General features: G+C 47.1%; 1 protein-coding gene across 4 annotated transcripts; it reads left to right on the forward strand.

Moving 5' to 3' along the window:
• Positions 1-19,743: 19,743 nt before the first annotated feature.
• nipal2 (NIPA like domain containing 2) lies at positions 19,744-113,862 on the forward strand. 4 transcript variants are annotated; one of them, XM_080195010.1, is made up of 11 exons: positions 19,744-19,845; positions 47,687-47,755; positions 53,721-53,892; positions 69,315-69,374; positions 73,521-73,642; positions 86,553-86,649; positions 89,842-89,977; positions 94,127-94,215; positions 104,633-104,696; positions 107,781-107,875; positions 111,919-113,862. In XM_080195010.1, exons 1-11 carry the CDS (start codon positions 19,744-19,746, stop codon positions 112,026-112,028), a joined length of 1,116 nt encoding a protein of 371 aa, XP_080051136.1. In that variant the 3' UTR covers positions 112,029-113,862. The 4 variants fall into 4 exon arrangements, with proteins under 4 accessions (XP_080051136.1, XP_080051138.1, XP_080051139.1 ...); XM_080195012.1 differs by having other exon boundaries at positions 86,598-86,649; XM_080195013.1 differs by lacking the exon at positions 69,315-69,374.
• The last annotated feature ends 30,317 nt before the right edge of the window (positions 113,863-144,179 follow it).

The raw sequence follows: 144,179 nt of genomic DNA on the forward strand, positions 1-144,179 counted from the left end.
GCTATCGATGGACTGTAATTTCCCTCCTGTCCACAAGGGGAGGCTAGCAGGAACTTTCCAGCCCCGTTGTGGTGGCTTCCCCCACCCTTGGCAGATGCGGCGAGCTGTTCAAATGTCCATTGACTTTGGCGGGTCTGGAAGATTCTGGAAAACTCCGGCCACTCTCTCTCTCTCCCAGTCACATTCTGGCAGGCCTGGAGGAGAGGCCTGGGGAATAGCACAGAGCTGTGTTGGGGTGGCTGTTCTCCACATTCCGGTTGGCAGGGATGTTTCCCGGGAGCGGGCCAGCATGCGGTTCGGAAGTCTGTTACAAGGTGGGATCGAGATCACTTTACCCAAACTTCTCCATTTTTAAAGACTTCCGTTCGGTTGGGGCAAAGCACAGCCACATTCAAATGACATTAGTGAAAATATCCAGATGGTTGGATGCGCCCAGCACCCACGGTTGAGTTATAAATTGGAGCAAAAACTCGTGCTGAAATGGTAACATGACAAAGAACAGTGCAGTACAGAAACAGGCCCTTCAGCCCACCCAAGACTGTGCCAACACATGATGCCTGTCTAAACTAAAGACTGTTTGCCTCTTTTCCCAGCCTAGTCATGTATCTCTCAAGGTGCCTCTTAAATGTTGCTATTGCATTCTACCACCTCCTCGGGCAGCACGTTCCTTATCACCCTCTGTGTAAAAAAAACCTTATCTCTCACACCTCCTCTCACCTTAAACCTATGTCCCACAGTAACTGACATTCCAACCCTGGGGAAAAGACTCTGAGAAATGTTGATTAATGGGGCCCTGAGCCACAGTAAGTGTCAGGGTGGTTACCGCATTCAGCAAAATGGTGACAGAACCATCCTGCTTGGCTAATGGGGCGGGGGGGCTCTGTTATGTGGGTGCAGACAGGCCCTGACCCCTCGTCTGTTCCTTAGGCCTGAACTTTTTGCCTGCTGGCTGTGCGCCCACTTGCCAGGCAAGGGAGAGAACACAAGATGCCTCCTCTGTTCGTAACCAGCCTTACGGTGCGATTACAAACCATCTGGCAAATTAACAGCCAGCAAGAGTGAAATGTGCTCTTAGAAAGAATGAAGACTGGTAAAGAATGAAATTTAGTAGCTTAGTACCAAGACATCATTGTGAATAAAAATCCCCTATCTGAAAGATATTGTGGCCTTATGCCATGTTACATTAGCATTTGGATCAATAAATCTATTGTTTCTTCCTCAGGGGCCGCTGTTCATCACCAGGGAACTCATCATAATGTTATTCAGAAAGGACACCAGATGAGGGTGTTTTCTGTTACAGATTATTCTTAGAATTCCACTCAATCTACACCCACATCTGTGTGGTTTCCACGGCAACCCCAATAGAGGTTATTTATTAGTGTCACAGGTAGGCTTACATTAACACTGCAATAAGATTAGCAGGTGATGTATGTGGGGGTGGGGCCTGGGTGGGATTGTGGTCGGTGCAGACTCGATGGGCCGAAGGGCCTCTTTCTGTACTGTGGGGTTTCTATGATTCTATGACAGAGGAGCAGAATTAGGCCACTCGGCCCATCAAGTCTGCTCCACCATTCAATCATGGCTGATGCTTTTCCTCATCCCTATCCTCTTGCCTTTTTTCCATAATCCCTGATCCCCTAATTAATCAAGGACCTATCTATCTCTGTCTTAAAGACACACAATGATCTGGCCTCCACAGCCTTCTGCAGCAAAGAGTTCCACAGATTTACCACTCTCTGGCTGAAGAAATCCTTCCTCGTCTCCGTTGTAACAATGAAGTTACTGTGAAAATCCCCTAGTTGCAACTCAGGCGCCTGTTCGGGTACACTGAAGGAGTATTTAGCATGGCCAATGCACCCTAACATCTTTCAGACAGTGTGAGGAAACCGGAATACCTGGAGGAAACCCACACAGACACGGGGAGAACGTGCAGACTCTACACGGTCAGTGACCCAAGCCAGGAATTGAACCTGGGTCCCTGGAGCTATGAGGCAGCAGTGCTGACCACTGTGCCACCATATGCTATTGGCTAAGACAGCCAAATTCTGCCAGAATTCCTGGTGACGCTACCCTTCTCTCCTTCTCTCTGTGGCAAGATACAACCAACAAACCCAGGCAGGTGGTTGAGTGAGTGTTCAACCCTCTGAATCTGGTGCAGATATTCACCAAAAGAAAGAACTAATTTCATATTAGCTACAAGCCACAAGAGCTAATTACCAACTTGTAGCAACCACCCACTGCATCTAGCAAACTCCCTGAAATAGACTAAAAGCATGGCAAACAAGGGAAATAGCCCTGAACAATAAACTCATATATCAGCGGAGGCTAATGCATCACATTCAGTGCCTCTCTCAGGCAATATATCATGGTTTGTAGCACATTTTGAGAGATTATACAAGTCTTGACATTTATGACTCTGCTATGATTTGTGGCTCTATCATTACTCAGACCTGGCTGCAAATGATTACCTTTTTTTTCCCCCAGACTAATTATACATCAGGCAAAGTGCCAATCACTTTCAGGTAAGTGGGCGCAGACTGCTGAACAATAGGAGGAAAGCATTGTGGAATAGCAATGAGCTGTTACAAGCTACTTCTCGGGCAGGTTGGTGAAACTGGCTCCAGTACAGAACGGGACGGTTCCAACCACAGAAGCTGTGGCCTCTCGGTGTTTAGGTATTGGCAGAAACCCATTCTCCTCTCAAAAATATTCATTCCTGACATTCTGCAGACCAGGAGGGCACCCTGGCCAAGTGCATTCACAAGGGTCCCTGTGGACAATGATACTGGTAAAAATAAACATTCAATCAACCAAGGCACTTTTCATCTTCATTGAAACGGTGGAAATATACTGCAGGTGAAACTGTGTAGAATAGAAACGTCAGAGTAATTGAACTCTTCATGGGAATAGTCACATCTTCTTCTCAAATATATAAAACATTTACTATCAAATAAACCGGTCGGACTTTCACCTGGTGTTGTGAGACATCTTAAAGGGTGAACCTGCACACAGGGAGTGCAACAGTTCATAGAATCCTCCAGTGCAGACGGAGCCCATTCCGCTTTTCGAGTCTGCACTGACCACAGTCCCACCCAGGCCCTACCCCCATATCCTTACATATTTTACCTGCTAATCCCTCTAACCTAAGCATCCTAGTACACTAAAGGGCAATTTTAGCATGGCCAATTGACCTAACCTGCACATCTTTGGACTGTGGGAGGAAACCGGAGCACCCGGAGAAAACCCACGCAGACACGAGGAGAATGTGCAAACTCACACAGACAGTGACCCAAGCCGGGAATCGAATCCAGGTCCCTAGAGCTGTGAAGCGGCAGTGCTAACCCACTGTGCTACCGTGCCACCCATGAATGAACAAAACATAATTTTTATTTTGCAAATTATTATCTGTTTTATTTTTATTGCATTATAACCTGTGCCTCAATAGTCAAATATTTGTTTAAAAATGTCTCATTTAATTTTGGGGGTCATTCGCCAATGCTCCTTGAAGCTAATTCACCAGCCAGTGGAAACATTGGCTGGAATTCTCCAGTCTCACCCGGGGCTGGGATTATCCAGTCCCGCTGCTGTGATTGGGGATTTGGCCGAGCGTTAAATTCTCCATTCTCACTGACAGCAGTAGCGAGGTGTGCGGGACTGGGTAATTCCGGCTAATATGTGATTATTTATCCCCAAGGAGAAAAAGTTTGCTTTTTTAATTGGCAGTTAGAGCTTAGGGCCTTCACACATACGCTGACTGTAGAATGGCCACACATGTGCAGTTTGCTGATTTCACACATGTAGAACAGTGGGTGGGTTCTGCGGCAGTTTTCAGCCGTCAGAACGATGGTATTTGTGTCACGTTCCGCGCTTGGAACTATGCATGGGTGAGTATTTCCCCGAATCTGCTGGTGGGTCAGGAACTGATCTGTCTGCCCCACCGTTACCTAACAGGGTCAAAGGTCCGGGCACCATGTTTAAATTGCATCTGAGCACACACACCTCACTGTCTCTAGCCTGGCTCTCTCCAGGTCATCTACAGAAATGTCTGATCAAGGGAAAAAGTCTGCAAGCCACCAGTGGCAAGGGTGGCACATTGGTTAGCACTACTGCCTCACAGCACCAGGGACCTGGATTCAATTCCCGGCTTGGGTCACTGTCTGTGTGGAGTTTGCACATCCTCTCCGTGTCTGCAAGGGTTTCCTCCACAGTCCAAAGACGCTCTGGTTTCCTTCCACCGTCCAAAGATGTGCAGATTAGGTGCACTGGCCGTGCTAAATTGCCCCTTAGTGTCAGTGGGACTAGCTAGAGTAAAGACATGGGGTTGTGGGGATAGGGGCTGGATGAGATTGTGGTTGATGCAGACTCGACGGACTGAATGGCCTCCTGTAGGGATTCTATGAAGCGGAAGGCCACCCTGATGACCTTCAGGCCTTATTCTGAGGAGTGCCGCAGCGTAGGAATGTGCTGGACTGGAAGGCAGATCAGCCTGACCCTTCTGGCCGAGGAGGCCATTGAAGGCAATGTTAGCATAGCTGGCCCATGTACCAGTGCAGGAGGAGGGTGAGTGATCTTACCCACTCTGCCAGGGTAAATTATCCCTCAACCCTCTCCAAGATCAAACTCCCATTATGGCATCGTGTACTCAAAGGGTTTCTCTCTTCAGGGATCCCACAGACCCAATAGCAGGGATACATTGACTGGCTCATAGAAACTTTCACATCTCCACCTTCTCATCCACCTTGTTGCTCACACTCCATCCTCAGTGCTTTCTGCTTGTCTCAGCATTCTAGTATGGATGACACCTCTGTGAGTCCATCACGTCCTGGTATTGACAGTGACATGCAATCTTGTACTTAACCTGCTCATGAAATAAAAATCTCCTCTCTCTCTTACAGGCAGTGGCAGATCCAGGGAGATAAGGAGGGTCCCAAAGCCTCCAGACCATCCCTGGTGAGGAGGCTGAGGAAGCCACTGAGAAAGAACCATCAATATTTTTATAAAGAGTTAATAAAAATAGAAACCTCACAGTGCAGAAAGAGGCCATTCGGTCCATCGAGTCTGCATGGACCACAATCCCACCCAGGCCCTACTCCCATATACTTTACCCGCTAAATCCCTCTAACCTACGCATCTCAGAACTCTAAGGGGCAATTTTTAGCACGGCCAATCAACCTAACCCACACATCTTTGGACTGTGGGAGGAAACCGGAGCACCCAGAGGAAACCCACGCAGACACCAGGAGAATGTGCAAACTCCACACAGACAGTGACCCAAGCCGGGAATTGAACCTGGGTCCCTGGAGCTGTGAAGCAGCAGTGCTAACCCACTGTGCTACCGTGCCGCCCCAATTTGATAAATTGAGTGTTGGTCTGACAGAACACGAACCTGGAGAGTGGATAATGGGAAAACAAGGAAATGGCAGATGAATTAAACAAATATTTTACTTCATAAACAGAAAATGCTGGAAAATCTCAGCTGGTCCAACAGCATCTATGGAGAGAGAATCGAGCCAATGTTTCGAGTGTAGATGACCTTTCATCAGAGGTATTTTGGATTCAGTTTCATTATGGAGGAAACAAATAACATCACAGAAACAGCTATAAACAGGGAAGTGGTAGTAAGGGAGGAACTCAGGAAAGTTGCAGTCATCAGAGAAATGGTGCTGAGTAAATTGTTGGACCAGCAGGTTGACAAATCCCCGGACTGACAAATTCGCCTAAGGTTTGGAAAGAAGTGACTACTGAGATAGTTGATGCTTTTAATTTTCCAAAACTCCCTAGATTCGAAGAAGATTCCATTAGATTGGAAGATAGCAAATGTATCTTCATTATTCAAAAAGGGAGGCAGTCAGAAAATGGGAAACTACAGGCCAGTCAGTTTAACATCTGTCATTGGGAAAATGCTAAGAGCTGCTATTAAAGAAGTTATAGCAGAGCATTTGGATTAGTTCAAAGTAATCAGGCAGAGTCAGCAAGGGGCATGCATGCGGCAGGTTGTAGTGGGCTGCTCTTGGACGTTGCTTCGGGAGTTGCCTATTGCTTCATGTCGTTAGTGTGCTTAAACTGGACCATCTCGTGGGCAACATGACAGCTCAGAGACTATCTCTGTTGCTGTGCGGACACATGGATTTGGGCCTGTGTCTGTGGGAGTTTGCACGTTCTCCCCGTGGTTGCGTGGGTTTCCTCCGGGTACTCCGGTTTCCTCCCACATCCCCCAAAGATGTGCTTTTAGGCTGATTGATTGGGTACTAAATTGTCCCTAAATTGGACCTCCCTGATCCTCGCACATTAGGTGTAGACTAAAATCATGAAGAGGTCACTGAGACAGTGGGACGGCGGCGCGGGCTTGTTGGGCCGAAGGGCCTGTTTCCCGTGCTGTGTTGTTCTTTGTTCTTTGTTCTTAACATGGTTTAGTGAAAGGCAAGTCAGGTTAAACCAACTTTAATGGCGTTCTTTGTGGAACTCACATGTGCTGTGGATAAAGGGGAACTGGTGGATGTACTGTACTTAGATTTCCAGAAGACATTTGATAAAGTGCCATATCAAAAGTTATTGTGGAAAATAGAAGCTCTTGTTATAGGTGGTAACATAGTGGCATGGAGAGAAGATTGGCTAGCTAACAAGAAGCAGAAAGTCAGCATAAATGGATACAATTTATATAAATTATTTGGAAGAAAGGATTGAAGGGAGGGTTGCCAAATTTGTTGATGTCACAAAGATAGGGAGGAAAGTATATTTTGAAGGGCAGCACAGCACCAGGGACCGGGTTCAATTCCAGCCTTGGAGACTGTCTGTGTAAATTTCCTCCGGGTGCTCTGGTTTATTCCCACAGTCTAAAGATATGCAGGTTACAGGGACTGACTGTGCTAAATTGTCCCTCAGTGTCCCAAAATGTGTAGGTTATGGGGATTACCAGGTAAATGCATGGGGTTACAAGGATAGGGCAGTGGGATGGGCCTGGGTAAGATACTCTATCAGAGTTGGTGTAGACTCCTTCTGCATTGTAGGAATTCTGTGGTTCTAAGGAGAGTATAAAGGAATAGATTAAGTGAGTGGCAAAGATCTGGAAAATGTAGAATAATGTGGAAAATGTGAAATTATTCATTTTAGCAGGAAGAATAAAAAATAAACTTATTATCTAGTTGGTAAGAGATTGCAGAGCTCTGAGCTGCAGAGGGATCTGGGTGACCAAGTACATGAATCACAAAAGTGTACAGGTACAGCATGTAATTAGGAAAGCTAATAGAATGTTATCATTTATTGTGAAGGGAATTGAATACAAATGTAGAAAGGTTACGCTTCAGTTGTACAGGGCACCAGAGCAACTATACCTGGAGTATTGTGTACAGTATTGCTCTCTCTATTTAAGAAAAGATGTAAATGCAATGGGAGCAGTTCAGGAAAGGTTCACCAGACTCCCCGTGTCCATCACATTCTCCTCATGACTGTGTGGGTTTCATCTGGGTGCTCTGGTTTCCTCCCACACTCCGAAGGTATGCAGGTTAGGTTGACTGGCCATGCTAAATTGATTCTAGTGTTGGGGGATTACCAGGGTAAATATGAGGGATTACAAGAATGGGACCTGGGAGGGACTGTGGTTGGTGTGGAATTGATGGGCCGAATGGCCTCCTTCTGCACTGTAGGATTCTGTGATTCTACTAAGACAGCTTACCAGTACCTTCTCACAGACAAAGCATCTCTTTCTTTCAACTTTTTTGTATCCTGCTGGTGCAAAGGTCTGTTTCATTGGTTTCTGCAGCTAATTATTCCTGGGTCAGGTCACTAGTCTACCACCGGGGGCGAGGGGCATCGCACCACATCAAGCACATTCACACTTGGGTCAATGTCTCCGTGGAGACTGCACATTCTCCCCGTGTCTGCGTGGGTTTCATCCCGATGCTCCGGTTTCCTCCCACATCTGAAAAACGTGCTGGTTAGCTTGATTGGCCATACTAAATTCTCCCTCAGTGTATCCAAACAGGTACCGGAGTGTGGCAACTGGGGGATTTTCACAGTAACTTCATTGCAGCGTCATTGCAGTTAACGTAAGCCTTACTCGTGACTAATAAATAAACTTTATCTTTAAAATTCACACACACACAGACAAACTGAATACATAGAAATTCTAAATACGGATACAGACAGATATCATTACAAAGATCAAATTCCTTTAGAATATTATTACGAGCCCATAACGTGCAGTTGGAGTGTTGGTTTTTCTGGAGTAAAGGGTTGAAGTTGAAGAGTTGTGTTCAGCAGCTGTGATGGCTTCTGTAGTTGATTAGTCAAAGGTTCCCTTGGAAGGTGGACTCAGAGTAGCCTGGAGGAGCGAGCAAAGGTCCCTGTTCCTTTGCATGATTTTTGAACACTGCTTGGATTCCCTTTTCAACAGAACAGCGCTCATTCCTGGACAACTTCCTCCCTGTCTCCCAGTGACAGAATGAGAAAAGCAGCTCTCACACACTATTCATTGCTACTTCAGCTGAGAACTCACTTCCTGAGGTCTTCTGGGTTCTCTGCACAAAATGGCACTTCTCAGCCAGACACCACACACTTGAAAACTCAATGCTATTGCTACTCAAACTGTTGAAATGTGCTTCCATGTTAGATGTTGGTTTAAGCCAGGTCTGGGCATAATCCCATCCATTGTCTTTTAGGTGAGGTAATTAATCTTTAGATATCTCAATGGCTTCCATTCTTTCAGGTGGAAATGGGGAAAGATCTATTCACACCTTCAGGGAAGCCATTGTCAATGAGTTTCTGTTCACCCTTGGTGGAAACACACATTGAATTTCCAAATGTCTTCACATGTCTGGGTCTGACAATTTGTGAATCCGCTTGAAGCCTTCCAGTAGCTTCACAAATATTTCAGTTGTAGAAGGTCAGGTGACTTCTGGCAGCCATTTTTAAAGGCTCCTTGTGTCTATTGAAAGATTTGCTTTTTTTTTACAAAGATTTTTATATCACAAACACACGTTTGCGATATTCTTCCATTTCTGTTTAAAACGTGATTATTCAAAAGTTTAATAAGAACCCATTAAGGCCCAGAATTAGTGCATTTCGTGTCAGAATTGGGAGAATTAGTGAATTAGAGTGCCCGATCCACCTCCCAAACTGTGCACAGCCAAAACTCAAGCATCCAGTGCACAGTTGCAGATGGTTTGCCCAAACCTGACAGCGCCAATTTTAGATCAAACCAGTCAAAGTGATTGAATTCCAACTCATGGCTGGCACCCCACAATGCTTTACTTTATTTATAGGACTCTTAATGAAACATTGGAGAGACCCTACAGCGAAGAGACTCACCCCTGCTAGCTCAGTCAGGAACAGAGCTTGCACAGCATCTGAATATTAAAATAAAACTCATTCAAATCGACCAGCTTTCGGAGTGAAGACTAACACAGTTCGCTGTGAGCAAGCCTCCTCTCTTTTGTAATATAACAAACAATATTGAAATTCTTCACACTCATCTGCTGGAGATGTGTTCTTCACTAATTATCATAATTACAATGTTTTAATTTGCATGAAGCAAATGAATTTATCCAACAACAACTTATATTTATCTAGCACCTTTAACAAGTTTGAGAGAGCTGTCTCGCACACAGCAACAGCCTGACAAAGGTGATGTCCCAGACACCATCATCACCATTCCTGGGCACGACCTGTCCCACTGGCAGGACAGATACAGCAGAGGTGGCAACACAGTGGCATACAGAGGGGAGGGGGGGTCCTCAACATTGACTCCAGGTCCCAGGAGGTTTCACGGCTTCAGGTCAAACCTGAGCAAGGAAACCTCCTGCTAATTACCATGTCCCTACGGCTGATGAATCAACACCCCTCCATGTTTGAACACCGTTTGGAGGAAGCATTGAGGGTGGCAAAGGCACAAAATGTACTCTGGGTGGGGGACTTCAATGTCCGCCACCAAGAGTGGCTTGGTATCATCATCACAGACCGAACTGGCCGGATCCTAAAGGACATCGCTGCTAGACTGGGACTGCCAAGGGAGCCAACAGGAGTGAGAAATATACTTGACCTCATCCTCAGCAACCTGCCTGCTGCATCTGTCCATGACCGTATTGGGGTAGGAGTTACCACTGCACAGTCCTTTTGGAGATGAAGTCCCATCTTCACATTGAGGATATTCTCCATTTTATTACCATGATGCTAAATGGGATAGACTTCAAACAGATTCAACGATTCAGGACTGGGCAACCAAGAGGGACTGTGGGCCATCAGCAGTGGGACTGTACTCCAGCACAATCTGTAACCCCACAGCCCGGTATACCTCCCACTCAACCGTTATTATCAAGGCAGTGGATTATAAGACCATAAGACATAGGAGCAGAATCAGGCCACTCGGCCCATCGAGCCTGTTCCATCATTCAATCATGGCTAATATTTTTCTCATTCCCATTCTCCTGCCTTTTCCCCATTTTCCCCGATCCCCTTATTAATCAAGAGCCTATCTATCTTAAAGACATTCAATGACCCGGCCTCCACAGCCTTCTGCGTCAAAGAATTCCACAGATTCACCACTCCCTGGCTGAAGAAATTCCTCCTCATCTCTGTTTTAAAGAATCGTCCCTTTAGCCTGAGGTTGTGCCCTCTGGTTCTAGTTTTTCCTACTAGCGGAAACACCCTCTCCACGTCCTCTCTATCCAGGCCTTGCAGGATCCTCTAAGCTTCAACAAGATCCTCCCCTCCTCTTTCTAAACTCCAGAGAGTACAGACCCAGAGTCCTCAGCCATTCCTTATACAACAAGTTCTTCATTCCAGGGATCATTCCTGTGAACCTCCTCTGGGGACCCTTTCCAAGGCCAGCACATCCTTCCTTAGACATGAAACCCAAAACTGCTCCCAGTACTCCAAATGGGTTCTGACCAGAGCCTTATACAGCCTCAGAAGTACATCCCTGTTCTTGTATTCTAGCCCTCTCGACATGAATGCTAACATTGCATTTGCCTTCCTAACTGCCGACTGAACCTGCACATTAACCTGGAGAGAATCTTGAACAAGGACTCCCAAGTCCCTTTGTGTTTCTGATTTCCTAACCCTGGTTCAATGGAGAGTGCAGGAGGGCATGTCAGGAGCAGCACCAGGCAAACTTAAAACTGAGCTGTCAACCTGGTGAAGCCACAACACAGAACTATTTGCATGCCACAATATACGGGTCAGATCTAAGCTCTGCAGCCCAGCCACATTCGGCCATGAACGGTGGTGGACAATTAAACAACTCACTGGAGAAGGAGAGTCCACAAATATCCCCATCCTCGGTGATGGAGGAGCCCAGCAAAAAGTAAGGCTGAAGCATTCACAGCAATCTTCAGGTGCAGAGTAGATGATCCATCTCAGCCTCCTCTGGAGTCTCCAGTCAATTCAATTCACCTCGTATCAAACAATGGCTGAAGGCACTGGACACTTCAAAGTATCATCATAAGAACATAAGAACATAAGAAATAGGAGCAGGAGTAGGCCATCTGGCCCTTCGAGCCTGCCCCGCCATTCAATAAGATCATGGCTGATCTGTCGTGGCTCAGTTCCACTTTCCCGCCCTCTCCCCATAACCCTTAATCCCCTCTCTTATCAAAAACCCATCAACCCGCTTCTTAAAAATATTTAGCGAGGCAGCCTCCACCACTTCAACGGGCAGAGAATTCCAGAGATTCACCACCCTTTGAGTGAAGAAGTTCCTCCTCAACTCCGTTCTGAACCGCCCCCCCTTTATCTTGAGGCTGTGCCCCCTAGTCCTACTGTCTTTTTTGAGCGGGAAGAGTCTTTCCACCTCTATCCTATCCATCCCATTCATCATCTTATACGTCTCAATGAGATCTCCCCTCATTCTTCTAAACTCTAACGAGTACAAGCCTAGTTTATTCAGCCTCTCCTCATAGCTCAACCCCCTCAACTCCGGTATCAGCCTAGTAAACCTCCTCTGCACTCCCTCCAAGGCCAAAATATCCTTGCGCAGGTGCGGCGCCCAAAACTGCACACAGTACTCCAGCTGCGGCCTCACCAATGCCCTATACAGCTGCAGCAAGACCTCCCTACTTTTATATTCAATCCCCCTCGCTATGAAGGCCAGCATCCCATTCGCCTTCCTGACCACCTGCTGCACCTGCAGGCTGGGTTTTTGCGACTCATGCACAAGGACCCCGAGGTCCCTCTGCACCGTCGCCTGCTGCAGTTTTTCGCCCCGTAAGTAATAGTCCTTCCTACCATTCTTCCTACCAAAGTGGACCACCTCACACTTGCCAACATTAAATTCCATTTGCCATTTCCTGGCCCATTCGCCCAGCCTATCATAACAACACTCTGGCAATAGTACTGAAGACTTGTACTCCAGAACTTACTGCACCCCTAGCCAAGCTCTGCCAATACAATTACAACACTGGCATCTACCCAGCAAATTTGTCCAGGTTTGTCCTATGTATAATAGGCAAGACAAAGTTCACTTAGCCAATTATCGCCCCATCAGTTTACTCTCGATCATCATTAAAATGATGAATAGGCGTCATCAACAAGAGGCACTTATTCAGCAATAAAGAGCCGAACTTCAGCAATAAATAGCTGAAGAGCTGAGAATGACTGCCCTTGATGTCATGACTGCATTTGACCGAGCGTGGCATTAAGGAGACCCAGAGAAACTGGAGTCAATGGAAATCAGAGGAAGAGCCCTCTGTGGATCGGAGTCATACCTGGCACAAAGGAAGGTGGTTGGATGCCAATCATCTCAACTCCAGGACATCAGTGCAGGAGCCCCTCAGGGTAGTGTCCTGGGCCCAACAATCTTCAGCTGGTTCATCAATGATCTTTCCTCCATCATAAGGTCAGAAGTGGGGATGTTCACTGATGATTGCACAATGTTCAGGACGAACCGCGATTCCTCAGATATGGAGCAGTGCATGTCCAAATGCAGCAGGACCGGAACAATATCCAGGCTTTGGCCGACAACTGCAAATAACATTTGGGCCACAAAAGTGCCAAGCAATGACCATCTCCAACAAATGAAAATGTAATCATTGCCCCTTAACATTCAATGGCATTACCATCACTAAATCCCCCACCATCCCGGGGGTTACCATTGACCAGAAACCAAACTGGGCCAGCCAGATAAATACTGCTACAAGTGCAGGTCAGAAGCCAGGAATCCTTGGTAAGTAACTCACCTCCTGACAGCCCAAACCTGCCCACTGTCTACAGGGCACAACTCAGGAGTGTGATGAAATAGTTGCCACTTGCCTGGATGGATGCAGCTCCAACAACACTCGAAAAACTTGGTACCATCCAAGACAAAGCAGCCCATTTGATTGGCATCACATCGACAAACATTCAATCCCTCCACCACCAACGCTCAGTAGCAGCAATGTGTACTACCTACAAGATGCTCTGCAGAAATTCGCCAAGATCCTTAGACAGCACCTTCCAACCCCATGACCACTACCTTCTAGAAGGACAAGGGTAGCAAATACATGGGAACATCACCATCTGAAAGGTCCCCTCCCAGCCACACACCATCCTGACTTGGAAATATATTGGCCATTCCTTCACTGTTGCTGAGACAAAATCCTGGAACTCCCTCCCTAACAGCGCTATGGATGTGCCTACACATCAGATACTTCAACAGTTGAGAAAGGGAGCTCACTGCCACCTTCTCAAGGGCAATTAGGGATGGGCAATAAATGTTGGCTTTGCCAGTGCTGCTCACAGCCCTAGAATGAATAAAAAAGTTGTAATATCCCACAGGATGTGTACGAAATAAGGTTTGACACAGGGGATGAGCAAAAGCTTGGACAGAGAGGAAGCCTTAAATAAGAAACTGGAAGAAAGAACGCCAGACAGAGAAGTAGAGAGGTTTACAGGGGAGATCGTTTTTTATTTTTTCATGGGACGTGGGTGACGTTGGCTGGGCCACCATTTATTGCCCAACCCTGATGGCATTCTAAGGGTCAACCACAATGCTTTGGCTCAGGAATCACATGTGGGCCAGACCAGGTAAGGACGACAGATTCATTCTTCCCATGTCTGCGTGGCTTTCCTCCCAGGTGCTCCGGTTTCCTCCCACAGTCCAAAGATGTGCAGGTTAGGTGGATTGGCCATGTTAAATTGCCCCTTAGTGTCAAGGAGACTAGCTAGGGTAAATACATGGGGTTATGGGGATAGGGCCTGACTGGGATTGTGGTTGGTGCAGATTCCTTCTACACTGTAGGATTCTATGATTCGCGATTCCTCAGATATGAAGATGACGATCGATAAAGATTGATGTGAATTCCAGTTTCAAGGCCAGGTCTCCAGAGAATTAACCTGGATCTCTGGATTACTAGTCCAGTGAAAATACCCCAATGCCAACATCTCCCCATTCCAGAGCCTGGGGCCCAGACAACTGAAGGCATGCTAAGGTCCCTCTGTTCTTTGGAAGTTCCCAGATTTTTCATAGTATATTTCCTTGTCAAATTACTCCCACTTACTCCCATTAATATACAGGACATGGTTAGTAAGTTTGCAGATGACACCAAGATTGTTGGCATATTGGACAGCGAAGAAGGTTATCTCGGATTGCAACGGGATCTTGATCAATTGGACGAATGGCAGATGGAGTTTAATTTAGACAAATGCAAAGTGATGCATTTTGGTAGATTGAACCAGGGCAGGACTTATTCAGTTAATGCTAGGGCACTGGGGAGAGTTACAGAACAAAGAGATCTAGAGGTACATGTTCATAGCTCCTTGAAAGTGGAGTCACAGGTGGACAGAATGGTGAAGAAGGCATTCAGCAAGCTTGGTTTCATTGGTCACAACACTGAATACAGGAGTTGGGATGTCTTGTTGAAGTTGTACAAGACATTGGTAAGGCCACACTTGGAACACTGTGTACAGTTCTGGTCACCCTATTATAGAAAAGATATTCTTAAACTAGAAAGAATGTAGAAAAGATTTATTGGGATGCTACTAGGACTTGATGGATTGAGTTATAAGAGAAGCTGGATAGACTTGGATTTTTTTCTCTCTGGAGCGTAGGAGGCTGAGGGGCGATCTTATTGAGGTCTATAAAATAATGAGAGGCATTGATAAGATAGATAATCAATATCTTTCCTAAAAGTAGGGGAGTCTAAAACTATGGGGCACAGGTTTAAGATGAGAGGGGAGAAGTACAAAGGGGCAATTTTTTCACACAGAGAGTGGAGTGTCTGGAACAAGCTGCCAGAGGTGGTAGAGGCAGGTAAAATTTTGTCTTTTAAAAAGCATTTAGGCAGTTACATGGGTAAGATGGGTATGGAGGGATATAGGCCAATTGCGGGCAATTGGACTAGCTTAGGGCTTTTAAAAAAAGAGGCGGCATGGACAAGTTGGGCCAAAGGGCCTGTTTCCATACTGGAAACCTCTAAATCTCTATTGCTTCCAAAGTATATCACCTGACACTTTTCAGGGTTAAGCACAGTTGGAGAACTGCCAGGGAATTGCCACAGGAAAGCTGTGTGTAATTCCCATCAAATCCCTGAGCCAGCACGAAATTCTGGTGCTCGAAGGAACAATTGTTTTTCTGAGCCTAATTGCCTTCCTGTCTCCATTGGACAAGATTCACCGGACATTGGGTTCCTTCCCATCACTGACTTAACTGGGGACAATTTTCTAGATGTTAGGAATGCAGTGTGGGTACTCCCACCCAATTCTCCTTGCAGCAGCACCCCCCCCCCTCCATCCCTTACCACCCCAACATCAATCTTATTCCTGTGGGCTCCACAAATCCAACCCTTGGTACAAGTAAGGACCCAGGCAGAAGACCTTTGAATATAGAACATAGAACCCTACAGTGCTGAAAGAGGCCCTTTGGCCCATCGAGTCTGCACCAACCACAATGCCACCCAGGCCCTATCCCCATATCCCTACACATTTACTCGCTGATCCCTCTAACCTACACATCCCAGGACACTAAGGGGCAATTTTACCATGGCCAATCAAACTAACCTGCACACCTTTGGACTGTGGGAGGAAACTGGAGCAGCCGGAGAACTTCAGTGTTATAGAGGGTGAAATGGAAGAGGCCATTCAGGAGTGAATTGGGATGGTCAAGTCTACAGCTATCATCCAATTGGGGTTTGCGGAGACCAAAGCACATGTTCACTCGAGCAAGCTTGCCCAGATACCTAACAGCCGGTCGGATTTGCTTTAACCTTCACGGGTATCCATGTACACCTGCAGTTTACTGACAACACTGGGTAGGGTGTGGAACGGGGCTGTGTACAGTAAGAGGGAGACATCACAACCCCGTCCCAACATAACTGGCTCTGTTTCTTCGTAAAGGATGACACGCATGAAACCATTGACGACTGACATTGAATCCTGCACTTCCTTAACTTCAATCAAACTTAAATTTAATTATTAACACAATGCAAGGTAAACAGTGGAACAAGTTGCCAATAAATTAGCCTTTACACAGTGAGGTCATGGCGGGGTTATTTGTAAGGAACAACAACTCATCACCGAGAATCACAACAAGGATTACACTCCAGGGACAGGAGAACTTCAGCTGTACTGTGTGGAGCCTGGGAATATTCACATTGTTTTTATTCATTCACAGGATGTGGGCGTGGCCCACGTTTATTGTCCACCCCTCACCGGCCCCGTGGAGGTGGTGTGAGACGCCCTCTTGAAACTATTGAGTGGCCTGTTCACACTATAGCACTGCAGAGGGCTGTCACATCGCTGTGGGCCTGGAGTCTCACAGGGAGATGATGGCATAGTGGTAACGTCATTGGCCTAATCACCCAGAGGCCTGGGCGAATGCTCTGGGGACACGGGTTCAAATCCCACCAAGACAGCTGGTGGAAAAATGCTGTCAGTGCCCAAGTCATAAAGCCAGAGGATTCCTACAGTGCAGAAGGAGGCCATTTGGCCCATCGAATCTGTACTGAATCTTTGACAGAGTATCTTACTCAGGCCCTATCCCTATAACCTCACATTTCTACCATGGCTAATCCATTTAACCTACACATCTAAGAGACAATTTGGCATGACCAATCTCCCTAACCTAATGGATTCCCATTAAAGAATATAACAAATTTAATTTCAATTAATAAACATAGAATACAGTCTCAGTAAAATATTATCAGTTGTGGTAATACCCATCTGGTTCACTGTTGTCCTTTAGGGAGGGAAATCTGCTGTCCTTACCCGGTCTGGCCTACATGTGGCTCCAGATCTACAGCAATGTGGTTGAGTCTTAACTGTCCTCTGAAATGGCCTAACGTGCCATTTGGTTCAAGGACAATTAGGGATGGGGAACAGATGCTTAGAATCACTAGTGCAGAAGGAGACCAATCGGCCCATTGAGTCTGTACTGACCACACTCCCATAGCCCCAAATATTTCCCCTATTAATCCCCTGACACTTAGATCAATCTAGCATGGCCAATCAACCTAACCCGCGCATCTTTGGAGTGTGAGAGGAGACTGGAGCACCCAGAGGAAACCCGCGGAGACACAAAGAGAATGTGCAAACTCCGCACAGACAGTCACCGAAGTTGGGATCGAACCAGGCATTGTGAAGCAGCAGTGCTAAACACTGTGCCACCACGCTGCCTAGTCTCAGTGCAGTAACAATAGCACAACACTACAGGATAGATAATCTGATTGTGTTGCATCACTTGTTCTGAAGCACAACATTCACTTCTCGTACAAAGAGCAAAAAGTAATCAAATGTGGAAACAAAGGTGATAAACGCCTCCCCTTTCGAATGATGATGTTACAAACAATAAAAACCGAACACAACTTGGAAAACACGCAGCAAGTCAGGCAGTGCCTACAGAAAGAGAGAAACAGAATCAACATTTAAGGAGTACAGTGCTTGGGAGCCCTTTGAGCATATTCCACCAATCAATAAGATCATGGCTGATTTGCTGGTGATTTCAGCTCCATTTTCCTGTCTGACCCCCCCTCCCCTCCCCTCGCTCTGCCCCCACCCCCCCCATTAACCCTTATCCAGCAAAGATCTCTCAAACTCAGCCTTGAATATATTTAACAACACAGCCTCCACTACCTTCTAGAGGAGAGAATCCCACACCCTAAAGATCTCTGGCAGAAAATATTTCTCCTCGTCTCTGTCTTAAAGGGGAGTAGGTGACCCTTGTTCAGAACCATGGAGAGGGATACTGCACCCTCTCTTTCTCTCTCCACAGATGCTGCCTAACCTGCTGAGTTTTCCCAGTACGTTCCTTTTACATTTCAAATTCCCAGCCCCCCCCACCCCCGCAGTATTTTGCTTTTGATTCTGCAGAGGGGGGGGGGGCCATCGACATACAAAATTCAGGCAGCACGGTGACACAGTGGTTAGCACTGCTGCCTCACAGCGCCAGGGACCCGGGTTCAATTCCCAGCTGGGTTACTGCCTGTGGGGAGTCTGCATGTTCTCCCCGTGTCTGCGTGGGTTTCCTCCCACAGTCCGAAAGACGTGCTGGTTAGGTGCATTGGCCATGCAAAATTCTCCCTCAGTGTACCCGAACAGGCAACTAGGGGATTTACATAGTAACTTCATTGCTGTGTTAATGTAGGCCTACTTGTGACACTGATAAATAAACTTTAAACTTTGATTGGCCGTGCGAAATTGCCACTTTGTGACGGGGGATTAGCAGGGTAAATATGTGAGGTTAAGGTGATGGGGCCTGGATGGGATTGTTGTCGGTGCAGGCTAGATGGGCTGAATGGCCTCCTTCTAGACTGTGGGGATTCTATGAAAATGCTCAGCAACTCCACATTGCCACCATCAGACCCTGTGACAACTTGGCAGCTAATTTCACTTCAACTCCAACCACCCACCCCTGAACAACAGAGGGGCAAGACAGCAGTGTAAAGTAAAAGTTTATTTATTAGTCGCAAGTAAGGCTTACATTAACATCGCAATGAAGTTATTGTGAAATTCCCCTAGTCGCCACATTCCACAGATCAATGCACCTAACCAGCACGTCTTTCAGACTGTGGGAGGAAACCAGGGCACCTGGAGGAAACCCACGCAGACACGGGGAGGACGTGCAGGCTCCACACAGACAGTGACTCAAGCTAGGAATTGATCCAGGGTCCCTGGCACTGTGAGGCAGCAGTGCTAACCACTGTGCCATCATGCCTCTGACTGTTATCCCACCCAGGCCCCATCACCTTAACCCCATCTATTTACCCTGTTAATTTCCCTGACACTAAGGGGTTTCTGATAACCAGGCTGAATCCAGTAGAGAGATCTTTCACCGATAGTAAATTCAGCAAAGCAGAAGAGGTCCACTTACCTCCTGACCCTCACTTGTCGCCGACAATTTTTTGTCTGAAAACGAGTGTGGAGATGTTGACACAAGGCAATGTGTACTCGAGTTTGATTTGCCCAGGAGTTTGCAAACTCCACCCTCAGCATCCACCCGCTGGATCCTGAAAGGATCAGGAAGTTCCAGGAGGCAGTGATGCTGGAAGTTAGTTAAATTGAGGGGGGGGGGGAGGTGGCTACACAGAGAAAACCCCCGGGATGGTCACGTTTTCCTGCCTTCTCCCTCTGCTGCTCACTCCAGACAAATGGGGACGGGGAGGAGGGAGGAGAGGGTGATCTGTGATTCAGCACAGACTCTGCCTGCCAGCTCCCGGTGGAAGCGGATCTGACAGCAGTCTGGGGACAAGCCGGGGGTGTGGGAGTGGGTGGGTGGGTGGGTCGGAGGGGGGGGAGGGGGTACTGTTTGTTGTGGGGTGGGGGGGTGGTTAGAGCTAAACAATGACCACTGCCACCTCAGTGACTACAGCCCAGCTACTGTTTAACAATGTCTCGGAGCAACAGAACAGCACCGTGCCACTCACCTGGGACAGCCTGCACCAGGTAAGAGCAACTCAAATCTAAAAAGACTTAATAAAATAGTCCGGCTGTTGCAGATATGTATGTATTTAGTGTGATGGACAGTTGGCTTTGCCACATTTTCCCTTAGTGTCCCACAATGTGTAGGTGGATTAGCCATGCAGGCTAAAGGGGATAGAGGATGCCAACTCACTGTAGGGGAGATTTCAAAATAGCAGCAAGTGCAGATTTTAGTTCACAGGGGGGTCTGACTATTGTTTCATTTAATTATTTTAAAGTGAGAGAGGCACAGTGATGACCCAACCCTCTCCCCCTCTGGTGCAATAAGTGGTACATGTGTTGGAAACTTTTAACTGTGAAAAGTTAAGACTCCCAGGTTGAGTTTTACCTCCTCTCTCTCTCCCCCGTCCCCGGCAGACAGGGACAGGGCTCTGGAACTGGACAGACATTTGATACTCAAAAGTAGAAATTGCAAAGTTTGAGCCCGCCGTTCGGCCGGCAAGTTTCAAACTGAAAGTTTTCTGCTAACCCACAACTTTCTCCGTTTTAACAAACTTGGGGGGTTTTATTTATTTTTTTTTGGCTCCAACTAATTTCAGCCCGGGACTTTGCAGTCTGGAAGGTGAGCAGATGTACTTTGTAAGTTGCTTACCCACTTCCCCCTCCTGATCCGCACTTTGAATAAAAGTCACCCAAGGAAGGTGAATTGGAGCGTTCTCCGAGCTGGGACCTGGGTGGGGGCAGAGGTCCCAGTTTTTAGTCGACATTTAGCGATAAAATAATTGAAGGGGTGAATGGAATATGTTGGAGAACTCCCCACCTCCAGTGAGTGCTCTTCTCAGGAGTGAAATCAAACAGCATCTGCTGCTATTCGGCTAAAGAAGGTATTTGCATTTAGATAGCCCCCGGATGTGCCCCAGGATTTTACAGCCAGTGCAGGTGTACAGAAGTGGCCATTTTGCATACAGCAGCATTCTGGAGCAGCATGATGGCACTGCTGCCTCACAATGTGGGTATGCTGGCGTTGGACTGGCGTAAACACAGTAAAAAGTCTGACAACACCAGGTTTTAGTCCAACCGATTTATTTGATAATAGACGCACAAGCTTTCGGGGTTAGCCCCTTCGTCAGGTGAATGGAGAGTTCTGGCCTCAGACAGAGCATATAAAGCACAACGGATGAATGAACATCGCTCGACAACCAGCAGGCAAGATCATTCATCCGTTGTGCTTTATATGCTCTGTCTGAGGCCAGAACTCTCCATTCACCTGACGAAGGGGCTAACCCCGAAAGCTTGTGCGTCTATTATCAAATAAATCGGTTGGACTAAAACCTGGTGTTGTCAGACTTTTTACTGCCTCACAATGCCAGTGACCCGGGTTCAATCCCAGCCTGTGTGTGTGTCTGTGTGGAACGTGCATATTTTCCTTGTGTCTGTGTGGGTTTCCTCCGGGTTCTCCGGTTTCCTCCCACACTCCAAAGATGTGCAGATTAGGAATTAGGAGAAGTATCCAAATTCAGCCCTTTGAGCTTGTTCCTCCATTCAGTTAGATCATGGCTAATCCGTTCCTGGTCTCAAATCCAGCTCTCCGCCTTTCCCCCATATCCCTTTTTTTATTAGAAATATATCTATCTCCTTCTTGAAACCATTTAACGATTCAGACTCCACGCTATAGGACAATGAGTTAGCCACGCTAAATTGTCCCTTAGTATCTGAAGATGATGGATAGTGGTTAGCACAGCTGCCTCACAGCACCAGGGACCCGGGTTCAGTTACCAGCCTCGGGTCACTGTCTGTGTGGAGTTTGCACATTCTCCCCGTGTCTGCGTGGGTTTCCTCTGGGTGCGCCTGTTTCCTCCCACAGTCCAAAGATGTGCGGGTTAGGTTGATTGGCCGTGTTAAATTGTCCGTTAGTGTCAGGGGTAAATATACGGGGTTGCGGGGATAGGGTCTGGGTGGGAATGTGGTTGCTGCAGGCTCGATGGGCCAAAGGGCCTCCACATGCATTGCAGGATTCTATGATTCTATTAGCCATGGTAAGTATGCAGGCTAAGGGGATAGGGTTGGGGGGGAATGGCCCTGGGTAGGATGCTCTTTCAAAGAGTTAATGCAGATCCAATGGGCTGAATGGCCTTGTCTGTACTGTAGGGATTCTATGATTCTGTTCCATTATTCTAAATGACTAGATAATTTATTGTAGTGATTTTTGGCTGAGGGTCACTCACTAGCCTACTATCCGCCATGGGCAACCTGGGCTAGTGAGTGGGCTGCACGAGTGGACCTCCTTCATCTCAGTGGGTGGCAAGATCGAAACCGGGCTTGTTCACTAACCATAACCTCATGAATAATATTAAATACAGTTAATACACGCCAAATATTTCATAATGAGTTATAGAAAATGTTCAGTCATTCATATATTAATAAAAACTCTTCCTGTTCGTGTAAGGATTGAGAGCGAGAGGGGCACTGATTTAAAGTGATTTGTAGAAGAAGCAAATGTCTTGTGAGAAAAATCTTTTTCACCCAGTGAGCGGGTGGGGTCTGGAATGCTCTGCCTGGGAGTGTGGTGGAGGCAGGTTCAGCCGAGGCATTCGAGAGGGCATTAGATGGTTATTTGAATAGGAACAATGTGCAGGGGTCCCGGGGGAAAGGCACTAAGTTATGATGCTCATTTGGTGAGCTGGTGCACACATGGTGGGCCAAGTGGCCTCCTTCTGGGCTGTAACAATTCTGTGATTCATCAACTCCAAATGGTTAAAAAAACAAAAGAAATATTTACTTGTGATTGGATGCGGAGGGAGCACACATCTCTCACAGGCATTGCGTGCAGTTAGCGTGCACCTCAGTTCATGTGCCCTTGCTTTACATGTGTGTCACTTTAGTAACACCTCTGAAAAATAGCCAGGGGGGGGCGAAACCAGCCCACTGGCTACTGGTTGACCACCAGATAGGATGTTGTACATCTAATTGTGAACATGAGGTTTCAGTCCCACATCCTGCCTGGAAGGGAGCACCTTTGAAAACTTTGGGTGTAGTCCAGTGAGTGTCACAGTTCCAGAATTTGAATCCCTGACCTTCAGACTCTGAAGCGAGAGAGTCACAGTTGGCAGCCGAACATGCCTCACCAATATATTTATTTATTCATGATTCCTATAAAATTGTGAAATAATTTATCCCTTTTATACATCGGATGAGGTCAATATCCGGGGCTTGTTTAAAGTAGGTCATTGCTAAACTCAGTAGCGTTGACATTAGCGGGCTTCACTGAGGAAGCTTGTGCATGTGTATCCATTCATATCACCCTTTATACAGCCATCCTTCGTAGGCACATTATCAATAATGGAACGCAATGTGACTGAACTTCCCAACACCATTCAAAAGGATTTAACCGTCCGGATATTATTTATTCTCATATCTCCCACTTTTCAGGGAAACACGGATCAAAATTAGATTGGGATAAAATTGTGCTTAAAAGGGGGTTGGGGGCAGGATCGTGGGATTGAAGTTACAATCAAATCAGCAGGCTCGAGGGGCTGAATGGCCTTCTCCTGCTCCGAGTTGGTATGTATGATTGCTGTTTGGTGGCTGTCATATTGGATTATTTCCCAGGGTAGAAATGTCTATTAGTGGGGGGGCGTATATTGAAGGTAAATGGGGGAAAGTTTAAAGGAGATGTGAGAAGTAAGTGTTTTACACAGAGAGTGGTAAGTGCCTGGAATGCACTGCCAGAGGAGGTGGTAGAAGCAGATACAATAGCAACGTTTAAGAGGCATCTTGACAGATACGTGGATAGGCTGGAAATAGAGGGATGCGGACCTCGTAGAGGCAAAAGTCTTTAGTTTAGGAAAACGTCATGTGTTGACGCAGGGTTGGTGGGCCGAATGGCCTATGCCTGTTCTTTGTTTCCTCGATTACACGAGTCGCCCCTTAAGTGAGCATTTAGTCTGATGGTTTATGCAAATTGGGCAACAGCACCAGTTAAAAAATGGGAATAAAAATGGTCAGAACTGGGCCTTAAGTACGCTGACCTTAAATTGTCTTCAACATAAACAGAATACAACAGATTCTGGCACCCGAAGCAAGAACAGAGAGTGCTGGAAAAACTCAGCAGTTCAGGAGAGAAGCAGAGTCGATGTTTTGAGCCCTGGTTCAGTGGGTAGCACTGTCACTTCTCAGTCAGAGTTTGTGGGTTTAAGCCCCATTTCAGATACTCCAGCAAACGAAAGGGGGAGAGGGTGGTGTGTTGGTGATGCCACTGGATTAGTGATCGAGACTAGTGTTTTGAGGAGATTGGTTCGAGTCCCATGTTGATCAGAGCCCTGTCAGTTACAGACTCTCCCTGACCCCCTGGAAATGATTTTGACACCCACAACAGCTTTGTTGACCGAGTGACCAACTATTCTGGAAAAAAATGCTCAGAATTCTGATATTCAGAAACTAAATATTCAATTAATACATCTGGAACATCAAGCGAGTCTCAGTAATGGGAACTGTCATCGCTTGTCATAAAAACCCATCTGGTTCACTAATGTCCTTCAGGGGAGGAAATTTGCCATCCTTACTCCCTGTGGGTCACTCGGAGTTCAGGCCAGATTGTGTTCTTCCAGGTACCAATACACACAACAATAATCAGGCCGAATGCAATGAGGAACGCCAGCTGAAACGGAGCTAGTGCCAGTGGATAGGCATATGGATAACATTGGAATAGTTTAGGTTAGAGGGTCATTAGATTGGTTCCACTGGTCGGCACGACATTGCGGGCCGAAGGGCCTGTACTGTGCTGTAATGTTCTATGTTCTACTCGGCCTGGCCAACATGTGACTCCAGAGCCACAGCAATGTGGTTGCCTCTTAAATGGTCTAGCAAGCCATTTGGTGAAAGGCAAATTGGGATGGGCAACGAATGCTGGCCTTGCCAGCGACGGCCACATCCTATGGAAAGATTAAATAAAAATGAATGGAGGCTGACGTTCCGGTGTGGTGCTGACAGTGTGCTGCACTTCCAGCTGGCCTGCTTTTCAGATGAGCTGTAAAATCAAAGTTCAGGAAGACAGCGAAGATCCAGTGATTCTATTGGCAGAAGAATTCTCCTGGCCTCTTTGAAGGAACACAAGTTAAAAGTGAGGGGGTGGGAGGTTTAGGGGGGATTTGAGGAAAACCCTTTTTTACCCAGGGGGTGGTGAGGGTCTGGAATGCGCTGCCTGGGAGGGTGGTGGAGGTGGGATGCCTCACGTCCTTTAAAAAGTACCTGCATGAGCACTTGGCACATCATAACATTCAGGGCCATGGGCCAAGTGCTGGTAAATGGGATTAGGTGGGTAGGTCAGGGCCTTTCATGCATCGGTGCAGGCTCGATGGGCTGAAGGGCCTTTTCTGCACTGTAGTAATCTGTTATCTGTGAACTAATATTTAACAGTAAGAACAAACTACCGTTCATTATCAAAGATTCTGGGAGCTTGCTAGGAGCAAATTGGCTGCAAATATCACATTGCAACAGTATCTAAGTGCAAGTTCTTTCTCCGAGGGGCTATTGGATGCTACTTGAGAATCGGCAATCACGACAGCATTTTACTCGTTGTGGACTCTGAGTTTGCACAAATTAGCTGTGCGCCTCTCCCCACCCCCCGTCCTGACTCCTCACTGCCAACCCATCCCCTCCACCTCTCCCTCCCAATCTACCCACTAGTCCTGCTCCTGTCAGGATCCCACTCCTGTCCTCATACCACTTCCCTCTCCAACCACGAATTAACCCGACATTATAGCCGACTCTCAGCTGCTTAAACCTGCTCATCGAATGCTGCCACAGCTCAATGGTTCTGTGGCTGAATCAGAAATCAGTGCTGGAATCACTATTAACACTATCACAGGGAGAGGATAGCCCAGTGGGATTATCGCCAGACTATTAATCCAGAAACTCTGCCAATGTTCTGGGGACTTGGACGAAATCCCACCATGGCAGGAGGTGGAATTTGAATTTAACTAAAAAAAACTGGAATTAAGAATCTACTGATGACCATGAAACCATTGTCGATTGTCATCAAAACCCATCTGGTTCATTAATGTTCTTTAGGGAAGGAAATCTGCCATCCTTACCTGGCCTGGCCTACATGGGATTCAGAGCCACAGCAATGTGGTTGACTCTCAACTGCCCTTGGGCAACTGGGGATGGGTAATAAATGCTGGCCAGACAGCAACGCCCATGTCCCACGAATGAATTTTAAAAAATCCATTAACCAGAAACTGAATTGGATCGGCCATATAAGTACTGTGGCTACAGGTTAGAGACTGGGAATTCTGCAGACAGTAACTCGCCTCGTAACTCCACAAAGCCTGTCCACAGAGGCACAAGTCAGAAACATGATGGAAGATTCTCTACTTGCCTGGATGAACGTGGCTTCAACAACAATCCAGGTCTGGACACCATCCAGGACAAAGTAACCCAGTTTGATATGAACCACTTCCACTCCCTCCAGCACCAGTGCAGAAGTGTGTAGCGTCTACAAGATGCACTGTAGGATCTTCCCCAGGCTCCTTCGGCAGCACCTAGAGATGGTGCAGAGGAGGTTCACCAGGATGTTGCCTGGGTCGGAGTGTTTCAGCTGTGAAAAGAAGCTGGAGTTAGGCTGGGGTTATTTCCCTTCGAGCAGAGAAAGCTGAGAATGGGGTGGGATCGGATTGAGATGTACAGAATTATAAGGGGTGTTGATGAGGTAGCTCGGATAAGCTTTTCCCCTTAGTAGAGGGGTCAGTAACCAGGGGGATAGGTAAGGGGCAGGGGATGTGTGCAGAAAGCTTTCCACCCAGAGGGTGGCAGGAATCTGAAACTCATTGTCTGAAAGGATGATAGAGGCTGGAACCCTCACAACATTTCAGAAGCATTTAGATAAGCGCTTGAAACATCCTAAGGACGGCTACAGGACAAGTGTTGAAAAATGGGATGAGAATAGGCAGGGGTTTGATGACCAGCACAGACACGATAGGCTGAAGGGCCTCTTTCTGTGCTGTAAAGCTCTGACTGTCCATTGCTGCAACCTCTACCAGCTGGAAGGACAAGGAAAGCAGGCACACGGGAACCCAACCACGCGACATCCTAACTTGGGAATATATTGCTATTCCTACACTGTCGCTGGTCAAAAATCCTGGTACCTCCTCCCTAACAGCACTGTGGGTGTACCTACAGCACATGGACTGCAGTGGTTAAAGAAGGTGGCTCAACCCCCCCCCCCCCACCTCCTCAAGGACCATTAGAACATCGAACCCTACAGTGCAGAAAGAGGCCGTTCGGCCCATCGAGTCTGCACCGACCACAATCCCACCCAGGCCCTATCCCAATATCCCGACACATTTCCCCACTAATCCCTCTAACCTACACATTCCTGGACACCAAGGGGCAATTTTCGCATGCCCAATCAACCTAACCCACACATCTTTGGACTGTGGGAGGAAACCCACGCAGACACGAGGAGAATGTGCAAACTCCACACAGACAGTGACCTGAGCCGGGAATCGAACCCAGGACTCTGGAGCTGTGAAGCAGCAGTGCTAACCGCTGTGCTACTGTGCCGCCCTGATTTATTGTCCATTAGCGACGGACATTAAATGCTGCCCTATCCACTAACACCCACATCCAGTGAAAGAGGAAAAAAATCGATTTAACTGTTAGCTGGATGTCTTTGCATTATCTCGTGCTGTGAATGCAATGAAACCATCCCAAGGCGTTTCAGTGGGCCGTTATCAAGCAAAAGCTGTGCCTCATGACAAACTGAGACCCGTGATAAGTAGCTCGGTCAAAGAGGAGGGTTAGTACAGAGCAAATTGCTGCCAATGCTGGAATCTGATACCAAAAGAGAAAACACTGGAAGATCTCAGCAGGTCTGGCAGCTTCTGTAAAGAGAGGAAAGAGCTGACGTTTCGAGTCCAGAAGGCCCTTTGTCAAAGCTAAAAGGCATAGAAAGTGGGAGGTATTTATACTGCAGGGTGAGGGAATGAAAGATGAGTCATAGCCACAGAAACCAGGGAAACCAGCTAATAACTGTCCACAGAGAGAATAAAGGGTGTGAATGGCCAAGTGGCAGAGAAGCTAAAATGAAGGAGCGTTTACAGGTGCAAAGAGAGGTGTGAAGGCGGGGGGTGAGGGGACGGAATTCCAGAGGTCTGCGGAGATTTGCATAAACTGGAGTTTATGGAGAGTGCTACGGTGTTCGGATGCGTGACAGAAAAAAAAAGCTTCAGGGAACTTCTTAAAAGGAGGAATGAGAGGCTTAGGGATGGAATCCCAGAGCTGTGTCTGGAATGAACACTGTTCACAGCACTGCAGGTTGTGTCTCAGGAAGCTTAGCCAAAACACACCCAGGGTAAAAGATAAGATACTCTTCAAATAGCACTGTGTGTGACTCAAAACATACAATTCCTGCAGTAAACTCGATTGCTGATGGAAAGACAGCACAACACAGTGTCAATAATTGAACTGAAGCAATACAACATTGCATGGGCCAATATTTCCATTCAGCTTTTACAGAGGTATTTCTCTGGTTCCTGGCGTTGGATTGTATGCAGATCACATCGAACGAAACAAGCATTCATAAAAGAATATTTTATTAAAGTAATTGACAAAGCCAAAGGCAGTTTTTTTTTTAAACAATGCAGCCAGCTTTGTGATCTGGAAAGGAATGCCTGGCAAAAGCAGGTTCTAAAAGAGGATTGGATAAAGTACAAAAAAAATTGCCGGCGCTGAAAACCTCCGTCCTCGCCAGTGGCTGGGATTCCCCAGACCCGCCGCAGTCAGTGGAGTTTTGGTCACATTCCCCGTTCTCGCTGGCAGCGGGTCGACCTTGAGCAAGATCAGAGAATCCTGCCCAGGGTTTCTGAGGGAAGGGGGGGAAGAGGTGGCTCCTTCATAGATCTGGGACAGGCACGATGGCCCAAGTGGTCTCTTGTGCTGCAAGATCCTGGGGTTCTCTGAAACACTGATGAAAATGCTGAATAATGTGTCACAAAAAGTTAACCGATGAATCGGAGCAAAGACGTTGAAATTTGAGTTGAACGATCCATTGCATGGGACAAGTATCAGGGTAGGATTAACATCTTAACCGCAGAAGAATCGACTTCCCTTAAAACAGCGGAAGTGATTTGGTTTGATTTATTCTCACGTGCATTAACATGCAGTGAAAGTATTGTTTCTTGCACATTATACAGACAAAGCATACCGTTCATGGAGAAGGAAAGGAGAGAATGCAGAATGTCATGTTATAGTCATAGCTAGGGTGTAGAGAAAGATCAATTTAGTGCGAAATAGAACCATTCAAAAGCCTGACAGCAGCAGGGAGGAAGCTGTTCTTGAGTCGGTTGGTGCGTGACCTCAGACTTTTGTATCTTTTTCCCGATGGAAGAAGGTGGAAGAAAGAATGTCCGGGGTGCGTGGGGTCCTTAATTATGCTGGCTGCTTTTCCGAGTAAGAAGTCTCACAACACCAGGTTAAAGTCCAACAGGTTTATTTGATAGTAAACGCCACGAGCTTTCGGAACGCTGTTCCTTCATCAGGTGAGTGGAAACTCCTTACTGTGTTTACCCCAGTTCAACGCTGGCATCTCCACATCATGACTATTTCCGAGGTATTACCAGTGGGAACTGGCGAACTGCTCAAGCAGAACCTTTCAAAAAATTATAAATGCCTTTAAGTCGCACATACACATTCTCTTGGCTTCATTGTTCCTTGTCTATGCACTCATTAAAATTGTACAGATGGACACACCCTTTTTAAACAAGGCGTTTAAAAGAAAATGTACACAAAGCAATTCCCAATGGAACAATCTCCGGCACTGCACCTGGAAACTATGGCTTGAGTTTCTGTTGGTGTAAGATAACATGGCAAAAAAGAAGGGAGGCAAAATCTTTTTCTCTATCCCCAATAATAAAGAGAAAAATCAAGACTGAATTGACAAAACTTCAGGTGATCTCCACCGAGCAACATTGAATATTTTTGGCACCCAATTCCTGGATGCTGAGCGGAAAGGACCCTGTAATCGCAGCAACAGAGTTCACCAGGAAAATATTTGTTTAAAGTTTATTTATTAGTGTCACAAGTCGGCTTACATTAACACTGCAATGAAGTTACTGTGAAAATCTCCCGGTCGCCACACTCCGATGCCTGTTTGGGTACAATGAGGGAGAATTTAGCATTACCAATGCAGCTAACCGTGGGAGGAAACCAGAGCACCCAGAGGAAACCCATGCAGACATGGGGAGAATGTGCAGATTCCGCACAGTCACCCAAGCTCGAAATCGAACCCGGGTTCCTGGCGCTGCGAGGCACCAGTGCTAACCACTGTGCCACCGCGCTGATTTGAGGAACAACTTTTTCACCCAGAGGGTGATGGGAATCGGGAACTCACTGCCTGAAAGGGTGTGAGAGGCAGGAACCCTCACAACATTTAAGAAGCATTTCGATGAGCGTCTGAAACACATCGCAGACAAGGCTTCGAACCAAGAAAGAAGAACGATACAGCACAGGAAACAGGCCCTTCAGCCCTCCAAGCCTGTGCCGCTCATTGGTCCAACTAGACAATTTGTTTGTATCCCACCATTCCCAGTCTGTTCATGTGACTATCCAGGTAATTCTTAAATGATGCCAGCGTGTCTGCCTCCACCACCCTACTTGGCAGCGCATTCCAGGCCCCCACCACCCTCTGTGTAAAAAAAAAAAATCCCTCTGATATCTGAGTTATACCTCACCCCTCTCACCTTGAGCCTGTGACCCCTCGTGATCGTCACCTCCGTCCTGGGAAAAAGCTTCCCACTGTTCACCCTGTCTATACCCTTCATAATTTTATACACCTCTATTAAGTCTCCCCTCATTCTCCGTCTTTCCAGGGAGAACAACCCCAGTTTACCCAATCTCTCCTCATAGCTAAGACCCTCCATACCAGGCAACATCCTGGTAAACCTTCTCTGCACCCTCTCTAAAGCCTCCACGTCCTCGTGGTAGCGTTTGGAAAATGGGATTAGGTGCTTTCCTCACTTTCCCTCGTATCTCTCGCTGCCAATCTCCTGCTTAGTTCTTTGCAACTTCCTAGTTTGCTTTTGCTGTTGGGTTTGATTTGTCTGCTCGCTTCACCCCTCTTTGCTTCTCCCTAACACACCCCTCCTCACCATTTCTCATGTTCGATTTCACGATGCCTTCGGGCTATGGCGGGTACATTCTGAACTGAAAAACAAACTGATCCCAAAAAAGGCAACGAAATGGAAATGAGAATTCTGAGCCAATCGACCCACAAAGCAAAATAGCCCACGGCACTTGTAAAAGCACTGAACCTTTGGCAGATTTTTTGAAGAAATACTGTCAGTGCCTGGGGCAAGGATAAACAGGATTGGCATTTGGCCAGTTTGTTTCCATTGATGGTACATGCACCTGGCGTAATGGGTATTTTCTCACATGGGGGTAAGTTTGGCACAGAGAATGGGTCAGTGCGTCATGGGATATAGACCGTCTGACTCAGATTCCATGTCTCACATCACAGATTTGAGTGGGCTGTCTCAGCTAAATACTTCAGGAAGCGTAAAGGAGAACATGCCCCTATCTACATCAACAGGGATGAAGTAGAAAGAGTTGAGAGCTTCAAGTTTTTAGGCACCCAGATCACCAACAATCTGTCCTGGTTCCCCCCCCATGCCGACACCATAGTTAAGAAAGCCCACACCCCAACACCTCTACTTTCTCAGAAGACTAAGGAAATTTGGCATGTCAGTTACGACTCTCACCAACTTTGACAGATGCACCATAGAAAGCATTCTTTCTGGTTGTATCACAGCTTGGTATGGGCTCCTCCTCGGTCCAAGATCGCAAGGAACTACAAAAGGTCATGAATGTAGTCCAATCCATCATGCAAACCTACCCATTGACTCTGTCTACACTTCCCGCTGCCTCGCCAAAGCAACCAGCATAATTCAGGACCCCACGCACCCCGGACAGTCTCTCTTCCACCTTCTTCCGTCGGGAAAAAGATACAAAAGTCTGAGGTTATGTAGCTACCGACTCAAGAACAGCTTCTTCCCTGCTGCTGTCAGACTTTTGAATGGACATCGCATTAAGTTGATCTTTCTCTACACCCTAGCTATGACTGCAACACTACATTCTACACTGTATCATTTCCTTCTCTATGAACAGTATGTTTTGTCTGGAGACCGCGCAAGAAACAATACTTTTCACTGTGTGTTAATACGTGTGACAATAATAAATTAAATCAAAATCTTCTCTCAATCTTCTCTTTTCCAAGAGGAACAATCCCAGCTTCTCCAATAAATCCACATAACCTAAGCCCCTTAACCCTGGAACTATTCTTGTGAAGCTTTTTTGCAGCCTCCATGAAGCCCTCGCTTCCTTCCCAAGGTCAACCTTGCTGAGGGTCTCAAATCTAATGTAGGCCAGACCAGGTGAGGAGGACAGACTTCCTTCCCTAAAGGGGCTTGATCGAAGCAGATGGCAACAATCTGGCAGTGTAAAGATCACTGTTACTGACGTTAGCATTCAAAACCAAAATCCAAATTTATCAACTGAATTTAAAATTCCTTAGTTGCCATGGTGAACTCATATTGCTTTATTTCATTAGTCTGGCTGTCTAGATACCTAGCCTAGTAACCACGATCCAGCTGCAGAGACAATATTCTCTGAAGTGCTTGTGTGTTCTCATTCCTTTTTCATAAAATAAAATATGCAAACATGTTTGAGTTATAAGGAGAGGTTGGATAGACTGGAATTTCTTTCTCTGGAGCGTAAGGGTGATCTTGTAGAGGTCTATAAAATAATGAGGGCATAGATAAAATAGATAGTCAATATCTTTGAGAATGTCCGGGGTGCATGGAGTCCTTAATTATACTGGCTGCTTTGCCAAGGCAGCAGGAAGTGTAGACAGAGTCAATGGATGGGAGGCTGGTTTGCGTGATGGATTGGGCTTCATTCATGACCTTTGGTCGAAGAATTGGAAACCAGGAGGGGTCTAGACAGAGTAGACAAAGAGGATATAAGAACAAGAAAGCAGAACGGGGGTGGACCAAGTGGCTCCTCAAGGCTGCTCCACCATTCAATATGATCATTTGTAACAATGTCTTGGTATCTTTGTACACCAATTGCCTAAGGTAAGCGTGTAGGTACAGCAGGCAGTGAAGAAGGTAAATGGTATGTTGACCTTCATCGTGAGAGGGTTTGAATGCAGGAGCAAGGATGTCTTTGCTGCAATTATACAGGGTCTTGGTGAGACCACACCTAGAATACTGTGTACAGCGTTGCTCTCCTTACCTTGGGAAGGATGTTCTTGCGACAGAGGGAGTGCAGTGAAGGTTTACCAGACTGATTCCAGGGGTGGCAGCACTGATGAACAAGGGGAGATTGAGTCGGTTAGGATTCTATTCGCTGAGAGTGCGATGGAGGGCAATACAAATAAGCCTCTCAGAAAGGAAGTGGAAAAGCACTTGGAGAGAGGAAGTTGCAGGATTACTGGGAAAATGAAAGGGCTGGTTGGCTCAGTTGGTTAGATAGCGAGTGTACGGTTCAGCCTAATGCCAGCAGTGTGGGTTCGATTCCCGTTCCAGCTGAGGTAAAATTGGGACTTTTTCCTCGTCCTGTTCCCTGTGGGCGGAAGGCCCCGCTGTTCAGTAGGACAGCCTTGGATGAAGTATCAGCAGTCAGTGTGTCAGGAACCTGCCTTTGGACGGAACATGTGTGAAGGAAGGACAGGGGAGTGGGAGTGCCAGCCCTTGCAGAGAGCTGACATGGACGTGAAGGGCTGAATGGCCTTCTTGTGTTCTCTGATTCCAAAAAGCAATGAGTTATATGGCATGGATAACAAATTTGATGACAACACCAAAATTCGGCGAACCAATTAAAAAAAAAAATCACCAAATGTTTTAAAAGGCAGCAGAATTGTAGCTTGGAATTGGGATGAAGGATCAGTTCTCTCTTGCTACCAGTGTCATGATCTGAGGTGTTAAATGTGGCAGTGTGCTATTGGTGTGTCAGTTTACACATACACAGCAACACATAATAAGCCAGCCTGTTTATTCATCACGGGTTCCACACCCATCTTCCTGGCAAGGCGCCAATGTGCATCGGATGCTATAACCATACCGTACCGGAGGAGGCCACTCGGCCCAATGTGCCAATGCTGGCTCGTACCTTTTTCCCGAAGGAAGAAGGTGGAAGAGAGAATGTCCGGGGTGCATGGAGTCCTTAATTACACTGGCTGCTTTGCCAAGGCAACAGGAAGTGTAGACAGAGTCAATGGATGGGAGGCTGGTTTGCGTGATGGATTGGGCTTCATTCACGACCTTTGGTCGAAGAATTGGAAACCAGGAGGGGTCCAGACAGAGTAGACAAAGAGGATATAAGAACAAGAAAGCAGAACGGGGGTGGACCAAGTGGCTCCTCAAGGCTGCTCCACTATTCAATATAATCATTTCATATGATCAAGCGGGTTGATGGGTTTTTGATAAGAGAGGGGATTAAGGGTTATGGGGAGAGGGCGGGAAAGTGGAACTGAGCCACGACAGATCAGCCATGATCTTATTGAATGGCGGGGCAGGCTCGAAGGGCCAGATGGCCTACTCCTGCTCCTATTTCTTATGTTCTTATGTTATGTTCTTATTATTTGTAACAATGCCTTGGTATCTTTGTACACCAATTGCCTAAGGTAAGCATGCAGGTACAGCAGGCAGTGAAGAAGGTAAATGGTATGTTGACCTTCATCGTGAGAGGGTTTGAGTACAGGAGCAAGGATGTCTTGCTGCAATTATACAGGGTCTTGGTGAGGCCACACCTAGAATACTGTGTACAGCGTTACTCTCCTTACCTGCACCTCTTTCCCCTCAAGTATTTATCCAGTTCCCTTTTGAAAGGCAGTATTGAATCCGCCCCCACTGCCCATTCATGCAGTGCATTCCCGATCACAACTTGATGTGTTAATTCTTCCCTTTTTATTGACTCTTTTACTTCTTACGTTAAATCTGTGTTCTCTGGAGATATAAATCTGTCTGGCAGTGGAACAGTTTCTTCTTATTTATTTGACAAAAACCTTGCATGATTTGTAAACTCACTCTCAAATATCCCCTTAACCTTCTCTCCATTAAATCTCCCCTAAGCCTCTCTGCTCTCAGGAGAACAATCCCAGCTTCTCCAATCTCTGCATATAACTGACGCGCCACATTTTTGATTTGATTTGATTTATTTATTATTGTCACATGTATTAACATGCAGTGAAAAGTATTGCTTCTTGAGCGCTGTACTGACAAAACATACCATTCATAGAGAAGGAAATGAGTGATGCAGAATGTAGTGCATTGTTAGAGAGTTTAAAAGAGTTAGAATGAAGTTTTAGAAGCATAGAACAAGAGTAAAAGATAGAATTAGAAGGTATGGTGGGCACAGTTCCGGTGCCATCTTAGAAACATCCCTGGTACTGTCTATAAGTCATCTCTTCACCCTCTCCAAGGCCTTGACGCCTTAGCTAAAGTTTGGTGCCCAGAATTATTTCCTTTGGTGGAGAATTCTAGAACCAGGGGACGTTGATTCAAGATGTAGGTGTAGAGAGGACATGAGGAAGAATGTTTTTATGCAGAGGGGGTGGTTGTCTGCAATTCGCTGCCCAAGATTGTGATGGAGGCAGAGACCCTAAACTCTTTCCAAACGTACCTGCATCTGCACCTTAAGTCCCGTAAGCAACAGGGCTATGGGCAGGAAGGTGGGATTAGGAAGGGTGTCCCTGGGCTGGCATGAACAAGGTGGGCCAAATGCCTTTCTTCTGTGCTGTAATTTGTCTATGGTTTTAACTGGACACAATGGGTAGAATTTTCCCACCTCACCCACCACAGGAATCATAGTGGGTGGGGATGGGGGGGTGGGGGGTAGGTAGGGGAGGGGGGCGGTGGGGGGTAGGTAGGGGAGGGGGGGCGGTGGGGGGTAGGTAGGGGAGGGGGGCGGTGGGGGGTAGGTAGGGGATGGGGGGGTGGGGGGTAGGTAGGGGAGGGGGGAGGCGGGTGGGGACCATGCAAGGGTGCATTGACCTCACATGAGATGTTTTGGTCTTGAGGCAAGCGCAACCAGAAAGCAGATATAGCAGCAGAATTAGGCCACTCGGCCCATCGAGTCTGCTCCACCATTCAATCATGGCTGATATTTTTCTCATCCCCATTCCCCTGCCTTCTCCCCATAACCCCTGACCCCCTTATTGATCAAGAACCTATCTATCTCTGAATTAAAGACACTCAATGTCCCGGCCTCCACAGCCTTCTGCGGCAAAGAGTTCCACACATTCACCACTCTCTGGCTGAAGAAATTCCTCCTTATCTTGGTTGTGCCATCGAATTCTAGTCTGTCCCACTAGTGGAAACATCCTCTCCATGTCCACTCTATTCAGGCTTCTCTGTATCCTATAAGTTTCAATTAGATCCCCCTCATCCTTCTAAACTCCATCGAGTATAGGCCCAGACTCATATGACAAACCCCTCATTCTTGGGACCATTCTCGTGAACTTCCTCTGGACCCTCTCCAAGGCAGCACATCCTTCCTTAGGTATGGGGCCCAAAACTGCTCACAGTGGAGCCTGACAGAGCATTTTACAGACTCAGCATTATATGCCTGCTCTTATATTCCAGCCTTCGGGAAGTTGAATTTGTCTTTCTAACTGCCAACTGAACCTGCACATTAAGCGTAAGACAGTCCTGAACCAAGACTCCCAAGTCCCTTTGTGCTTCAGATTTCCGAAGCCTCTCCCCGTTTAGAAAATAGTCTACGCCTCTATTCTTCCCAAGAAAGTGCATAACCTCACACTTCTCCGCATTGTATTCCCTCTGCCACCTCTTTGCCCACCCTCCTAGCCTGTCTAGGTCATTCCGCAGCCACCCCACTTCCTCAATGCTACCTGTAGGGAGGTCTTGCTGCAGCTGTATAGGGCATTGGTGAGGCCGCAGCTGGAGTACTGTGTGCAGTTTTGGGCGCCGCACCTGCGCAAAGATATTTTGGCCTTGGAGGGAGTGCAGAGGAGGTTTACTAGGCTGATACCGGAGTTGAGGGGATTGAGCTATGAGGAGAGGCTGAATAAACTAGGCTTGTACTCGTTAGAGTTTAGAAGAATGAGGGGAGATCTCATTGAGACGTATAAGATGATGAATGGGATGGATAGGATAGAGGTGGAGAGACTCTTCCCGCTCAAAGGACAGTAGGACTAGGGGGCACAGCCTCAAGATAAAGGGAAGGGCGGATTAGAACGGAGTTGAGGAGGAACTTCTTCACTCAAAGGGAATCTCTGGAATTCTCTGCCCGTTGAAGTGGTGGAGGCTACCTCGCTAAATATTTTTAAGAAGCGGGTTGATGGGTTTTTGATAAGAGAGGGGATTAAGGGTTATGGGGAGAGGGCGGGAAAGTGGAACTGAGCCACGACAGATCAGCCATGATCTTATTGAATGGCGGGGCAGGCTTGAAGGGCTAGATGGTCTACTCCTGCTCCTATTTCTTATGTTCTTATGTTCTTATATCTTTGTATCATCTGCAAATTTAGCAACCGCGCCCTCAGTCCCATCTTCCAGATCATTAACGTAGATTGTGAAAAGTTGTGGTCCCGACACTGACCCCTGAGACACATCACTGGTCACCGGTTACCATCCTGACAGGGACCCCCCCTATCCCTTCTCTCTGCCTTCTGTCTATCAGCCAATCTTCTACCCATGTCAGCACCTTGCCTCTAACACCATTGGCCCTGAGCTGATTTAGCAGCTTCCTGGAAGGCACCTTGCCAAAGGCATCCTGGAAATCCAAATAAATCCCATCCACTGGGTCTCCTTTGCCTAATTTCTTTGTTACCTCCTCAAAGAGTTCCACAGATTTACCAGACATGGGACTTTGCCAGTGATTTCTGAATTCCGAGCACAACTATCTTTTTGTACTCTGTGCCTATGTCCCAGTGAGAACCACAAACACCAACCGTTTACATTCCAGCAGCAAGCTGTGTGATTAGATTTGAGTGGTCTGTGCAGGAGTGATCCTGTATTGTACTGGTTTATTTAAAACTGATATCTGCAGCTCTGTCATTTTGCTACGCGCAGCATCCACTGTTATCGAAGAGGGACTCGCACCCTCTTGTGTCGCTGTCCTCCTAGACTGCTGGGGAGGGAAGCGATACAGCCATCAGTCAGTGTGTCAGCGGTGTGGCTGGGAAGTGGGGCAGGCTGATGGATGGCAGAAGCATCGTGTGCTGTAATGACTTGACAGCTGCCTGCAGCAAGCAAGGCCACTGGAAAGTCATTCTAGTTAGTTCCACGCAGCGTTTTAGCTGTAGGATTTACGAGAATCTATCGCATTATATGCTGTTCAGTGAATTCTCCAGGCATTTCATCTCTGGGAGTGACTTGTAGCACATGTTACAAGTAGGATCACAGAATGATAAAATCGCACAGCACAGAAGGAGGCCATTCAGCCCGTTTTGCCTATTCCAGCTTTTTGTAAAAGCTATCCAATCAATCCTACTGCACCCCCCCTCCAACACCACCCCCTCCTTCCCCCCCCCCCCATCAAGCTCATGAGACACGACCTCCCCTTCACAAAACATAAGAACATAAGAAATAGGAGCAGGAGTAGGCCATCTAGCCCTTCGAGCCTGCCCCGCCATTCAATAAGATCATGGCTGATCTGAAGTGGATCAGTTCCACTTTCCCACTTTCTCCCCATAACCCTTAATTCCCTTGTCTGTCAGAAACCTATCTACCCGTGACAAATATATTTAGCGAGGCAGCCTCCACCGCTTCAATGGGCAGAGAATTCCAAAGATTCACCACCCTTTGAACATAAGAACATAAGAAATAGGAGCAGGAGTAGGCCATCTGGCCCTTCGAGCCTGCCCCGCCATTCAATAAGATCATGGCTGATCTGTCGAGTGAAGAAGTTCCTCCTCAACTCCGTTCTAAACTGTCCCCCCCCTTATCTTGAGGCTGTGCCCCCTAGTCCTGCTGTCCTTTCTGAGCGGGAAGAATCTCTCTACCTCTACCCTATCCATCCCCTTCATTTTCTCATACGTCTCTATAAGATACCCCCTCATCCTTCTAAACTCCAACGAGTACAGACAATGAGTACAGTATTTAGTCTCTCTTCATAGGCCAACCCCCTCATCTCCGGTATCAGCCTGGTGAACCTCCTCCCTCCAAGGCCAATCCATGTTGCCTCTCACTAATACGGGTGGATTGTCATCTGTAAATCCTTCCAATACACTCGATGGCAGGCAGTAAGTGTGGGAGAGTTTCCTGGTCAGACATAGTGCAGAAGGCAATGGCAAACCACCACGGTACTTTGTCAAACACCACCATGGACCAATCCAATGAAGTCCGTGATCACCAATGCCCTCCTCAGGGGCAGGCCCTCTGCTCCTTCCAGTGGAAGCACCATTTGTCTGTTCTCCATTTTTTCTGGGCTTTATGCTGTCCTTAGCTATCATCCGCGAATGGTGCAATGTCAGTGACAGAGCTGTGAGGTAAATGGGGAAAGAATGGAGAGCAAGATTAATTGGATAACTCTTAGAGCCAGCACGGACAGGATGGCCCAAATGGCCTCCTTGCACGTGGTGTGATTTTCTGACAGGGTGATTGGGAGCAGGAAGTCATTAATGAGGCCCCCAGGGATGTATCCAGTCAGGGGTGATTCCCCCCCCCTCACATTCCACAAGGCCATCCAGTTGTGTCAAACCCTGACTGCAGAGCTGGTGAGACTTCACCTCGACCAACAGGAAGAGAACCAATAAAGCTACAGTTTGGGATTTAGCTCTTTGTACAGAGGTTTCTGCGTCGCAAATGACCACAAGGCTCTGAGATCAGCTTTGTGAAGGAGCTATGCATGTTGAGATGGCTCATTCTTGAGGGCGGCACGGTGGCACAGCGGTTAGCACTGCGGCCTCACAGCCCCAGGGACCCGGGTTCGATTCCTGGGCTTGGATCACTGCCTGTGCGGAGTTTGCATGTTGTCTGTGTGGGTTTCCTCCGGGTGCTCCAGTTTCCCTCCCACAGTCCAGAGATGTGCAGGTTAGGTTGATTGGCCATGCTAAGTTACCCCTTGGTGTTGGGAAAATTAGCAGCGTAAATATGTGGGTTATGGGGATAGGGCCTGGATGGGATTGTTGTCGGGGCAGACTCGATGGGCTGAATGGCCTCTTCCTGCCCTATAGGGATTCTATAATCCATTAGCGGTGTTGATTAATATTCCCCATTTATAGCTCAGGGTGTTTCTTATAGTCAGTCAAATTTTGATGATGGCTTTTCAAAGCAGTTGTAAGAGGTTTAGAGATTAACGGTCTGTGTACATACTTGTCAGCATTTGAACCGATTAGTTAAAAGAAAGAAAATTAAGACAGAATTGCATTTAAATAGCGCCTTTCATGGATACAGAGTGTTTCAAAGGGTTTCACCGCCAGTGAAGTGCTTTTTAACTGTGGACGCTGTTGTCACGTAGGAAATGTGGCAGCCAGTTTGTGCACAGCAAGCTCCCACGGGGAGTAATGAGGTGGTGTTCAGACAATCTGCTTCGGTGACACTGGCTGAGGGATAAATATAGGCCAGGACAGCAGAGAGAAATCCTCTGCGTTACTTCAGGCAGGGTCCTGGGACTCTTTAACACCCTCCCGAGAAAGCAGACGAGCCATAAGTTCGACATCTCATCCGAGTGCACGGGGGGGGGTTCCTGCTGCCTGCTTGTCCCGTCAGGGGTTGCCTCCCTCACCACAGGGACTTGCATCGTTCTGCTAATAATGGAGGATTTCTGTAACGCCAGCTGGCCATTCGACCAGTGCAACGCTCGTGTCTGGGAGGAGGACGGAGCGGGGGTAATGAAAATGTTTGAGGAATGAAGCAGAGAAAATCCGGGGGGGGGGCGAGGAAATGTTTACCCTGATTCCCCGTCGTTGCGACGAGGGACGGACTTGATGCATCAGCTGGAACTTTCCGGCACAGATGTTTGTGGAACTCTTCGTAACCAGCTTGTCTCTCAGTGCGACTTCCTGTGGGGAAAGTAATCATCGCTGGCACATGGTGGCAGTAATTAGAGGCTAATTGCCGCTAATGACACATCTTTTGTTAGAATGGCGGCTGCTTGTAAATCATCTTCCCTTTGGGGAACTGAGTAAGTTCTCAGGGCTTTAAGATAATCCAGGGAACTGAATCCTTTATCTTATTGTTTTAAATTTAATTTCCTGTTTTGTAAATTTGGTGTGTCCGGGTACATGGACAACATACATTTTGAATTTGACGGGGTGCGATGGATGTTGTAGAATGATAGAATCCCGAGGCCATTCAGCCCATTGTGTCCATGCTGGCTCTTTGAAAAAGCTCAGAAACCTGTCCCACTCCCCTCTCCCCATCGCTTTACATGTTTTCCCTTGTCAAATATTCATGGAATGGTTACAGCACAGACCCTTCGGCCCATTAAGGTTTGTGTAGCTTAACTCAACACAGAAACATAGAAGATAGGAGCAGGAGGAGGCCATTTAGCCCTTCAAGCCTGCTCCACTGTTTATAACGATCATAGCTGATCATCCAACTCAATAGCCTAATCCTGCCTTTTCCCCATAACCTCGGATCCCATTTGCTCCAAGTGCTATATTGTCACCTCTGAATGCAAAGAACAAAGAAAATTACAGCACGGGAACAGGCCCTTCGGCCCTCCAAGCCTGCACCGACCGTGCTGCCTGACTGAACTAAAACCTCCGACTCTCCCAGGGACCACTATTCCCATCCTACTCATGCATTTGTCAAAACGTCTCTGAAACATCACTACCGTACCCACTTCCACTACTTACCCTGGCAGCGAGTTCTAGGCACCCACCACCTTCTGTATAAAAAACTTGCCTCATACATCTCCTTTAAGCACTGTCCCTCACACCTTAAACCTGTGCCCCCTAGTAATTGACTCTTCCACCCTGGGGAAAAAGCTTCTGACTATCCACTCTGTCCATGCCTCTCATAATCTTTTCGACTTCTGTCGGGTCACCCCCCTCAACCTCCGATGTTTCAGTGACAACAAACTAAGTTTCTCCAACCTCTCCTCATAGCTAATGCCCTCCGTACCAGGTAACGTCCTGGGTAAATCTTTTTCTGTACCCTCCCCAAAGCTGCCACATCCTTCTGGTAGTGTGGCGACCAAAACTGAACACTATATTCCAAGTGTGGCCTAAATAAGGTTCTATAAAGCTGCAACATGACTTGCCAATTTTTAAACTCAATACGTTCGATGATTTGGCATCAACTCTTTGGGCTCTTTGGGTGAAGAAATGTCTCCTCACCTCCATCCTAAATGGTCTACCCCGAGTCCTCAGACTGTGACCCCTGGTTCTGGACTCCCCCCACATTGGGAAAATCTTCCCTGTATCTACCCTGTCTAATCCTGTTGGAATTTTATAAATCTCTATGAGATTCCCCCTCATTCTCTGAACTCCAGCAAAAACAATCCTAACCTGTACAACCTCCTCCTCCCCCCATTTCCTCTAACCCCCGCAAACTATTTCCCCTTCAGGTACATGTCTAATTCCTTTTTGAAAGCCATAATTGATCTATCTCAACTATATTCTAGGGGAGACGACGGCCTATTGATGTTATCGCTAGACTATTAATCCAGAAACTCAGCTAATGTTCTGGGGATCTGGGTTCGAATCCCACCACAGCAGATGGTGGAATTTGAATTCAATAAAAAGTGAAAAGGGCAGCGCGGTGGCACATGGTTAGTATTCACATTGCCAGGGACCTGCGTTCAATCCCAGGCACGCGTCTGTGTAGGCTTTCTCCGGGTGCTCCGGTTTCCTCCCACAATCCAAAGATGTGCAGGTTAGGTTGATTGGCCATGATAAATTACCCCTTAGTATCAGGGGGGATTAGCAGGATAAATGTTTGGGGTTAGAGACTAGGACCTGGGCTGAATGGCCTCCTTTTGTGCTGCAGGGATTCTATGATCCTATGAAAAATATCGGAATTAAGAATCTAATGATGACCATGGAACCATTGTCAATTGTCGGAAAAACCCATCTGGTTCACGAATGTCCTTTAGGGAAGGAAATCTAGAACTTTGTGGTGGTAGCACAGTGGTTAGCACTGCTGCTTCACAGCTCCAGGGACCTGGGTTCGATCCCGGCTCGGGTCACTGTCTGTGTGGAGTTTGCACATTCTCCCCGTGTCTGCGTGGGTTTCCTCTGGGTGCTCCGGTTTCCTTCCACAGTCCAAAGATGTGCGGGTCAGGTTGATTGGCCAGGCTAAGAAATTGCCCCTTGGTGCCGAGGGATTAATGTAGGGATATGAGGGTAGGGCCTGGGTGGGATTGTGTTCGGTGCAGACCCGATGGGCCGAAGGGCCTCTTTCTGCCCTGTAGGGTTCTATGATCTGCCGTCCTTACCCGGTCTGGCCTATGTGTGACTCCAGAGCCACAGCAATGTGGTTGATTCTCAAATGCCCTCCAAGGGCAACTAGAAATGGGCAATAAATGCTGGCCCAGCCAGCGATGCCCATGGCTGTGCATCAGCCTTAAAGGGGCAGCACGGGGTAACTAATTGATTCCACAAAGCTCACAGAAGTTCAAGAGAGCGTTGATCCTCGCCCTGTATATGTAGAAACTCTTCTCTCCTGTCTCTTTGGTTTGCAAATCATCTTAAATCTGTGTCATCTGACAGGGAACTCTTCTTTACCAGTTACTGCTGACAATCTTTCCTTCTCAGGTCATGCTTTCTGCTGCACTTTTTTAAAAAAAAAGGTTTCCTCATTTGGCCTTCGGTTTTTTTGTTTATCAATCACCTTGACACCTTCAGGACTGATCCCACTGCCCCCCCGGAAAGAATTCTCCCAATTTCGTGATTTTGATCATTGAAGAATACGGAACCTTTAGTCACGGGAAAAAGAAACAAGGTGCTAAAGCCCACCCCATGGCCGCCGGGAACACACGGAAAATCCCGCCCCACGGAAAGAGGAGGACAGTTATTCAGGAGAAGTGTTCTGAAGGAAGGGCAGTGAGACGAATGCGAACGTGATGAAATCTGCATTGTGATTTGGTAGAGGGGAGTAAGAGGGTGGGGTGACGGTGGTGGGGAGATGCTGGAGCCTGTGCCAGTTTGGAACAGCTGACCTGGCTCACAGCGCTGGAACACCAGCGCGTTGTGAAGGTCCACAATGCAGCGTATTGTTTTGAAACTCTCGGCAGAACAATGGGCGTTGGTGCGGCGAGTAACTGACTCCTTCTTGTGCGACTGGGGTGACACATCAGCAGAGAGTAGGGACAGAACGGGGCTTGTGCAAATACGTGAGCTGAAGCCTGAACGCTGGTGGGAGATTCGTCGATTCAGTCTGTAAACCAGAACTGTCAGTCGCCACATCGCCACAATGCATTTCATTCTGGAGCAGCCAGTGAATAGCTTCAAGCTCGTACAAAATGGAACATCCTTTGTACATCGATGGACGAAGGAGCTGCCAGTTCAGAACCAAAGTGACAGATGTAGTGTATATAGAGAGAAAATGTAACTATTGAGCACTTTTGTCCATCCTTCTGCTTGCACAGAATCCCTACAGTGCATTAGTCCATTCGGCCCATCGAGACTGCACCGACCACAATCCCACCCAGGCCGACCGCGTAACCCCTAACTAGTCCCCCCGATACTAAGCATGGCCAATCAACCCAGCCTGCACATCTTTGGACTGTGGGAGACAGGAGCACCTGCAGGAAACCCACGCAGACACGGGGAGAACATGCAGACTCCACACAGACAGTGACCCCAGCTGGGAATCGAACCCAGGTGCTGTGAGGCAGCAGTGCTAACCACTCTGCTACCATGCACACTAATACTTTGCATTAGCTGAGATTGATTCCGGTGTTTAGAAGTTATGTTTTAAAGTTTTGAAGTTTAAAGCTTATTTATTGGTGTCACAAGTAGGTTTACATTAACGCTGCAATGAAGTTACTGTCAAAATCCCCTAGTCGCCACAGTCTGGCACCTGTTCGGGTACACTGAGAGAGAATTTAGCATGGCCAATGCACCTAACCAGCACGTCTTTCAGACTTCGGGAAGAAATTGGAGCGCCCAGAGGAAACCCACGCAGACACGGGGAGAATGTGCAGGCTCTGCTCGGACAGTAACCCAAACAGGGAATTGAACCCAGGCCCCTGGCATTGTGAAGCAGCACTGCTAACTTCTGATTTTGATTTGATTTATTATTGTCACATGTATTAGTATACAGTGAAAAGTATAGTTTCTTGCGCACTGTACAGACAGACGATATCGTTCATAGAGAAGGAAACGAGACTGTCACACTACATTCTGCACTATCATAGCTAGGGTGTAGAGAAAGATCAACTTACTGCAAGATAGATCCATTCAAAAGTCTGACGGCAGTAGGGGAGAAGCTGTTTTTGAGTCGGTTGGTACGTGTCCTCAGACTTTTGTATCTTTTTCCTGATGGAAGAAGGTGGAAGAGAGAATGTCCGGGGTGTGTGGGATCCTTAATTATGCCGGCTGCTTTTCTGATGCAATGGGAAGTGTAGACAGAGTCAGTGAATGGGAGGCTGGTTTGAGTGATGGATTGGGATACATTCATGACCTTTTGTAGTTCCTTGCTGTCTTGGGCAGAGCAGGAGCTGTACCAAGCTATAATACAACCAGAAAGAATGTTTTCTATAGTGCATCTGTAAAAATTGGTAAAACTTATTGCTGACATGCCAAATTTTCTTAGTCAACTGAGAAAGTAGAGGCATTGATGGGCTTTCTTATCTATAGTGTTGGCACTGGGGGACCAGGACAGGTTGTTGGTGATCTGGACACTTCTTTATACTTGCTGAAGTCAATGACAATCTTCTTCATTTTGTTGACATTGAGGTAGAGATTATTGTTGCCGCACCAGTTCACCAGGTTCTCTATCTTATTCCTGTACTCTGTCTCATCAGTGTTTGAGATCCGACCCACTATGGTGGTGTCATCAGCAAACTTGAAAATCGAATTGGAGGGGAATTTGGCCACACCATCACAGGTGTATAAGGAGTATAGCAGGGGGCCGAGAACACAGCCCTGTGGGGCGCCGGTGTTGAGGATGATCGTGGAGGAGGTGTTGTTGCCTGTCCTTACTGATTGTGGTCTGTGAGTTAGGAAGTTCAGGATCCAGTAGCAGAGGGAAGAGCCGAGGCTACGGAGTTTGGAGATGAGCCACTGTGCTGCGCAAGTGAGTGTGAGAATGTTTCTTCACTCTCTGTCACATAAGAACATAAGAAATAGGAGCAGGAGTAGGCCATCTAGCCCTTCGAGCCTGCCCCGCCATTCAATAAGATCATGGCTGATCTGAAATGGATCAGTTCCACTTTTCCACTTTCCCCCCATAACCCTTAATTCCCTTGTCTATCAGAAACCTATCTACCCGCGTCTTAAATATATTTAGCGAGGTAGCCTCCACCACTTCAACGGGCAGAGAATTCCAGAGATTCACCACCCTTTGAAGAAGTTCCTCCTCAACTCCGTTCTAAACTGTGCCCCCCCCTCTTATCTTGAGGCTGTGCCCTCTAGTCCTGCTATCCTTTCTAAGCAGGAAGAATCTCTCTACCTCTACCCTATCCATCCCTTTCATTATCTTATACGTCTCTATAAAATCTCCCCTCATCCTTCTAAACTCTAATGAGTACAGACCCAGTCTATTCAATCTCTCTTCATAGTCCAACCCCCTCATCTCCGGTATCAGCCTAGTGAACCTCCTCTGCACTCCCTCCAAGGCCAATATATCGTTCCACAAGTGCAGTGACCAAAACTGCACACAATACTCCAGTTGCGGCCTCACCAGTGCCCTGTACAGTTGCAGCAAGACCTCCCTGCTTTTATATTCTATCCCCCTCGCTATGAAGGCCAACATTCCATTCGCCTTCTTGATCACCTGCTGCACCTGCAGACTGGGTTTTTGCGACTTGTGCACAAGGACCCCCAGGTCCCTCTGCACCGTAGCATGCTGCAGCCTTTTAAATAATAATCCCTCCTACTATTATTTCTGCCAAAGTGGATAACCTCACACTTGCTAACATTATACTCCATCTGCCAGGTCCTCGCCCACTCGCTCAGCCTATCCAGATCTCTCTGCAGACTTTCCACACCCTTCGCGCAATTTGCTTTTCCGCTCATCTTCGTGTCATCAGCAAATTTCGTCACCCTACATTCAGCCCCCTCCTCCAGATCATCTCTATAAATGGTAAATAGCTGAGGCCCCAGCACCGATCCCTGCGGCACTCCACTAGCCACCAACCGCCAACCAGAATCGCACCCATTGATACCAACTCTCTGCTCCCTATTAGACAGCCAATCCTCTATCCACACTAACACCTTACCCCCAACTCCGTGCACCCTAACCTTCTGAAGCAACCTTTTATGAGGCATCTTATCAAACGCCTTTTGGAAATCTAAAAACACCACATCCACCGGTTCCCCTCTGTCTACCGCACTAGTCACATACTCATAGAAATCCAATAAATTCGTTGAACACGGCTTCCCCTTCACAAATCTGTGCTGCGTCTGCTCAATCAAACCGTTCTTTTCTAGGTGCCTCGCTATTTCTTCTTTGATGACGGATTCTAGCATTTTTCTGACTACAGGCATTAAACTAACATTTACATATGAAAAAAAATGGACTTGTAATTTAAGAGCAAACTTTCAGTGGGCGATTTTAAATTTCAGAGCTTTCTTTTTGAGAGCCTTCTCAAGAAACCAAATTGTTTAGCTCAAAAGCTGAGTCTGGCTAAGCAGAGATCAGACATATTAAGCACATAATTCACAATATTTTGCTTGGTAACTTAGTCATTTGTTGAATTGTGCTCTTTGTAACTGTGATGTCTTTTTTCCCTCCAGATTAATGTTTTGGGAACAGTCTTAGCCATAACCGGAAATGTCCTTATCAGTATTTCACTAAATATCCAGGTATAGTAACATTCCCTTGTCTTTGGTTTGGATTTAATTGACTTGTTTACTCCCTCCCCTCTTGCAAGGCGATGCCAGCTCCTGTTGGTGGTCCCATACGGGGAACACATACTGCGTAGAGTTTCCAACTCTGGCTGGGCTTATTCCTGGAGATCTTGTCACATGACTCACCTGATTGACCCACCCCGCCCCCACTCTCCTGCCATTGGCTTATTCCGTGGCCAACTGGAAAGGAAGCTGGTTCTTTGCTAACCAATTGGATTGGATTCATCATAATCATTGGTGAAACAACCCCTGATCCTCATCTTCAATCATTTCATCGTTGTTTTCAAAGAAATCAGGAAATAATTTGTATTTTGATGTCTTTATTTTTTTAAAAATGTATTCATTTCCGAGATAAGGGTGTCATTGGGCAGGTCAGCATTTATTGCCCATCCTTAGTTGCCCTTGAGAAGGTGGTGGTGAGCTGCCGTCTTGAATCGCTGTGGTGTAGATACACCCTCAGTGCTGTTAGGGGGAGAATTTCAGGATTTTGACCCAGTTGACAGTGAAGGAACAGTGAGATATTTCCAAGTCAGGATAGTGAGTGACTCGGAGGGGAACCTCCTGGTGGTGGTGTTTCCATGTGTCCGCTGCCCTTGTCTTTCTAGATGGTAGCAGGTGTGGGTTTGGAAGATGCTGCTGGAGGAACCTTGGTGATTGACTGCAGTGCATCTTATAGATGGTTCCAATGGCCACTACTGTGAATCAGTGCTGGAGGGAGTGGATGTTTGTGGAAAAGGTAGCAACCAGCGGGCTGATTTGTCCAGGATGGTGTCACACTTATGGCTTTCCTCCTGAGTTTGTGACAGGAATGTCCCAGAGATTAATCTACAACTTCTGGAGATTCCAAGGGAAAATTTCAATAGTTTTCCCTTTTCAAGTGTTTAACCAATTTTCTTTTGCAAGTCATGATTGAGTCTGTTTCTATTGCCTTTCCAAACCTTTATTGCTTGACTTTGCAGCCATAGTATCATCCTTAAGATTCTGCGATGAATATGTCACATCAGGATAGACTTTTACTCTGAGTACCAAGTAACTGGTGTGTAAAGTTTAAAACTTGCATGTTAATTTTTAATTCTCATTGACTTTTAAACTGGATGCCTTCCTCTTGGCGTTAATTAATTTAGATGGATTGCTGGAAGCCAGCCAGTTTTTAAATGCTCTCCAGAAAGCTTCCAAACTCTGCATCTACATTAATTCCTGCATTTGCCTTCTTATCAATCAACCTCATTTTTCTGATCCCAATTGCCTTCTCCCAACGCACTGACTTTGAGAGTTCCCGTTATCATTCACAAATCCCTCCATGGTCCTGTGAAACCTCCTCCTAATCTTTGCTCCAGTTCTTTTCTCATGTGACCCTGGCAGCCCTCTTTTATTCTTCTAACACCAGTGAAAGCTATCCTGCCTCTTCCCAGGGAATTGTCTTTTGAACTGGTTAATAAATGCTAAAGGGATATTATGAAACGGATATAGAGACACTTGAGAAGGTGCAAAATATATTAGACTCTTATTTATTGACTACAGCTCAGCCTTCAACACCATTATTCCTGCGAAACTCATCTCCAAACTCCGTGACCTGGGCCTCGGCTCCTCCCTCTGTGACTGGATCCTGAACTTCCTAACTCACAGACCACAATCAGTAAGGATAGGCAACAACACCTCCTCCACAATCACCCTCAACACCGGTGCCCCATAAGGCTGTGTTCTCAGCCCCCTACTATACTCCTTATACACCAATGACTGGCCAAATTCCTTTCCAATTCAATTTTCAAGTTTGCTGATGACACCACCATAGTGGGTCAGATCTCAAAACAGCGACAAGACAGAGTACAGGAAAGAGATAGAGAATCTGTCAACTGCTGCAATTAAAATAATCTTTCCCTCAATGTCAACAAAATGAAGGAGATTATCATCGACTTCAGGAAGTGTAATGGAGAACATGGCCCTGTCTACATCAATGGGAACAAAGCAGAAATGGTCAAAAGCTTCACATTTTTAGGTGTCCAGATCACCGACAACCTCTCCTGGCCTCCCTTCTAAACTCTAAGGAATACAGAGCCTGACTATTTAATCTCCATTGATGGGACAACCTTCTCAACCCAGGAAATAGCCTGGTGAATCTTCTTTGGATTGCCTCCAATGTCCTCTCAGTTCTGACAAGGGGTCACCTAGACTCGAATCGCTGGCTCTGTTCTCTCTCCACTGACGCTGCCAGACCTGCTGAGATTTTCCAGCATTTTTCTGTTTTTGTTTCAGATTCCAACATCTGCAGCATTTTGCTTTTGTCCGATGTTGCTACATCCCTTTCAAAATAAGGGGACTAAAACTGTACACAGTATTCCCAGTGAGGCCTCACCAACACCCTGTATAATTGCAACAAAACCTCCCTATTTTTAAACTCCAACCCCTTTTGCAATAAAGGCCAAAATGCCATTTGCCTTCTTAACTCCTTGTTGGACCTGCCTGCTAGCTTTTTGTGAAGGACATGTAAGGTGTGGGAGGAAGTTAGTGTGGGCATGGCTCAGTTGGGCCAGTGGCCTGTTTTTATGCTGTTGAGTCGATTAATATAATTTTACATCATGCAAATTGAATGAGAGGACCTGACTTTTCAAAACATTCCGCGAATTTGGGCCCCCGTTTTTGACTGTGTGGAATAACGTTACTTTAGTTCCATTCATTCCTTGGTCCTTTGAGTAATTTTCCCCAGACTGAACCATTTTCAAACAAAGAGGATAATATTCAACCCCGCAGCAGATTCAGAATAAATCTGACAGAATGCAGCCCTTTATGAGGCACTGAAGACTGTTCAGGGTCTGTAATAAAGCAGCCAGTGGGTGGGCAGGGTGTGAATGGCGATGTCTGCTGGGGAGATTGGCCTGGGAGCAGTCTGTCTATCTGACTGATGGGTGTAGCCCCTTTCCACCAGTTTGTTTCTCTCTGTAGCGATGCGAATGACTCAATGCAGTGCGACAGGGATTCTCAAGGACTCCAGCCCCCGTTTCTTAAGACATGCAGAGGTGACTCGCTCCTTTTACAACTGAGCAGATGGCACTCAATTCAGTGTCAGTGTTTTGCTTTGGCACCACCAGCTACTGCCCCTAAACCATACATTTATACATTAAAATACGCAACTATCAGGAAGGCAACTGGTATGTTAGCATTCGTTAAAAAGCAATCAGCAAATAGATTAGAATCGGAGAACTTCAGGTCATTGGAGTTTTCATCAACAGAGTGAAATTTGGCATGTCAGCTGTGACTCTCACCAACTTTTACAGATGCACCATAGAAAGCATCCTTTCTGGTTGTATCACAGCTTGGTATGGGCTCCTGCTCTACCCAAGATCGCAAGGAACCACAAAAAGGTCATGAATGCAGCCCAATCCATCACGCAAACCAGCCTCCCCTCCATTGACTCTGTCTACACTTCCCTCTGCCTCGACAAAGCAGCCGGCATAATCAAGGACCCCCATGCACCCCTGACATTCTCTCTTGCACCTTCTTCCATTGGGCAATAGATGCAAAAGCCTGAGGTCACATACCAAGAACAGCTTCTTCTCTGCTGCTGTCAGACTTTTGAATGGACCTACCTCGCATTAAGTTGATCTTTCTCTACACCCTAGCTATGACTGTAACACTACATTTTACATTGTCTTGTTTCCTTCTCTATGAATGGCATGCTTTGTATAGCATGCAAGGAAAAATACTTTTCACTGTATGTTAATACATGTGACAATAAAAAATCAAAGTCATAGAATCACGGAGGTTTACAGTGTGGAAACAGATCGTTCAGCCCAACTTGTCCATGCTGCACTTTTTTTAAACCCCCAAAGCTAGTCCCAATTAGCAGCATTTGGCCCATATCCCTCTGTATCCATCGTACCCATGTAACTGTCCAAATGCTTTTTAAAAAACAAAATTGTATCCGCTTCTACTACTGCCTCTGGCAGCTTGTTCCAGACACTCACCACCTACTATGTGAAAAAATTGCCCCTCCGGACACTTCCGTATCTCTCCCCTCTCATCTTAAACCTATGCCTTCTAGTTTTACACTCCCCTATCTTTGGGAAAAGATATTGACTATCTAGATGATCTATGCCCCTCCATTTTTTTTTATAGACCTCTTTAAGATCACCCCTCAGCCTTCTATGCTCCAGAGAATAAAGTCCCAGTCTATCCAGCCTCTCCTTATAACCCAAACAATCAAGTCCCAGTAGCATCCTAATAAATCTTTTCTGCGCTCTTTCTAGTTTAGTAATATCCTTTCTATAATAGGGTGACCAGAACTGTACACAGTATTCCAAGTGTGGCCTTACCAATGCCTTGTACAACTTCAAGAAGGCGTTCCAACTAATATATTCAGTATTCTGATCAAGCATGCTGAATGCCTTCTTCACCACTCTGTCCACCTGTGACTCCACTTTCGAGGAGCTATGAACCTGTACCCTAGATCTCTCTGTTCTGTAACTCTCCCCAATACCCTACCATTAACTGAGTAAGTCCTGCCCTGGTTCAATCTACCAAAATGCATCACCTCGCATATTAAATTAAACTCCATCTGACATTCATCAGCCCACTGGCTCAACTGATCAAGATCCCTTTGCAATCCGAGATAATTTTCTTCACTGTCCACATGCCTCTAATCTTGCTGTCATCTGCAGACTTACTTATCATGCCTCCTATATTCTCATCTAAACCATTAAAATAAATGACAAGTAACAGTGCACCCAGCACTGATCCCTGAGGCACACTGCTGGTCACAGACCTCCAGTTTGAAAAATAACCCTCCACAGCTTCTGTCTTCTGTTAAGAAGCCAATTTTGTATCCATTTAGCTACTTCACCTTGGATCCCATGAGACTTAACCTTATGCAACAACCTACCATGTGGTACCTTGTCAAAGGCCTTGCTAAAGTCCATGTAGACGACATCAACTGCACTGCCCTCATCTACCTTCTTGGTTACCTCTTCAAAAACTCAATCAAGTTTGTGAGACATGATTTTCCACTCACAAAGCCATGCTGACTGTCCCTAATCAGTCCTTGTGTCTCTAAATGCCTGTACGTACTGTCTCTCAAAATACCTTTCAACAACTTACCCACCACAGATGTGAGGCTCACTGGCCTGTAGTTCACTGGCTTTTCCCTGCAGCCCTTTTTAAACAAAGGCACAACATTTGCCATCCTCTAATCTTCAGGCACCTCACCTGTGACTATCGATGATTCAACTGTCTCTGCTAGGGGACCCGCAATTTCCTCCCTAACCTCCCCCAAAATGGGATACATTTTATCAAGTCCTGGGGATTTATCTACCTTGATACACTTTAAGATTTCCAGCATTTCCTTCTCTATAGTACTTACACTTCTCAAGACGTCACTATTTAATTCCCCAAGTTCTCTAACATCCACGCTTTTCTCAGCTGTAAATATTGATGAGAAATATTAATTTAGGATCTCACCCATCTCTTGCGGATCCGCATATAGATGACCTTGTTGATCCTTAAGAGTCTGACTCTCTCCCTTGTTACTGTTTTGCCCATTATGTATTTATAGGATCTTTTGGGATTTTCTTATACTTTATCTGCCAAAACAATTTCGTGTCCCCTTTTTGCCCTCTTGATTTCTCCCTTAACTTTACTTCTACACTCCCTATACCCTTCAAGGAATTCTTGATCCCAGCTGCCTATGCATGTCATGTGCTTCCTTCTTCTTCTTGACCAGGGCCTCAATATCCCGAGTCATCCAGGATTCCCTACTTCTGTCAGCCTTGCCCTTCACTCATGGCCAATATTTCTAGCTGTGTATTTCCCAGGACAGAAACGATCTTTAGAGTACCGATGATCTTGTTTGTACTCTGAATGCTGTGGCGACGGTAATCAGGTGTTTTACTGATAATAATCCCAAAACTCTTGCTTTCCCTCATCACAGAAATATACGCACGTGCGGCTGTTGTGTCAAGAAAGCCCAGCACCCTATTACAGGAGCAAGTTATGGTGGTGCGGAATCTTCCTGATGGGAATGGGGGAGCTGGGGAACTTTGCAGCTTACGGCTTTGCTCCGGCTACACTGGTCGCTCCGTTGGGATGCGTGTCTGTGATTGGTAAGGACAATACGCAGCCTCTCCTGGGCGGCTGATCGCTAACCATTGAAATCCCTCCATTGTATCCTTCCAGCTTTATAACTGATAGATTAGACATTGAATCGAGGGTAGTTAGGGACAGACAATAAACGTTGGCGTTGCAAATGAAGCTCATGTCTCGAGAATGAACCTTTTGAAAAACCGATCCTGTGGGGGAGACTAACAATAGCTAGTTGGGAAATATTGGCACTTTGTAGCCGTTCCAAGTATCTCATAAAAAAAAGAATGCTGTGAATGTGTGCAAATTAAAGCCTCCAATATAACAAATCCCATTTAGCTCGTCACTTGGTAGTGTAGAGCTTGAGTATTGTTTTTAAAAAAAAGAGGCACGTTGTTGAAGCTTTTCAACTTGCACTCATCAGGACAGAGTACCAAATTTTAAAGGGAGCAACAGTTTATATACTACGTGAAAATAGGATGCTGATTGGTTGGCCAGTCACCTCTGATTAAGGCATTGCCATGGAGACTGCACCAGGGAATTATTCTTCCCCAAGCTTTTATCTAGAACAAAAGTACAGTACAGGAACAGGCCCTTCGGCCCTCCAAACCTGTGCAGATCACGATGCCCTAACTAAACTTACAAAAAAACCTTCTGTCCTTACTCGGTCCGTATCCCTCTGTTCCCTCCATATTCATGCACCCATCCAGATGCCTCTTAAATGTTGCTAATGTGCCTGCTTCCACCACCTCCTCTGGCAGCGCGTTCCAGGCGCCCACCACTCTTGGACGTGGGTTTGATTCCCGGCTTGGGTCACCGCCTGCGCGGAGTCTGCACACGTCGGCGAGGGTTTCCTCCAGGTGCGCCGGTTTCCTCCCACAGTCTGAAAGACGCGCTGGTGAGGGTGCAGTGACCCGAACGAGTGCTGGAGCGTGGCGACTGGGGGAATTTCACAGTCACCTCGCTGCACTGTTAGTGTGAGCCTGACTAATAGATCAACTTCAACCCTCCCAAGGTGTGAGCACCGACAGGACGTGGGCAGCTAGTCAGTGCTCCGGGCGAGGTTACAGGACTGGAGCTGGAGGGAACGCTCGGGGAGAGGAGCGGGCGCTGGTTCTATCTGAGTTCACTGTCCTGGGTAAAATCACCATTTGCGTTTTTTGAAGTAGTTTGGGTCAAGTAGACTACCAGGAGAGAGGTAACTTTTTTTTTTATTGAACAGTGGAGTTAATAACTGCTACTCCAAATTAAATTGGAAAACGCTTTGCTATGACGGTTGCTATGGTGACATTGCATTTGGGAGCTGAAGGCACAGTTTAAGCAGAGTTATTGCACGCATATTGCTGCCTAATCTGTGCTGCTGGCTTTTATTTCGTCACGCTGCTGTTTTTTAATGCCTGGATTAGTTCAGGCAAACATCTCGAACAGAGACATCCATTGGAGGACTGGATGTTCTTTTAAGCAACAAAATATAATTGTTTATTAGCAAGTTGATTTATCGCCTGTGACACTGAACCCCTGGTAGCCCTGCTGGATCGCTGCAAGGGGACAGCTAACGGCCAGTCGGGTGGAAGAAAAGTATTTGTACGGAACCTTCTGGAGCCTTGCACTTCGCGAGCGGGATTCTCCCAGCAGTGACTCAGTGCCGGGGCAGGGGATGTTATAGACTCCAAGGGGACGACACAGTGCCACACCTTCTGGTCTTGACTTTATTCGTTATGTATCCGGGGTTTTAGCGGGCGTGCGTGCACGCATCCTGTCGTCGTGGGAACCAGATTTCCCGTGGGCGGCACGGTGGTCAGCACTGCTGCTTCACAGCTCCAGGGCCCTGGGTTCGATTCCCGGCTCGGGTCACTGCCTGTGTGGAGTTTGCACATTCTCCTCGTGTCTGTGTGGGTTTCCTCCGGGTGCTCCGGTTTCCTCCCACAGTCCAAAGATGTGCGGGTTAGGTTGATTGGCCATGCTAAGAAATTGCCCCTTAGTGTCCTGGGGATGTGTAGGTTAGAGGGATTAGTGGGTAAAATGTGTAGGGACATGGAGGTAGGGCCTGGGTGGGATTGTGTTCGGTGCAGACTCGATGGGCCGAAGGGCCTCTTTCTGCACTGTAGGGTTCTATAATTAAAAGACATCCAGCATCACTGACCCTCTGTTGACGATAGTTACATTTTATTTATCAGCATTACAAGTAGGCTTACATTAACACTGCAATGAAGTTATTGTGAAAATCCCTTAGTTGCCACACTCCAGCGCCTGCTCGGGTACACTGAGGGAGAATTTAGCACGGCCAATGCACCCTAACCAGCACCTCTTTGGAGCGTAGGAAGAAACCGGAGCACCCGGAGGAAACTCACGCAGACACGGGGAGAATGTTCAGACTCCACACAGACAGTGTCCCAAGCCGGGAATCGAACCTGAGTGCCTGGCGCTGTGAGACAGCAGCGCTAACCACTGTGCCGCCCCTAGGTGGGTCTCCAGGAATACTCCCGATGTTGGAAGAATGGATCTCCTTGAGGACACTGAGTCCGGAAGGTCCACCTGAGGGATACTCTTTTCCCCCCTCCTCCCCTCCCCATGCCCCCGCTCTCGCCCCTCACCCGCTGCTGTGACATTCCAGAGCGAACTCCAGAGGCAGCCCCATTCTCCAGGTTAAATTGGGCGTCTGTAATCCACATTGTTTTAGAAATGATCTGGACTGGTGTGTTTTCCCGCTGGTGTCACGGAGAATCGGACATGGCAGGAATGATTCCAATCGGGCCTCCATCCGTATCCCAAATCTGACTTTTGGATCTCTTGCCAAGTCTCCCCCCCCCCCCCCCACCGGCCTACCATTGGACCCAGCAGTGAGGGAGTGAGAGAATTGTTGATAGAGGAACGTAGCTGTGGGACTGGAGTCATACTTGGGCCAGACGAGGGAAGGAAAACAGGTTTCCATGGCCACCGGACACTCGTCAACCAAATGGGTTTTCACGAAAGTTCAACAGGTCCGTGGTCACCTTTACAATCTGATGTTGGGGCAGTGGGAGGTACACCTAATCCTGTAATATAGATCAACAGCTGAAACTCTGGCCTTGCTGAGGGAACAGTGGAGGCTGACTGAGCCCAGAAGTACAAGCATTGGCTGGCTAGCTTCCCTGGCACCAGCCATTTGTGCCAAAGTGTATTTGGGGCTGGTAAGGCTGCCCACCCCATTAAAAGCCTAGCTCCGTCCAACTGCAGCAAGATTCCTTTATTCCTGAACTCCGATCCCCTTGCAATAAAGGCCAACACGCTGACTTCCTGTGTATGGTTCTATAACAGCGTTCAAGAGGCATGTGGATAGATACATGGCAGCGAATAGAGGGATAAGGACCATGTAGAGGCAAGGAAATATTGGATGAGAGAGGCAGAGAGGATTTGTCCTGGATGGTCTTGAGTTTCTTGCGTATAGTTGAAGCTGCGTCACCCAGGCAAGTGACAACTATTTCACCACACTCCTGACTTGTGTCTTGTAGATGGGGCACAGGCTTTGGGGAGTTGGGAGGTGAGTTACTTGCTGCAGGATTCCTAGCCTCTGACCCGCTTCTGGTAGCCACAGATTTTATATGGCTAGTCCAGCTTAGTTTCTGGTCAATGGCAATCCACAGGATGATGATAGTTGAGGATTCAGCAATGGTAATGCCATTACACGGCAGCGCAGAGTCACTGAGCAGAGACCGATAGCCAAGTTCCGCACACACGAGGACGGCCTCAACTGGGTTCTTGCATTCATGTCACACTATCTGTAACCCCCATGACTTGACTGGGCTTGCAAAATCTCACTAACTTTCCTGTCTGGAGACAATACACATCTCTTTAACCTGTGCTTAACCCTCTCTCCACTCACATCGTCTGTACCTTTAAGACTTGATTACCTTAAAGACTCGCATTCCAATCATTATTTTGTAAATTGAGTTTGTGTCTTTATATGTCCTGTTTGTGAACAGAATCCCACTTACCTGACGAAGGGGCAGCGCTCCAAAAGCTAGTGGTTTTTGTTACCAAATAAACCTGTTGGACTTTAACCTGGTGTTGTGAGACTTCCTACAATGCCATTGAGTGCCAGGAGACCATGGTTAGATCCTCTCTTGTTGAAGATGATCATTTCCTGGCATTTGTGTGGCGTGAATGTTACTTATCACTTGTCTGCCCAAGTCTGGATATTGTCCAGGTCTTGCTGCATTTGGACACGGACTGTTTCAGCATCTGAGGAGTCGCAAATGGTGCTGAACATTGTGTAATCATCAGCGAACATCCCCACTCCTGACCTTACAAGGGAAGGAAGGTCATTGATGAAGCAGCTGAAGATGGTTGGGCCAAGGACACTACCCTGAGGGACTCCTGCAGAGATGTCCGGGAGCTGAGACGATTGACCTCCAACCAGCACAACCATCTTCCTTCGAGCCAGGTTTGACTCCAACCAGCAGAGTGACTGACACACACATCCACGAGTGTGGACAGTCAGTGTCGGAAATCTGTTCAGCTGCTAAGGCTCTGGGGGCAAAGCTCGCTCAACACTCGCACAGTCTGACCTCCACAGGAGGCACTGGAGCAGGAAGCAGTTCTTCCTTGCCTAATTTGGAGGCATTAGTGTCCCTCAATACCCGACCTGACTGAGACTAACCAAGCAGGGATTAAACGTGGAAGTGAGAGGTCACCCTTTGACAGGGAGAAACGATCTAATCTTCCGGGAGGCTGTCCATTTTTTTGCGCGTTGGTTTCATTTTCACGAAGCAGGAATCTACAATTTTAATCACTCAGTGAGTGATCCAGAGCTTTGAATGTAGTTGGACGGAGGGACATTGTTGTTGAAGCTTTTTATGCGGCACTCATCAGGACAAACACAGGAAAACCAAATTTCAAACAGTTGCAGCAGTTTATATCACAGGAGGATTGGCAAATCAACTCTGATTGGCTAAGGCGTTGCCATAGAGAAAGCAACGAGGAATTATAGGCTCCACAAGTTCTTGGGTGATTCAGAAAAGATGCAAGACTTGCTTTCTCTGTTTGTTAGGGCCCCAGATATGAAAGGATGTTGTTTTGGACAAGTGTAAATAAGCATGATTGACTGATTATTTTAATTTGGTTGTTACTGTGGCTAAGTTTAAAGTTTATAGGTGGGATTCTCCCAAAAAGATTCCAAGTGTCGAACTTGTGCAAAAATTGAGAGTAAATCCCGTTGTTTTTCTCAGCAGGATTTTCAAAATGGATCTCCCACACTCTATGCACTGCAGAGAGTCTCAGTGTGAATCCCATTACAAATCTGAGGGCCGGGCCTATTCCCATTCGAGAGGCCGGCAGCACAGCGTTGAGTGGGCCACTGCGCATGCGCCGATCTGTCATAGAGGATTCCGTCCCCCCTTCCCAGCATGCAGTCAACCACCCCACCCGATGTCCAGCCTGGATTGCTGGCCTCCCTCCCTCTGTTACCAAACCCGAGTGCAGATTGGTAGTGGAACCCACCCCCTACCCCCAATGATCTCCTCACCCAAAGGCCCTGCCCTGCCCTGCCCCCTTGGCACTGCCCTATGCACATGGGCAGTGCCAAGGTGCTCCTTGGGCATTTCCACTTTGCCCCTTGGGGCAGTGCCAGGGGACCAGGCTGGCACTGCCAGGCATAATTTATGATAATTAGGATAATCTGTACAGCTGCACGCCAGTTTCTGGCAGCAGGAGACACACGAAGGCCACGGTACCCACTGGGAAGCCAGCTACACGGCCTCTGCTGCATCAGTGTGGTGGGCTGGGAGAATCACCCCCTATTTGTTAGTGTCACAAATAGGCTTACATTAACAATGAAGTTACTGTGAAATTCCCCTAGTCACTACACTTCTGTTCGGGTACACTGAGGGAGAATTTAGCACGGCCAATGCACCTAACCAGCACGTCTTTCAGACTGTGGGGAGGAAACCGGAGCACCCAGAGGAAACCCACACAGACACGGGGGGAACATACAGACTGTACACAGATCCAAGCCGAGAAGGGGTCCCTGGCGCTGTGAGGCAGCAGTGCTAACCACTCTGTCACCGTGCCACATATAGTTATTAACACACTCAGGATTATTCAGTAAGTGCTGCCCAATCGCAGAGTTACACCTTACAGTAAAGTTTTATTTTGGCATTTTGTGTGAAATTTTCTGTGGCTCATTATCCCTTCCTTCACCCAGAGCGTGGTGAATGTGTGAAATTCACCACCACTGAATGTAGTTGAGGTCAAATCATCATCTGATTTCAAGAAGAAATTAGATCGAGCTCTTGGGGCTAAAGCAATCAAGGGATATGGGAGAAAGGGGGAATCAGATATGGAATTTGATGAGCAAAATGAATGGCGGACAGGCTCATCCGTTTCTCATTTCTATGTTTCCATCATTCCATTCAGCTGCAGATATATCTTTCTATTGATAAAACCCATGACCACTCCTACCTAGAAGGACAAGGGCAGCAGATAGATGGGAACACCACCACCCGCAGGTTCCCCTCCAAGCCACTCACCACCCCGATTTGGAAATACATCGCCGTTCCTTCGCAGTCGCTGGGTCGAAGTCCTGAAATTCCCTCCCTGACGGTGTTGTGGGTCAACCCACAGCGTGTGGACCGCAGCGATTCAAGGAGGCAGTTTCTCAAGGGACGGGCGATAAATGCTGGCCAGCCAGCGACGCCCAGCTCCCACGAGTGAATAAAAGAGATCCCAGCTTAATTTTTGCAGCCTGTTAGTGTGTCGGTAAATGCAGCATTTGGTACTTGGAGCAGCCGTGTGGGTGAAGGCTGCCTGCCAAGCTGCTTAAGTGATGGAAACCGAAAGGGAAAAAGAACAGCGAATCAGGAACAAAAAAGCGTGAGTTAGTGATCGTTGGGGTAAAATTCTCTGCGTTAAGTATTTTAAAGAATCCAATGAATGGGAGACATATTCTGTATTCCTGTAGCTGTTGACGATTGGCCGATGACCGCTCGTCAACTCTTAAGCTCTATAGATGAACTTGCCTCTGTGTGGGGGGGTGGATAGAGTGTGAAGTTTGCGGTGACTAATTCAGTCGTCAGTGAGTTGACCCAACGTGATCACTCTCTGAAGCTTCGGATAACTCCCTGGTTTCTATGGCTACCCCCGACAAAAATAAAAGAGAAGCAACATTTTTCTTTTTCCCCCCCCCCGAGCCCAACTCTACTGGTTAATGAATTTAAGGAAATGAGTGTCCGGAGCTCCCGGTTTCTGACCAGGCCTCTCTCCTCCCAATGCCCCAGCCGTGAGCATTCGGATAGAAAGAATTCAACTTCTCCCGGAAGGAGATTCTCCTCTTTACGCAGCAAATTCACTGCTGGAAAAGCTGGAAATGAGGGAGAAAATATACCCGGGAGCTGCGAACGAGGAAATCCACTGAAATTTGGGGCTGGTTTTGACGACCGAGGGCGCCTAATTTCCCAACTTGCTGAAGTTACCTCAATTAGGTCCCCTAATCGTGCAATTTTTACTTGGGGGCGGGGGTGGGATAGAGGGGAAAGCCCAGCGTAGGTGGCCATGGAGGTGGGCGAGTGACAAGACAATTTTTTTTAGGGGCGGTTAGGTCCTCCAGCCCTCACCCTCCCCACTCATCCCCCATTTTCCCTCATTACCTCCATGCCAATTCAATGTCAACCCCACCTACTTCCACTGCCGCTGCAGCAGACACTCCCTAGTATCTAAAATGGGCAGACCTCAGGAACAATGTGTAGATGAAAAAAATCAACTTCGAATTATCTTCTGCAGCTCTTACTCCTAAACACTTGATAGTCAAAAAAACCCATTGGAAGATTTTAAACATCTGAAGTGGTTAATCTCTTACAAAAACACCTATTCAGATGGCACATCAAAGACAATTAATCCTTTAAAACTTTTTAGGGAATTCCCCAGCCAGTCACAGCAGCAGCATTCACTGGTCTTGCTACTGTGAATGAAGATTTGGCTGAGCGCCAAATTCTCCATCCTCATTTGCAATGGAAGTGGGGTATGAATGGCCGGAGAATTCCAGACAAGATGTCATTCAAACAATGAACTCTGAAGTGAGATAATTGTAGTTTTTGAACCTCAACCAAGCATTCGTAATAACCCTTGGGAAAATGTCAACAGAAAGTTCTATACCGGGTGGTTCCTTTTTTCTATCCTACGTCTGTCAATCAAAGCAAAGGTTGTTTTTTAACACTCACTGACAGATGCAGCCTGTTCTTTAAAGTTTAAAGAGCAGGGGATTTAAAAATTTTAGACCATGACAATTATAGAGACCTTCTCCACCCTTGAAGACTTAGATCTATTCCATCATTTGTGACTGTGGGTTACGGCCCTCCAGCAGCCAAAATGGGGTCTGTTTGAACTCAGCACTGACCTGAGTTGGGGTTTTCGATCTATATGAACCCCGCTCTTTTCCTGATAAAAATGATGTGGTCAGAAATGGAACAGGATGTCCCTATCTGGGCCCCACCGCCATTTTTAAAGGTCCGAGGGATCTTCTCAGTTCCACGGAAATGTGTCCCTTGGCAAAACAGAAGCAACCTTTTTAAAGAAGTGTCCCCCACATAATCTACCCCCAGAAAACATTTAGATACTCAGCTATGATCTGAGCGGTGGTGGAACAGATTCAATGGGCTGAATAGCCACTTCCTATTCCTAAATTCCATTACAGGCTGGACATTGTTGGCACAATGGCACTAGGTGGCTCATGGGTCCCAGTAGAGACGCCAAACAGCAAACAAAGGCAACAAATTGCATTTATATGGCGCCTTTAACATTGTAAAGGCACTTCACATCAGCATTATCGAACACCAGGCCACACAAGGAGATTTTACACTTGATCACCAAGACCTTGGACAGTGAGATATGTTTTAAGGAATACCTTAAAGTAGAAATGTGGAAAGGTTTCAGCCGGGAATTCCAGAGCTCAGGACCCCAGGCAGCTGCAACAATGGCCGTCAATAATGGAATAAATCGAATTTGGGTTGTGCCGGACGTCGGAATTGAAGAAATGCAATGAGCTTGGAAAGTTTGAGGGCTACAGAAGATTGTGAAGACAGGGCGGAGGACACAGTGGCACAGTGCTCAGCACTGCTGCCTCACAGCACCAGGGATCCGGGTTCAATTCCCAGCTTGGGTCAGTGTCTGTGTCGAGTCTGCATGTTCTCCCCGTGTCTACGTGGGTTTCTTCTGGGCGCTCTGGTCTCCTCCCACAGTCTGAAAGACGTGCCGGTTAGGTGCATTGGCCGTGCTAAATTCTCCCTCCGTGTACCCGAACAGGTGCCAGAGTGTGGCACCTCGGGGATTTTCACAGTAATTTCATTGCAGTGTTAATGTAAGCCTACTTGTAACTAATAAATAAACTTAAACTCAAAATGTTCCTCCAAACCCCACAAAGAAACCCTAATCCTCCCAGGCTTCCCGGCCCATCTCCCAATGTGACCTAAACTGAGTCCCTGGCGCTGTGAGATAGCAGTACTAACCATTGTGTCACCAAGCCACCCCCATTATAGATAGCTATTGTTATGGCTGTCTTGGGCCCTGGTAGTTCCTTCAGGGCCTGTTCTATTTGTCATCTCATTCCTCCTGACAGTGAGCTGTTGCTCCCTGTGGGGAGAACCTCAGGCCTACCTCAATGAGGCTCAGGAGTTCTCTCTCAGCAAAAGGCCTGAGCACCTTCTCCTGGAGGACACTCAGCCAGAATCAAAATTGTTCCTTCAGACACTCTGAGATGTGAGGGTGGAGTTCCAACACAGAAATGGGAAAGATAAGCTGGGATTCTTCTCAGGACCCCAACTGAAGAGAAACTGGTTAATGCTAGGATTTTCGCATGGCTGTACGCTAAGTTGGCATGGAGACAGGTTCCCTGTCCAATCTTTTTCTTCTTCATTCAGGGATATGGATTTCACTGGATGTCCCAGAATTTATTGCCCATCCTTGAGGTCAGCCTGAGTTGAGAGTCGACCACATTGCTGTGGCTCTGGAGTCACATGTAGGCCAGACCAGGTAAGGAGAGCAGATTTCCTTCCCTAAAGGACATTAGTGAACCAGATGGGTTTTTCCAACAATCAACAATGGTTTTACGGTCATCAATAGACTCTTAATTCCAGATTTTTTTATTGATTGCAAATTTCACCATCTGCCGTGGTGGGATTCGAACCTGGGTTCCCAGAGCATTACTTGGGTGTCTGGATTACTAGTCCAGCAACAATACCACTGAGCCACTGCCTCCCTTATTAAAGATAGAAGGGCAGGCTTTAAAATGATGGAGAACCAATCACAGTGCTCTCAGCTCCAGAGAAGCATCTGGTGTGAGGTAAATAACTGGGAGGATGCTTCAACACGAAACTCTGTCACTTCTTAAAAAATAGCATTAAAAGTCACGGAAAGCAACCAGGTTAACACTGCTGGAGCCGTGAACCTGCTGTACCCACAGCTGGGTGGGCAGGGAGGGCCTGGAGGCCTAGCTGGAGCACTGCATGGCTCCCCCTCTGCTGGATGTCCACCCTATAGGCAGTTAAATAGGGAGGCACAGTGCCATCTTCAGTAAATAGGGTGAGGCGTTGCTGCTTCACAGTGCCAGGGACCCGGGTTCAATTCCCGGCTCGGCTCACTGTCTGTGTGGAGTTTGCACCTTCTCCCCGTATCTGCGTGGGTTTCCTCCGGGTGCTCCGGTTTCCTCCCTAAAGATGTGCTGGTTAGGGTGCATTGGCCGTGCGAAATCCTCCCTCAGTGTACCCGAACAGGCGTCAGAACGTGGCAACCAGGGGATTTTCACAGTAACTTCATTGCAGTGTTAATGTAAGCCTACTTGTGACACCAATAAATAAACTTTAAATACTGTTTGGGGAGATGATGGCCTAGTGGTATTATCGGTAGACTATTAACCAGACAGTCAGCGAATGTTCTGGGGGCCCAGGTTCAAATCCTGCCAAGGCAAGCGGTGGAATTTGAATTCAATAAAAAATATCTGGAATCTACTGATGATCATGAAACCGACTGTCGGAAAAACCCATCTGGTTCACTGATGTCCTTTAGGGAAGGAAATCTGCCTTCCTCATCTGTGACTCTGGCCTATGTGTGACTCCAGAGCCACAACAATGTGGTTGGCTCTCAACTGCCCTCAGGCAATTAGGGATGGGCAGTAGATGCTGGCCCTGCCAGCAATGCCCAGGTCCCACTAACAAATAAGAAAAAAAGCAGCCAACAGGAAAATCCCTCTTACAATTGGCTGTTCCGAGCCTCCATTGCCTTTCACCTCAAGACAGACCTCGGGCCTTAACCTGCCTTGGTGAAAATGGCCGACACTCGCAATGAGAGCAGGAAGCCTGCCCACCAGCTGGCTTTATAATTTCCTGGCTGGGCCTGGCTCGTTCCTGACCTCAGGGTGGACTGTAAACTCATCCGTGACCTCCTCAAATGTCAAATGACTAGTGGGGTGCCCCAGGGGTCGGTGCTGGGGCCTCAGCTATTTACCATTTATATAGATGATCTGGAGGAGGGAACCGAGTGTAGGGTGTCGAAATTTGCTGATGACACCAAGATTGGGGGAACGGCAAATTGTGCGGAGGGTGTGGAGAGTCTGCAGAAGGATCTAGATAGGCTGGGCGAATGGGCCAGGAACTGGCAAATGGAATTTAATGTTGGCAAGTGTGAGGTGGTCCACTTTGGTAGGAAGAATGGTAGGAAGGACTATTACTTACGAGGCGAAAAACTGCAGCAGGCGACGGTGCAGAGGGACCTCGGGGTCCTTGTGCATGAGTCGCAAAAACCCAGCTTGCAGGTGCAGCAGGTGGTCAGGAAGGCGAATGGGATGCTGGCCTTCATAGCGAGGGGGATTGAATATAAAAGTAGGGAGGTCTTGCTGCAGCTGTATAGGGCATTGGTGAGGCCGCAGCTGGAGTACTGTGTGCAGTTTTGGGCGCCGCACCTGCGCAAGGATATTTTGGCCTTGGAGGGAGTGCAGAGGAGGTTTACTAGGCTGATGCCGGAGTTGAGGGGGTTGAGCTATGAGGAGAGGCTGAATAAACTAGGCTTGTACTCGTTAGAGTTTAGAAGAATGAGGGGAGATCTCATTGAGACGTATAAGATGATGAATGGGATGGATAGGATAGAGGTGGAGAGACTCTTCCCGCTCAGAAAAGACAGTAGGACTAGGGGGCACAGCCTCAAGATAAAGGGGGGGCGGTTTAGAACGGAGTTGAGGAGGAACTTCTTCACTCAAAGGGTGGTGAATCTCTGGAATTCTCTGCCCGTTGAAGTGGTGGAGGCTGCCTCGCTAAATATTTTTAAGACGCGGGTTGTTGGGTTTTTGATAGGCAAGGGGATTAAGGGTTATGGGGAGAGGGCGGGAAAGTGGAACTGAGACACGACAGATCAGCCATGATCTTATTGAATGGCGGGGCAGGCTCGAAGGGCCGGATGGCCTCCTCCTGCTCCTATTTCTTATGTTCTTATGAAAAGTTAATGAAAACAAAGTTGTCAGCAGATATTCACGGCGAGTGTGATGGCCGCTTGCCCTCAGCTTCTCATATTGCTGATAGAATGTGATAGTCCTTTTAGGAACACACAAATGCCCAGTAATTGTGTGGCATTTCCTAGCGATCCACCGCTCTGTCGGGGGAAGAGCATTTTATTTCTCTTGCGCGGATGTCTCTGAAATTCCATCTCACGCTCTGCACGAGGTTCATTCATGTCGTAACTGCATTTTACTTCAATTTTACTTCAACAAAAAAGCACCGGCAGCTAATGACACCCTGACTATTCTCACTGGCTTTCGGTCATTTCACACAAAAAAGCCACTGGGGTTGTAAACCTCAGTCCGAAATGTTATTTTCTTTCATAGAATCCCTCCAGTGCAGAAGGAGGCCATTCAGCTCATCTCTTCACCAACGACAATCCCAACCGGGCCTGATCTCCACATATTTACCCTGCTAATCCCCCTGACACGAAGGGGGCAATTTATCATGGCAAACCCCCCCCCCAACCCGCACACCTTTGGGAGGAAACTGGAGCACCCGGAGGAAACCCACGCAGACACGGGGAGAACGTGCAAACCCCGCACAGACAGTCAGCCGAGGCCGGAATTGAACCCGGGTCCCCGGCGCTGTGAGGCAGCAGTGCTAACCACTGCGCCGCTCCTGCTTTCTAACGCTGGCGTCTGTAATTTTGTCAGAATTGTGTCGGCTGCCAGTCGGACAGATTGCTCCCGTACTCATCCCATCGCAAGATGTTTGTTACATTAAGAATATTTTTAGAAATTCATTTCATGGGCGTTCATGGCAAGACCAACATTTATTGCCCGTCCCTAGTGGCCCTGGTCAGGGGGGTGTCCAGCTGCCTTCTTGAACCGCTGCGGTCCCTGAGGTGTACAAAGAACAAAGAAAGTTACAGCACAGGAACTGGCCCTGAAGGTACAGAGAGGCTTCCAGCTTCCCAGATCAGTGAGACAGTTTTGTACGAGAGTCACATTCGGGTAAAAGCCAACTTAGTGAGATAAGGAAAGAACTTGCATCAATTGATTTTAGTCGCTGTACTATTAGTGGGAGTACTGTTGTGAACTTGCGTTTGTGAAATGGGATCCCTTTAAAAGTTGGTTTTGTGTCAGCACTTGGGTGTTTAAAATGTAGGTGCAATCAGAGTACACAGATTGCAACATTTGTAACGAGGACCAAGCATCAGGGTTACCTCAGCAATGGTCCTTGCAGGCTTTTGAATTTTGACAGCCTATCAGTTTAAAGAAGATACTCCACTACCAGGAATCTGTCGAATATGAATTTGTTGTTGTTGACGATATCAGACCAATCCTGGTGTAGGAAAATTGATATGTCATCAGAGTTATAAAGAAGAACTTAACTGCCTGCCTGCAGTGCAACTGAAGAACTGCCACCTCTCAACGCTTAGAGAGGGAAGAGCAGCTCCCTGCCAGCTAAAACAAGTCCCTTAAGAGAACTCTCCATCTAACAGAAGGGTATCAAATCAGAAAGAGCTTACAGACAGCGGAATCACCAGAAGAACTTCAAACGCATATTTCCAAAGCTGCAAAACCTGTTTTGAGAGTGACTAAATTATTATTTTGTTTTGGTAATGAATGATCCTTGTATTTATTTGAACAGCGTTCCAGTAGAACCTTACGTTAATTGATACTTTCTTGTTCAGTTGAAGTTCCCGGTTTGGTTAAATCAATAACTTAAGGGACCTCACTTCACAAACTCAGCTTCACAACAGTACCTCCAGCTGCCCAGGCCCAAAGCTAAGCGTAGTCACTCTTTTAATGTGGGAGAAGGGGTGACTGACTTTCATACAACAAAGTCCCAGTGAGATAATGATCTGTTTTAGTGATGTCGGTTAAGGGATAAATATTGGGCGGAACACCGAGGGAAATTTCTTTGAATAGTGACCGTGGGATTTTTACATCCACCTGAGAGACCAGGTGAGGCTTAATCCCATCCAAAAAATTGCACCTCCAACAGTGCAGCACTCCATCGGTACCACACTTGAGTATCAGCCTGGAGTGGGACTTGTGTCCATCATCTTTTGACTCAAACAAGAGTACGAGCTACTGAGTGTGTTCTTTGTTCTTTCATGGGATGTTAGCTTCACTGGGAAGGATGGCCTATTTGCTCTTAAAAACCACCCCACCTTCTTGAACCACTGCCATCTGTGCAGTGTAGGTACACCCACAATGCTGTTAGGGAGAGATCCCCAGGATTTTGACCCAGCGACATTGAAGGAACGGCGATATAATTCCAAGTCAGGATAGTGAGTGAGGGGAACTTCCGGTGGTGGTGTTCCCATCTATCTGCTACCCTTGTCCTTCTAGATGGAGGTGGTCACGGGTTTGGAAAGTGCAGTCGAAGGAGTTGCTGAATATAATGGGTGGACTTTACCCTTCTCGCCCGCCATGGGAATGGGGTGGGAATCTCTGACTTTAGAGTGAGTGTGCCCAGAAAACCCCACCCGATGTGTTCCACTAATTTTAATGTTATTGACAGAATAACATTGACAGAATAACACCAGGGCGGCACGGTGGCACAGCGGTTAGCACTGCTGCCTCACAGTGCCAGGGACCCAGGTTCGATTCCAGCCTTGGGTCACCATCTGTGCGGAGTTTGCACATTCTCTCCGTGTCTGCGAGGGTTTCCTCCGGGGGCTCCGGTTTCCTCCCACAATCCTAAGATGTGCAGGTTAGCCATGCTAAATTATCCATTAGTGTCAGGGGGATTAGTAGGGTAAATGCATGGGGTTGTGGAGATAGAGCCTGGGCGGAATTGTGATCGATACAGAGTTGATGGGCCGAATGGCCTCCTTCTGAACTGTAGGGATTCTATTCTGTGATAAGAACCTGGGTTCATCACCATTAACTTTGATTTTTCAATGTCTCCGTTTTAATGCAAAACTTGGTCAATTGCAAGTACTTATAGTAATACCAGAACTATTATTATTTACTTAGCAAGTGCAGCCATTTCGGTGCTGTTTCTCAAGGAGAAGATGCGTTCTTCAGATATCTTGGGTAAGTCAGACCTCCCGTAATACGTAATCTTTTACACAGCTTATTACTGAGTATCAACTCTGCTGGACTACAGGCAACCCCTTGATATATGTAAATCTGCCCTTTCTTTCTCTGTCACCCCCATGGGTGCCCTTATCATACAAGCACAATAAATAATTAGCTGTTTAAAATAAAAATAAAGGTTAGACTATGATAGACCATGCGCAGGGTCTGAAATTAGAACATTTATATATGAAGTAGTCTTCATGAGCAGCCAGACTGCTCCTCATTAGGTGGTCAAATTGGAAACGGTATTTTTAATTATGTACGGAATATACAGCACAGAAATAGTTTAGAGTTTTAAAGTTTATTTATTCATGTCACAAGTAGGCTTACATTAACACTGCAATGAAGTTACTGTGAAAATCCCCAAGTCGCCACACTCTGGCGCCTGTTCGGGTACACTGAGGGAGAATTCAGCATGGCCAATGCACCCTAACCAGCACGTCTTTCTCTCTGTGGGAGGGAACTGGTCACTGCACTCAACTAGCCTGCAGTGGGTTTTGACGTTGGGAAGACGTGATGGATCTGGCAGGAGCCAAAAACGCATTGACATAAAATCCCGTTGTAATTCTCCCATTGGTGGGTTAATGGCGGGTTCATCTTGCCTCTGGCTAGTGGCGTGAATTTCATTTGCATCTCCTTAATGCTCGTTAGAACCACCGATGTCCCATCAGGCCTTTCCACCTTACATCACCCCAATGAGACATCACATTGGCGTCAAACCTGAATTGCTAAAGAGTGGCATGTACAAGGCGGTGCTCCGTTGGTAAGACTTTACGGTGAGGGTAACAACTTTCTGCCACAGTGTCACACTGCTCCTGACGCGCTGTTCACCACCCTGCGGGGCAGGCCACTTCCTGCCTCCATCTCCACGCCCAGCTGGTCTTCACGGACAGCACCGTGCTGCTGGACCCATGGAGCCTCCTCTATCACCATCCCAGATCAGTACAGTGCCTGGGGAGGACAGGGGTCTCCTTCCCCCTCCCGGGCCACACATCAGTGTCTGTCTGGACAGCACTGAGCTGCGGGATTCATGCAGTGGGTTTTGATGTTGGGAAGAGTGATGGATCTGTCAGGGGCCAAAAACGAGAGTGGGGTGTGAGGCGAGGCTCAGTGGCGGGGGTGGGTGGGGGGGTAGCGGTTGTGTGGGCGGCTCAGAAACCAGGGGCTGACGGGATACCACATCCTTACTGGAAGGATGAAAACTCTATTTGTGGTGGGTAGAAGAGCAAGTGGTACATGGGCGCCCCATGGCTTGGGGAGTAGGTTGAATCAAGGCATAGACTTCCTCTTGAGGCTGTGAACCTTTTCTCTCTGGGTTGCTGACATCCTGCACAGTCTGGGGAAGACAGGCGGGCTGGAGAGAACAGAGCACAGAGAACAGTACAGCACAATAAAAGGCCCTTCAGCCCACCAAGTCTGTACCAACACAGATGCCTCTCTAATGTAATATTTTCTTGCCTTTACATAGTCCTCTATTCCCTGTCTTCATGTATCTATCCAGATATCTCTAAAATAAGAACATAAGAAATAGGAGCAGGAGTAGGCCATCTAGCCCTTCGAGCCTTCCCCGCCATTCAATAAGATCATGGCTCATCTGTCGTGTCTCAGTTCCACATTCCCGCCCTCTCCCATAACCCTTAATCCCCTCTCTTATCAAAAACCCATCAACCCGCGTCTTAAAAATATTTAGCGAGGCAGCCTCCACCACTTCAACGGGCAGAGAATTCCAGAGATTGACCACCCTTTGAGTGAAGAAGTTCCTCCTCAACTCCGTTCTAAACCGCCCCCCTTTATCTTGAGGCTGTGCCCCCTAGTCCTACTGTCCTTTCTGAGCGGGAAGAGTCTCTCCACCTCTATCCTATCCATCCCATTCATCATCTTATACGTCTCAATGAGATCTCCCCTCATTCTTCTAAACTCTAACGAGTACAAGCCTAGTCTATTCAGCATCTCCTCATAGCTCAACCCCCTCAACTCCGGTATCAGCCTAGTAAACCTCCTCTGCACTCCCTCCAAGGCCAAAATATCCTTGTGTAAGTGCGGCGACCAAAACTGCACACAGTACTCCAGCTGTGGCCTCACCAATGCCCTGTACAGTTGCAGCAAGACCTCCCTACTTTTATATTCAATCCCCCTCGCTATGAAGGCCAGCATCCCATTCGCCTTCCTGACCACCTGCTGCACCTGCAAGCTGGGTTTTTGCGACTCATGCACAAGGACCCCGAGGTCCCTCTGCACCGTCGCCTGCTGCAGTTTTTCGCCACGTAAGTATTAATCCTTCCTACCATTATTCCTACCAAAGTGGACCACCTCGCACTTGCCAACATTAAATTCCATTTGCCATTTCCTGGCCCATTCGCCCAGCCTATCTAGATCCTTCTGCAGCCTCTCCACACCCTCCGCACAATTTGCCGTTCCACCAATCTTGGTGTCATCAGCAAATTTCGACCCCCTGCACTCGGTTCCCTCCTCCAGATCATCTATATAAATGTTGTTATAAAATCTATATCATAGAATAATTACAGTGTAGATGGAGGCCATTCGACCCATCAAGTCTGTACCGACCACAATCCCATCCAGGCTCTATTCCCGTAACCCCACATATTTACCTTGACACTCGGATCAATTCAGCATGGTCAATGCACCTAACCCACACATCTTTGGACAGTGAGAGGAAAGTGGAGCACCCAGAGGAAACCCACGCAGATACAGGGAGAACGTGCAGACTTCACACAGTGACCAAAGGCCGGAATTGAACCTGGGTCCTTGGCGCTGTGAGGCAGCAGTGCTAACCATTGTGCCACCGTGTCGCCCCTTCTTCCACCACCTCCACCAGCAACGCGTTCGAGGCATTCACCACCCTCTGCGTGAAAAACCTGCCCCTCACAATCTCTTTTAAACTTACCCCCTCTCACTCTCAACCTCTGCCCCCGAGTAACTGACCCTTCGACCCTGGGGAAAAGACTCTGAATATCCACTCTATTCAAGCCTGTCATAATCTTGTAAACCTCTAAACTTTCTCGCTCTCTCAACCCACGCTCGAGGGATATGAGGAGTGTGCTGAACTGGTGTTCGAATCAAGTGAGGGTGGGTGGAGAAATTGGCTGCCGGCCCCCCCCCCCAGGAGAACCAGAGAGGAATATTCTCTTATTCATAATTAATGAGCTCCCCAAGCAGAATCTGGTGCGGATCCTGCCATCGTGATCCGTGGGACAGGCACTGCCAGAACTTCCCGTCTCCGTATTCAGTCTCAAAATGGGAGAATCCCGCCCAAAGTCAATGCTCCACGTTGAACAAGACTCCTTTTCGGAATCGGTTAAGGTTTATTTATCAGTGTCACAAGTAGGTTTACATTAACACTGCAATGAAGTTCCTGTGAAAATCCCCGAGTCGCCGCATTCCGCCATCCACTGAGGGAGAATGTAGCACGGCCAATCCGCCTAACCTGCAGGCCGGCCTCAGGCTTTTCAAAGGAGGAGGGGGAGGTTTAGGGAGGGAATTCCAGAGCTCTGGGCCCAGGCAGCTGAAAGCACGGAGGAAGCGACGAATATCCGGGATGCCCAAGAGTAGGAGGGAGGCAGAAATCTCACAGAGTCGTCGGGAAAGAGGAGGTTCAGCGAGACGGAGGTGGGGGTGCGGCCTTGGAGAGGTTGGAACAACCATGACAGGTAAAATAATGATCTCATGTCTAAAACCAGGTAGAATTGGGCATCACGATATATGCTGTCCTGGGACACCGTGTCCAGCCAGCCAGCCTATTTCTCATTGCCTCAGGGCACCTGGAGACCAAATGGAAAATCCCCTGAAAAGAGGCCTCAGGCTTCTCGTCGGTCGAGCCAACCACCCACTGCTCTGTGGCAGCCAGTCCCGGACATCATTCCCACCTGCAGTATGATTCCCTCAGAATATCCATGGACAAACACTCTGTCCAACAAGGCAGAAGTCATTAAGGAGCATTGGGAACTTCAGGATTAACTGTGACCCGATCTGTTTGGGCCAGGAACGCAGGAGGAAGATCTGATAAGACTCTGTTTATGAAATGATCTTTGGCTGATGCCGGGACTGGTTTAAATCTGCCCTGTTGTTTGTTTTTTCCTGCAGGGGGATCACTGGCCGTGCTGGGGACATACCTTCTGGTGACTTTTGCCATTAACGTCCAACAGGAGATCACAGCCGCTAAAATTCACAAATATATTGTCAGCTGGCCATTTCTGGTTTACTTGGTAAGTCATTCTGAAATGAGGTGTGTGTATATATACATATAATATAAAGTATAGAATCCATACAGTACACAAGAACACCGTTTGGGTTTCCTCCGGGTGCTCTGGTTTCCCCTCATAGTCCAAAGATGCGCAGAGTAGGTTGATTGGCTATGCCAAATTATCCCTTAGTGTCAGGTAGGTTAGCAGGTTAAATGTGTGGGGTTATGAGGATAGGGCCTGGGTAGGATTGTGGTCAGTGTAGACTCGATGGGCCAAATGGCCTCCTTCTGCATTGCAGGAATTCTATGATTTTGCCCAAGTAGTCTACACAGACAGTCTGAAAGAACATCTTACCCAGGCACTACCCCTGTAACCCCGTGCATTTCCCATGGCTAATCCCTCTATCCTACACACCTTTGGACACTAAGGGGCAATTTAGCATGGCCAATCCCCCTAACCTGCTCGTCTTTTGGAAGAAACCGGAGCACCCGGAGGAAACCCAGGCAGACACGGGGGAAACATGCAAACTTCACACAGACAGAGACAACAAGACCGGAATCGAACCCTGGCGCTGTGAGGCAGCAGCACTAACCACTGTGCCAGGACCCAGTGACCTTCCAAAGCATTCAGATGTCGTTCCCACCAGTTTGTGATACGCGCCCACTATCAGAGGGTTAGATAGGGTGGATAGTGAGGGCCTTTTCCCTCGGATGGCGATGGCTCACACGAGGGGACATAGCTTTAAATTAAGGGGTGGTAATTATAGGACGGATGTCAGAGGTAGGTTCTTTACTCAGAGGGTAGTAAGGGCGGGGAATGCCCTGCCTGCAGCAGTTGTGGGCTCGCCAACCTTAAGGTCGTTCAAATGGTCAGTGGATAGGCATATGGATAACATTGGAATAGTTTAGGTTAGAGGGTCATTAGATTGGTCCCACTGGTCGGCGCAACATCGAGGGCCGAAGGGCCTGTACTGCGCTGTAATGTTCTATGTTCTGTTGGTGTTTGATCATCCATTTCAAGCAGAGACACAAATGAATGACTGGGGGTGCCGTATGGTCTTGAGTTTTGAAGTTCTGATCTGGAAGGATATGGAGTCTCATGCTTCCGATCTTCACTCCGGGCTCCCCCAGCTCCCTTCCATCCTGAGGCCATTTTCCCCAGAGTAGCGGGGGTTGGGGAGATAGTCAGGGCTATCCACCCACCTGCCAGCTCTCAACTGAACAAAGGCCTAGTGAGGCTGACTGGAATTTTCCAGTTGGCCTCCGGGCCCCTGGAGGCAGTGGGGAACAGGCCGGCAGTTTAGAAATGTCCTCCTCATGGCAGACTGGCCCAGAAGGAAAGAAATAGTTCAAATGTTTCAAATCACAACAAAAAGATCGGTATTAGGGGCACTAGTAACTCTGGAGTTCCATTGTGAGGTGCACAAGACTAGTTGAGGCAACTCTTATTGCTGCCCTTCCGAACAGTGTCATTCTCTAAGGGAGAGTGGGGCTTGGTGGTGACGGGTGCAGTGTAGGCCTCGACGCCCTCACCGAGTCCACGTCTTCAGCTGTAGCTTCAGGCCTCCCTGTGAAAGACTCCCCATCGCCTCCCCATACCCTGCGCCCCCTCTCCCTGCATCCTCCCCCCGCCTATCCCCTGCTCCCCCCACACACCCCAGACTCTCCCACAATGCTGTTTGATCTATTTTTTGACTTTAAGTTTGAAACAGCTGGGAGTGTTGGATAAGATCATACAAAGAACAAAGGGGTCGGTGCTGGGGCCTCAGCTTTTTACCATTTATATAGATGATCTGGAGGAGGGAACCGAGTGTAGGGTGTCGAAATTTGCTGATGACACCAAGATTGGTGGAAAGGCAAATTGTGCGGAGGGTGTGGAGAGTCTGCAGAAGGATCTAGATAGGCTGGGCGAATGGGCCAGGAAATGGCAAATGGAATTTAATGTTGGCAAGTGTGAGGTGGTCCACTTTGGTAGGAATAATGGTAGGAAGGACTATTACTTACGGGGTGAAAAACTGCAGCAGGCGACGGTGCAGAGGGACCTCGGGGTCCTTGTGCATGAGTCGCAAAAACCCAGCTTGCAGGTGCAGCAGGTGGTCAGGAAGGCGAATGGGATGCTGGCCTTCATAGCGAGGGGGATTGAATATAAAAGTAGGGAGGTCTTGCTGCAGCTGTATAGGGCATTGGTGAGGCCGCAGCTGGAGCACTGTATGCAGTTTTGGGCGCCGCACCTGCGCAAAGATATTTTGGCCTTGGAGGGAGTGCAGAGGAGGTTTACTAGGCTGATACCGGAGTTGAGGGGGTTGAGCTATGAGGAGAGGCTGAATAAACTGGGCTTGTACTCGTTAGAGTTTAGAAGAATGAGGGGAGATCTCATTGAGACGTATAAGATGATGAATGGGATGGATAGGATAGAGGTGGAGAGACTCTTCCCGCTCAGAAAGGACAGTAGGACTAGGGGGCACAGCCTCAAGATAAAAGGGGGGCGGTTTAGAACGGAGTTGAGGAGGAACTTCTTCACTCAAAGGGTGGTGAATCTCTGGAATTCTCTGCCCGTTGAGGTGGTGGAGGCTGCCTCGCTAAATATTTTTAAGACACGGGTTGATGGGTTTTTGATAAGAGAGGGGATTAAGGGTTATGGGGAGAGGGCGGGAATGTGGAACTGAGCAGCGACAGATCAGCCATGATCTTATTGAATGGCGGGGCAGGCTCGAAGGGCTGGATGGCCTACTCCTGCTCCTATTTCTTATGTTCTTATGTTCTTAACACGACAACACAGGAACAGGCCCCTCGGCCCACCAAGTCTGTGCCGACACAGATGCCTCTCTAATCTAATACTTCCTTGGCTGTACATGGTCCATGTCCCCCTGTTCCCTGCCTATTCATGTATCTATCCAGGTGCCTCTTGAACATTGTTATAGAATCTGCTTCCATCACCTCCTCCGGCAGCGCGTTGCAGGCATTCACCACCCTCTGTGTGGAAAAACTTCCCCCTTACATCTCAGACTAAAGGTGAATCATGGAAATATACAGCACGAGAGGCCATTCAGCCCATCGGGCCTCTGCCTCTCCCAGCAAGTCCATAAAGGCAAGCGAGCCCGAACGAATGGACGCTGGGCTCCCGAAACACATGGAAATTAACATTAGAATATATTTAAATAAGTTACTCAGTCTCTTGCGGGAAATGGGTGAGAGGCTGACTGTGCTGGAAATATGGCTCATGAAATCGCGAGAGCTGAGATACCGCGCGTGACCCTGATTTCTTGGCTGTTTACTGGCTCGCTCCACCCATCGATAGGAGTCTGTAAAATTCCGCCCAATGGGCCGAATGGCCTTTCATGCTGCGACAGTTCTGCGATTTGGTGGCACCCAGATCAACACTCTAGCCACACAATCTCAACACAAGTTCCTTACTCTGTGCCCCTCTTAATAAAGCTTGAACAACTGTTTCCCAATCTGTCCTGTCACCTGCCATGATTTATGCACACATATATCCAGCCCCCTCTGCTCCTGCACCCTCTCTAAGAATTTATTTGATGTGGTATCTCCGTATTCCTCCTTCCAAAATGAATCACCTCCCACTTCCCCGCATCGGAAAATATATAAAACAGAACAGGATTCACTAACTATAAGATTCCAGTCATCCCTTTAGTGTTTGCTGGTATTTATTCAAACAGAAAATAGTGCTCTTTGCTGCCAGTCACTTGTGTGTGTCCTGGCAAAGCGCCAGCACTATGAATAGGACAACCTTCGAATTATGTAAAGCTGCTCCTGGTAATGTTTGACTAGCTGTTTGACATGCTTCTGTGTGAGTGCCTATCTGCACTGGGGGAGTGCACGCCGGAGCAAACTTTGCATCTTGTCTGTGTGTGTCAGCATTGCCTGTAACTGGGCTCGGGGTGGTCTGAGGGGAGGTGGGGCTGACAGGAGAGGTGGGGAGGGGGGCGAATCGAATCCCAGAGGAAACGACACGTGTGCCTGTTGTCCCGATAACAGGCGAGATGCCTCCTAGACACGCTCATCGGAATTCAGAAGAATGAGGGGAGATCTTATAAGATTCTGAAGGGAATGGAGAAGCAGGGAGGTTCTTCCCACTGGTGGGCGACACTGGAACTGGGGGGCATGGCCTCAAAATAAGGGGGAGCAGATTTAGGACTGAGTTGAGGAGGAACTTCTTCACCCCAAGGGTTGTGAATCTGTGGAATTCCCTGCCCAGTTGAGGCTCCCTCATTGAATGTTTTTAAGGCAAATGTAGATAGATTTTTTTGAACAGTAAAGGAATTAAGGGTTATAGGAACAGGTGGGGAGGTGGATTTGACACCCGGGAGAGATTAGCCAAGATCTTATTGAAAAGCAGAGCAGGCTCGAGGGGGGGGATGGCCTTCTCCTGCTCCTAGTTCTCATGTTCTTATGTCACACCCCTTTGCTCCTAACTGGTTATTAATCCTGTCATCTGTGTTAACTCTTTATGGCCCCTCCTCATTCCCTCGGGAACTGAGTTTCTTTCACATTGGAACTAATTTTGCCTCAAACTAAGCAAATCCCGGTGTGGCACCCCTCGGGCAACGTCAACTCAAGTCAGGCTGCGTTGGAGGCAGACGGTATTTACTGATAAAGAGGAATCAGGTACAGGGCTCCCTGGCAACCGGGGTGGGGGGGACGGATCTCCAGCCTTTACATAAAAACAAAATACTGTGGGTGCCGGAATCTGAAACAAAACCAGAAAATGCTGGAAACTCTGAGCAGGTCTGACAGCATCAGTGGCGAGAGAATAGAGCCAACGTTTCGGGTCTGGCTCAGGCTCTATTCTGTCTCCACTGATGCTGTCAGACCTGCTGAGAGTTTCCAGCATTTCCAGCCTTTATCTGTTAACGCTGAGAGGAGAAGGAATTAAGGGCAACTTGAGGAGCAGCTTTGTTACACAGAGAGTGCCCTTTTTTTTAAAAACCCCTAAGCTAATCCCACATTTGGCCCACATCCCTCCATACCCATCGTACCCATGTAACAGTCTAAACACTTTTTAAAAGACAGATCTGTATCTGCCAACCAATCCTGCCACAGCAGACGGTGGAATGTGAATTCGATAAAAATACCTGGAATTAAGTATCTACTGATGGCCATGAAACCATTGTCGATTGTCGGAGAAGCCCATCTGGTTCACTGATGTCCTTTAGTAAGAAGTCTCACAGCAGCAGGTTAAAGGGCTCACCTGATGAAGGGGCAGCGCTCCGAAAGCTCGTGCTACCAAATAAACCTGCTGGACTTCAACCTGGTGTTGTGAAAGTTCCTACTGTGCCCAACCCTGTCCAACACCGGCATCTCCACATAATGTCCTTCAGGGAAGGAAATAGATCATTGAACCATAGATCAGCGCAGAAAGAGGCCCTTCGGCCCATCGAGTCTGCATCAAACACAATCCCACCCAGGCCCTACCCCCATATTATACCCACTAATCCCTCTAACCTATGCATCCCTGGGCACTAAGGGGCAATTTCTTAGCATGGCCAATCAACCTAACCTGCACGTCTTTGGACTGTGGGAGGAAACCGGAGTACCCAAAGGAAACCCACGCAGACATGAGGAGAATGCGCAATCTCCACTCAGACAGTGACCCGAGCCAGGAATCGAACCCAGGAGCCTGGAGCTGTGAAGCAGCAGTGCTAACCCACTGTGCTACCGTGCTGTCCTTACCTGGCCTGGCCTACATGTGACTCCAGAGGCACTGCAATGCCCTCTAAGGGCAACTAGGGATGGGCAATAAATACTGGCCAGTCAATGAAGCCCATGTCCCCTGAATGATTTAAAAAAAACCTGACCACAATTACACAACACTGATATCCTGTACATCCATAACTGATGGACAGATGTTCTACCTCGCTCACTTGAGGTCCAAGAACAAGTCCTGATCAAAGAGTTGCTCTCCCCTGGCTATGCAGCACTAACTCTCCATGCTGAGGAACAGATTGGGTGCAAAATGGACAGACCGGGTCAGGCCTGGAAATGGTTTGCTTCGACCATCAGCGTCAGGAAGACAAATATCAGGATTGGGGATGTGGCCACGGAGCCAATGATAGTGTATGTTGCTGTAAGGCTCAGCAGCAGCTAGCTAACACTTGATGCTGACATCACGTTTCCACAATGCACAGCCGATATTGTGCAGGGGGCTGTAGTGATTGTGGGTGCCTGTCTCTTTAAAGCAGCACAGCAGGAGAGGGTCACCTGGCTTGAGGGAACTGAGAGTGAGTGATCATTCCAGAGGGTGCAGTCCTCCCTCTCGTACAGTGGGAGCTGAGAGTGAGTGATCATTCCAGAGGGTGCAGTCCTCCCTCTCGTACAGTGGGAGCTGAGAGTGAGTGATCATTCCAGAGGGTGCAGTCCTCCCTCTCGTACAGTGGGAGCTGAGAGTGAGTGATCATTCCAGAGGGTGCAGTCCTCCCTCTCGTACAGTGGGAACTGAGAGTGAGTGATCATTCCAGAGGGTGCAGTCCTCCCTCTCGTACAGTGGGAACTGAGAGTGAGTGATCATTCCAGAGGGTGCAGTCCTCCCTCTCGTACAGTGGGAACTGAGAGTGAGTGATCATTCCAGAGGGTGCAGCCTTCTCTCTGGCACAGAATCAGCCAGAAGCCATGTAGTCATAGAATCATGGAGTGTCCGGCACAGAGACAGGCCATTCGACCCAAACTGCGCTGTGGCGACCAAAAAGCCCGTCTAAGCTAACCCCTTCTGCATTTGGCCCATATCCCTCTAAACCTTCCCAATCCATGTATCTGTCCAAATGTTCTTTAAATGTTGTCAGCGTCCCTGCCTCCACCATTTCCTCCGACAGCATGGACAAGTTGGGCCGAAGGGCCTGTTCCCATGCTGTAATCCTCTACGATTCAAACCCCAGCCCCCAGGACATTAGCTGAGTTTCCGGATTAATAGCCCAGCGATAATACCACTGGGCCATCGCCTCCCCTCCTGCGACGGTTTGAGGACATTACACCTGCCAATAAATTGCAGGTTCGTTTGCGACATTTTGTTTTATTTCAGGAACGGAGCGAGACTCTCGGTGGCAGAGGAACTCTGTGGAATGGATAACTCACAGCCGTGGCTTTGTTCCATATTTATATCCTCCCAGTCTACTTACACCATCTCACCCTGCAGATATAGCCCCGCATTCCCTCCCCCCTACCCCAGGCAATCAGTGAGAATGGAACTCCCTTTACTTCCTAGGTTTATTGAATATCGCAGTGTGAGGTACAACCTGGAGAATCATTAAAATGCGGAGCTCGCTCCTGCGAGGAGGTGGATAGAAAAACTGCAGCTAAGGAGAAGCTAAATAAACACCTGATAGAACCCTACAGTACAGACAGAGGCCCTTCGAGTCTGCACCAAACACAATCCCATCCAAGCCCTACCCCCATATACTATACCCACTAATCTACACATCCCTGGACACTAAGGGGCAATTTCTTAGCATGGCCAATCAACCTAACCCACACATCTTTGGTCTGTGGGAGGAAACCCACGCAGACACAAGGGGAATGTGCAAACTCCACACAGACAGTGACCCGAGCGGGGAATCGAACCCAGGACCCTGGAGCTGTGAAGCAGCCGTGCTAACCCACTGTGCTACCGTGCCACCCTCACTGGGCTCTAAGGGAGAAGGGAATAGAGATTCTCTGGGCGGAATCTGCTCTGTATGACCCTACCCTACATCACCTCACCCCGATGAAATCTCCCAGGTTTTAGTCCAGGTTTGATGGTGGAGGCAGAAATGGGGGCATTTCTCACAGGAGGTGGGAGGGGGGAAGGGGGGAGATGCCTCCACCATCAAACCTAGACTAAAAACTGGAAGATTTCACCCTTCACTCGGGTGAGATGATGTAGGGTAAGATCATACAGTGCAGAGAAGGCACTTCGGCCCATCAAGCCTGTGCCAACAATAACTACCACTAAAGGTGTGCTAATGCTAATCCCATTTTCCGGCACTTGTCCCATATCCTTGAGTGCTATGACCTTTCAGTGCTCAACCAGATACATTTTAAAGGTTCCCAGCCTCCGCTGCCTTCCCGGGTAATGCATTCCAGATTCCCATTCCCCCTCCAGGTGAAAAAGTTTTTTTTCTCAAAGCCCCTCGAACCTCCTGCCCCTTTGGGTCCCGAACGTTGTGTGGGTTGGGGATTAGCCGTGGTAAACGGGACAAAAGCTCGAGTGAAACACAAATGTAGCATTGGTAAGGCGGGCTGAATGGCCTGCTTCTGTAAATCCCATGTATTTTCTGTCACCTCCTGCTAGCTTTCCCCTGAGAATTCCTGGTTAATCAATGCACCAGCTCTCCCATTCATAGAACATTACAGCGCAGTACAGGCCATTCGGCCCTCGATGTTGCTCCGACCAGTGGAACCAATCTAATGACCCTCTAACCTAAACTATTCCAATGTTATCCATATGCCTATCCACTGACCATCTGAATGCCCTTAAAGTTGGCGAGTCCACAACTGCTGCAGGCAGGGCATTCCCCACCCTTACTACCCTCTGAGTAAAGAACCCACCTCTGACATCCGTCCTATAATTACCACCCCTCAATTTAAAGCTATGTCCCCTCGTGTTAGCCATCGCCATCCGAGGGGAAAGGCCCTCACTGTCCACCCTATCTAACCCTCTGATCATCTTGTATGCCTCAGTTAGGTCACCTCGTAACCTGCTTCCCTGCTCAGTTTAAGCTGTTAATGAAATTCCTCGGCTGCTCTTTTCCAAAGACAGTGGGTGGGATTTTACTCCCTCGCTCGGCAAGATTGTAAAATCCGTCTGAGGCCAACGAAGATTTCTGTCGTGGTAGAGTTTTAGCCAGTAACTTGTCTTATTCCCTTGGGAATTTTATAACCACTTCATTTGCTATCTATTTTCTCCCTTGTCTTATTTTTATTCACTTCCAGAAGCTACTCTTTTTTATATTTTATTTTTAACTATTTATTTTTACCTATTGCTATCCAACAGTTTATTATTCCGAGTCTCACTAACACTGTAGTAATTGCCACCCACGGTCCTTCTTTGTATTGAACAGTCTGAATCTATATAGCACCTTTAACACAGTAAAATGTCCCAAGCCACCTCACAAGAGAATTAGCAGGCAAAATCTGACTCCAAGCCACGTAGGGAGACATCAGGCCCAATGGCCAAGAGCTTGCTCAAAGAGGCAAGTTTTCATAGAATCGTAGAACCCTACAATGCAGAAGGAGACCCTTCGAGTCTGCACCGAACACAATCATAAGAACATAAGAAATAGGAGCAGGAGTAGGCCATCTGGCCCTTCGAGCCTGCCCCGCCATTCAATAAGATCATGGCTGATCTGTCGTGGCTCAGTTCCACTTTCCCGCCCTCTCCCCATAACCCTTAATCCCTTCTCTTATCAAAAACCCATCAACCCGCTTCTTAAAAATATTTAGCGAGGCAGCCTCCACCACTTCAACGGGCAGAGAATTCCAGAGATTCACCACCCTTTGAGTGAAGAAGTTCCTCCTCAACTCCGTTCTAAACCACCCCCCCTTTATCTTGAGGCTGTGCCCCCTAGTCCTACTGTCTTTTTTGAGCGGGAAGAGTCTCTCCACCTCTATCCTATCCATCCCATTCATCATCTTATACGTCTCAATGAGATCTCCCCTCATTCTTCTAAACTCTAACGAGTACAAGCCTAGTTTATTCAGCCTCTCCTCATAGCTCAACCCCCTCAACTCCGGTATCAGCCTAGTAAACCTCCTCTGCACTCCCTCCAAGGCCAAAATATCCTTGCGCAGGTGCAGCGCCCAAAACTGCACACAGTACTCCAGCTGCGGCCTCACCAATGCCCTATACAGCTGCAGCAAGACCTCCCTACTTTTATATTCAATCCCCCTCGCTATGAAGGCCAGCATCCCATTCGCCTTCCTGACCACCTGCTGCACCTGCAGGCTGGGTTTTTGCGACTCATGCACAAGGACCCCGAGGCCCAAACCTCACCCCCAAATCCCGACACATTTTACCCACTAATCCACACATCTCAGGGGCAATTTTTAGCAATCAACCTAACCCGCACATCTTTAGACTGTGGGAGGAAACCGGAGCACCCGGAGGCAACCCAAGCAGACATGAGGAGAATGTGCCAACTCCACACAGACAGTGATCCGAGGCCAGGAATCGAACCCAGGTCCTCTGGAGCTGTGAAGTAGCAGTGCTAACCACTGGGCCACCGTGCCACCCAAAGGAGTGTTTTAAAGAAAAGGAGGGAATTGAAAAGGTTTAGGGAGGGAATTCTTTAGGAACAGGAGAAGGCCGTTCGGCCCATCGAATGTGCTCCACCATCCAGTATGTTCATCGGACACTTCAACGCTTTTTACCCACTTTTATCCCTTTCATTATTGCTGATTAGAAATCTATCAATGTCTACCTTAACTGTACTCGATGACTGAGCCTCCAGCCCTCTGGGGTAGAGAATTCCAAAGGTTCTAAAGCTCGGGACCTCAGCAGCTTAAAGTGGAGCCATTAATGTGGCCAATACTCATTTTGTAGCTGGTTGGGTATTCAGCACTTATAGTGACACTCATTTCCACCGTAACTTACGTTCAGTTAACATAACCCAACTCCAAATAAAAGTACACATGAGATGTTTAAAATTCATTCATTAGTGTCACAGTAGGCTTACATTAACACTGCAATGAAGTTACAGTGAAAATCCCCAAGTCGCCACACTCTGGCGCCTGTTCAGGTACACAGAAGGAGAATTTAGCACGGCCAATGCACCCTAACCAGTACTCTTTTAGAACATAGGAGGAAACCGGAGCCCCTGGAAGGGCAGACGATGGCCTAGTGGTGTTACCACTAGACTATTCACCCAGAAAATCAGCTAATATTCTGGGGACCCAGGTTCAAATCCCACCATGTTAGATGGTGGAACTTGTATTCAGTAAAAAATATTTGGAATTAAGAATCTACTGATGAAACCATTGTCGATTGTTGGAAAACCCCATCTGATTCACTAATGTCCTTTAGGGAAAGAATTCTGCCATCCTTACCTAGTCTGGTCTACATGAGACTCCAGATCCACAGGCCCAATATACAGGCCAAGTCATGCCCAGAATGCAAGCTTAGACAGGTCCCACATCCTGACCAAGTCAGGCCCAATATGCGGGCCAGGACAGGTCCAATATACAGGCCAAGTCATACCTAGAACGCAAGCCTAGACAGGCCCCACATACTGGCCACGTCAGGCCCAGTATATAGTGGGGTTGACTGTCAACTGCCCTCAGGAGTGGGCAGCTAGGGATGGACAATAAATGCTGGCCAGCCACTGACGCCGATTCCCGTGAATGAATAAAAATCCACACAGACACGGGGAGAACGTGCAGACTTCACACAGACAGTGACCCAAGCCCGGAATCGAACCCGGGTCCCTGGCACTGGGTACCAGGCTATGTAAAACGTGCATTTTAAAAGTTATCTCTAACTTTTTCCTCAGAATGTAGCATTGATATGAATCTGGGGAGAATTACTTGATTATTCTGTTTGACAGTGTTGTAAGAGAGGATGATCTGCCCTGACACATCGACTCGTACAGCTTGTCAGTGCGACTTTTTTATTTCAAAAATAAACCCTTCACTTTCTGCTTTTCTAATTGCGTTATTTCTTTCTGTTCTCCGGGACATTTTTCTTCTGCCTGGTTTCAGCCTTCATTCCTCTTTTTTTTTGTCCCTCTCACATTCTTTCTCATCACTAACTCTAATTATCCTTTCTTTCCTCTTCGCTGTGTATTAATCCTGGTCAGTCTGGATGGTTGACAGGAGCACTTGGTTTGGAGGAGATTTTTTTTTAGTCATTCAAAATCCCATTCCATTCGGCAGAGTTCAAATGGAGCCTCATAGTTTGATGGAACAGACTTAGCCTGCATATTGGCCAGTATGTGGGGCCTGTCTAGGCTTGCGTTCTGGGCATGGCTTGTCCTGTGTATTGGGCCTGTCCTGGCCTGCATATTGGGCCTGACTTGGTCAGTATGCGGGGCCTGCCCAGGCCTGCGTTCTGGACATGACTTGGCCCGTATATCGGACTGTCCTGGCCTGCATATTGGGCCTGACTTGGTCAGGATGTGGGGCCTGCCCAGGCTTGCGTTCTGTGCATGACTTGGCCTGTATATTGGACCTGTCCTGGCCCGCGTCTGTGGAGAGAGGAACAAGAGTTTGTGTTCTGAGTCCCTCCTTCAAAACTTGAGCAGCCCTTTGGCAGCCATTTTGCTGAGCAAATATCCATAAATGCAACCCCGAGCAGTTACCTGGTGCTTGGTGAGGTGACTGTGCATTCGGAGACTCGGGTGGGATTTTCCGGCTGTGCTTGCCCCAAGGCCGAAATTCCTGCCCGAGGTCAACGGACCTTTGCACAGCCCAGCCCCACCTGCTGCAGTGGGCAGGAGGGGAAAATTCCCCCCTCAGTGCCAATATCCCATCAGGCCACACTCTCCTTACCTTTTCAGTGGCCTCATTGCTTTAAAGTTTGAGCCAACGCGGCATCAGATGTAATGACCTCACTGAGGCCCGTGAGGTTGGCCTCTTTGAGTACGAGCTCCCTGATTGAGGTCATGATTTCCTGCCCAGTCAGTGAGTCTCACCTGTGGGTGTACATATTGAGGAGTGTCTGGTCTGCTGGCACTCCGGATTCTGACCGTGTATCTGAGACACTCTTGGGAGTGGAATTGAGTTTGTAAATGAAGGAATGGTTCTGATGCCGGGACACCGGCCTCTGAGGAGTTATTTTTGTCAGGGATATTTTAGATGTAGGACAAACCCCCACAAAACTGGGCAGTTCTCTTGCTGCAGCTCTGAGAAAATGTTTTTGCTTTTCTACAAGGCAAATTCTCCGAGTTTGTGGTGAATTTTCAGCTGTGCAGCACAATAATTACACCTTTGTTTCTGCTTTTGCGCAGGGTTTGGAATTTATATTGTTCATTACTTTTCTGTATCTCTTCAAGAAAAGAGGCATGAAACACATAGTGGTCCTACTGCTGATGTCTTCACTTCTCGGTAAGAGCTGTTGTACAGGAAGCCACTGCTTCAATTTAGTATTTTCCATCTTTACACAGGGAATAAAATGTTTCAATGGGATCAGCGACTTCCTTACCTTCCGTCTCCGCAGCTCTGCGGAGCGTAACTGAGGAAATGCGGAGTATATGATTCCCAGGCTGCTATAAAAGCTGCTCTGAGCTGGGAGGAAGTGTGTGTTCAATCGGTTCCGATGTAGTACGTGACAGGTTGTTGATGCCCTATTGGAAGCAGAGGCCGGAATTTTACCAGCACACCCGCCCCAATTCCAGGGGTGGGTGAGGCTCAGAGAACGGCATTCTCCGTTGGCCTCGGGCGGGCTCGTACGAACCTCGGGCAGACGTGCCAGTAAAACTCACGCAAACAGTGTCACCTCAGAACAATGTCTCTGAGCTGGAAATTTGCTGTGAAGGGTGATGCCAGCTTGAAATATTTCTGCCAACAACTAGTGTTCAATGGTTTGGTTGTTCTGTGTTTGAGTCTGTTTACAATTGATGCTCACTGTGATTGGTTATAAGATCATAAGACATAGGAGCAGAATTAGGTCACTCAGCCCATTGAGTCTGCTCCATCCTTCAATCATGGCTGATATTTTGTTTCTCGTCCCCATTCTCCTGCCTTTTCCCCATAACCCCTGATCCCCTTATTAATCAAGAACCGATCTATCTCCATCTTAAAGACACTCAGTGACCTGGCCTCACAGCCTTCTGTGACAAAGACTTCCACAGATTCACCACTCTGTGGCTGAAGAAATTCCTCCTCATCTCTGTCTTAAAGGACCGTCCCTTTAGCCTGAGGTTGTGCCCTCTGGTTCTAGTTTTTTCCACAGTGGAAACACCCTCTCCATGCTCACTCTATCCAGGCCTCGCAGTCTCCTGTAAGATTGGCTAAGCCTGGAGGACTCAGGGAAAGGCAAACAAGGGAAGCGCTGGACCCGAGATGAGTAGGATGGAGTAGACATTCTAAAACACTATAAATAAAATGCGTCATGCATGGAGAAACTAGTGTCATCTCGACGTAACTCCAAGATATGAAACATCACCCTACAAGTTCCTTTTTTTTAATTTTGGTACTTTTCTTTAATCAAAATAGCCATGCAGAAAGAAATACAAGACTTGCATTTCTGTAGCACCATTCACAACCTTACTGTGGCTCCAAGTTCTAGACCATCCTTCTAGCCAGAGAAAGTTCCCTCTCAGAGTGTCTACCCTGTGCAGCCCTCACAGAATCTTCCATGTTTCTTTGAGATTAGTTTTCATTCTTCTAAACTTAGCCTCACATAAGAACATAAGAACATAAGAAATAGGAGCAGGAGTAGGCCATCTGGCCCTTCGAGCCTGCCCCGCCATTCAATAAGATCATGGCTGATCTGTCGTGGCTCAGTTCCACTTTCCCGCCCTCTCCCCATAACCCTTAATCCCCTCTCTTATCAAAAACCCATCAACCCGCTTCTTAAAAATATTTAGCAAGGCAGCCTCCACCACTTCAACGGGCAGAGAATTCCAGAGATTCACCACCCTTTGAGTGAAGAAGTTCCTCCTCAACTCCGTTCTAAACCGCCCCCCCTTTATCTTGAGGCTGTGCCCCCTAGTCCTACTGTCTTTTTTGAGCGGGAAGAGTCTCTCCACCTCTATCCTATCCATCCCATTCATCATCTTATACGTCTCAATGAGATCTCCCCTCATTCTTCTAAACTCTAATGAATACAAGCCTAGTTTATTCAGCCTCTCCTCATAGCTCAACCCCCTCAACTCCGGTATCAGCCTAGTAAACCTCCTCTGCACTCCCTCCAAGGCCAAAATATCCTTGCGCAGGTGCGGCGCCCAAAACTGCACACAGTACTCCAGCTGCGGCCTCACCAATGCCCTATACAGCTGCAGCAAGACCTCCCTACTTTTATATTCAATCCCCCTCGCTATGAAGGCCAGCATCCCATTCGCCTTCCTGACCACCTGCTGCACCTGCAGGCTGGGTTTTTGCGACTCATGCACAAGGACCCCGAGGTCCCTCTGCACCGTCGCCTGCTGCAGTTTTTCGCCACGTAAGTAATAGTCCTTCCTACCATTCTTCCTACCAAAGTGGACCACCTCACACTTGCCAACATTAAATTCCATTTGCCATTTCCTGGCCCATTCGCCCAGCCTATCTAGATCCTTCTGCAGACTCTCCACACCCTCCGCACAATTTGCCTTTCCCCCAATCTTGGTGTCATCAGCAAATTTCGACACCCTACACTCGGTTCCCTCCTCCAGATCATCTATATAAATGGTAAATAGCTGAGGCCCCAGCACCGACCCCTGGGGCACCCCACTAGTCACCAACCGTCACATCTTTTCTCATAAAACAAACTTTATTTAATAACACAGATTAACTAGAACTCAAACAAATGAAGCAGCTTAACTGTTGCCCATTGAACAATATTTAAACGTGAATAGTAACAATGTTAATTTCTAACTTATCATTGTTTCAGTTCCAAATAAGCAACATTCTTCTTACAGACTTAAAAAAACACTTAATACAACCTATAAATTTATTTGCTACTTGAATGTAAACAGCCTTGAAGCTTACAGGAAGATTTAGTGGAGAGAGCAACTTGCTGTCTTCTGTCTTTAAAGAAATCCCAGCCAGATCCAAAAAGCTATTTATCTCTCTGCCACATACCTGACTCCTCCCATCAACCATACTATCACATGACCCTGCATACTTGATCCCACTTTCCATCCCTTCAATCAAAAACCCCATGGGATCTTCTCTTTTTGTAAACAAAAGTCCATTAGCTCTTTCCTAAGTAAACACATCAGGCGGGATTTTATGACCTCGCTCAACCCGAGACCGGAAAATCCCACCTGAGGTCAACAGTCAATGCCCCTCGCCTGCTCCAATTCATGATGGGCGGGGCAGTTGAATTCTAGCGTACAAATCTAAAATGAATAATAATCCTGCTCTCCCAGCACCAGAGCTGCATTCCTTCCAAACATATCGACTGCCTGTAATAAAAACTGGACTTTAAAACAGTCCCCTTATACATGAAAAAACAATCTATATATTTTTAGCAACTGTAACTATCATCACAACATGGAGACAAAAACTGTACACAGTATTCCAGTCCTGTTCTCTGTTTTTGTTTGAGTTTTGCATATGTAAGTGTAATAATCCGTATTGTGTCTCTGACAGCTTCACTGACTGTGATATCCGTAAAAGCCGTGTCTGGAATGATAACAAGTTCCATGAAGGGGCAGCTTCAGTTCCAGTATCCTGTATTCTATGTGATGGTTGTTATTATGGTCGCATCTTGCATTTTCCAAGTACAGTAAGTGTTTTCAGTCTGGGAAGGAAGGAAAGACTTGCATTTAAAGTTTTTAAAAGTTTATTTGTGAGTCACAAGTAGGCTCACATTAACGCTGCAATGAAGTTACTTAATCCTCTAGTCACCACACTTTGGCGCCTGTTCGGGTACGTTGAGGGAGAATTTAGCGTGGCCAATGCGCCTAACCAGCACGTCTTTCAAACTGGGGGAGGAAACCGGAGCACCTGGAGGAAACCCACGCAGACATGGGGAGAACGTGCAATCTCCACACAATCACCCAAGCTGGGAATCGAACCCAGGTCCCTGGCATTGTGAGGCAGGAGTGCTAATCACTGTGCCACCTCAATTTTCTGAAAAAAATCAACAAGCAAACGGGATTGGTTCCCCCCAGTCTGTCTGGCGTGAACTGAACCTCAATCATCCTACATTTTGGGAGGTTGGTTACTTCCCAGTTTTGGGAGAGGAGGCGGTCTAAACACACCGGGGAACTGGCTGGAAAGTGATTGGGTGCACTTTTAGAAGGGTGCTTCGATCTCCCAGATCACTGCAAAACATTCGCCAACATGCACAAGAGCAACCCCCCCAATCGATAAGGGGAACACCCCTCAGTGGAACTGTCTGGTTTAAGTTATAAGGAGAGGCTGGATAGACTGGAACTTTTTTCTCTGGGCCGTAGGAGGTTTAGGGGTGATCTTGTAGAGGTCTATAAAATAATGAATGGCTCAGATCAGCTAGATAGTCAATATCCTTTCCCAAAGGTAGGGGAGTCTAAAACTAGAGGGCACAGGTTTAAGGTGAGAGGGGAGAGATACAAAAGGGCCCAGAGGGGCAATGTTTTCACGCAAAGGTTAGTGAGTGTCTGGAACAAACTGCCAGTGGTAGTAGTAGAGGTGGGTACAATTTTGTCTTTTAAAAAGCTTTTAGACAGTTACATGGGTAAGAATAAAAGAACAAAGAAAATTACAGCACAGGAACAGGCCCTTCGGCCCTCCAAACCTGCACCGACCATGCTGCCGACTGAACTAAAACCCCCTACCCTTCCGGGGAACATATCCCTCTGTTCCCATTCTATTCATGTATTTGTCAAGACCCCACTTAAAAGTCACTAATGTATCTGTTTCCACCACCTCCCCCCCGCAGTGAGTTCCAGGCACCCACCACCCTCTGTGTAAGAAACCTGCCTCGTACATCTCCTTTAAACCTTGCCCCTCACACCTTAAACCTGTGCCCTGTCATAATTGACTCTTCCACCCTGGGAAAAAGCCTCTGACTATCCACGTTCATGTCTCTCATAATCTTGTAGAATTCTATCAGGTCGCCCCTCAACCTCTGTCGCTCCAGTGAGAACAAACCAAGTTTCTCCAACCTCTCCTCATAGTTAGTGCCCTCCATACCAGGCAACATCCTGGTAAATCTTTTCTGTACCCTCTCCAAAGCCTCCACATCCTTCTGGTAGTGTGGCGACCAGAATTGAACACTACATTCCAACTGCGGCCTAACTAAGTTTCTATAAAGCTGCAACATGACTTGCCAATTTTTAAACTCAGTGCCCCGGCCGATGAAGGTAAGCATGCCGTATGCCTTCTTGTGACTACCTTCTCCACCTGCATTGCCACTTTTGGTGACCTGTGTCCCTGTACACCCAGATCCCTCTGCCTATCAATACTCTTAAGGGTTCTGCCATTTCCTGTATATTTCCTATCTGTGTTAGACCTTAAAAATGTATTACCTCACATTTGTCCAGATTAAATTCATTTGCCATCTCTCCGCCCAAGTCTCCAACTGATCTCTATCCTGCTGTATCCTCTGATGGTCCTCATCGCTATCCGCAAATCCACCAACCTTTGTGTTGTTTGCAAACTCACTAATCAATCCAGTTACATTTTCCTCCAAATCATTTATATATGTTACAAACAGCAAAGGTCCCAGCACTGATCCCTGAGGAACACCACTTATCACAGCCCTCCATTCAGAAATGCTGCTGTCCTCTGTCTTCTATGACCGAGCCAGTTTCCTATCCCTCATGTAATGGGTATAGGAGGATATGGGCCAAATGCTGACAATGAGGACAAGCTTAGTGGCTTTAAAAAAAGGGCAACACAGACAAGTTGGGCCGAAGGGCCTGTTTCCACACTGTAGACCTCTATGGGGTCCCTAGTATGTCCCCCTCCGCCCAGGGTCTATATTTACCTGGGTGCCCCGACGGATTCCATTCACTTGGTTGATGTTTTCCAAATGTGTGACGAGGGTGGGGGGGTTGGCGAGGAAGTCCGCTAATTATATTGTAATTAATTAAAATGCAGTTCCTGATCTGGGTGGGAATCTTGTGGGACATCAGTGGCGGACCCGGGGGGCGGGGTGGAAATGAGATCTCACCGGCGAGACTTCCGACTCCCGTGAGATTTTGCTCCAATTCCGCCATTTGCATCTGCGGCGATCGTGAGCGCAACATCTCTGTGAGAGAGAAAGGCCATAACCACAGAGCATCAATATCAAATAGTCAGCAATAAATCCAGGAGGGAATTCAGAAAAAAATGTCGGTATCCAGCGAGTGGTGAGAATGTAGAAGTCCCGATCGTGTGTGTTTGAGGGAAAACTAAACACGTGCGAGAGGAGGGCATCGTGAGTTCGCACGATCAATTTAGATTGGCCGGTCTCTGTGTCCTGCACCCTTGTTAGAACTGAGCTGTCTGGTTCACTAATCAGTCTCCTTCCAGAACATCGTTACCTTCTGCTCATTAATACAGAAGTCAGTGTCCTCTTGTCCTCTGTAACACTTCTCCCCCCCTCACCATAACCAGTTTCCCCGCGTTGCTGTAACTCCAGCTCCAATCACTGAGAACTGATGCACACCAGCCCCCTGACATTGAATCTGACAGTGTCGCACCCCCTCGGCACCGCACTGACTTAATGTCACACTCACCTTTGAATTTCAAAAGTCTAGGCCCATCGTAGGATCCCTACAGTGCAGCAAGAGGCCATTTGGCCCATCGAGCCTGCACTGACTCTCCGACAGAGCATCTTACCCAGCCCCATCCATGCCCATCAATTCAGTGAGACATTTTGGGAGACCAAGGAGCAATTTAGCACGGCCAATGCATCTAACTTACACTTTACCCAAGAGATTGGGTAGACTGGGGTTGTTCTCCCTGGAAAGACGGAGAATGAGGGGAGACCTAATAGAGGTGTATAAAAGTTTGAAGGGCATAGATAGGGTGAACAGCTTTTTCTGAGGTCGGAGGTGATGAACATGAGGGGTCACAGGTTCAAGGTGAGGGGGGTGAGGTTTAACTCAGATATCAGAGGGATGTTTTTTACACAGAGGGTGGTGGGGGCCTGGAATGCACTGCCAAGCAGGGTGGTGGAGGCGGACTCGCTGGGATCGTTTAAGACTTACCTGAATAGTCACATGAGCAGCCTGGGATTGGAGGGATACAAACAAATGGTCTAGTTGGACCAATGAGCGGTGCAGGCTTGGAGGGCCGAAGGGCCTGTTTCCTGTGCTGTACTGTTCTTTGTCCTTTATATTTCGGACTATGGGAGGAAACCGGAGCACTCGAAGGAAACCCACGCAGACACAGGGAGAACGCGCAGATTCCACTCCACACAGACAGTGACCCTAGGCCAGAATCGAATCCAGGTCCCTGGCGCTGTGAGGCAGCAGTGCTAACCACTGGGCTAGCTTGCCACCCCCAAATCTTGAGCATGTAAATCCAGGCTGATGCTGTAGGGTAATATTGAGGGGCTGCTGCACTGTCAGAGGTGCTGTCTTTCAATTGAGGCATTAGACTGAGGCCACCCTGGGCAGACCCAGACACAACTGTGTGGAACGGCAGGGGTCTCTGCCCAGTGTCCAGAACGTGTGTACCTCACAAGCGAACTCTCTTTATGGAAAAAACAGAATTATTTGGACATTACCACACTGTGCTGTGTACAATCAGGTTTCTGCTGCGATTCCTACATTTCAACAACGTGATTACACTTTAGAAGTACTTGATCGGTTGTGAAGAGGGTTGTTACGTCAGTGAAAGGCAGTTCCTCCTCATTGTATTGGAGCTCTTGTGAATGAAAAGGTGTTAGGATTACCGGGGGCTGGACTCAGAGATTGCTGTTCATGGGCTTCAATTGTGATTTTTGTTTTTTGCTTTGCAGATTCTTGAACCAAGCTATGAAACTCTATAACGCGACAGAAGTGGTGCCAATCAACTTTGTTTTCTTCACAACCAGTGCCATCATAGCAGGTACGATAACGCTCCCCTCCGTGCTGCTGGATAAACTGTCCAGGTCTCTGCTGGATTAGAATGTGGTGCAGTTATTGGGAGCAGCACCTCACAATCTTCACTTCATGAAGAAAGGAGTATTGTTCAAATGCCCCCCCCCCTTCTAAACCCTCAACTCTTCCACCCCCACCCACCCCCGCCCCCCCCTTCTGAGGAACAGAAAATGGACGCTCGCTCACACTGGACTCTGTCACGTGTTTCAATCTGCCTTTTACAGACTTGGGGTGGGATGGTAGGTCTGTCATATGAGGAGAGACTAAGTCGGTTAGGATTATATTCATTGGAGTTTAGAAGAGTGAGAGGGGATCTGATAGAAACGTATAAAATTCTAACAGGGTAGATTCAGAAAGAATGTTCCTGATGGTGATGGAGTCAAGAACTAGGGCCCACAGCTTGAGGATAAGGGATAAACCTCATAGGACTGAGGTGAGGAGAAATTTCTTCACCCAGAGGGTGGTGAATGTGTGGAATTCACTCCCACAGAAAGTAGTTGAGGCCAAAACACTGTCTGATTTCAAGAAGAAATGAGATACAGCTCTTGGGGGCTAAAGGGATATGGAGGGGAAGAGGGGGATCAGAATACTGAGTTCGATGATCAGCCGTGATCAAAGTGAATGGTGGAGCAGGCTCGAAGGGCCAAATGGCCTAGTCCTGCTTCTAGTTTCTATGATTTTCCACGTAACCCGCCTTGTGTTTCGTGGCAGTCGCCATTTGCCGACATTGGGATCTCTGGGTCCCGCCATTGTTAACGGGTACCCTTCGCCTCCGTGAAACCCAGGGTGGGGCTACACCGTCGGCAAAGCCAGAAGAGCCCGCCGGCGCGAACGTTTGGAAAATTCCAGCCATGTTTTGTGATTTTGCCACCCCTTATTGCAGTCTTGTCGGAACAGGAGACGGCCACTCAGCTCCCCCCCCGCCACCGAGCCCCTGATGCTGTTCGGTCAGATTATGGGTGATGTATATCTGAACAGCTCACCTTACCCTGTGTGGTCCTGAATCCTCCTGAACAGATCAAAAATCTCAGTTCTGAGATTTCCAGTGGGCTCCCGAAACATGAATTGGGTAAAAGATTCTCCTTAAGAGGAGAAAATGGCTGGATTTTTACTGTCCCTTCCACCAGGGGAATTGGAGCGGGAGAGTGACGGACAACGGGGAAAGGTTTGTTAGCCTCGGGTGGGGATTTTACAGTTCTGGGGCCGAGCAGGCTGTAAAATCCGGCTTTCCAGCCGCGCGCCAATCCCACAGGATTAATTACAGAGCCGCAGTCACTGCAGGGTATCTGTAATTCATTTGTAAAACTCGCTGTGGCCTGTTCTGGTATTCAGAACAAGCCTGATCTCTGTGTCAGCAGCCAGTGTAAGCTGTGATTTGGTCAGCCAGTATATTACTCATGCACAATGAATAATTAATAACCGTAGCAACTAATGATGGTTTTATCAAGAAGCTGCCGGCCATTTAAGAACCAGAAATTCCTAATGTGAGTTTAAATACCAGACCAGGGAAGATTGTCACTCAGTACCACACAGCTTACAATGCCTGCCAGGATTTTAAATTAGAGCAAAACGTTAAGGAACTTACGATCCCTGCAGTGCAGAAGGAGTCCATTCGGCCCCCCCCCCCAGGCCCTATCCCCACCTATTTAATCCCCTTGACAGTAGGGGACAATTTAGCATGGCCATTGGATTGCGGGAGGAGGCCAGAGCACTTGGAGGAAAACCCACGCAGACACGGGGAGAACGTGCAGACTCCGCATAGCCAGTGACCCAAGGCTGGAATTGAACCCGGGCCTCTGGCGCTGTGAGGCAGCAGCGCTCACCACTGTGCCACTGTGCCAGCCTGGGGCAGCTACCTAGTACATGAAGGAGAAAGATAAGGTTTTCTCACTCAAAACACGGGGAGTTTGACCTCCTCAGAGCAGAGAAGGGTAAGGGGAGGTTTTTCTTTCCATGTGCCTGACGAGATTTTAATAGAGGACAGAGGCTTAAGGCATTTGGAAAAGGAATCAGGAAAATATGAGGAGAATGTACCTGAGAAATAGTAGGCCATTCAGCCCCTTTAGCCTGCTAGGCCATTCAAAAGATCATGGATGATTTGTTCGTGTTTCCAGTTCCACATTTCCATCTACTCAGAATCACCTTAGATTCTTGTTGAGCGTTCCGTCGTAAAAGTGACCCTGTTTCCACCACCTTCTGAGGTAGAGAGTCCTAAAGTCACACAACCCTCAGAGAAAAGTATTCTCCTTATCTCTGTCCCACAAGAGTGATCCTTAATTTTTAAAACAGTGGTTCTGGGCTCAGCCACAAGAGAAAACATCCTTTCCACTTGTCTATGTCTGGTGGTATTATTGCTAGAGTATTAATCCAGAAACTCAGCTAACGCTCTGGGGACCGGGGTTCGAATCCTGCCAAGGCAGATGTTGAATTTGAATTTAATTTTAAAAATCCGGAACCGCGAATCTACTGATGAGCATTGTTGGAAAAATCCATCTGGTTCACTAATGACCTTTAGGAAAAGAAATCTGCCCTTCTTCATCGGTCTGAGTTTTGGGGATGAAAGGGTTGATTTATGAGGAGAGATTAAACAGTTTGAGCTTATACTCACTGGAGCTCGGAAGGATGAGAGGGGATCCGATCGAGGTGTATAAAACTGTAACAGCGATTGATAAATGTAGACCAATTGTTTCCCCCTTGTGGGGCAGTCTAGAACAAGAGGTCACAGGTATAGGCTGAGGGATAGTGGATTTACAACTGAGATCAGAAGGAGCTACTTCTCACAGAGGGGGGTGAAGTTGTGGAACTCGCTGCCCCTTAGAGTCTGAATCATTGGATGTTTTCAAGGAGGGGATGGATTTATTTTCAATAGAAAGAGGGTTAAAAACGTATAGGGAACAGGTGGGGATTGGAGACCAGGGAGCGATCAGCCATGGTCTGATTGAATGGCAGAGCAGGCTCAAAGGGCTGAATTTGCTACTTCTGCTCCTAATATCGATGTACCTTTCCTTACACCGTCTGCCCTACATGTGACACAACAATGTGGTTAACTCTCAACTGCCCTCCAAGGGCAACTAGGGATGGGCAATAAATGCTGGCCCAGCCAGTGACTCCCAAGTTCAACAAGTGAATAAAGAAGAAATACAGTTCAGGATCAATACTTCAATCATTCCTCTGGACTCCAGTGGAAACCAGCCCAGCCTGTTTTCAACCTTTCCTCATAAGACAACCCACTCAGTCCAGGTATCAATCTAGTAAACCTCCTCTGAATCACCTCCAAAGTATTTACATTTTCTTTAAATAGGGAGATCAAAGCAGCTCAGACAAACTGAGATGTGGGGCCAGAGTCTCTGACCTCACCCATGGCTGGGATTCTCCAGTCCCGCTGCAGCGAGTGGAGATTTGGCTGAGCGCCAGATTCTCCATTCTCGTGGACCGAATTCTGGTTGTGGTCTCACCAATGCCCTGGACAACTGAAGCGTAACATCCTTTCCTTTAACAAAAAAGAGAAAATTCTGGAAGAGTCATATGGACTGGAAACTTCAATACTGTTTCTCTCTCCACAGATGCTGCCAGATTGGTGAATTTTTCCAGCATTTTCTGTTCTAATTCGTAGTATTTTACTTTTCTCCTCCAATTCCTCTTGTAATAAAGGATAGAATTCCATTAACCTTCTTGATTACTTACAGTACCTACATACTAACGCCCTGTGACTCATGCACTAGAACATCTTGATTCTTCTACTCCTTAGAATTCACAGCCGTTCTCCATTTTCTGTTCATCCTGTCAAATAAACACCACAATTTCCCACACACTCCATCTGCCAGATCTTTGCTCACTCACTCAACCTATCTATATCCATCTGCAACCTCCTTACGTCCTCTTCAGAGTATACTTTCCCACCTGTCTTTGTGTCATCTGCAAATTTAGCTAGCATTCCTTTTCTCACCTCATTGAAGTCATTGATATAACTTGCAAAAGATTGAGGCCCAGCAAAGACCCCTGAGACTCCACTGATCATATCCTGCCAATCAATAAAAAAACCCATTTATACGTACTCTGTGTTTAAGGGAGATGTGCGGGTTGTGTTTTTCATGCAGAGAGTAGTGAGTGCCTGGAAGGTGTTGCCAAGTGAGGTGGTGGAAGCACATTAGCAACATTTAAGAGGCATCTGAGTGGGTACATGAACAGGGAGGGAATATGGTCCGAGTAAGAGCAGAAGGTTTTTTTCTTTAGTTAGAACATAGGAACTAGGAGCAGGAGTAGGCCATCTGGACCCTCGAGCCTGCTCTGCCATTCAATATGATCACGGTTGATCTTTTTGTGGACTCAGCTCCACTTACCCACCCGCTCACCATAACCCTTAATTCCTTTGCTGTTCAAAAATGTATCTATCTTTGCCTTAAAAACATTCAATGAGGTAGCCTCAACTGGGCAGGGAATTCCACAGATTCACAACCCTTTGGGTGAAGAAGTTCCTCCTCAACTCAGTCCTAAATCTGTTTCCCCTTATTTCGAGGCCATTCCCCCCCAGTTCTAGTTTCACCCGCTGGTGGAAATAACTTTCCTTCTATCTTATCTATTCCCTTCATAATCTTATATGTTTCTATAAGATCTCCCCTCATTCTTCTGAATTCCAATGAGTATAGCCCCAGTATAGTCAGTCTGTACTGAGCAGAGCACCATGATTAGCATGGGCTTGGAGGGCCAAAGGGCCTGTTCCTGTGCTGTTCTTTTCTTTGTTCTAATACCCAAGAAGCTCGACACGACCCAGGACAAAACAGCCCATTTGAATGCTATCCCTTCCAAAAATATTTAATCCCTCCACCACCAATGAACAGTGGTGACCATGTGTAACCATGTAGATGATGAATGGGATGGATAGGATAGAGGTGGAAAGACTCTTCCCGCTCAAAAAAGACAATAGGACTAGGGGGCACAGCCTCAAGATAAAGGGGAGGCGGTTTAGAACGGAGTTGAGGAGGAACTTCTTCACTCAAAGGGTGGTGAATCTCTGGAATTCTCTGCCCGTTGAAGTGGTGGAGGCTGCCTCGCTAAATATTTTTAAGACGCGGGTTGATGGGTTTTTGATAAGAGAGGGGATTAAGGGTTATGGGGAGAGGGCGGGAATGTGGAACTGAGCCACGACAGATCAGCCATGATCTTATTGAATGGCGGGGCAGGCTCGAAGGGCTAGATGGCCTACTCCTGCTCCTATTTCTTATGTTCTTATGTTCTTATGTAACGTCTACAAGATGCACCATGGCTCCTTGCAGCATCTTCCAAACCCCCGGCCTCTCCCATCGAGGACAAGAGAACACCACTTGAAAGTTCCCCTGTGAGCCGCTCACCGCCCTGATTTGGAAATATATCCCTATTCCTTCACTGTCACTGGGTCAAAGTTCTGCAGCTCCTTCTCTAACAGCACTGTGGATGTATCTACACTTTGGGGACTGCAATGGTTCAAGAAGGCAACTCACTAACAGCTTCTCAAGGGCAATTAAGGATGGGCAATAAATGCCAGCGACGTCCACATCCCATAAATTAATTTAAAAAAACTCCTCATACTCTCTATGCAGAACCTCTTCACTAGTTGTACCTGTGTTGTTGGTACTTACAGAGACACCGACATTGTAATCCTCCCCCTCCCAATGCAAGTTCCTCTCGAGTGGATATTCCGAACCCTTGCACTGGGCAGACAGCACAACCATCTGGACTCTCGCTCTTTGTGTCTATCCCCTCACTATACTATCCCCTACCACCACTACACTCCTCCTTGCTCAATGCACTTGATTATCTTCCTGCACCATGGTGCCATGGTCCCCCATCTACCCAGCAGCCCCCCCACTCTCACCCACCCAGCAGCCCCCCCCCCACTCTCACCCACCCAGCAGCCCCCCCCCCACTCTCACCCACCCAGCAGCCCCCCCCACTCTGACCCACCCAGCAGCCCCCCCACTCTGATCCAAACAAGCTGAGAGAAACTTAAACCTATGGGAAGATTGTAGAGGCTGTGATTCCTATTCAATGGAGTAGAGTTTGGTGAATGGGGAGGTTTGGGAGGTTTGGTGGGGGGGGTGCGTGGGAGGGGGCTGGGGATGGAGGGGGTTTTCATTTCCTTTTGCCTTTGCTACCTTTCCCCCCCCCTGGTGGGATTGATTCCCACTTTACCAGAGGGACAGCAGCATCTGGGAAATGGTTAAGGTCTTTTCTATTCCTAATGTTTACAGTAGTATCGGTCAATGGTTCCCAACCTTTTATATATCATGGCACACCTTGATATTCTGAAAATTATGGTGGCAAAGTGATTAGCACTGCTGCCTCACAGCATCAGGGGCCCGGGTTCAATTCCAGCCTTGGATGAGTGTCCACGTGGAGGCTGTACATTCTCCCCGTATCTGTGTGGGTTTCATTGAAATTCATAGAAACCGTACAGTGCAGAAAGAGGCCATTTGGCCCATCAAGTCTGCACCGACCACAATCCCACCCCGGCCCTACCCCCATATCTTTATGTATTTACCCGCTAATCCCTCTAACCTACATATCTAAGGGCACTAAGGGGCAATTTTAGCACGGCCAATCATCCTAACCCGCACATCTTTGGACTGTGGGAGGAAACCGGGGCACCTGGAGGAAACCCACACAGACATGAGGAGAATGTGCAAACTCCACGCAGACAGTGACCCAAGCCCGGGAATCAAACCCAGGTCCCTGGAGCTGTGAAGCAGCAGTGCTAACAGTGAAGAACTTCTTCACTCAAAGGGTGGTGAATCTCTGGAATTCTCTGCCCGTTGAAGTGGTGGAGGCTGCCTCGCTAAATATTTTTAAGACGTGGGTTGATGGGTTTTTGATAAGAGAGGGCATTAAGGGTTATGGGGAGAGGGCGGGAAAGTGGAACTGAGCCACGACAGATCAGCCATGATCTTATTGAATGGCGGGGCAGGCTCGAGGGGCCAGATGGCCTACTCCTGCTCCTATTTCTTATGTTCTAACCACTGTGCCGCCCAGGTTTCCTCCAAGCGCTCCGGTTTCCTCCCACAAGATGTGCGGGTTAGAGGGATTGGCCACACTAAACGTGTGGAATTGCAGCGATAGGGCAGGGGAGGGGGCCCTCGGTACGATGCCCTGTCGGTGCAGACTCGATGGGCTGAATGGCCTTCTCTGCACTGTCGGGATTCTATGAATAATTGTACAGCTCTTCCAAAGATCTGTCACAGGGCCAGTGGACAGAACAGTCTCCCTTCTGTGTCATACGATTGTGAGCAGTACTTTCATTGGTATGAGAGGGAGTGATTCCGAGCAGAGAATGGTCAGAGGAAACACAGAATAAGGGCTGTGGTCTTATTGTGAGAGACACAATCTTCCAGCCAAGTCTTGCTGTCAAGAACATGAATGACTGACTTTATCCTAAGGGCAGCAGACACAAGTGAATAGCATGTGTCTTGATAAGACCATTGTTAGTTGCTATGGTTATTAATTATTCACCGTGCACAAGCAACACACTGTTTGACAGCCAGCACCTGGGAATTATTTGGAGCCAGTGTTGTTTGAATATGAGTTTTGTGTTGATGTAAAGATGCGATTGAACCTTTGGGGTGCTCTCATCACAAGCTCCATTCGTAATAGAATAGAATAGAATCCAGAAGGTGATCATTCGGCCCATCGAGTGTGCGCCGACCCTCCGAAAGAACACTCTACCTAAGTGCACTCCCCTGTCCTGTCCCTATTACCCCGCGCAACGGTATAGAATTATGGTAGTAATTCATTCTCCACACACACACACACACACACACACAACCCACCACCCCCCCACCCCCCCAGCTCTTTGGCAGGGCTGGCCATTCAATCCATTCCCTGGCTTGTTAATGTTCTCCCTTCAACTATTTACCTGGTTCTTTTTGGAATGTTAATTCATAAGAACTAGGAGCAGGAGTGGGCCATCTGGCCCCTCGAGCCTGCTCTGCCATTCAATAAGATCATGGTTGATCTTTTAGTGGACTCAGCTCCACTTACCCGCCCGCTCACCATAACCCTTAATCCCTTTACTGTTCAAAAATATATCTATCCTTGCCTTAAAAACATTCAATGAGGTAGCCTCAACTGGGCAGGGAATTCCACAGATTCACAACCCTTTGTGTGAAAAAGTTCCTCCTCAACTCAGTCCTAAATCTGCTCCCCCTTATTTTGAGGCCATGCCCCCAAGTTCTAGTTTCACCCGCCAGTGGAACCAACTTCCCTGCTTCTATCTTATCTATTCCCTTCATAATCTCATATTTCTCGATAAGATCTCTCTTTATTCTTCTGAATTCCAACGAGTATAGCCCCAGTCTACTCAGTCTCTCCAAGTCTACTCGGTTTCTGAGTAGACTTTTCGATGCCCTGTCAGGCATCACGTTCCAGACCAACATAGTTTGCTGCGTGAATTAGTTTCTCCCCACGTTGCCTCTGGTTCTTTTGCTCATTGCCTTGAATCGGTCTTCTCTGGTTACTGCACCACTCCCTTAGTTTTTAAAATTGTATTTATTCATCCGTTATATGTGGTCTAGCATTTATTGCCCATCCCTAATTGCCTCTTGAGAAGGTGGCGGTGAGCTGTCTTCCTGACACCCGCTGCAGTCCATGTGGTGTAGGAGCACCCACAGTGCTGTTAGGGAGGGACTTTGACCCAGCAACAGTGAAGGAACGGCGATATAGTTCCAAGTCGGGATAGTGAGTGACTTGGGAGAGGGGTTTGGCGGTTGCCATATTCAGGTGCATCTCCTGCCCATGTTCCCCATGGGTTTGAGAGATCCTGCCCCTGGAATTGGTTTATTTTTATTTACTCGATCAAAACCTTGTCAGGATTTTGAACAGCTCCATTAAATCGTCTCTTAACCTTTTCTACTCCTGAGAGAATAATCCCAACTCTAATCCCTTCACAGAATTGAAATCCCCTCTACATCCTCTCCAAGAGCTATACATCCAACCCAAAGTGCCTCCAATTAGACACAGTGCGGATCGAACCTGTCATTTATAAAGGTTTAGCATATTTGCCTATATTAATAAAGTAAGAAGTCTCACAACACCAGGTTAAAGTCCAACAGGTTTATTTGAAATGACGAGTTTTTGGAACGCTGCTCATTTATCAGGTCACCTAGGCAGTGCTCTGGAAGCTGGTGATTCCAAATAAACCTGTTGGACTTTAACCTGGTGTTGTGAGACCTCTTACTGTGCCCACCCCAGTCCAGCACCAGCATCTCCACCTCATACATTAATAAAGTCAAGGGCTTAAATCTTCCATCTCTGCCCTGATAGCAACTTTGTGTTTTTTTAAGTTCAATTATTAGTGTCACAAGTAGGTTTAGATTAACACTGCAATGAAGCTACTGTGAAAATTCCCTAGTCGCCACACTCTGGTGCCTGTTCGCGTACGCAGAGGGGGAATTAATCATGGCTAATGCACCCTAACCAGCACGTCTTTCAGACTGTGGGAGGAAACCGGAGCACCCGGAGGAAACCCAGGCAGACATGGGGAGAAAGTGCAAACTCCGCACAGACAGTGACTCGAGCCGGGAATCGACCCTGGGTCCCTGGCGCTGTAAGGCAGCAGTGCTAACCACTGTATATCAGAGATGGGCTGGAGAATTTGATGCACCATTGAAAGATCCACAAAATCGTACACGGCAGAGGGAGGCCATTCAGCCCAGTGAGCCTGCACTGACCACAATCCCACCCAGGCCCTATCCTCATAACCCCATGCATTTACCCTCACTAGTCCTCCCGACACTAAGGGGCAATTTAGCATGGCCAATCAACCTAACCCACACATCTTTGGGATGTGGGAGGAAACCGGAGCACTCGGAGGAAACCCACACAGACATGGGGAGAACATGCAAACTCCACACACAGAGTGACCCGAGCTGGGAATCGAACCGGGGTTCCTGGTACTGTGAGGCAGCAGTGCTAACCACTGTGCCACCGTGTCACCCCTTCATCCATTGACCTCGGGCAGGAATTTCCTATCTTGGGATGGGCGGGAATGGAAAATCTCACCCATTATATTTAGTAACCTTCTTGTCTTCTCCTGGCATCCTCAAAGGTTTGTGTGCGTACAGAATCTCTGCCCCTGCGCTCCTGATAAAGTTGCACCTTTCATTTTGCATCGCCTTTTCTCAGTCTAGATGCCAAAATGTTTATTTTAAGTAGCATTTGTAATGCACTCACTCACTTTAACACACAGAATGATGGAGAGCATTGCAATCTGTTACAGTCTAAACATATGTTTCTATACAATTTGGAGACCTTAGACGGGTTACTGTTTCAGCAGTATTTAGACACTGAAAACTCTGGTAGAAGATGGAATGTGTTATTCTAACTATGGTTCTGTATTTCTTTTATTATAACTGCAGGAGTGATATTTTATCAGGAGTTCCATGGTGCTGCTTTACTTAATATATTTATGTTCTTATTTGGGTAAGTGATTAAACCAGCCATTAGTAAACAAAAGGCAGAATTTTCTGGCTCTTTCCATTGGTTCTGCTTAATTCTTTCTTTAAAAGTTTAATTATTAGTGTCACAAGTAGGTTTACATTAACACTGCAAAGAAGTTACTGTGAAAATCCCCCAGCTGCCACAGTCCGGCACCTATTCGGGTACACTGAGGGAGAATTTATCATAGCCAATGCACCTAACCAGCACATCTTTCAGAATGTAGGAAGAGGCCAGAGTACCCGGAGGAAACATGAGGAGAATGTGCAAACTCCACACAGACAGTGACCCAAGCCAGGAATTGAACCCGGGTCCCTGGCGCTGTGAGGCAGCAGTGCTAACCACTGTGCCACCGTGCCAAAAGCCCCTGGACTTTGGACCAGCTCACAGTTTTTTGCAGTCCCCCCAACTGCGTCAGAACTGTAAAATCCCACCCTATCTCCCACTGCGCCAAGACTGTAAAATCCCACCCTATCTCCCACTGCGCCAAGACTGTAAAATCCCACCCTACCTTCCACTGCACTGGGACTGTAAAATCCCACCCTATCTCCCACTGCACCGGGACTGTAAAATCTCACCCTATCTCCCACTGCGCCAAGACTGTAAAATCCCACCCTACCTTCCACTGCACTGGGACTGTAAAATCCCACCCTATCTCCCACTGCACCGGGACTGTAAAATCCCACCCTATCTCCCACTGCACCAGGACTGTAAAATCCCACCCTACCTTCCACTGCACCGGGACTGTAAAATCCCACCCTATCTCCCACTGCACCGGGACTGTAAAATCCCACCCTATCTCCCACTGCACCGGGACTGTAAAATCCCACCCTATCTCCCACTGCACCGGGACTGTAAAATCCCACCCTATCTCCCACTGCATCAGGACTGTAAAATCCCACCCTAACCCTCACTGCGCTGGGACTGTAAAATCCCACCCTATCTCCCACTGCATCAGGACTGTAAAATCCCACCCTATCTCCCACTGCGCTGGGACTGTAAAATCCCACCCTATCTCCCACTGCGCTGGGACTGTAAAATCCCACCCTATCTCCCACTGCGCTGGGACTGTAAAATCCCACCCTATCTCCCACTGCATCAGGACTGTAAAATCCCACCCTAACCCTCACTGCGCTGGGACTGTAAAATCCCACCCAGTCTTCCACTGCGCTGGGACTGTAAAATCGCACCCTATCCCCTCACTGCACTGGGACTGTAAAATCCCACCCTATCTCCCACTGCGCTGGGACTGTAAAATCCCACCCTATCTCCCACTGCACCGGGACTGTAAAATCCCACCCTATCTCCCACTGCACCGGGACTGTAAAATCCCACATTCAGCTTCCCACTTTCTTTGTTCAAGATTTTACTGCAATGATGTGGAGATGTCGGTGTTGGACTGTGGTGAGAACAGTAAGAAGTTCACAACAGGTTAAAATCCAACAGGTTTATTTGGTAGCACAAGCTCTTGCAGCACTGTCCCTTCATCAGGTGAGTGGACAGTTGATTCACAAAAGGGCTGATAGAGACACAGACTCAACTGCAAGATAATGGTTGGAATGTGAGCCTTTACAGGTACAGACAATGGAAGTGGAGAGAGGGTTAAGCAGAGGATAAAGAGGTGTGAATTGTCTCAAGCCAGTTAGCAGGATTTTATAAACCCAGGCAAGTTGGGCGTTACAGATAGTGTGACATGAACCCAAGATCCCGATTGAGGCCATCCTCATGTGTGCGGAACTTGGCTATCAGTTCCTGCTCAGCGACTCTGTGTTGCGTTTCTTGAAGGCTGCCTTGGAGAACACTTACCCAAAGATTAGAAGCTGAATGCCCATGACTGCTGAAGTGTTCCCCGATAGGAAGGGAAGAGTCCTGCCTGGTGATGGTCGAGTGGTGTCCATTCATCTGTTGTTGTAAAGACTGCATGGTCTCGCCAATATACCATCCCTCGGGACATCCTTTCCAGCAGCGTATCAGGTAGGCAATGTTGGCCGAGTTGCAAGTACTGTGTACCTGGTGGATGGTGTTCTCACATGAGATGATGGCATCCGTGTCGATGATCTTGCAGAGGTTGCTGTGGCAGGGTTGTGTGGTGTCGTGGTCACTGTTCTCCTGAAGGCTGGGTAGTTTGCTTTGTACAATGGTCCGCTTGAGATTGTGCGATTGTTTGAAGACAAGTAGGGTTCGTCTTCATCGATGAACATCTCGCCAAGGCCATCCCCACACCCTCACAACTTGCCTTCAAACAACCACACAACCTCAAACAGTCTGCAGCAGACTGATTATCTGTGAAGACTCACATTCCAGCCATTACTTTACAGTTGAGTCTTTATAAGCCCTTTTGTGAATCAACTCTCCACTCACCTGAAAAAGGGGCAGTGCTCCGAAAGCTCGTGCTACCAAACAAACCCATTGGGCTTTAACCTGGTGTTCTTAGAATCATAGAAACCCTACATTGCAGAAGGAGGCCATTCGGCCCATCAAGTCTGCACTGACCACAATCCCACTCAGGCCCTACCCCCATATCCCTGCATATTTACCCACTAATCTCTCTAACCTACTCATCTCGGGACTCTAAGGGGCAATTTTTAGCATGGCCAATCAACCTAACCGGCACATCCTTGGACTGTGGGAGGAAACCGGAGCACCCAGAGGAAACCCACGCAGACACGAGGAGAACGTGCAAACTCGGCACAGACAGTGACCCGAGCCAGGAATTGAACCCGGGTCCCTGGAGCTATGAGGCAGCAGTGCTAACCACTGTGCTGCCCCTTAGTTTAGCAAGGCGCTCAGTTCATGGGCAATTAGGGATGGGCAATAAATGCTGGCCCAGCCAACGATACCCACATCCCATGAATGAATGGAAAAAAATCGTGTGCCTTGATGCCATGCCTTGTTAAAGCTGAATGGTCCTTCTACCGAGTTGCTTTTTCACCCAGTGACGTGTGGACAATGTTTTACAAATTGAGGCTGCCTTGTAAGTGTTGAATGGTGTTCAAGGCCAACATTGGACAGTCAGAGAGCATGTTTTGTCTTTGGTGTTTCAGTCATGTCTTGTTTCAATATTCCTAGGTGTATACTGTCATTCCTTGGAGTTTTCCTGATAGCCAGAAACAGAGAGAAGCGGACAGCTGAAATCCCATATATTGACCTGGGCACCATTCCAAGTACGAACAATTGAATGTGGTTATTACATTTGTCAGTTCTGTTCGTTTTATAAAACATGGGCGAGGAAACAAAGAGGAAACTGCCAGCGATTAAATACAACACAACTTCCAGAGCTCAGAGATATGGCAGAATGTCAAACAAAACTACATCTTAGCAGTTGTTGTTTAGTTTGGAGAGCTGGTAAGGTTCATAATGATTAAGTTGACCACAAGAGCAGTGGAAGAGGGAATATGTAGAGGCATTTTGGATAGGTGCAGGAAGAATAGGGTTGTTGCAGTGGGAGATTTTAATCTCCCTGGGGTGAACTGGAAGGTGCCTAGAGCTGGGGGTTTGGACGGGGAGGAATTTGTAAAATGTGTATTGGAAGGGTCCTTGGAGCAGTATGTAGATAGCCCGACTAGAGAGGGGGCTATACTGGATTTAGTTCTGGGCAATGAGCCGGGTCAGGTAGTTGAGGTTGCAGTAGGGGAACATGTGGCTAACAGTGACCACAACTCTGTCTACTTTAGGATATTAATGGAAAAGATGAGTGCTGTCCTAAGGGGAGGGTGCTAAATTGGGGGAAGGCTAGATACAGCTGGATTAGGCAGGAGCTTAGGGATACAGACTGGGATAGGCTGTTGGAGGGCAAGTCCACGTTAGGCATGTGGGAGTCTTTCAAGGGAAAACTGAAATGGTTGCAGGAAAGACATGTGCCGGTTAAGAGGAAGGATGGGAAAAGTAGGATTAGAGAGCCGTGGATTACTGGGGATATTGAGGACTTGGTCAGGAAGAAACGAAAGGCGTCTGTTAGGCCTGAGCAACTGGGAACAGAGAGAGTAGGAGGGACCTCAAAAGGGGAGTTAGAAGGGCAAAAAGGGGGCATGAAATGGCTTTGGCAGGTAGGATTAAGGAAATTCCAAAGGCGTTTTACTCCTATGTCAGGAACAAAAGGGTGGCTAGAGGAAAAATCGGTCCTCTCAGGGACAGAGGAGGGGAATTGTGCTTAGAGTCCAAGGGAATGGGGGAGATCCTGAATGAATACTTTGCGTTGGTATTCACGAAGGAGAGGGGCTTGATGTCTGGTACAGTCTTCGAGGGAGCTGTAGACAAATTGAAGGAACTATCCATTACAAGGGAGGAAGTGTTAGGGCTTTTAGGTAACATTAAAACTGATAAATCTCCGGGGCCCGATGGCATTTATCCTAGGCTGCTTAAGGAGGCGAGAGAAGAAATTGCTGGGCCTCTGACGCAAATCTTTGTCTCTTCTTTGGACACAGGTGAGGTCCCAGAGGACTGGAGGATAGCGAACGTGGTACCGTTGTTTAAAAAGGGTAGGAGGGATAGCCCGGGTAACTATAGGCCGGTGAGTTTGACGTCAGTGGTAGGCAAGTTGATGGAGAGGATTCTTAGGGATAGGATGTATGGGCACTTAGAGCGTTGCGATCTGATTAGAGATATGCAGCATGGCTTTGTAAAGGGGAAGTCTTGCCTTACGAATCTGGTGGAACTTTTTGAGGAGGTGACAAAAACGGTCGACGAAGGACGAGCTGTTGATGCCATCTATATGGATTTCAGTAAGGCGTTTGACAAAGTCCCTCATGGTAGGTTGGTTGAAAAGGTTAAGGCTCATGGAATACAAGGCCAGGTATCTAGATGGGTTGAGAACTGGCTTGGTAAGAGGAGACAGAGAGTAGTAGTGGAAGGGTCCTTTTCTAGCTGGAGGTCTGTCACTAGTGGTGTGCCGCAGGGCTCAGTACTGGGACCTCTTCTTTTTGTAGTATATATAAATAACTTGGAAGAGGGAGTAAGTGGTGTGATCAGCAAATTTGCAGATGACACTAAGATGGCTGGATTGGCGGGCAGTGAGGAGCAGTGTCTGGCAATACAACAGGATATAGATTGGCTGGTATATTGGGCAGATATATGGCAAATGGAGTTTAATCCTGATAAATGTGAGGTGATGCATTTTAGCCGAAATAATGTAGGGGGTAGTTATGTGATAAAGGGTAGACCTATGAAAAGTATAGGAACGCAGCGGGACCTGGGGGTGCAAGTGCATAAGTCTTTGAAGGTGGCAGTACAAGTGGAGAAGGCTGTGAAGAAAGCTTATGGTATGTTAGCCTTTATAGGAAGGGGTATAGAGTATAAGAGCTGGAGTATAATGTAGCAGTTGTACAGAACGTTGGTTAGGCCGCATTTGGAGTACTGAGTCCAGTTCTGGTCACCTCAGTACCAGAAAGATGTGGAGACCCTGGAGAGAGTGCAGAGGAGGTTTACCAGGATGCTGCCTGGTATGGAAGGACTGGGTTATGAGGAAAGATTGGGCAAATTGGGGCTGTTTTCCCTTGAAAGACGGAGACTGAGGGGAGATCTAATAAGAGGTATATAAGATTATGAAGGGTATAGATAAACAGTGGTAAACTTTTTCCAAGATTGGAAACACACATTACAAAGGGCCACGGGGTTAGGGTGAGGGGGGCGAGGTATAATTCGGATGTTAGAGGGAGGTTTTTCACCCAGAGGGTAGTGGGGGTATGGAATGCTCTGCCAAGCAAGGTGGTGGAGGCAGGCACGCTGGAGTTGTTTAAGGGATACTTAGATAGGCACATGAGCGGGATGGAGATGGAGGGATATAGGAGACTGTTTTAAATAAGGATCAGGAGCCTTGGGACGTCCCTGGGAATCAATTGATTCCTATGGACCTTCCAACATATTTTCTGGCTCACTTGTTTTACTTTTGAGCTTCTGGAGATTCCCTTGAATGTTTGTATAAGGATGTGCATGTTATTGATGTTTTTCTCTTTTAATCCACAGGTACTTCGGTCCGCCTTGTTGTCCAACAAGGGGCTTATACACGCGATGGGTCGTACAAGGGCTGCTCTTGGATGTTCGAGAATAGCCTAGTACATCATGTCGTTAGTGTGCGCTTAAACTGGACCAGATGCTGGGCAACACGACAGCTCAGTGACTATCGCTGTTTGCTGTGCAGATACATGGATTTGGGCCGGTGTCTGTGGGAGTTTGCGCATTCTCCCCGTGCTTGCGTGGGTTTTCTCCGGGTGCTCCGGTTTCCTCCCACACCCCAAAGATGTGCTCTTAGGCTGATTGGTGTAACAAATTGTCCCTAAATTAGTCTCCCCTCAATCTGGTTTCCAATGTGGAGTACCATAAGCGTAGACAAGGGTCATGGGTGGAGAGGGGACTCACAATGTTGAAATGGCGGCGCGGGTTCGTTGGGCCGAAGGGCCTGTTTCCCGTGCTGTGTTGTCCTTTGTTCTTTGACTCCTAGTACAAGCCCTGGATGTTTACTGTGCGGAATACACAACTCCATAATCGCTAGTGCAAAGTTTCAACAAAATGCATTTCCCTATTGGCTGTACTAAGTTGCCCTTTGGTATCCAAAGATGTGTAGCTCAAGGGGATTAGTGGGGTAAATGTTTGTGGTTATGGGGATTGGGCCTGGGTGGGATGCTGTGTCGGAGAGTTGGTGCAGAATCAATGGGCCGAATGGCCACCTTCTGCGCTGTAGGGATTCTATTACCAAATGCTGGGTAGTGGGATCAGGCCGGGGGAACTTGTTTTTCATCCTGTGCTGACACAGCGGGCCGTCGGACCTCTTTCTGTGTTGCTCACCTTCTGTGTGGTTCAGTAAAAAGCATTATCAGTGGATAGGACGGGTCTGGCATTAACTCTGGCTTAAAGAAGCTTGAAGAATGATAATATATTTAAACATGGTGGCACGGTGGTTAGCACTGCTGCCTCACAGTGCCAGGGAACCGGGTTCGATTCCCAGTTTGGGTCACTGTCTGTGTGGAGTTTAAACATTCTCCCCGTGTCTGTGTGGGTTTCCTCCGGGTGCTCCGGTTTCCTCCCACAGTCCAAAGATGTGGGGGTTAGGCGGATTGGCCATGCCACATTGCCCGTGAGTGTCAGGGGAATTAGCAGGGCCAATATATGGGGTTAGGTCCTTGGTGGGACCATTGTCAGCACAGGCTCGAATAGCGTCCGTCTGCACTGTACGGATTCAGTGATTCTAACACATTTTTCTATTTTTCGACAGAGGAGAGTAACACAGAGAGAATTCAACCCGACCTGAGCCACATCAATTCTTACGGGACCGTACAGGATGGAGAACGCAATCATGACTCTCGGGGCGAAGATGCAAAATAACCATTAAAGCAGAAATCAGGATCCTATACTCTGGCTGAACCTTAACACTTCATCAAGTTAAATCATCTTAGTTTTCTATCCCAGATGGGGCTCGGAACTCTGGTTTGACAATATTATGTCTCTTACTCTGCACTGTTGTGGCTCAGTCAGACAAGACCAGTGTTTATTCTGGAAAACAGCACTCTCCGCTAACGACGCCAACACATGTATTGAAAGGTCGCTCTTTCTTAGCGACCTTTCTCCGCATTGGACAACGCATTTTCGGCTGAAAATGTTCACACACAACTCCTGACAAATGGACACAAATTTATTCCAAGATTCAGACAGAGAAAGAAGACAGAAACCCTCTCTATTATTTATTTTCTCTGTTGTGTGAGACGCACTGGAGAGGAAGGTCAGCTTTGGCTCTGCCACTTGATGGACCTGCAGAGAAAAATCAATCAGTAAAAATGTCAGCTATTCTAGGGTAATGATGTCAATTATTTTGAGAAGCAGGAACATGCACTCATACACTGTCCTTACTGACCTCAGGACCAACTAACGCTCAAAATACAAGGACTGCGGGACCCAAATTTAAGTCTTCTGCAAGAGATGTGGGATTATGTGAAGAGCATTTTTTTTACAGAGGGAGCGGTGGTGACCTGGAACTTGCTGCCTACGAGAGGGGTGGAGGTGGAAGCAGAGATGATAAATGATTGCACCAGGCTAATACTGGAGATGAGGGGGTTAGCTTATAAGGAGAAATTAAATAGACTGGGCCTGTACTCGTTGGAGTTTAGAAGGATGGGGGGGAATCTTATAGAAACATACAAGATAATGAAGGGGATGGATAGGGTAGAGGTAGAGAGATTCTTCCCGCTTAGAACTAGAGGCACTACCTCAAGATAAGGGGGGGGGGCAGTTTAGATCAGAGTTGAGGAGGAACTTCTTCGTTCAAAGGGTGGTGAATCTTTGGAATTCTCTGCCCGTTCAAGTGGTGGAGGCTGCCTCGCTAAATATATTTAAGTCACGGGTAGATAGGTTTCTGATAGACAGGGGGATTAAGGGTTATGGGGAGAAAGCGGGAATGTGGAACTGATCCACTTCAGATCAGCCATGATCTTATTGAATGGTGGGGCAGGCTCAAAGGGCTAGATGGCCTACTCCTGCTCCTATTTCTTATGATTTCAAACAGCACTCCACAGAACCCCTACAGTGCAGATGGAGACCATTCGGCCCATCAAGTCTGCACTGACCACAATCCCACCCAAGCCCTATTCCCGTAACCCCACATATTTACACTGTTAGTCCCCCCGACACGAGGGTTAATTTAGTATGGCCAATCAACCTAACCCGCACATCTTTGGACAATGAGAGGAAACCAGAGCACCCGGGGGAAACCCACGCAGACACGGGGAGGATGTGTGGACCCCACACAGACAGTGACCCGAGCCGGGAATTGAACCCAGGTCGCTGGAGCTGTGAGACGGCAGTGCTAACCACTGTGACAGCCAATTTGTGCACAACAAGATTCCACAAGCAGCAACATGACTGGATAGGTTTGGGTGGTGTTGGATGAGGGATAAATCCAGGTCAGGAGATGGAGGAGTGTTTCGATATGGTGCCATGAAACCTTTGACATCCCTCTGAATGAGTAGGTAGCCCTCCCCAGTAATGCACTGGACTGCGAGCCGAGGTTGTGTGGACAGGAACCCGGAGTGGGACTTACATCCTCAGTGTTAAAGTACTGTATTTACAAACATCAGTCATTTATTACCTTAATCCACGGGATAGGATATTTATTTTAGTCAGTTTGGAGAATATACTTATTACTTGATTCTTTCAAATGTTAAAATTCTGCTGTCACCATGAATAAAATGGTTTGCTGTTGAAAATATATCATTAACTCAGTGCCTCAGAATAAACCAATAGTGGTGGTTCAGGATTTGGTCACTCCCTTACTTGACCCTGATGCATCTGTTGCTGCTTTTCATTGAATCGTACAGAGCAGAAGAGGCCCTTTGGCCCATCGAGTCTGCACCGACATGCTAGAAACGGCTGATCTCCCACCTAATCCCACTTACCAGCACTTGGCCCATGGCCCTGAATGTTGTGATGTGCCAAGTGCTCATCCAGGTACTTTTTAGAGGATGTGAGGCATCCCGGGCAGCGCATTCCAGACCCTCACCACCCCCTGGGTAAAAAAGGCTTTTCCTCACATCCCCCCTACACCTCCTGCCCTCTGTCTCCTTGTAACCGACCCTTCAACTCAGGGGAACAGCTGTTCCCTATCCATTCTGTCCATGTCCCTCATAATCTTGTACACCTCAATCAGGTCGCCCCCTCAGTCTTCTCTGCTCCAACAAAAACAACCCAAGCCTATCCAATCTCTCTTCATAATGTTCCATCCCAGGCAGCATCCTGGTGAATCTCCTCCTGCATCCCCTCCTGTACGATCACACGTTCCCTATAATATGGTGACCAGGATTGTACACAGTATTCCAGCTGTGGCCTCATCAAAGATTATAACTCCATTGTAACCTTCCTGCTTTTGTAATCTATGCCTCAATTGATAAAGATGAGTTTGCCATGTGACTTTTCACCATCCGACTAACATTGTTTATAGATCGTAGAACCCTACAGTGCAGAAAGAGGCCCTTCGGCCCATCGAGTCTGCACCGAACACAATCCCACCCAGGCCCTACCCCCCCCGTATCCCTACACATCATACCCACTAACCCTCTAACCCCCATTACCCGAACATGTTCTTCTGTCTTCAGGTATCATTATTCGTTTGTTTCTGCTTCTGTCTCTCTCTGGCAGCCTCTCCGTAACCTGTTGTACCGAGACCCGGGTGCCACACTTCAGGAAGGGTATATTGGCCTTTTGAGGGAGTGCAGAGAAGGTTTTACAAGAACGGTTCCTGAATTTCTGGGCTTTAATTCTAAGGAGAGTTTATAAAACCTGTTTTATTGAGAATTTAGAAGATTCAGGGATGATCTGATCAAAGACTTCAAAATATTAACAGGGAAAACTAGAATAGATAAAAGTAAAATTATTCCCACTGCTTGGAGATTCTAGAACTAGGAGGCACAGTCTAAAAACTAGAGCCAGACGGCTTAGGAGAGATTTTAGGAAGCACTTTCACACATAAAGGGTGGTGGAGGTTTGAAACTGTCTTCCATAAATGGGAGTTGACGTGAGATCAGTTGCTATCTCTAAACCTGAGACAGATACATTTTAGTGAGGCAGAGATATGAAGGGATGTGGAGGGTGATTCTCCCAGTCGGGAGAAATTTCGCAGGCTTCCCAGTGGGCACCACATCTCCGCACGTCTCCCAGCCCAAGATTTCCAGAGAATGGAAATCGGGATTTCATTGTCAGTAGCAGGCCAGGGACTGAACTCTCCGAGCCCACTAGCCTCGCTCCCCTGCCCCCGCGTCAAGAGGGGCTCACTCCAGCAGGCATTACAACAGCTCCCCGCTAACAGGGAACAGACAGCTGGCCCTCCTCCCCCACCCACCGCCCCAGAGTGAAGAGAAGCCATTGATGTCTCCCCCCACGCCACCCCCAAGGAGGTCAGGGTAAGGGGAGGGTGCTCCTGGCCCTCTGGCACCGCCCAAGGGGCAAATTGACACTTCCCAGGGGACACCTTGACACTGCCCACTGGGCAGGACCAAAGGGGCAGGCTCAGAAAGGGTGGGGCCTATTGGGTGTGATTGGTTGGGGGGGGGGTCCCCACTGTCACTCTGCATTTGGGATCAGGGGCAGAAGGAGGGCAGACAGTGATAGGGGCTGGTCATACGGGTGGGGTGTCAGGGCTGCCCAGCGGTGGAATGGGCAGGTCAGGGCTGGCCAGCTAGGGGTTTGGGGAGATCCGGGTTGGCCGATGCAGAGGTGGGGGGGAGGGGATATTTGGACTTGCTCAGAGAGGTTGGGAGGCCAGAGAATGGGGTGGGGGAGTTGACAACGCAGCAATGGGAGGTCACAGAGCTGGCCAGTGGTTGGGCATTTATCGGCATTGAACATCAGTATTTTCCATTTTGCAAGTTGTTATGATTTGGGGCAGAAACTCCAAAGTGTTTTGTGAAACCTGCCTTTTTTTTCTCTTTTAATTCACAGGTTTTAAGTCGGTCCGCCTTGTTGTCCAACGAGGGGCATACACGCGATGGGTCGTACGAGGGCTGCTCTTGGATGTTTCGAGAATAGCCTAGTGCTTCATGTCGTTAGTGTACGCTTAAACTGGACCAGATACTGGGCAACACGACAGCTCAGTGACTATCACTGATTGCTGTGCAGACACATGGATTTGGGCCGGTGTCTGTGGGAGTTTGCGCATTCTCCCCGTGCTTGCGTGGGTTTTCTCCGGGTGCTCCGGTTTCCTCCCACACCCCAAAGATGTGCTCTTAGGCTGATTGGAGGTAATAAATTGTCCCTAAATTAGTTTTCCCTCAATGTGGAATGCCATAAACAATAGATAAGGGTCGTAGGTGGAGGGGGGACTGATAATGTTAAAATGGCGGCGCGGGCTCGTTGGGCCGAAGGGCCTGTTTCCCAGGCTGTTTTTGTTCTTTGTTCAAAACCACAAGCTCCGCATCTTGAATTTGGCTAAGATCAGCATGATATGTTTCACTTCAGGTGTGATTCAAATGACCCACTAGGGAGCTTTTAACAAACAAAGTTTATTTAAGAATACAGTTAACATGTGGAGAAAGAAAATTAGCAAGAATTTTTATCAATTACAAACAAGAACCAAAACAGACACCATAATGTACAATTCTTAATGAATATATATATAGGACATTGGTTTGCCAGTGTCCAATAAACAGATTTATCACTGCACAGGCTAAAGCTCACATGATACTGGAATCAACCTGGGTTGAATGCTATCAGGAGGCCAGCAATGGGGGGGCCACTGCGCACGCGCTGATCTCCGCGATGACAAATCAGCGTATGCGCAGTGGCCCACTCAGCACAATGCTGCCGACCTCTCCAGCTGGATTAGGCCTCGTCCACTAATTTTGAGAGGGAATTCCACTCAGGCACTCTGTGACACACAGTGAGATTCATTCTGGAAATCACATTACATAAATCTCCAAGAGTGAGCACCATAATGTCAAAGAACTCTTCACCCTCAGCCAACATCATGCCTGCTTCAAGAGGAAAATCTTTAACAGCAATTTTGAAGAAAGAATAGCAGATAAAGAAAAGTTTATGAAGTGATTTGAGTGAGTTACGGGAACATTTTGGCCATCAATTTATATCTATAGAATCCTACAGTGCAGAAGGAGGCCAACCATCCCATCGAGTCTGTACTGACATCAATCCACCCAGGCTCTAGCCCATGCATTTACCCTAATCCTCCTAATACTAAAGGGAAATGTAGCAAGGCCAATCCACCTAACCCGCACGTCTTTGGACTGTGGGAGGAAACTAGAGCACACGGTGGAAACCCATGCAGACACGAGGAGAATGTGCAGACTCTGCACTGACAATGACCCAAGCTGGGAATTGAACCTGGGTCCCTGGCGCTGTGAGGCGTCAGTGCTAACCACTGTGCCACCGTGCCGCTCCAATAACAATAATGCAATAATTGCCCTTTATAGATATAATAAAATTATAACAGGGCGCATCTATCATCTTTAAATTGGACATATTTATTATGATGGCATCTATGTGAATAATTGGTAATCCTGAGACTTACACATTCTTAATGAAGTATATGCCCCATGTACTAAATTTAAGATCTAATTTGTCCATAGATTTAAGATAATTGGCAAGAGAAGGGAGATGTATAGATTCTTCATACACAGCGAGTAACGATCTGGAATCCACTGCTGAAAGAGCGATGGAAAGAGATTCAATAATAATTTTCCAAAGGAATTTCCACAGCGGGTACATCTCTGAAAGAGGAGGTTTGTCCCATTCAGTTCGTTCTTCATGTGAGCCTCCTCCTGTTCTAGTTACTTAGACTTCCTACAGTTCAGAAGGAGGACATTTGGCCCATCAAGTCTGCACTGACCACAATCCCACCCAGGCCCTATCTCCCTAACGCAAGATGTTTACCCTAGCTAGTCCCCCTGACATCTAGGATCAATTTTAGCATGGCCAACCAACCTAACCCACACATCTTTGGACTGTGGGGGGGAAACAAAAGGAAACCCACGCAGACACGGGGAGAATGTGCAAACTCCACACAGACAGTGACTCGAGGCCAGAATCGAACCCGGGTCGCTGGCGCTGTGAGGCAGCAGTGCTAATCATTGTGTCACCGTGCCACCCCAAAATAAACACAGCAGACACTTCATCTCATCCTATTAACATATATTTTTTAATAAGCAATACTGAATGCTGGCAATCGGAAATAAAAACAGAAAATGCTGCATAAACTCAGCAGGTCTGGCAGCATCTGTGGAGAGAAGAACAGAGTTAACAGCTGAAATTGTCCAATATCGCCCACAGCTAAGATTCTCCATTCCTGCTGCAGTTATCGGAGATTTGCCAAATTCTCTTTTCATTGGCAGTGGTAGCGGGACAGGCGAGACTGGAGAATTCCAGCCCAGGTTTCGACTCCATATGACTCTTATTCAGAGCCTGTGAAATTTGAGATGTGGTAAGTCAAAAACTAGAGACAAGGCAAAAGAGAAACGTATTATTCGGTGGTGACAATCACGAGGGGTCACAGGCTCAAGGTGAGAGGGGGCGAGGTATAACTCAGATATCAGAGGAACGTTTTTTTACACAGAGGGTGGTGGGGGCCTGGAATGCGCTGCCAAATAGGGTGGTGGAGGCAGACACGCTGGGATTGTTTAAGAATTACCTGAATAGTCACATGAGCAGCCTGGGAATGGAGGGAAACAAACGAATGGTGTAGTTGGACCAATGAGTGGCACAGGCTTGGAGGGCCGAAGGGCCTGTTTCCTGTGCTGTACTGTTCTTTGTTCTTGTTCTTTGTTCTTATTCTGGGAAAAAAAACAGACTGTAACAGCAAGGGATAGAAAGTACCTATCTCACAGTTAATTAAAAAAAATCAAAAGAATAAAACGATAAAAGTAAAAGCTCCATATCTGAATGTACAAAGCATTTGAGACAGAACAGATGAACTGAGAGCATTCTTAGAAATAAGTAAATACGATTTGATAGCTATTATGAAGGCATGCCTGCAGGAGGGCTAAGACTGGGACCCAAATTTTGAAGTGTACCCAAAGGGCAGGAAGTGAGGAATAAGTGGAGAGATGGCTCTGTCAGTTAATGATGGTATTAACAGTGTAGAGAGGGAGGAACAAAGTTCACGGAATCTCACCCAGTAAATCAAAGGCTGTTTAAGAAGACAGCTCGCCACCATCTTCTCAAGGCCAATCAGGGATGGGCAATAAATGCTGGCCTAGCCCACAAAGCCCTCAGCCCTGGAATTGATAAAAATAAAACACGTTCCAAAGATTTGGATGTCCAAGGAACTTTATCAGTACATTTAATCCTGCACGTCCTTCACGGCGGGAGATCAAAAACAGACACCTCCAAAATCTCGACTAGGATGAAGCGAAATTGTGTGAAAGCTCCCATATTATTTACAATCCACTCGACAGTGGCTGTTCACCAAAGATCAACTACCCCAATTTGTGAATAAGATAATCTCCATCTCTTCAGTTCTGCGCGCAGGAAACTCATCCAATCCTTCAATATTGCTAAAACAAAACCCAGATATTAACCCAACCAAATATTCCACCTTCTGAATATGATACTCTGGGATATGAAGGCATTACTCTGGGATATGATGGATTTACTCTGGGATATGATGGAGTTACTCTGGGATATGTTGAAGGAGTTACTCTGGGATATGATGGAGTTACTCTGGGATATGATGGAGTTACTCTGGGATATGTTGAAGGAGTTACTCTGGGATATGATGGAGTTACTCTGGGATATGATGGAGTTACTCTGGGATATGTTGAAGGAGTTACTCTGGGATATGATGGAGTTACTCTGGGATATGATGGATTTACTCTGGGATATGATGGAGTTTCTCTGGGATATGATGGATTTACTCTGGGATATGATGGATTTACTCTGGGATATGATGGAGTTACTCTGGGATATGTTGAAGGAATTACTCTGGGATATGTTGGAGTTACTCTGGGATATGTTGAAGGAATTACTCTGGGATATATTGAAGGATTTACTCTGAGATATGATGAGAGAGTTACTCTGGGATATGATGGAGTTACTCTGGGAAATGCTGAAGGAATTACTCTGGGATATGATGGAGTTACTCTGGGATTTGATGGAGTTACTCTGGGATTTGATGGAGTTACTCTGGGATTTGATGGAGTTACTTTGGGATTTGTTGAAGGAGTTACTCTGGGATACGATGAGAGAGTTACTCTGGGATATGATGAGAGAGTTACTCTGGGATATGATGAAGGAGATTTTTATATTCATTCGTGGGACATGGGTATCGCTGGGACATTCAATGGTGTTACCATCACTGAATTCCCCACTGTCAACATCTTTGGGATTACCGTTGATCAGAAAGTCAACTGGACTATACCGCATGAAAACAATATCTACAAAAGGAGGTCAGAGGCAAGGAATCCTGCAGTGAGTAACCCAACCCCTGACTCCCCAAAGCCTGTCCACCATCTACAAGGTACAAGTCAGGAGTGTGATGGAATACTCCCCACTTGCCTGGATGGGTGCAGCTCCAACAACACTCAAGAAGCTTGACATTATCCAGGACAAAGCAGCCCTGCTTGATTGGCACCACATCCACAAACATCCACTTCCTCCACCTCCAATGCTCAGTAGCAGCAGTGTGTACTATCTACAAGATGCACTGCAGCAATTCACCAAAGATCCTTAGACAACACCTTCCAAACCCACGACCGCTTCACCTATAAGAACAAAGGCAGCAGATAAATGGGAACACCACCATCTGCAAGTTCCCCTCCAAGCCACACACCATCCTGACTTGGAAATACATCTCTGTTCTTTCACTGTTGGTGGGCCAAAATCCTGGAATCCCCTCCCTAACGCACTGTGGGATCAACCCACAGAATGTGGACTGCAGCGATTCAAGAAGGCAGCTCTCTACCACCTTCTCACGGGACAACTAAGGGTGGGCAATTAAAACAGGAAATGCTGGAAAATCTCAGCAGGTCTGATAGCAACTGCAGAGAGAGAATGGAGCCAATGTTTTGAGTCTGAATGACTGTTCCTCAGAGCTAAAAACAATGAAAAGCAGAAGAGATTTACACTGTGAGTGTGAGGGCGTGAGCTGTAATTGGACACAGGGAGTTGGTCTCTGTTTCTGCTTCTGCTTTTATTTCAGATTCCAGCATCTGCAGTACTTTGCTTTTATCTTAGGGTTGGGTAATAAAAATGCTGTTCTATGTTCTAACAAGTAACGCTGATGTCCCACAACTGAATGAAAAAAGGACTTTACATCCATGTCAGGATAGTGCGTGACTTGGGGATGACAGTTTTTCCATCATCTGTATGGACCTGCTGCCTTTGTCCTTTAAATCTCAGTCTGGGAAGTGCTGTCAAAAGTGCCTTTGCAAGTTGCTGCTCTGTATCCTAGACATACTGCACGTCACATGCCATACACATCACCTGGGTGATAGGCACAATACATGTTTCATCCCACGTGCTCTGGAGAGAAGAATAATTTAAAATTAAACAAAGAGTTTGTATGTGACCTGACAGTTCCTTGACAGTGTGAATGGGAGTGGGAGATAATGGTAGTAACCCTCCACCATTAACACAGCTACTGAGGGAAAGCAGCTCTGCTGATTTGGAAATGATTTTGATCCTTCCACAAGCAGCTCCGTGACTAATTTTTAAATATAAAATCGTTTTATCGAAATGTATGCACAAGTTTTATTTTTTTCAAGACACAAGTTAGTATTACAGAATTAGTTCAGAATAGATGAAGATTTTGATTTGATTTGATTTGTTATTGTCACATAGAGTCATAGAAGTTTACAACATGGAAACAGGCCCTCTGGTCCAATTTGTTCATGCCACCCCTTTTTTATCCACTAAGCTACTCCCAGTTGCCCGCATTTTGGCCCATATCCCTCTATATCCATCTCACCCATGTCACAGGAAATGTATTAGTATACAGTGAAAGCATTGTTTCTTGCGTGTTATACAGACAAAGCATACCATTCATAGAGAAGGAAAGGAGAGAGTGCAGAATGTAGTGTTACAGTCATAGCTAGGGTGTAGAGAAAGATCAACTTAGTGCGAGGTAGGTCCATTCAAAAGTCTGACAGCAGCAGGGAAGAAGCTGTTCTTGAGTTGGTTGGTACATGATGCCAGACTTTTGTATCTTTTTCCTGACGGGAGAAGGTGGAAGAGAGAATGTCCGGGGGGCGTGGGGTCCTTAATTATGCTGGCTGCTTTGCCAAGGCAGCGGGAAGTGTAGACAGAGTCAGTGGATGAGAGGCTGGTTTGCGTGATGAATTGGATTTCATTCATGACTCTGTGTAGTTCCTTGCAGTCTTGGGCAGAACAGGAGACCATACCAAGCTGTGATACAACCAGAAAGAATGCTTTCTATGGCGCATCTGTAAAAGTTGGTGAGAGGTGATCTCAGCTTCACAGCTTGGTGCAGCAACAAAAAAAAAATTCAGATGATGTAAGCATTCCGATATCCTTCTGCTGCCACGGATTGTAAAGATTACCTTTGAGAAGTTCCTTGAGAAAGAAAACAAATATCGAAGGACGCTGGTGTGCAGAGACTGTGCGGCGCTGAAGGAGACCATTCGCCTGTTGAATTCATGCCAGCTCTCTAAAGCAATCCAGTCAGAACAATTCCCCCAGCCGTATCCTCATAGCCCGGTGAATTTAAAGGGGCAGCACGGTGGCACAGTGGTTAGCACTGCTGCCTCACAGTGTCAGGGATCCGGGTTCGATTCCAGCCTTGGGTGACAGGCTGTGCAGAGTCTGCATGTTAAGAACATAAGAACCGTGAGCAGGAGTCGGCCACCTGGCCCCTCGAGCCTGCTCCGCCATTCAATAAGATCATGGCTGATCTCTCTGTGGACTCAGCTCCACTTACCCGCCCACTCACCATAACCCTTAATCCCTTTACTGTTCAAAAATGTATCTATCCTTACCTTAAAAACATGCAATGAGGTAACCTCACTGGGCAGGGAATTCCACAGATTCACAACCCTTCGGGTGAAGAAGTTCCTCCTCAACTCAGTCCTAAATCTGCTCCCTCTTATTTTGAGGCCATGCCCCCTAGTTCCAGTTTCACCTGCTAGTGGAAACAACTTCCCTGCTTCTATCTTATCCATTCCCTTCTTATATGTTTCTATAAGATCTCCCCTCATTCTTCTGAATTCCAATGAGTATAACCCCAGTCTACTCAGTCTCTCCTCATAAACCAACCCTCTCAACTCTGGAATTGACTTAATGAATCTCCTCTGCACCCCCTCCAGTGCCAGCATATCCTTTCTTAAGTAAGGAGACCAAAACTATGCTCCAGGTGTGGCCTCACCAGCACCTTATACAGCTGCAACATATTCTCACTGTTTTTAAACTCCATCCCTCTAGCAATGAAGGACAAAATTCCATTTGCCTTCTTAATTACCTGCTGCACCTGCAAACCAATTTTTTGAGATTTCTGCACAAGGATGCCCAGATCCCTCTGCACAGCAGCATGCTGTAATTTTTTACCATTTAAATAATAGTCCATTTTACTGTTATGGATGACCTCACATTTACCAATATTGTACTCCATCTGCCAGACCCTTGTCCACTCACTTATATTATCTATATCCCTTTGCAGACTTTCAGAATCCTCTGCACACTTTGCTTTGCTACCCATCTTAGTGTCATCTGTGAATTTTGACGCACTACACTTGGTCCCCAACTCCAAATCATCTATGTAAATTGTAAACAATTGCGGTCCCAACACTGATCCCTAAGGCACACCATTAATCACTGATCGCCAACCATAAAAGCACCCATTTACCCCCACTCTGTGCTTTCTGTTAGTTAACCAATCCTCTATCCATGCTAATACATTACTCGTAACACTGTGCACCTTTATCTTATGCAGCAGTCACTGGTATGGCACCTTGTCAAATGCCTTCTGGAAATCCGGATACACTACATCCACAGGTTCCCCATTGTCTACTGCACATGTAATGTTCTCAAAGAATTCCACTAAATTAGTTAAACATGACCTGCCTTTCATGAGCCAATGCTGTGTCTTCTCAATGGGACAATTTGTATCTAGATGTCTCGTTATTTCTTCCTTGATGATAGATTCAAGCATTTTCCCTACTACAGAAGTTAAGCTAACTGGTCTATAGTTACCCGTGTTTTTGTCTACCTCCTTTTTTAAACAGTGGCATCACATTTGCTGTTTTCTAATCTGCGGGAACCACCCCAGAGTCCAGTGAATTTTGGTAAATTATCACTAGTGCATTTGCTATTTCCCCCGTCATCTCTTTTAGTGCCCTGGGGTGCATTCCATCAGGACCAGGAGACTTGTCTACTTTTAGCCCCATTAGCTTACCCAAACACTGCTTCTTTACTGATAATGATAGTTTCGAGGTCCTCATCTGCCATTGCCTTCCTGTCATCAATTTTTGGCATGTTATTTGTGTCGTCCACTGTGAAGACCGACACAAAATACCTGTTCAATACCTTGGCCATTTCCTCATTCCCCATTTCCCTTCTCTACCAAAAACCAATGTTTACTTTAGCCACTCTTTTTCGTTTTCTATATTTGTAGCAACTTTTGCTATCTATTTTTATATTCTGAACTAGTTTGCTCTGATAATTCATCTTACTTTTCTTTATAGCTTTTTTTGTGGCTTTCTGTTGACCTTTAAAGATTTCCCAATCCCCTAGGTTCCCACTAATCTTTGTCATTTTGTATGCATTTTCTTTCAATTTGATATCCTCCTTTATTTCCTTAGATATCCATGGCTGATTATTGCTTTTTCTACAGTTCTTCCTTATCACTGGTATGTACTTTGCTGAACACTGTGAAAGATCGCTTTGAAAGTTCCCCCACTGTTCCTCAACTGCCCCACCACAAAGTTTTTGTTCCTGTCTATCTTAGCCAACACTTCTCTCATCCCATTGTAGTCACCTTTGTTTAAATGCAAGACACTGGTATTGGATTTTACCTTCTCACGCTCCCTCTGTATTTTAAATTCACTTCTTCCAAGAGCATCCCTAACTGTAAGATCATTAATTATTCCTGTCTCTTTACACAGGACCAGATCTAGGATAGCTTGCTCCCTTGTAGGTTGCATTACATACTATTCAAGGAAGCTATCATGGATACATTCTATGAACTCCCCCTCAAGCCTGCCTTGACCAACCTGGTTTGACCAATTGACATGTAGAAATGTTCTCCCCTTGTCTGCGTGGGTTTCTTCCAGAAGCCCCAATTTCCTGCTACAGTCCAAAGATGTGCAGGTAGGTGGATTGGCCATGATAAACTGCCCCTTAGCGTCTAAAGACATGTAGGTTAGATGGATTGACCACAGTAAATGCCCAGGGATAAGGTGGATCAATGCTTTTCTTATTGTATATAAATAACCTGGACGTGAGTCACAGTAAGTTCAATTTCAAAGTTGATGAATGATACAGAACTGGCAATATGGTGCAGTGAGGAGGATAGTACCAGCCTTATATTGGACTGGCCATTCTTTTCCCCATCTCTCACTGAGGGAGTGAAGGGAATTCCAGTCTGTGGATGCTCTTCTCCCAAAACCGTGACTGCCATCACCTGGAAAAACATGGGCAGTAGGATCCTGGGATCAACATCACCTCCAGTTATCCTGACGCATACAGTACAGTAGGACCCAGATACTGAATACACCCACTCCCTCCAATACCACTTCACCCTCACTACAGGAGCAGCAGCCCATCTAAATAGTTCTTTGACAACTGCTACTCAACACCGAACCCACCGAGAAACTCAAGGGCCACAGGCACATGGGAACACCTCCAACTCACACACCATCCTGGCTATTTTCCATTGTCAAAAAGTTGTTAACAGGATTAAAAGAGTAGATTCAGAAAGAATGTTCCCAGTGGTGGGGGAGTCCAGAACTAAGGGTCATAGTTTGAGGATAAGGGATAAACCTTTTAGGAACAGAGGTGAGGAGAAATTTCTTCACCCAGAGGGTGGTGAATGTGTGGAATTCACTCCCACAGAAAGTAGCTGAGGCCAAAACATTGTCGGATCTCAAGAAGAAATTAGATATCTCTCTTGGGGTTAAAGGGGTATGGAGGGATATGGGAGGAAGGAGGGATCAGGATATTGAATTTGATGATCAGTCATGATCAAGATGAATGGCAGAGTGGGCTTTTTTTAAAGTTTATTTATTTATTAGCCATAAGTAAGGCTTATGTTAATACTGCAATGAAGTTACTGTGAAGTTCCCTAGTCGTCACATTCTGGCGCCTGTCCAGGTCAGTGCATCTAACCAGCATATCTTTCAGACGTGCAGACTCTACACAGACAGTGACTGAAGCTGGAGAATTGAACCCAGGTCCTCTGACACTGTGAGGCAGCAGTGCTAACCACTGTGCCACCCACAGAGGGTCAAATGACCTACTCCTGCTTCTAGTTTCTATGTTTATGTTAAATCCAGCATTTATTGCCCATCCCTAGTAGCCTGAGGGCAGTTGAGAGTCAACCACGTTGCTGTGGCTCTGGAGTGGGATGGATAGGGTAGAGGTAGAGAGATTCTTCCCACTTAGAAAGGACAGCAGGACTAGGGGACACAGCCTCAAAATAAGGGGGGTGGCAGTTTAGAACGGAGTTGAGGAGGAACTTCTTCACTCAAAGGGTGGTGAATCTCTGGAATTCTCTGCCTGTTGAAGTAGTGGGGACTACCTCGCTAAATATATTTAAGTCACGGGTAGATAGGTTTTTGATAGACAAGGGAATTAAGGGTTATGGGGAGAAAGCAGGAAAGTGGAGCTGATCCACTTCAGATCAGCCACGATCTTACTGAATGGCGGGGCAGGCTCGAAGGGCCAGATGGCCTACTCCTGCTCCTATTTCTTATGTTCTTATGTTTATGCAGGAGCTTGCTGTGCATATATTTACTGTCGGGAATTTGCTTTCTTACAACAGTGACTGCCTTTCAAAAAGCATTTTGTTGGTTGCTAGGCACTTTTCGACATCCTGAACTCGCAGAAGAAGCAGTATAAATGGAAGTATTGAATTGAGAAAGCACTCAAAGGGGATTATGTATTCCACAGCTGTGGTTACTCCTTCCTGAGACTCTCTTCCTCAGTCCTTTGTAACGCAGTGATTAGAATCTCTGAATATTAGCTCCTCAATTATAATTCCATTCAGCACAGATTGAGATGCATGTAGTTTACACAAGGTTTCATCTTACATTACACAACGGCTCAGTGACTATCACTGCCTGCTGTGCAGATACAGGGACCTGGGTCGGATCTCTAACTTGGGCCGGTGTCTGTGGGAGTTTGCGCATTCTCCCCGTGCTTGCGTGGGTTTTCTCCGGGCGCTCCGGTTTCCTCCCACACCCCAAAAAACGTGCTCTTAGGCTGATTGGCGTTAACAAATTGTCCCTAGATTAGTCCTCCCTTAATCTGGCGTAGACAAAAGTCATAGGTAGAAGAAGGTAGATGAGACGCTCACTGAATGTTAAAATAGACGGCACGGGCTTGTTGGGCCGAAGGGCCTGTTTCCTGTTCTGTGTTGTTCTTTGTATTATCTGGACATTTCGAATGTAAAACGCCTGCAATGTTGCTTTGAAGGCTTTCATCGAGTTCGCATCTCTAGACAGTGAATTGCTCGGTGGAAATCACTTGGAGAATGTTTACCCGAAGATCAGAGACTGAATGCCCGTGACTGCTGAAGTGTTCCCCAACTGGAAGGGAACACTCCTGCCTGGTGATTGTCTCTCGGGGTCTGATCATCCGTTCTCTGTGTGGTCTCCCCCATCTACCAAGCCTCGGGACATCCTTTCCTGTAGCATATCAGGTAGACAGCATTGGCCGAGTCGCATGAGTGAGTACCGTGTACCTGGTGGGTCTTGTGTGTTGATGGCAACCGTGTCGAAGATCCGGCACGCCTTTTCAAAGTGTTTTAAAGTATACACGACCAGTTCAGACCAGTATTCTTATTCCCCCGTTTTACTGTGATTTTCCGCTTGGGATGGAAGTGATTGAGAAGGTGACCATTCCCCAGAAGCCCGGATGAAAATTGGGAGCTAGGACAAGGAGCAGAAAAGACAAAAGAAATCCAAGAAACATGAAAGTTGAGAACATCTGTGAACTGTGTAAAAAAAAATCAAATCTTACATTCTGGGTAAACATGTCCACAAATGTGTTCTCAATTATTTCATTACATTCAGATCACTATCTTCTCCAGTTGTCATCTTTTGCCAAGTCAAAATACGAGACGTGGCCAAGATGGGTAGGATGATTGTTTGAGTTCTGGAGTTTCATTTTCCATCGACGACATTTTGCAAAAAACTTTGACAACATCGGACATAAATAAGTGGAAAATTTGACAGCTGAAAAATTATCTGTGCTCTCCAAATAACTGATGAAGCTTACACGTAGCTAAATCAGACCATTTAATTTGGGGTCCCATTCCCAGTTTGTCCAAATCTAGCAGGTTTCAAACTGTGTTCTACAACTTAGGCCTCATCGTCAGTGAATTCAATCAACCAGCCTTTATCACTCTTCCTCGCTACCCAGAGATCCTCTTACCAGGCAACAGCACGGTGGTACAGTGGTTAGCACTGCTGCTTCTCAGCGCCAGGGACTCAGGTTCGATTCCGGCCTCGGGTCACTGTCTGTGTGGAGTTTCCACGTTCTCCCCGTGTCTGTGTGGGTTTCCTCCCGGATGCTCCAGTTTCCTCCCACACTCCAAAGATGTGCGGGTTAGGTGGATTGGCCATGCTAAATTGCCCCTTAGTGTCAGGGGGACGCAGCTAAGGTAAATGGGGATAGGGCCTGGGTGGGATTGTGGTTGGTGCAGACTTGATAGGCCGAATGGCCTCCTTCTGCCCTGTTGGATTCTGTGTGTGGATTTTGAGTAAGGATAGACCTGGGTGGCATCATTGGTCATGTGGCCTGCCAACCACTCATTGGCTCAGCCACACACGGTGGGTGGGATTTTCTGACCCCCTGCTTGTGGCGTGTTTCTCAGCAATGGGAGACAGCCTACCATTGGCCAATGGCTAGATCTTCCAGTCCCACCGCTGTCAATGGGCATTGCCATTGAGTCCAACCCTTGCCAGCCGGGAGACCCACAGCAGGGGTGCACCGTGGATGGGATCCTGCCGGCATGAACAGCTGTAAGATCCTACCCTATAGTTCGAGTGTTACTGGAAAGAGAAACATGTTGGCGAAGCTTTTCACCTTGCACTCATCAGGACAAACATAAGAATACCAAATTTCAGATCATAACATTTTGTATGACAAAAGGAACAGGGGGTAGAGGGCGGGGGGGGGGGTCTCTTCTCATAACATAAATCATTGTGATGGTTTCAAATTATTGTGTTTGTCCTGATGAGTACAGGGCAAAAAACTTTGACAACATGAGTGGGATTTTCAGCCGCATCTGCCCCAAAACCAGAAAATCCTACCCGAGGTCAACGGACCTTTTTGCACGCTCCATCCCCCGCACACTCCGATTCCCATGGCAGGTGGGACGGGAAAGATACCCCCATGTCTCTATTTTTAGCAATATTCAAGTTCTGTACAATCAAGCGATACTCATATGGACACTCGTGTAAGATACCAGGCTTATCAGGCACGGTGGCACAATGGTTAGCACAGCTGCCTCACAGCTCCAGAGACCCAGGTTCGATTCCTGGTTTGGGTCACTGTTCTGTGTGGAGTCTGCATGTTCTCCCCGTGTCTGCGTGGGTTTCCTGCGGGTGCTCTGGTTTCCTCCCACAGTCTGAAAGACGTGCTGGTTAGGGCGCATTGACCCAAACAGGTGCCGGAGTGTGGCAACAAGGGGATTTTCACAGTGACTTCAATTGAGCCCACTTGTGACGAATAAATAATATATATTTATTTATAAGTTATCTGGCAGCATTGGACTTTTCTCAGATTGTAGGACTTGTCCAGAGTGTTACTGGTTAGAGGCCAGAGGCCTAACTGATTTTGGTCATTGGGCCTAATTTCGACAAAATGGTTCCAACTCAGGCACCTCATTGACCACGGAATTGAGGATATCCAGTGGCATTTTTATCACAGACAAGCCAAGCATTGCTGAGTGGGAATAAAGGAATGGAGAGATGGGCCATGGTCACCTCTAGAATCAAGAGGAATTCTCCTCTTAGCACAACCAAGCAGAATTGGTAAAATGAACCACTTTGCATCATGATCCTAGATTGTGGTCAGGAAAATATTTGACAGCACCACGTGCCCAGGCTAAGAGACACTGCTGGAAATTGAGGTGGGACAGGTAGATCAGTCTTAGGATGATGTGGAAATGACCGTGTGGACTGGGGTGGGCACAGTAAGAAGTCCAGGCTAAAGTCCGACAGGATTATTTGGAATCGCGAGCTTTTGGAGCACTGTTTCTTCCTCAGGAAGGTTTAGGATGATGGTAGGAAAGGAAAACAGGCAATCCAGAGTAAGAAGAATGAAGTGAAGTAGAGCTGACTTCTATGGGGGCAAGCTCGGAGCTGGGCCGGTTAGACTGGGCTGAGAGAGAGAACTATAGCTGAATTATACCTTCAATCAAGAAATGGTCTGGGCACCGTCAGGGTATATTAGTAAAGGGCGAACAACTCCCTGGATGAAAAAGATAAAAATTAAGGCTTGGAAGGAAAGTGTGAAGAGAGATTCAACAGCTTAGGCCGATACTCTCTGGAATTTAGAAGAACGAGGGGAGATTAAATTGAGGTATATAAGATGATAAAAGGTATGGATAAAGTAGATGTGGAGTGGATGCTTCCTCTTGTGGCTCATTCTAGGATGAGAGGTCTTGGATAAGGGATAGAAATTTAAAACAGAGTTGAGGAGAAATGTATGGTGGCACAGTGGTTAGCACTGCTGCCTCAGAGCACCGGGGACCTGGGTTCAACTCCCAGCTCGGGTCACTGTCCATGTGGAGTTTGCACATTGTTCCCATGTCTGCATGGGTTTCTTCCGGGTACTCCAGTTTCCTCCCACATTCTGAAAGATGTGGGGGTTAGGTGTATTGACCCAAACAGGCACCGGACTTTGGCAACTAGGGGATTTTCACAGTAGCTGTACTTGTGATTAATAAATGAACTTTAAACCTCTCCCAAAGGGTTGTGAATTCGCTACCCCAAAAGTGTGGTGGATGCTGGAACATTGAGTAAATTTAAGGAGGGGTTAGACAGAATTTTAATTGGTAATGGGTTGAAGGGTTATGGGGAGAAGGCAGGAAAATGAGGATGAGGCGCATAATCAGTCATGATTGAGTGGCAGAGCAGATTCGATGGGCCGAACGGCCTAATTCTGCCCCCATATCTTACAAAAACTTATGAACTTATGGCAGCGTCAGGCAGAAAATACAGTTCAGAATTAAGAGGAATACAGGAGGTTCAGAAGGGAGGTGAGAAAGCTCATTATAAAAGCAAAGAGCATGCATGAGAAAAGACTGGCAGCTAACATAAAGGGGAATCCCAAAATGTTCTATCGACACATATTAAAAAAAAATTAAAGAAGTGGTAAAAGGAGCTGCAAAAATGGAATTTACACATGGAGGATGGGGGCTTGGCTGAGATATTGAATGAATACTTTGCATCTGCCTTTACCAAGGAGGTAGATGCTGCCCAGGACACAGTGACAGTCAGGGAAATTCAGTCTCTACAAAATTGATAAGGAGGAAGTGTTGAATAGACTGTCGGCATTGGAAGTTGACAAGACATTGGGACTGGATGAGACACATCCAAGGATACTGAAGGAAGTGAGAATGGGAATTGCAGGGCACTGGGCACAATCATCCTGCTTTCCCTAGACTCGGGGGGGGGGCGCCAGAGGGTGGGAGAATTGCAGATGTCGCAGTCTTCTTCAAACAAGGTTGTAAGAAAAAGCTCCAGCAATTACAGATCAGTCAGTTTCACATTAGTGGTGGGAAGCTTCTCGGAACATTTATTCGGGAAAGGATCAGTCGTCACGTGGAAAGACGTGGGTTGATTACGAAGTGCCGACATGGATTCCTAAAGGGGAAATCATGTTTAACTAACTGGTTGGAGAGTTTTGAAGAGGTTACAGAAAGGGTTGATGAGGGTAATGTTGTTGACGTAGTGTACATAGACTTTCAGAAGATATTCAATATAGCAGCTGACTGGTGAGATAAGTTATTGCTCATGAAATAAGATGGACCACAGCAACGTGGTTACAAAATTGGCTGAATAATAGGAAGCAGAGAGTAATGTTCAATGGATATTTTTTCGGGCTGGAGGAAGGTTCCCCAGGGGTCAGTAGTGGGATCCTTGCTTTTCCTGCTATATATTAATGATCTAAATATTGGTGTGCAGGGAGGCAATTTCAAAGTTCGCGGATGCTACAAAACTTGCAATTAACATAAACTGTGAGGAAGACTGTGGTATGAAGGTGGAATGGGCAATTAGGTGGTACCATCGAACCATAGAAAATTACAGCTCAGAAACAGGCCATTTGGCCCTTCTTGTCTGTGCCGAACCATATTTTGCCTAGTCCCACTGACCTGCACCTGGACCATATCCCTCCACACCCCTCACATCCGTGAACCCATCCAAGTTTTTCTTAAATGTTAAAAGTGACCCCACATTTACCACTTTATCCGGCAGCTCATTCCACTCTCCCACCACTCTCTGTGTGAAGAACCCCCCCTAATATCCCTTTAAACTTTTCCCCTTTCACCCTTAACCCATGCCCTCTGGTTTTTCTCTCCCCTAGCCTCAGTGGAAAAAGCCTGTTTGCATTCACTCTATCTATACCCATCAAAATCTTATACACCTCTATCAAATCTCCCCTCATTCTTCTACGCTCCAGGGAATAAAGTCATAACCTATTCAAATCTCTCTCTGTAACTCAGCTTCTCAAGTCCTGGCAACACCCTTGTGAACCTTCTCTGCACTCTTTCAACCTTATTTACATCCTCCCTGTAACTAGGTGACCAAAACTGTACACAATACTCTAAATTCGGCCTCACTGAAGCCTTATACAACCTTACTATAACACTCCAACTTTTATACTCGATACTCCGATTTATAAAGGCCAAGGTAGATAAAGTTTAATGCGGAGAAGTGTGAGGTGATGCATTTTGGTTGGAAGAACATGGAGAAACACTACAAAAAAAGGGGTAAAGTTCTAAAAGGGGTGCAGGAGCAGAGGGAGCTGGGTATGTATGAGCATTGGTCATTGGAGGTGGAAGGACAGATGGACAGAGCAGTTAATAAAGCAGTTAGCATCCTGGGCTTTATTAATAGAGGCACAAAACACAAGAGCAAGGAGGTTATGCTGAACTTGGACAAGACATTAGTTGGACCTCAGCTGGAATATTATGTACAGTTCTGGGCGTCAATATAGGAAGGATGTGAACATATTGGAGTGAGTGCTGAAGAGGTTCACGAGAACGGTTCCAGGGATGAGAAACTTTGTTCCAAGAAGAGATTGGAGAGGTTGGGACTGTTCTCCTTGGAGAGAAGAAGGCTGAGAGGAGATTTGATAAAGATGTTCAAAATCATAAGGGACGGAGCAGGCAGGGAGAAACTGTTCCCGCTTGTAAAAGGATCAAGAACAGATTTAATGATTTGCAAAAGAAGAAAGCGTGACGTATGGGAAAACATCTTCAGAGTGGTCGGGGTCTGGAATGCATGGCCTAGAAGTGTGGGGGAGGCAGGTTCAATCAAGGTATCAGGAGGGCATTCGACGATTATTTGAATAGAAACAATGCGCAGGGGTATGGGGAGATGGCACCGGGTCATTTGGAGAGCCAGTGCTGACACAATGGGCCGAATGGACTCCTGCGCTGTAACAATTCTGTAACATTGTTTCCACGTGGTCCTGTAGGATTGCTGATTGTTCTGCGGGTCACTGAGTGGAGGTCAGCGGGAGGGATGGGGTCCTGACAGCAGCGTAAGACCCTATTTAAATATAGGCACAAGGATCCTCAATTGGATTGTGCCCATCACTGTCAGTTTACAATGGAATGCCTCAAATAGCCATCACATCGCAGTAATATCCCTCTAACACCATCATCAGGGTGTTATCCATGGCTCAGTTTGTCAAACTCCTGCCCCTGACCCAGAGGCTGGAAATTTGTGTTTACTACAGAGGCCTGAGGCCGAAGACTAGACTCACACTCCATCCGCAGAAGGACTGTCTTTCCAATGAACCTTTAAACTAAAGCCCTGTCTGCCCACTTAGATGCGCAGGAAAGATCCCATTTCACAGAATCCCTACAGTGCAAAAGGAGGCCACTCGGCCCATTGAGTCTGCACTGACCACAATCCTACCCACAATCCCGTAACCCCATGTATTCACACCTGACACTATGGGCAATTTAGCATAGCCAATCTACCTAACCGGCACATCTTTGAACAGTGGGAGGAAAGCAGAGCGCCCAGTGGAAACCCATGCAGACATGGGGAGAATGTGCAAACTTCACATAGACAGTGACCCGAGGCCGGAATTGAACTTGGGTCCCTGGCGCTGTGAGGCAGCAGTGCTCACCACTGTGCCACCATGCTGTCCAAAGAGGATGCCCTGGACAAATTTTATTCCTGAACCAACATCTAATCTCTTACCAACTCTCACCAACTTTTACAGGTGTAGAAAGCATTCTTTCTAGTTGTATCACAGCTTGGTTTGGGCTCCTGCTCTGCCCAAGGTCACAAAGAACTGCAAAAGTGTGTGAATGTAGCCCAATCCATCACGCAAACCCACCTCCCATCCATTGACTCTGTCTACATTCCCTGCTGCCTCGGCAAAGCAGCCAGCATAACTAAGGGCCCTGGACATTTTCCCTTCCACATTCTTCCATCAGGAAAAAGATACAAAAGTCTGAGGTCACACACCGACCAACTCAAGAACAGTTTCTTCCCTTCCACTGCCAGACTTTTGAATGGCCCTACCTTGCATTAAGTTGATCTTTCTCTACACCCTTGCTATGACTGTAACACTACATTCCGCATTCTCTCATTCCCTTCTCTATGAACGGTATGCTTTGTCTGTATAGCGCGCAAGAAACAATACTGTTTGCTGTATGTTAATGTCTGTGACAATAATAAATCAAATCAAATCAAATAGCAAATAACCTGTTATTAGCTTGTGAGAGATGGCTGTGTTCAAATTGGCTGCCATGCCTCCCACGTTACACAAGCGTGGTTACACTTCAGAAGTGGATTTACATCCTAAGGTCGAGAGAGAGAGAGAGTACAGGTGTAACTTATATAATTTTAAGAGTAATCCACACGACGCAATCCTTCTCAGTGACGTCCTGTTGCACTGAGTGTGGAGCCAGTCTAATGTCTTCCTTCGTGCATTTTGCGCACCAGATGAAATAAATGGGACAATGGAAAGAATTTCTTTGTTTGGGATAAATGATCGCCGAGAGTTTCTTGTGAAAACAAAACAGCTTTAGCTCAGAAAGAACTGTTGAACATGTAACACGGCCATTAAGTATGACCTTTTAAGACCTTTCTTTTAAAGCTGGCAACAATAGTAGAGAATGTCATTATCCAGCGTAAACACTGGTGTTGTCTGATTGAACCATTGTTGGCTCAATAATGCAGAGTAGATACATAATATTGTCAAATGGGAGATTCTATTCTCAATGGAAAACCAGGCCAGGGTTATGTAATTTGATGAGGTATTAGGGTTCAGTTAAGTCTTTTGCATATTAAATCCATTTAATAGTTTTTTTTTGTTTCTTAGTTTTGTATCATTAGTCAACAGTAACTATAATTGACTGCAAAGCACTTTGGGGCATGCTGAGTTCATGAAAGGCGATATATGAATGCAAGTCTTTCTTTTTATACCAGAAAATGAAAGTTATATTGACGCATGGTTTAAGATTTTTAAAACCTTGAGTTTATATAACATCTTCCATGACCAACAGACACCTTTTACAGATGCACCATAGAAAGCATTCTTTATGAATGTATCACAACTGGGTATGGGCTCCTGCTCTGTCCAAAACCGCAAGAAGCTACAAAGAGTTGTGAATGTAGCCCCAATTCATCACCCAAACCAGCCTCCCATCCATTGACTCTGTCTACACTTCCCGCTGCCTCGGCAAAGCATCCAGCATAATTAAGGACCCCACACACCCTGGACATTCTGTCTTCCACCTTCTTCTAGAACATAGAACATTACAGCGCTGTACAGGCCCTTCGGCCCTCGATGTTGCACCGACCAGTGGAACCAATCTAATGACCCTCTAACCTAAACTATTCCAATGTTATCCATATGTCTAACCACTGGCCATTTGAACGCCCTTAAAGTTGGCGAGTCCACAACTGCTGCAGGCAGGGCATTCCATGCCCTTACTACCCTCTGAGTAAAGAACCTACCTCTGACATCCGTCCTATAATTACCACCCCTTAATTTAAAGCTATGTCCCCTTGTGTTAGCCATCACTATCCGAGGGGAAAGGCTCTCACTGTCCACCCTATCCAATCCTTTGATCATCTTGTATGCCTCAATCAGGTCACCTCGTAACCTTCTTCTCTCCAATGAGACGAAAAAGATACAAAAGTCTGAGGTCATGTACCAACCAACTCAAGAACAGCTTCTTCACTGCTGCCATCATTTGATTTGATTTATTATTGTCACATGTATTAACATACTGTGAAAAGTATTGTTTCTTGCGCACTGTACAGACAAAGAATACCGTTCATAGAGAAGGAAAGGAGAGAGTGCAGAATGTAGTGTTACAGTCATAGCTAGGGTGTAGAACATAGAACATAGAACATTACAGCGCAGAACAGGCCCTTCGGCCCACGATGTTGCGCCGATCAATTAAAAAGCAATGACCCTCTAACCTAAACCAATCCCTTTCCATCCATAAACCTATCTACGGATCTCTTAAACGCCCCCAAACTAGGCGCATTTACAACTGCAGCAGGCAGGGCATTCCAATCCCTCACCACCCTTTGGGTAAAGAACATACCTCTGACATCCGTCCTATAACTACCACCCCTTAATTTAAAGCTATGCCCCCTCGTGCCAGCTTTCTCCATCCGAGGAAAAAGGCTATCACTGTCCACCCTATCTAAACCTCTAATCATCTTATATGTTTCAATAAGGTCCCCTCTTAGCCGCCTTCTTTCTAACGAAAACAACCTCAAATCCCTCAGTCTCTCCTCATAGGACCTCCCCTCCATACCAGGTAACATCCTGGTAAACCTCCTCTGCACCCTCTCCAAAGCCTCCACATCCTTCCTGTAATGTGGGGACCAGAACTGCACACAATACTCCAAGTGCGGCTGCACCAGAGTTTTGTACAGTTGCAACATGACGCTGCGGCTCCTAAATTCAATCCCCCTACCAATAAACGCCAAGACACCGTATGCCTTCCTAACAACCTTATCTACTTGATTCCCAACTTTCAGGGATCTATGTACACATACACCTAGATCCCTCTGTTCATCCACACTATTCAGAGTCCTACCGTTAGCCCTATACTCTACACATCTGTTATTCCTGCCAAAGTGAATTACCTCACACTTTTCCGCATTAAACTCCATCCGCCACCTCTCGGCCCAGCTCTGCAACTTGTCCAAGTCTCTCTGTAAACTATGACACCCCTCCTCACTATCTACCACACCTCCGACTTTGGTGTCATCAGCAAATTTACTAATCCACCCAACTATACCCTCATCCAGATCATTTGTAAAAATTACAAACAGCAGTGGCCCCAAAACAGATCCCTGAGGCACACCACTTGTAACCGAACTCCATGACGAATACTTACCATCAACCACCACCCTCTGTCTCCTATCTGCTAGCCAATTCCTGATCCAATTAACTAAATCACCCCCAATCCCATACATCTGCATTTTCTGCAGAAGCCTTCCATGGTGAACCTTATCAAACGCCTTACTAAAGTCCATATATACCACGTCAACTGCCTTACCCCCATCCACCTCTTTGGTCACTTTCTCAAAAAACTCAATAAGGTTAGTAAGGTATGACCTACCCTCCACAAAAGGGTAGAGAAAGATCAACTTAATGCAAGGTAAGTCCATTCAAAAGTCTGACAGCAGCAGGGAAAGAAGCTGTTCTTGAGTCAGTTGGTATGTGACCTCAGACTTTTGAACCTTTATCCCGATGGAAGAAGGTGGAAGAGAGACTGTCCGGGGTGCGTGGGATCCTTAATAATGCTGGCTGCTTTTCCAAGGCAGCAGGAAGTGTAGACAGAGTCAGTGGATGGGAGGCTGGTTTAAATGGTGTTTGAAAGGGGTTATGTCGCACTAAGCTGATTTTACTCTACACCCGAGCTATGACTGTAACACTACATTCTGCACTCTCTCCTTTCCTTCTCTATGAGCGGTACGCTTTGCATAGTGCACAAGAAACAATATTTTTCACTGTATGTTAATACATATGACAATAATAAATCAAATCAAATCCCAAAATGCTTGACAGTCAATGAAGTTGTAACCTGGGGAATAACATCCATTCCCCTCAGAAATCCTGCAGGATCTCGGATGAGTTGCTCCCACTCTGGTTTGAGGAGTTCCGAAGTGGACGATAAGTCCAGTGCTGACTCCGTCACACGTGGGGGCTGCTGGTATTTGAGGGTCGGGCAGATGAGTTGTTTGGAGATTTGTGATCAGTCCTTCCTGATGCCTCAGCTCCGCCTCTGCACATTCTAGATGATTCTCCGGGTGCATTCAGTACCTTTCCAAATGGACCTTCTCCGTTTGGTCAGGGTGAGGCAGCTGGGACTTCTCCTGCAGCACTTTGAGAATAGGGGAAGTCTACAGGATACTTTTACTGAAGCTCTGGTGCCCTCTAATGGGCCACATTTATAAATCAGTTCAAAATGCTGAGAAGTTAAAACTTATACACCAAGTTTTTGGTCAGTCTCCTGGGACGGGCTCTGGTTTCTATAAAAATGCCTGACACAAAGGGAGCAAGCCTGGCGTAAGCGGATTTGATGACAATACAAAGGTCGGAGGGAAATCTAACTGTGAGGAGGGCACAGGCAAAATGTGATTGTGACGACTGGTAAACTCAGCACTTTCAACATCCCCCACTGTCAACACCCTTGGGGTTACCATTAATCAGAAACTCAACTGGACTCACCACATAAACACAAGAGCAGGTCAGGGTTAGGAATACTGTGGTGAGTAACTCACCTCCTGACTCCCCAGAGTCGGTCCACCATCTACAAGGCACAAGTTAGGTGTGTGATGGAATACTCCCCACTTGCCTGGATGGGTGCAGCTCCAACAACACTAAAGATTCAGGACAAAACAGCCCGCTTGATTGGCACCACATCTACAAACAACCACTCCCTCCACCACCGACCCTCAGTAGCAGCAGTGTGTACTATCTACAAGGTGGACTGCAGCAATTCACCAAAGATCCTTAGACAACACCCTCCAAACCCACGACTACTTCCATCTAGAAGCAGATACCACCTGCAAATTCCCCTCCAAACCACTCACCGTCCTAACTTGGAAATATATCGGCCGTTCCTTCACAATCACTGGGTCAAAATCCTGGAATTCCCTCCCTAATGGCGTTGTGGATCAACCCACAGTACATGGACTGCAGTGATTCAAGAAGGCAGCTCACCACCACCTTCTCAAGGACAACTAGGGATGGGCAATAAATGCTGGCTGGCCAGCGACGCCCATGTTCCACGAATGAATTTTAAAAAAAACTTACTGTCATTACTCTGAAACTGCACATTACTGTTCGGCAATGATGTCCAGGAGTTGGTGATTTCCCACTTCTTCACAAGGTTCTTGAATCTCAGAAATAACATGAACTGATGTTCACTTCCCTATCGACACTGCAGGCCTCACTGTCAAAACCCCATGAAGAAATGGTGAGAAACAATCAACTGACAGTTCACAGGGGGATTTGGCTGCCCTTGTACACAAAACAACAATTAGTATACAGGCAATTTGGAAATCAAAGGCCTTCGCTATAGCGGGTTGGAGTGCAAAAGTAAGGAACTCTTGCTTCCAACTGTACAGGTGAAACCATAGCTGGAATACTGTTTAATGTCTTGGTGTCCATAGCACAGGAAGGACTTGGCTCAGAGGGGGTGGCTGAGATGGCTCTTCAATGAGGAGAGAGTGAGTAGAATGGGATCTCAGAAAAAAATATACAGTTCTTAGAGGGCTTGACCTGCTAGATGCCAAGAGGCTGTTTCTCCAACTAAGGAGGGCATGGTTAAAAATGATTAACACTGCTACCTCAGAGTGCCAGGGATCCGGGTTCGATTGTGGCCTCAAGTCACTGTCTGTCCGGAGTTTACACATTCTCCACATGTCTGTGTGGGTTTCCTCCAGCTTTCTGGTTTCTTCCCACAGTCCAAAGATGTGCAGGTTTGGTGGATTGGCTGTGCTAAATTGCCCCTTAGTGTCCAAAGATCTGCAAGTTAGATGGATTGGCCACGCTAAATTGTCCCTCAGTGTCCATAGAACCAAGAAGTAGGAGTAGGCCCTTCATCCTAAATTATTCTCCCCTTAATCTGGTTTCCAATGGGGGTACCATAAGCATAGACATGGGTCAAGGGTGGAGGAGGAAAAACACATTGTTAAGATGGCGGCGTGGGTTCGTTGGGCCGAAGGGCCTGTTTCCCGTGCTGTGTTGTTCTTTGTTCTTTAGCCCTTCAGACCTTTTCCACCATTCATCTTGATCATGGCTGGTCATTAAATTCAATATCCTGAACCCTCCCTTCCTCCCATATTCCCTGACCGTGTCACAGTTTCAGGATAAGGAGATGGTCAGGTTGAGCTCAGTTGAGGAGAAATATCTTTGCTCGCAAAATTGAAGTCAGTTGGCTTTGGGGAAACTTTCCACTGGTGGAATCACACTTAGCACAAAGCAAGATGCTGGTGATTCTCGGTCCCAAGACATTACTACAGGAGTACCTTAGGGTAGTGCCCTCCACCCAAACATCAACTGCTTCATGAATGACTTTCCCTCCATCAGGATTGGGGATGTCGGCTGATGGTTGCACAATGTTCAGCACTATACCCAACTCCTCAGATACAGAAGCAAGTTTAAAGTTTATTTATTAGAGTCACAAGTAGGCTTACATTAACACTGCAATGAAATTACTGTGAAAATCCTCTAGTCGACACTTTCCAGCACCTGTTCGGGTACACTGGGGGAAAATTTCAGCATAGCTAATGCACCTAAACAGCACATTTTCAGATTGTGGGAGGAAACTGGAGCACCCAGAGAAAATCCATGCAGATATGAGGAGAACGTACAGGCTCCACTCAGACAGTGACCCTAGGCTTGAATTGAACCTGGGTCTCTGGTGCTGTGAGGCAGCAGTGCTGACCACTGTGCTGCCCAGTCTTCAGGTACTGCAAGACTTGGAAACATTCAGTGTGGGGCTAATAAGTAGGAAGTAATATTCTTGCCACACGCTTGCCAGGCAATAACCATCTCCAACACAAGATAATCTAACCATTGCCCTTAGATATTCAATGATGTTACCATAATGGAATCTCCCTCTCTCAACACCACAGGGGGTTCCAACAGCTACATTGAGAAGTTAGAAGCTAGAAATTCTGCAGAGAGTAAATCGCTTCCTGTCTCCCCAAAATTTGTCCACAAGGTACATGTCAGGGGTGTGATGAGATAATCCCCATGATTGCCAACTCTGGCTGGACATAATAGAGAGTGGTTGGGGTGTGGAATGCACTGCCTGCTGTGATAGTGGAGTTGGACACTTTAGGAACTTTCAAGCGGTTATTGGATAGGCAGATGGAACACACCAGAATGGTAGGGAGTGGGATAGCTTGATCTTGGGTTTGGACATAGCTCAGCACAACATTGAGGGCCGAAGGGCCTGTACTGTGCTGTTCTATGTTCCATGTCAGCAAAGTGACATCAGGGCAAGGTGGCAAGGAACAGGTTCCATGTCAAGAAGCAAAAACAGAGGATGCTGGAAAAGCTCAGCAGGTCTGACAGCATTTATAAGGCGAGAAAAGAGAGTTAATGTTTCAAGACCATTTGTCTCTTCCAGGTTTGTGAGTTGTCTCTATAATCAGAGATATACAAGTACAAATCCTGCCCCACCCCCACTGAGTGTCTTCAACATTCAACAATTGACAGGAAGTGGCCGACTGGAAATATCACAGCAAGAAAATCTCACTCTCGACTGAGCTGTCACTTCCCTTCTGTCACAGTCACAGCCAATCATTCACACCTTTTACCTCAACCCCTGGTGGTTTACTTGTGACAAGTCACATCATCAGCCCACGTCAATTCTTCCCTGATACCATCACATTTCCAGTATCACACTCTTAGATCTCTCCTGCACCCTTGCCAGTGCCCCCATATCCTTCTAAGATAGCGACCAGAACTGCATGCAATAGTCGTTAAGTGCCATCTAACTAAGGATCAACTGAGGTTTAGCTTAACTTCCCAACTTTTCAATTCTATCTTTCTAGAAATGAAGTCAATCACAGAATTGTTACAGTGCAGGAGGCCATTCGGCCCATTCTGTACTGGCTCTCTATTCAAGCTTCATGACTTAGTGCCATTTCCCTGTCTTTTCCTCATACTCCTGCACATTGTTTCCATTCAAATAACCATCTAATGCCCTCCTGAAAGCCTCGGTTGAACCTGCCTCCACCACACTCCCAGGCAGAGCATTCCAGACCCCAACCATTGGGTGAATCACATTACGGGTGAGATTTTCCAGCCTGGCTTGCCCTGAAACTGGAAAATCCCGCGAGGTCAATGGACTTTCCTATGGTCCGCCCCTCACCTACTCCGATCCTCCTGGCCTCAGGAAATAGAAAGTTTACTCAATGCGCGGGAAGTGAAAGTAAGATTGGGAAATGCAGATGAGATTAAAAGAGATAATTCATATCGAAGAAAAGTACAAAGTGTTTTTATAGCCAATAATATCTTCTGAGCAAATGAGACACCACACTTGTAAAAGTCAAAGCTCAGGATTGTTCAGGGGTAATTATTGTGCTGGATACTCCTGCCCCAACATTTTTAGGCACATTTAGTAAGAAGCAAATGATCAATTGCAGCAATAATCGTAAGAGTGTGAACTTAAGAACATAAGAACATAAGAACATAAGAAATAGGAGCAGGAGTAGGCCATCTGGCCCTTCGAGCCTGCCCCGCCATTCAATAAGATCATGGCTGATCTGTCGTGGCTCAGTTCCACTTTCCCGCCCTCTCCCCATAACCCTTAATCCCCTCTCTTATCAAAAACCCATCAACCCGCTTCTTAAAAATATTTAGCGAGGCAGCCTCCACCACTTCAACGGGCAGAGAATTCCAGAGATTCACCACCCTTTGAGTGAAGAAGTTCCTCCTCAACTCCGTTCTGAACCGCCCCCCCTTTATCTTGAGGCTGTGCCCCCTAGTCCTACTGTCTTTTTTGAGCGGGAAGAGTCTTTCCACCTCTATCCTTGCTGTACTGAGTCATTTAGCAAGGACAATGATAGGGTGACACGGTGACAAGCACTGCTGCCTCTCAGTACCAGGGACCCAGGTTCGATTCCGGCCTTGGGTGACTGTGTGGAGTTTGAATGTTCTCCTCGTGTCTGCGTGGGTTTCCCCTGGATGCTCTGGTTTCCTTCCACAGTCCAAAGATGCGTGGGTGAGGTAGCTTGGCTATGCTAAATTGGCCTTTAGTTTCAGGGTAACTATGCGGGGTTACAGGGATTGGGCCTGGGTGGGATTGTTCGTGCAGGCTCGAGGTGCTGAATGGCTTTCTTCTGCACTGTAGGGATTCTATAACCTCCAGATTTGCATGTTTAGCTGAAGCTGTTGTTTCATTTACTATGTTATTATGATGGGGACTGTTAGTATAATATAAAGAATCCAGCTTTGGTCACTTGAAACACAAACCCTGATGCAAAGTGGAGCCATTGTAAAAGATGGGACTAAAAAAGGCAGAAGATTAAATTATCACACAATCCCTACAATGCAGAAGGCCATTCAGCCCATCGAGCCTGCACAAACAATCCCACCCAGGCCTTATCCCTATAACTCCACATATTT

This window comes from Carcharhinus amblyrhynchos, chromosome 8 (assembly GCF_965287045.1).
Source record: "Carcharhinus amblyrhynchos chromosome 8, sCarAmb.v2.hapA, whole genome shotgun sequence".
Lineage (NCBI taxonomy): Eukaryota > Metazoa > Chordata > Chondrichthyes > Carcharhiniformes > Carcharhinidae > Carcharhinus > Carcharhinus amblyrhynchos.

Coding starts and splice junctions, on each gene's coding strand:
- nipal2 (XM_080195010.1), top strand. CDS start 19,744: ATGACCACTGCCACCTCAGTGACTACAGCCCAGCTACTGTTTAACAAT. Junction 53,893..69,314: donor GGGATGCGTGTCTGTGATTG/GTAAGGACAATA, acceptor TTATTTACTTAG/CAAGTGCAGCCATTTCGGTG. Junction 73,643..86,552: donor GGCCATTTCTGGTTTACTTG/GTAAGTCATTCT, acceptor GCTTTTGCGCAG/GGTTTGGAATTTATATTGTT.